General features: G+C 51.5%; 7 protein-coding genes across 17 annotated transcripts; 3 read left to right on the forward strand and 4 right to left on the reverse strand.

The window, feature by feature from the left end:
* Nucleotides 1-2,144: 2,144 nt before the first annotated feature.
* On the reverse strand, nt 2,145-6,878 carry LOC107212595 (CMRF35-like molecule 9). 2 transcript variants are annotated; one of them, XM_015646056.3, is made up of 7 exons: nt 6,736-6,871; nt 6,293-6,637; nt 5,429-5,567; nt 4,390-4,493; nt 3,776-3,849; nt 3,067-3,201; nt 2,145-2,691 (listed from the first exon to the last, which is right to left on the reverse strand). In XM_015646056.3, exons 1-7 carry the CDS (start codon nt 6,773-6,775, stop codon nt 2,557-2,559), a joined length of 972 nt encoding a protein of 323 aa, XP_015501542.1. In that variant the 5' UTR covers nt 6,776-6,871; the 3' UTR covers nt 2,145-2,556. The 2 variants fall into 2 exon arrangements, with proteins under 2 accessions (XP_015501542.1, XP_018864085.1); XM_019008540.2 differs by lacking the exon at nt 5,429-5,567 and having other exon boundaries at nt 4,390-4,431; nt 6,736-6,878.
* A 1,652-nt stretch (nt 6,879-8,530) lies between these two features.
* Nucleotides 8,531-12,547, reverse strand: LOC107212351 (protein CD300H-like). 2 transcript variants are annotated; one of them, XM_015645460.2, is made up of 4 exons: nt 10,283-12,545; nt 9,567-9,902; nt 9,272-9,359; nt 8,531-9,061 (listed from the first exon to the last, which is right to left on the reverse strand). In XM_015645460.2, exons 1-4 carry the CDS (start codon nt 10,419-10,421, stop codon nt 8,686-8,688), a joined length of 939 nt encoding a protein of 312 aa, XP_015500946.1. In that variant the 5' UTR covers nt 10,422-12,545; the 3' UTR covers nt 8,531-8,685. The 2 variants fall into 2 exon arrangements, with proteins under 2 accessions (XP_015500946.1, XP_015500943.1); XM_015645457.2 differs by having other exon boundaries at nt 9,272-9,902; nt 10,283-12,547.
* A 3,520-nt stretch (nt 12,548-16,067) lies between these two features.
* RAB37 (RAB37, member RAS oncogene family) lies at nt 16,068-31,912 on the forward strand. Of its 4 annotated transcripts, XM_015646116.2 has the most exons (10): nt 16,068-16,188; nt 21,861-21,971; nt 26,207-26,317; nt 28,281-28,322; nt 28,469-28,535; nt 28,621-28,673; nt 29,139-29,204; nt 29,931-29,987; nt 30,249-30,325; nt 30,436-31,912. In XM_015646116.2, exons 1-10 carry the CDS (start codon nt 16,129-16,131, stop codon nt 30,539-30,541), a joined length of 750 nt encoding a protein of 249 aa, XP_015501602.1. In that variant the 5' UTR covers nt 16,068-16,128; the 3' UTR covers nt 30,542-31,912. The 4 variants fall into 4 exon arrangements, with proteins under 4 accessions (XP_015501602.1, XP_015501605.1, XP_015501607.1 ...); XM_015646119.2 differs by lacking the exon at nt 26,207-26,317 and having other exon boundaries at nt 16,070-16,188; XM_015646121.3 differs by lacking the exons at nt 16,068-16,188; nt 21,861-21,971 and adding an exon at nt 21,987-24,173.
* Nucleotides 31,913-33,944: 2,032 nt separating this feature from the next.
* SLC9A3R1 (SLC9A3 regulator 1) lies at nt 33,945-43,710 on the forward strand. The gene is made up of 6 exons (XM_015646014.2): nt 33,945-34,402; nt 40,342-40,503; nt 41,217-41,370; nt 41,896-41,936; nt 42,434-42,532; nt 42,650-43,710. The coding sequence occupies exons 1-6, from the start codon at nt 34,010-34,012 to the stop codon at nt 42,812-42,814; spliced, it is 1,014 nt and encodes a 337-aa protein (XP_015501500.1). The 5' UTR covers nt 33,945-34,009; the 3' UTR covers nt 42,815-43,710.
* Nucleotides 43,711-46,186: 2,476 nt separating this feature from the next.
* NAT9 (N-acetyltransferase 9 (putative)) lies at nt 46,187-49,616 on the reverse strand. 3 transcript variants are annotated; one of them, XM_015646015.3, is made up of 6 exons: nt 49,228-49,616; nt 48,439-48,548; nt 47,370-47,504; nt 47,088-47,147; nt 46,820-46,914; nt 46,187-46,733 (listed from the first exon to the last, which is right to left on the reverse strand). In XM_015646015.3, the coding sequence occupies exons 1-6, from the start codon at nt 49,302-49,304 to the stop codon at nt 46,506-46,508; spliced, it is 705 nt and encodes a 234-aa protein (XP_015501501.1). In that variant the 5' UTR covers nt 49,305-49,616; the 3' UTR covers nt 46,187-46,505. The 3 variants fall into 3 exon arrangements, with proteins under 3 accessions (XP_015501501.1, XP_015501503.1, XP_015501502.1); XM_015646017.3 differs by having other exon boundaries at nt 48,992-49,614; XM_015646016.3 differs by having other exon boundaries at nt 48,915-49,614.
* Nucleotides 49,617-50,003: 387 nt separating this feature from the next.
* On the forward strand, nt 50,004-94,196 carry TMEM104 (transmembrane protein 104). 4 transcript variants are annotated; one of them, XM_015646029.3, is made up of 10 exons: nt 50,004-50,104; nt 51,309-51,433; nt 53,273-53,394; nt 55,859-55,940; nt 56,847-56,949; nt 57,333-57,413; nt 61,661-61,760; nt 62,544-62,652; nt 78,868-78,961; nt 90,646-94,196. In XM_015646029.3, the coding sequence occupies exons 2-10, from the start codon at nt 51,389-51,391 to the stop codon at nt 91,404-91,406; spliced, it is 1,497 nt and encodes a 498-aa protein (XP_015501515.1). In that variant the 5' UTR covers nt 50,004-50,104; nt 51,309-51,388; the 3' UTR covers nt 91,407-94,196. The 4 variants fall into 4 exon arrangements, with proteins under 4 accessions (XP_015501515.1, XP_015501518.1, XP_015501517.1 ...); XM_015646032.3 differs by having other exon boundaries at nt 62,547-62,652; XM_015646031.3 differs by lacking the exon at nt 50,004-50,104 and adding an exon at nt 50,122-50,164 and having other exon boundaries at nt 90,646-91,406.
* Nucleotides 94,197-96,977: 2,781 nt separating this feature from the next.
* GRIN2C (glutamate ionotropic receptor NMDA type subunit 2C) lies at nt 96,978-107,872 on the reverse strand. Its single transcript, XM_033518783.1, has 12 exons — nt 107,435-107,872; nt 105,324-105,919; nt 104,715-104,829; nt 103,956-104,167; nt 103,672-103,840; nt 103,161-103,314; nt 101,711-101,836; nt 101,396-101,625; nt 101,019-101,179; nt 100,275-100,462; nt 99,538-99,770; nt 96,978-99,141 (listed from the first exon to the last, which is right to left on the reverse strand). Exons 1-12 carry the CDS (start codon nt 107,840-107,842, stop codon nt 97,738-97,740), a joined length of 3,996 nt encoding a protein of 1,331 aa, XP_033374674.1. The 5' UTR covers nt 107,843-107,872; the 3' UTR covers nt 96,978-97,737.
* Between the last annotated feature and the right edge of the window lie 686 nt (nt 107,873-108,558).

Consider the following 108,558-nt stretch of genomic DNA (forward strand, 5'->3'; position numbering starts at 1 on the left):
TGTATTAATGTGTAAATAGATATGAGTGAATTAATGTGCGTTTATTAATGTGTAAATAAATGTTTGAATGAATGTGACTGTATTAAAGTGTAAACAAATATGAGTGAATTGAGTGTATTAATGTGTATTAATGTGAATGTGAGCGTGTAAACAAATAGAAGTGAATGAATGTGTGAGCATGTAAATGCACGAGTGAATGAATGTGAGTGCCAGCATCTAAATGTGTGAGTGAACGAATGTGAGTGAATGAGTGTGAATAAATGTGAATGTGTGTTAGTAATGGGTGAATGTGAGTGAGAGTGAATTTTTGGGTGTGTGAGTGAATGTGTGAGAGTGAATGAATGTGTGAATGTGAGGGAAATGTGTGAGAGAGTGTGTGAATGAATTTGAGTGTGAGCCTGTAAGTGAATGAGTGTGAATTGTGTGAGTGTGAATGAGTGTAAGAGTGAATACATATGTGTGTGTGTGTGTGTGTGTGTGTGTGTGAGATGGGGGTGAATGTGAGTGGGACTGTGAGGGATGTGAGTGTGCAGGGGTGCACATATGGTTGTGTGTGGCCACCCGTGCACTGCTTTGTGTGCCTGTGCCACTGGTGTCAAGCCACCTTCCACTATCCCAGGCTCCTCCAAGCTCTGCCCAACCTTGGACACTTCCAGGGATGGAGCAGCCAGGCATCTTTGGGCACCCTGTGCCAGGGCCTCCTCATCGTCCCAGGAAACAATTCCTTCTCAATATTGCATCTAACCCTGTCCTCTGGCACTGTGAAGCCATTCCCCTTGTCCTGGTACTCTGGCCCCTTGTTCTAAGTCCCCATCCAGCTTTCTTGGAGCCCCTTTAGGCACTGGAAGGAGCTCTGTGGTCTCCTTGGAGCCTTCTCCAGGCTGAACACCCCCAGCTCTCTCAGCTTTACCCCTGTGAAACCTACTTGTGGGTGAAAGTATTTCAGCAGAGGAAATAGGAAGCAGTGGCTGGGTGGCGATAGCAGTTCCTGGGAGTTCCAGGACCTCCTGTGAGTTTTGTGGGCAGATTCTGCTGATAAAGCCAAGGGAGCACTGCAGCCTCAGTGCCCTTAAGGGTTTTAAGAGGAAGAGGTTTGATAAGGGGGAACTTATCCCCAGGCTGCAGAAGGGCTCTGAGCAGCCTGCTAAGCTGTGGGATGGCTTCCCCTTCAATAGGAGCAATTTGGTCCATGCCTCAAGAGCTGAGAGCTGCAAGACTGCCTCAGCATCTCCACACCAGCAGGAAAATGATCCCTACCTAGAATCCTTTAGGTTGCTAAAGACCCCTAAGAACATCAAGACCATCCATTAACCTAGCACCACCAAGGCTACCAGTAAACCATGTTCCCAAGTGCCACATTTACATGTCTTTTAGATCCCTCCAGGGATTGTGACTCTACCATTTCCCTCATAAGCTTTTTCCAGGGCTTCACAGCCTTTTTGGTGAAGAAATTTTCACTAATATCCAATCTAAACCTCCACTGGCACAACTTGCAGAGTTGTTTCCCTTTGTGGCACCCTGTTTCCCCTTGTCCTGTTACTTGTTACCTGGGTGAAGAGACTGACCCACACCTGACTACAACCTCCTTTCAGGTATTGGTAGACAGTGAAAAGCCCCCACCCCAGCCTCCTCCTGGATGTGGTGTAAATCACCATCCCTGCCCTGAAACCAGCCTGTCTGTGAAAAGCTACAGTGCCCAAATTCTCATGGCAAGGGAAAATTCACCAATTTGTGCAAAACCACTTGCATAGAACCATGTATAAGAGCTCAGGTTTTCTGCTCCCAGCCCATCACAAATGGACACCCATCCCTATGGCCTGTTTCTCATGGGAGTGGATGGATGAATTGCCTGGCACTGGGCTGGAGAAGAGTGAACACTCATGGGGGAGGGCACCAGCACGCCAGGGGAAACACTGCATGGAACATTCCAAAGGGGAGTGATGCTGCAGCAGCTGGTGGTGGGGTTGTGGGTTTGTGCTGGAGCTCCAAGAGTCCTTGTCCTTAAAGATCTGAGTTCTCACAGTGCTGGAGCCCAGCTGGGCATCAGCAAGGGCTGGACCTGCTTTTGGGGTGATACTCTAAAAAAACTCTTCAGCAGGTGAGAACTGCTGCACAAACACAGTCACACACCACGGCCAAAGCTATCGGGTTCTCAGAGTCACTGATAAAGCAGCAACACTTCACACAGAAAGTGCTTAGTGGGTGTTAGGAAAAAAGTTATCAGCAAAACAGAGAAGAGCAAAGTGATGGCTCACCCTGCTGGGTCTCTGGCCTGGACTACCCCACTTCAAGGGGGAGAGCTTTATTCCCAGCACCACTGTTGTATGGATTAGGACTCCAAATTGCATTTGCAAAGGGATGATTTTATCTTCAACCCTCTCTGTGCCTCCACACAACCTCATCCTCTCTGAAGTTGCTTCAAAGAAACACCCAAGCCTTGGAGAGCAACAGGTCTGCTGTCGAGCTAGCTCCTGCCTGAGCAGAACATAAACCCCATGTGCCCTGTGCAGAGACAGCTTCCAGCAGCAGGAGCAGCCCATGGGGCCAGGTGCTTGCTCATCTCCCATACACTGTGCTGTAGAGCTCTTCACTGGGCTGTGGAGCTGATGGCATGTTGGTGTAGATCTGCTCCTTCTGCACCACAGGCTTCTGCACTCTGGCATATAACGCCTCTCTTTTCTCTTCCAAACGCTGGGAAAGGAGGGAGATAAACAAAAAACACCCTTGGCGTGGCTGCTCCAGGCAAACACTGTCTGCTGGAACCTCTGTGACGTTTTAAGCACCCAGGAGCAGAAGTTCCCAGAGAGGGAACCCACAGTAGCCAGGGTGATTTGCACCCCAGCTTGGCACTTCCCTTTACAGCCCTCTCCATCCCCACCCAGCCCATCCTGCTGCCCTTTCTGTCACACACCCACTCCAGCTTTCCTCCCACCCCACCCAGCTTGGCACTTCCCTTTACAGCCCTCTCCATCCCCACCCAGCCCATCCTGTTGCCCATTCTGTCACCCACCCACTCCAGCTTTCGTCCCACCACCTCCATCTTAGCAGTGCTTGGCGTTTTCCTACCTGAGCACTGTGTCTGACCTCTATGTACTCCATCGGGGGCGTTTCCAAGCGGCAGAAAGCCTCAGCATTGCTGTACTGGCTCTCAGCCACGCCCGTGTTGTGGTCAATGTCCGCATAGTTCAAGGCTTCTGCTCCCTGATGGAGAAGGATGAGCTCTTACCCTGCTGCCACTCCCTGCCTGTATCCACAGGGGTGGGAATATCTCCCACCCTGCTGCCCGTCCTGACTGGCGCTGAGATGGCTGCAGGGGCACTGGGTGGAAATAAAAATTGAAGCAAGGGCTGGCTCAACGTTCCCTAGGGGAATTCTACTGACACTAGCCGCTCCTCAAGAACCGGCAAAAAATATCAGAAAATACTTTCCAAGCAGTAAGCAAGCAGCAGCTACCCTGCAGCCACTTCAGATGTGTTTTGCTGCAGGTTCCCAAGGCTGTTTCACCCAGAGAAGCAGCTCCTGTGCTTGGAGTGGCTTGGAGAGGAAACCTCTCAGCTCAATCCTAAATTCCTTTCCCAGGAATACTCTGCAGTAGTTACACAAAGTCCCTGGTTGTGTCTTTCTGTTGGTGAACAGAGCCCAAAGGATCCCTTCCAGCCTAAAGTGCCATTAACCTGTCTGAAAGTAGCAGCGCTAGCAGCTCAGGATGCAATGTTTCCCCTCTCCATGTGAACTTGGGGCACAGAATCCCAAGAATTCATGAGGTTTTCCTTACTGTAGGTGACATTCTGTGAGTCCTGTCCATCTCTATGGCTGCTCCAGAAAGGGCTGGATGAAGCATGGATGTGGCTGGACATGAGTGAAAACAGAGGAAAAGAAACATATTGAGGAACTGCACTGCCACTGCAAATCTTGCCATAAAGCAGGACAGGAACCTGACACTCCATGATCCATCTAAACTGGAGTGCTTCTTCAAATAAAGCCAGACCTCACCTGCCAGCTGGCAAATGTCCCCTCCTGTCCCTCCCCATCCTTCACACTGGCCTTAAAACTTTGCATCAAGCCTGGTGTAAGCCTGGCCCATGCAAGTGAGCCCATCTGGAGAAGCTGATGGTGCCCAAACAAACAGATTCTGTGCCCAGCAGCATCCTCTCCAAGGGCTGCCATTCCCTGCCCCCAGGGGACAACACCCAAGGGGTAACACCCATGGGATGGTCCCACTGTTCCCTTGAGGGGAGGAGACCTTCTTGATGTCTCAATGACAGACTGAGGAATTGGATGGATCAAGAAGGGAATGGGGGAGGAAAAAGAAACAGAAGAAAAATAAGGAAAGCAGAGCAGGCTCTGTTACAGAAACAAGATGTGTGTGGCACTGACAACTTCACTCACCTTTCTTCTTGCTGGAGAGTATTAGCAGAACACCAGCAGCCACTGCAAGCAAAAAAAGAACCACAATGATGGCTGGAGTAAGGATGTGCTCAACCACGTTAGAGCTGCAAGAAAAAAGAGTTTATGTTGTCACACTTCTCATGATGAACCAGCATGGAGTAGGGAGCAACTGTGGGTGACACAGGAAATAGCTGTGTGTGGCAGGGCTTGACAATCACAGCAGGCATGGGATGGTCAGGCTGCCAGCTGGGCATGGAGCAGAGCAAACCAAAAACTGCAGAAGCAAAATGACACTTGGGTCTGAGAGCTTCTGCATCTTCAGTGATTTAAGGAAGGGTTCCTGCACTTGCTCTGGTTCAATTCCACTCTTTGTTAACCTTGTTTATAATGGGCAAGAAGGAAAAATTGGTGAGCCAGCACAGCCTTGATTCTGCTGATGGGGAGTCTCAGCTTTGTCTTCTGCTGGCATCACATCCCACATGCAGGAGTGAAGGGGGGAAGATATAACACTCTGGTTTTGTGTTTTTTGTTTTACTTGTCTGTTCTTTGTGTGACAACAAAGAACAGAACACTGCAGCACTCGGCTTCCCACAAACAGTCTCACTGAGTTTTGGGGAAGGAAATGGGGGCTGGTGTTGCAGGCAGAAACCTCTTCTCCCACGTGACTAGAGGCACTGGAATTACTGTCACAGAATTAGAGAATTACTTGGGTCAGAAGGGACATTAAAGATCACCCAGTTCCAACCCTCTGACATGGGAATGGACACCTTCCACTAGGCCAGGTTGCTCTGAGCCCCCTCCAGCCTGGCCTTGAGCACTTCCAGGGATGGGGCATCCACAATATCTCTGGGCACCCTGTGCCAGGACCTCACCACCCTTAAAGGGAAGAATTGTTCCATATAGAGTGGTCTCTAAAAGCGAAAACAGGAGGCCTGGATCCTTAAGGGGTGTCTGAAGACCCCCAATGGTTGCAGGGCTCCAGCAGCACCAGAGAGCTCATGGAAGAAAGTGGCTGCTGTAGGCAGGAGCTGCTACTCACAGTTGAGGGGTTGAGGGATTTGATGTTGATTGCACAATTTCCCTCTGAGAAACTGTCTGTGTGCATCCTGTTACAGAGAGTATGAGATCAGAGAAGGTGGTGGTGGTGGTGTAGGTCGATGATGGGAGGGTGGAAGAAGCTGTAACAAAAAGAGGAGAGGCTTGGTTGATCTCTGTGGGGAAAAATGCTGTGGGTTTTGCAGCAAGTCAGAAGTGACGTATGTGCTGTCACAGCAGCAGAAGATGGGTCCCCTCTGGCATATTTAGAGGACATATCTCAAGGTCAGAGGGCTCTAAGACCCTTCCCCTGCCCATGAGGCTTTTCACAGTCTCAGTGTCTCCCAAAACATGCACAAAACAAATTCACCCTGCAGAAAGGAAGTCTGGGAACCCCACACTCAGTTTAGTACTAACGCAACAACACCACATATATACTGTCCTGCTATGTGAGCTGATCCCTGGTGAGGCAATGGAGAGGGATGTTTCCTAAGCCCAGAGGTGCTGACTGTCCCAAGTGGGAAATGAGGCAGCACAGTGCAATGAGGAACTCCCTGCTGTCATACAGTAAGGCAAGGAGGGCACAGAAAAAAATAGCAAGAGCTAATGAGAAAGAAAGTTTGACACAGAGAGCCCAGTGCACCCCAGTAATGGAGATGGCTGATCCTGGGGTGCCAAGAAGCGGCTCTGGGGAGAAGTGAGAAAAAGGAATGAGTGACAGTAGCACCTACCGCTACACCTGGGGCTGTCCCACCTGCACGGGCACCCATCAGCTCCACTGCAGCCCCCACTGCATCCCCTGCTCCAAGCAGCTGGAGCAGGACACATCCATATGGACCTGAGGGACCTGCAACCCACAAGTACTGACCTGGGACCACGATCACCTTCACAGCAGCACTCTTATCAAACCGCAATATTCCCGTTCGCACCCCACAGAGGAATGTGCCCGCGTCCTCCGCGGCCAGAGCATCCACAGTCACCGTGAATTCCCGGCGTGTGCGGTTGTCCCGGATGGAGAACCGGCCATGCAGCACCTCGGGCTCCGACTCCGAGGTGACGAGCATGCGGCCAATACATAAAATACCAATACGTGCTATTGTTCTGCACCAGAATTTCGGCGACTCCTCCCAGCCCGGCTCGTACGTGCAGGTGACCGACAGGGAACCCCCCAAGAATCCCCGCACGCTGTCGGGCCCGGTCACTGCCCCGCAGCCTGTGGAAACACACGGAGCCGCGGGAGCGCTGCCGCCGCACCGGCACCTCCCGCCCGACGGCGCCTCCCCGACCCCAGGGGCTCCGCTGAGGACTTACCTGGCAGCAGGACCCAGGCAAGCAGAGACAGGAGCTGCATGGCCACTCCGGGACAGCGGGGCTCAGCGTGCTGCTGCTCCCGGCTCCCCTCGGCCGAGCCCGGCCCGCCCCGGGCCCACCCCGCGGCACGGTCACCCCTCAGGGGCGGAGCGCGGGGATCCCCGGGGCTCTGCACAGCGAGGGCCGCCGAAGGGAGGGGAGGGGGGCCCGGGAGCGTTTGTTGGAGCCGGCGGGGGAAGCAGGAAGGGCCCGGTGGGGCCCCGGTGCTGCCCTCTCCCTGCCCGGGCCGCCAGGACCGGGCCAGTCCGGGATCGAGCAAGGCCGGCCGGGGCCCGGGGGTCCCGGCGGGGATTAACGGCCCCGCAGGCTGACCCAGAGCACGGCAGCGCTCAGGGACAGCACCTGCAGCCCGGCCAGCCCTGGGAAGTAGCGGAAAGTGCTGCCGGTCTCCTGAGGAGCGCCTGGAGAGCGTCGGGGTTGCAGATGCGGAGGAAGGATGGATGTAGCGGTGCCAGACGGGCACCCTGATCCTGTCACCCACAAGTGAAACTTCATCCCGCAGTCTGGCCCCGGCCCCAAAATGTGGGGGTCACTGTTGCTATGGGGAAAACCTTCAAGGATCCACCTGGGGTTATGGCCACCTCCACATCAGCACTCTCATGTAACGGGGAAAATCCCTTTTGTAACATAACGTGCCTGCATCCTTCTTGACCAGATGCTCCACAGTCACTCTGAATGAACTGCAATGCTTGTTCAGAATGGAGAACCGGCCCTGCCGCACCTCGGTCTGCAATTTCCAGGTGCTGACGATGTAAGGAGCACAGGTAACACCAGTGTGTGTTCCCGGTTTGCACCAGAATATCGGCAATGTCTCCCTGCCGGGCTGGGATGTGCAGGTGACTGACAGGGAACCCCCCAGGAATCCCCACACCATGGCAGGCCCTGTCACTGCCCCGGAGCCTGTGGAGACACACGGGAGCTCTGCCACTGCACTGACACCTCCTGCTTCTTCTGGTGGGTCCAGTGTGGGGTTCCAGTCCTGGCACTCCACTCAGCCCTACCTGGCAGCCTACGAGGCCAGCACCAGCAGGAGCCACATGTACATGTTGGGGCAGCCCTGCTACTCCTCTTCATTGTGTCTCTGGGGCTCCACTTACTCTTTTACTTCTGGTACCACCTCTGTTTCTGCTGGAGATTCAGCAAGATCATGGCGTTTCCTGTTTCCTAGAGTTTCAGCTTCTCCTGGTGACTGAGATTACTTGCTGTGCACAGTTCCCTTTGCCTTTCCCCTTTCTTCCTCCAACACAGCTTCCATGTCAAGACACAGCCTGCCTCTCACTGCCACACTGCCCAGCCCCTCTGGACAGGTAGGGCACCCAGTGGGAGAGGTAGCACAGCAGAGGGATCACCCAAACCCCAGACAATCCCCCAGGCTGGGCAGTGCCCTGCATGGCCACCTTGTCCTTCCCAGGGGAATGAAATGGGTAACCCCAGCCCCTTATCCCAGTGCAGCTGGATAGGAGCATCCACTTCTCCTGCCAGCACAGCCTCCCTGTGGCCCAGGAACCCCATGCTCTGATCAGGTCCCTCCACGCCTCCCCCTGTGTCCCCAATCCCTGCCATTGCTTAGTGGGGGGCAGAATTGTGGAACCCAGTCTTCCCTAGCTATTGCTTAGCTGCAGGTGGACATTTGGTGGCTCAGGCACAGGTGGTAGGGCTGAGGGCTCCTCTCCCCATGAGGAAGCTCAGCTGGGCCATGGTGGAGCCTGCACTGCGCCTGTGACCCCATGTCCCCACCCAGCCACAATGCTCTGCATCAGCATCAGCTGCCATGGGCATCTGGGGCAGTGCTGGCAGCTGAAGGAAGGAGCAGACAGACAGACTAGCAGACAAGGTCCTGCAGGATACCCAGCCTTTATTGCAAAATTGTCTTGAGTTGGCAGCTGCAGCTCAACAGACACAGGGTCTCTGCACCCCAAACTCTTCCCTTTCCAGTGCAGAGGCTGCCAGGAGAGGCTCAGGCTTTCCAGGGGCAGAAGTACCTGGAGCCAAACACCTTCTGGCACAGGGTGGCCGTGAGGGGTGGTTCGGCCCCAGCAGGGTGGGGACCATGGGGACAGGAGGGCATCCCTGGGGCTCAGAAATGGTTGGGATGAGTGGGCAGCCTCGTGCCCTGGTGCTGCTAGACACCTCCAAGACCTGCAGGTTTTCCTGGTCATGGCTCCTGCGCCAGCTCCTCACCCAGGCCACTCCACAAATCACAGCCAATGCTATGGGCACCTTGATGCTGAGAAGAAGCAGTAAGTGGATGACACTGAGCTGGGACCTGTGTAGGAAAAAGGAGGTTATGCTAGAGCTTTAGTAGGGTCTGGGGAATGAGGATGGGAACTGGGGCACTTGAATGTCTGCCAGCTGCCCTGCTTGGCCCCAGGATGATCCTTGGGGACTCCAAGCTGGGAGATACATGCATGGGAAAAGAAGGTTCTAGCCAGGGGATGCTGCTGGGGACTTGCCCGGATCCCAAGCCCTGACTCACAGCACTGGAGGCTCCCCACAGCCTCTGGGGCACAGAGGGTTGGTGGTCAACAGGCTCACATTGCTGTCCTCTGTTGTGTTTGAAACAGCTGTCAGAGAAAAGAGAGTCAGAGCAAAGTGGAGACCCCCACACCCTCTGTCCTGCACCCTGCACAGGAGTCTCTGCCCTGAGACTTCAGCAGTGAAGGTGCATAGTGTGAATACGGAGGTGTCTGGGCAATACCCTGAGCACTGCAGAGGAGGAAGAGGAAAAAGGGGGAAGTTCATTGCCAACTTTGCTTCCAGCCCTGTTTTACCTGCAGAGACCATCACCTTGGTGCTGTGCCAGCGGTTGATCCCCAGTCTCCTCTTCACCCCACAGGAGTACTGGCCTGCATCCTCCAGTGTGACACTGCTCAGTGTCACTCTGAATGAATTTGCTGTGTGGTTGTCCCTGATGGACAGCCTGTCCTGTGTCACTGTTACCTCTGAGCCATCGGTTTGGATGATGTAGGTGAAGCAAACCTGGAGGGAGTTCTTGCGGCACCAATACTTGGAGTTGAACTTGTAGCGTGGCTTGTAGCTACAGGACACTGCCAGCGAGCTGCCCTGCTCAACTGTCACCTGCCTGGGGCCTGTCACTGCCTGGCCACCTGCAGGGGACACAGAGAGGTACTGTTAACCCATCCTGGCATTGCCTCAGGGAACCATGAAGGATCGGAGCCCAGGTATCTTGGGGGTTCAGCCCGAGGGAGGCTGTGCCTGTGCACCCACCATGCCAGTGAGCCATAGTGAGGTGAGATGTCCCCAGTCATTAAAAAAAGACCCCCCATCAAGGGCATATGTTAGTAAGAGAGTGAAAAGCCTTATTCCCAGTGTTCACATGGCATCTCAGAGATCACACCCTGTACCTGCCAGAGGAAAAGTTTGGGATCAGCTGGTCTTTTGCCATGACCACAGTGAGCTTCATGGTCTGCCTTGGCCCCAGCCTCTCCACTGCTCTACCCGAACACCTGACAGAGATTTGCCTGACCTGTGCTCATGGCTCTCACGAGGAAAAGGGTCCAAACCAAGAAAATCCTCATTTTCCAGCTTCTTGCTTCTGAGGTGGAATTTTCCCTGTGGTTTTTCACAAAAAATTCTTCAGGATGAAGCCAGGCCCACCTGCACATGGATGTCCAAAGAGCATTCCAAGATTCCAAGCTGTCTTCTCCTGCCACTTCTTTGGGCAGTGCTTACCCACAGACACTGGATATTTTCTTTTTAAGACAGTTGCTTCCTCCCCTTCACCCAGGGCTCATGACTCATCCTGGGGTGTTCCATGACGGAGACTATGCTTTTTTTCTGAAATAGTCACTGGGTTCCCAGGAAAATGCCAAAATGCAGCAGGTTCCTCCACCATTATGCCCATCCCAGCAAGGACCAAAGGCCCTTCTGCACAGAGCCCAAAGGATTTTGGAGAGTTTTGAGAGAGCCTGGCCAGAGCAGGGAATGCAGGGACTGGGGCAGAATGAGTGCAGGTCAACCCCTGTTGATGGACTGGCTGGGATGCCAGGTTGCTTTCCCTGTTTTGATAGACTGGGATGATGGACAGACATCCAACCCCCTGCACTGCTGCTCTCTGACACTGGAGCTGGGCTGCCAGCTTGAGCTGGGCTGCTTTAGTTTGTTTTCTCAAGCAGAAGTGTCTAATTTCCTACCCAAACCACCTTCTTTTTTTTTCTCACAGCTATGGGTTTTTGAGCGACAATGCTGTTTTCCCCCAGAACTAAATGCTTCCACTAAAAGTTTCAGAAACCCAAATACACAAAGCAAATCCACTTCCCTGGCTTTCTTCCAATATGCCCCTTGGAAAGAGCAGAAAGAACAAATCTCCAGAATCCCCTTCTCTCTCAATGCCTTGCCACAGCAAGAGGAAGCTGTGGCTTTTCCCTTGGATCACCAAGTAACTCCTTCCTTCCCAGCTGACTGGTGCTGAGCCAAAACAAGTAACAGCAAGATCTAAATTCAAAAAGTGGCTAAGGATGGCAAACCTGCTTTGTGCTGAGAAGCTTCCCACTCCAGCCACCTCATCTTCCTTGGAGATGCATTCCTGCCACCGCCTGGAAATTCACAGTGCATCCTTCCCACCCTTGGAGTGAGAGGATGGCTGGGAGAAGTGGCTCAGAGGTAGAGGCTCTGGATGGAACACGTACAGGGAAGGTGCCTACAAAGGCATTTGCTGCATGAGGATTTCGAGGGCAGCTCAGTTACCTGAAAACAGACAGAAGCATTTCTTCAAAGAGCCACTTTGGTTGAGTTGCTGGGGAATTTTTCAAGCCACATCCATGCTGTGTTATCACTATTACATCACCATCAGATGTGACTTGTCATTTCCCTGTTTCCCACGTTTGGGTCCTGGGAAGGATGAGCAGCTGCCCAGTGCAGTGCAGTGGTTGGGACCCCCAGCACAGACTTTCTCCTCATCATGGAAATCCTCAGGACTGTGTTACACCCCAGAGAGCTCCTGACTGTGTCAGTGGCTGAAGGAAGATCTTCCATCCGCTGAGGACACAGCAGTGATTTAGAGTGACCCAACATCAGCACTGTGACTCCCACATGGGGTTTTACTCTGGTTTGCAAAGGGGATGGCTTCAGCTTAGTGCCTCAGCCCCAAACAAACAGCAGTCTGTGAACTTCCTCCTGGAGCGGAAGGTCAAGATGGGAGCAGGCAGGCATGAGGAACCGCAGAGCGCTGACACAGAAGTCTGTCACAGGAGGATCTGTCATGTTTATCCCAATTAAAGTGAATGTCAGTTGGAAGGAGAAATCAGAAAGGGAATAGAGCAATTCAGACACAAATCAGTTCAACAGAGTGTGATGAGGAACCACTCTACCTAAAGTGGGAAGTACCCTGCAGAAAGCCTCTCCCGACACCCTCCAGCCAGGGCACAGGTGCTGAGGTGCTCCTGAAGCCCGAGGGGAATGGATAAACACAGCCCCCTGCACAGGGCAGGGGAAGGCAGCATCTCTGGGGGGCAGTGCCAGGATGCTGCAAGCTAAGACCTCTCTCTTTTGGCAGAAAGAGGCCGAGGAAACACAAGGCAAGGCTGCTCTGTGAGAGAGGAAGCATTGCTGGAATGCTTCTCAGGAATCCCACTGATCCACCCTGACAGGAGAACATCAATTTGCCTTTTCATCTGTGCTGCACGCAGGGCTGGAGCGAGCACCCTCACATGGCTCAGTGGCCACATCAGTGAGTAAACTGTGTCAGAGCCATGGTGATGTGGTGGGGACGTGGCACTGGGGATGACAGGAGCTGACACCTGCGTCCCTGCAGCCCATTCCTGCCCCGGGGCAGCGCTCCCAGTCCCTGCCCAGCAGCAGCGGACACTGCCCGACACCATCACATGCTGCTTTTGCTCTAGTTCTGCAAGATTATGAATCTGGGTTTACTCTCGTGTGTTGGTCCTAAGAAAAAGCCTCAAAGCCTTCCTGAGACAGGCAGTAATTGAGTCAATAAAGATGTGTGCATCTCTTTGGTTGAGGGCCCAGCAAGAACAGATCTTCCCCAGTTCTCATCCCATTGTATTACTCACCATCAGAGCTGATCCTGTCTAGAGTTCTGTCTTCTGTGGACTTCAATGATATTTCCAATCCTCAATTCTGTTATTTTAATCTAGGACCTTTGAAAAATTATCAGGTTGTTTCAGTCTGTTCTTCACAGGCAGATTTAGCAAGTTTGGTGAAATTGTCCTTAGGTGATAAGGTTGAGTATAATAATGCAGCTCTTTTAGTGCTGGCTGATTGAGCAGGTACTGGCTGATCTCTCTGCTGCCATCTCAGATAACCAAGATAAGTCCAGATCATTCCCAGATCTCTCGATTTAGCAAAGCCACTAAAAGTGGCAAAACATACTCACTGACTTTGTGGAGGTGGAGGATTTGCTCTGGACTCCACCTGAGGCTGGACTTAGCCAGAAAGGGCCAAGGCAGGGGTTATTTAATGCTAAGAAATTAAGAATCCATACTCAGTGGATTCAGAGGATGAAATTCTGATTTCTTCCAAGCTCACGGGGAAGGAATGACTTCAGCAAAGCTCCAGTTTCCCCCAGATGTGTTGTACAGGCGATCCAGGGAGATACTACAGCAGTTAATTAACATTAACCCCATTAACAGCAGTTAATGGGGTTGGGCAGCAGAGAACATGAAAGAGCAGGCCAGGAGAACAATGAAACAGAAACTCTGTAAACTGGATTTAAATCTTCCACTGTTAGAGCTGTACTTCTCAAGGCAAATACACAAGTAAATTAAGCTACCAGAGATATAGTCTGTGAGCAAACACACCAAATAATGGATCTAAATTGCAAGTACTTGGAATCACTCCTGCCATTTACAGGTCATTTCCTCTGATTTCATTGCACTGCATTGATTTCAGATGGTCAGCACTTGCTTGGGGCTATAAACTGCTCACTGGCTGCCAGAAACCTCTGCAGGGTCTGGGAGAGGCTGGTAGAGCAAGTGGTTTGCTCTGGGTGGTGGGGAAATGCATTCCTCGGTGTGTGAAGGGAGGCAGTGGTGCAGGTGTTGGGCTGCTGGGCTTTGATAAAGCTGCTGTTACCACTTATCTACGATGGGTCAGGTCCTTCAGCTTGATAAAGTGGGATAAATTCTTTGGAGCAGGGCCGAGGTGTGCTGGTGCCTGTGTATTGCCAGCAATCTGTGATGTCTTGTTAGGCTGCACTACATTTGGAGATATCATGATAGACAGGAAAATTGTTTTCCTCCTGGGTGAGGTTAAACCTGCAGGGCCGAGTGTGTCTCTGGTGAAATGCCAGTGCCTGCAGAGGGAATGGACAACTTGGCTCCGTGAGGCTCTTCAGTCAGCAGCAGGCCCTCCCTGCTCTCCTTTGTCATTCAGGGTAGTTAACAAATGTTGCTTGAGATAAAAAGTCAGAGAATACTCTCTGAGCCCCAGAGCTTCTCCTGCAGCAGGGACCTGCCAGAAATTCCCATCCAGGGATAAGCAGACCTGGAGCCTCAGACCCAGTGGGATGTTGGGGGCTTACTCTCCTCTTCCCCCCCACATTCCAGGAAAGGTTTGTCTGAGTTCCTGCCCAATTTGGGTGCCCAGGGCAGAGCTGTGCAATCCCTGTGGCAGATCTGTGTCTCTGGGCTCTGTGAGGCCCAGCAGACAGCTCTGCTCAGGCAGTGCCCCCACTCTGGGCTGGGAGAAAGCTGAGCATGCACTCAAGACAGTGGCATGAAGTCTCCATCCTTAAGGGGCCATGACAGCACTGAGACATCCACTTTGTGGGAAGGATTGTGCTGACATCCATGGGAGTTTGAGAGTTTTGACAAGTTCTTGGTGTATTTAAGAGTTGTCCTGGTTTTGTTGAAGTCCCCCTGAAGTTGGCTGCTCTCTTCTTCTTGGCCCTGCCTGCTGTGGGATGTGTGCACTATGTTGAACCATGTGTTAATTTTCTGATCTAGACACCAGGGCTTGTGATATCATTTATTTTTGTGCTGTTGATTGTGTTCCAGTGCATGAGGCCATGGTCTGGCTGTAGGATGGTCTGGGTTGGTTTTGGGTTGGGCTTTTTGGCCTCAGGCAAGCCTGAACCCCACTGTCCCTATTGGTTTTTTAAGTTTTTTCTGGCTATTGTTTCTGAGTCCAATCAATCTGACCCAGAAGAATCATCTCTTCACTCAGAGGAAATAATGGGCAGATATAATTAGCGATGTCAGGCCCAGGCAGTCAAACTGCAATCAGATGGGTGCAGATGGCTCTTGGAAGCATGGTCTGTTCCTCTGTCTTGAGGCCATCTGCTGATCTGGACAGAGGAAACTGGAGACTGAGTCGAGTCTCTCTTAAATAAATTTCTGAGTAAAAATTACTTTATTTTCAGTGCAGTTGACAACATCAGATTGCTCTAAACGGAGCTGTAAAGAATAGGATCTCAACGAGGTATTGACTGTCACCTTCAAGTTCAGGCATAGCTTCATCCTGTTTCTAATAACAATTTTCTTTTTTACTCTAAGGAGGTTCCTAACTGGGCTCTGTAAATGCAATGGGATTCCAAAGTGGACCTGCCGGGGTAAACTAGGCTCAGCACGAGTTTGGTAAAGAAGCTGAAATGTCTAGCTCGAGCCTCCCTGGGGTGCCAAGGCAGGGACCTGGCAGTTCGGAGCTTCATCCCTGCCCGTGGCCTCTGTGGGTTGGTGTCCGAGCTGGACATGAGGCTTCTGAAGTGCCAGCGAGCCTGCCGTGGATCCGGGCTGGAGCAGCGCAGCCGACCTGGCCCCATGCTCTCAGGTCGGCACTGGTGGGAGCTTTTCCCGAAAATCCCTCTGCCAGGGCTGGCCGTGCCCCGTGGGCGCCTCCCGCAGCGGAAGGAAGAGGGGCAGCGACTCCCGGCGGCGGCGCAGGGACCCCCGGGCTCTGCCCAGTCGGGAACTCTGTCACGGCGGACAGAGGTGGGGAGGGACCAGCGGTTGTGCGGAGAATCCGCCGGGCTCTGCTCCCACCCCCGGGCGGGACCGGCCTCTCCCCGCTCTTCCCCCCGAGCCTCCGCCGGGCGGTGGAAGCCCTGCGAGCGGCGGTGAGGAGCTCCCGGTACCGCTGTCCTGCGGTGCCCGAGGGCGGGGGAATCCCTGCGAGCGGCGGTGAGGAGCTCCCGGTACCGCTGTCCTGCGGTGCCCGAGGGCGGGGGAAGCCCTGCGAGCGGCGGTGAGGAGCTCCCGGTACCGCTGTCCTGCGGTGCCCGAGCGGGCCGGGCTGTGCCGCACCGGGCGGGCGCTGCGGGCCCGGGCGGGGCGGGCGCTGCCCGCGGTGCTGAGCGGGACCGGCGCTGTCCGCGGTGCTCCGGGGGCGGCTCGGACACCCCAAACCCCCCCGGCCATGGGGGCCCGAGCCGCCGGCCCGGGGGGGGACGGCTACAACGAGGCCCTGCTGCACAAGGTAAGGCTGGGGTGGCGATGGGGGCACCCGGGAGGGGGCTGCAGCGGGGGGAGACGGCGCAGGGCTCCTGCTTGAACTTCCCGACAAATTCCGTCCCTCTGCCTTCCTCGCTCCGCTTGTCGCGGTGGGGTCCGTCTGTCACCCCCGTCCCGGTGCGGCGCTGGGGGATGCGGCGGCAGCTCTCTCTCCCCCGTGGGGATGGGCAGCCCGCAGGGGTTGGCCCCGGTCCCTGCCACATCCCGGCTGATGGTAGGCAGGGGGTGGCAGGATTCGGCGTGTTTGGGAAGCCAGGACTGCTGGAACGGGGCCAGCCCCGCGGCACAGCCCGCAGCCGCCCTTCAGCCGCTCCCGCTGTCCTGTGCAGGCTCAGGGCGGCTCGGGGGCAGCTGAACATCGGAGCTCTGTTTGCCAGAAGCAGATTAGTGAGCCGGGACTTCCCTGCCGTGAAATAATGTCCCAGAGACGTCCATTCCTGCCCTTGTTGCTTTGAAATCCTCATTTGCAGTGATTCTGGGACTGTGGTTTGTTTTTGTTTTTTAACTCCCGGGACCGTGTTTTGTAACTGCGGCTGCTCGGAGGGTGGTCAGGGTTCGTGGTGTCCCTGCAAGATGTGGGGCACTCGAGCTTTGCTGCGGGGACAGAAACAGCAGGGCTTTCTGCTCTCTGCAGTCACGACGCTGCCCTGCAACTCCTGGAGTGATGGAGGAGATGCTGATTTATGACAGATCCACCCATCACTCCTTCCTGCTGTCCTCACACTGCTTTCCTGTAGTCCCCAATGACTGTGCAGGAACTGGCACCCTCGGGAAAAGCAGGGATGGGACAAGACAGGGGAAGAGATGAGGTTCTGTGGATCTCCCTTCACAAATCCCAGTCTGTTCTGTATCCTGCTGTACTCAGAGCAAGGTGCCCAGCCCTTGCTGATTAGCAGAAAAATATCAATTACTATCAAGTCTCATTTCTGTTGTACATGGAATACATAGAACATGCCTCCAGGGATGACTTGAGAAACTTTGATTCTTTGCAAAGCCTTCACTTTCTCTTCTCTGGGAAGGAGCTGCAGCAGTTAAGGAATGACATTGGTGGAAATGAGGCTCTGGGCAGAAGACCTGAGCAGGCAAATAACCATTCCAGTCCCATGTTCCCTGATGTTTCCCTTGGTATTCTTCTGCCTCTCCTGGCTGGGCTGCTTGTCTTGCAGAAACAAGGCTGCTCCCACTCCAGGGAAGTGAGGAAGCAAATACCTCACTAGATCTTGTGTCTGAGCAAGCAATCACATCTCAGATGTGCTGAAAAACCCCAAGAGAGCTTTGCAGTCTAGAGACAAGGAATAAATGATTTCTGGTTGGTGGCTAAACCCAGGCCCGGGGAGGAAATGGGCCAAGAGCTAACCAAAGCAGGAACAGCAGAGGTTTATTCTGGGCTGTTCCAGAAAAGTTTTGCTTGATAGAAAATGATGAATTCTGCTCTCAGGTGGTTTGACCCATTGCCAAATCATTCTCCCTCCTGTGTGATTCCTGGATCCATTTAGCTGGAACAAGACCCAAAGGCAGAGGGATGTATTCCTTGGCTGTGGTTGATCCAAGGTGTTAACAGGGGGTTGCAAACAGAGATCTCCTGTATGATCTGAGTGTGGTTTTGTTTGATGCACAGCCCTAAGAGCTCATGTCTGCAGGGCTGAGATACAGCCTCTGCCAAGGCAAGGACCCAGCCAGACTGGCAGGGGGCTCCAGGCTCTCTCTCAAGCCAGTGTAAATGTCTTGGCCATGGTGAAATAGTGCCTGGGCAGGTGGGGACAGCCCTGAACTGTCCCTGTGGCACACAGCAGCTTCTAGCAGCATCCAACTCCATCCCTGGAGTACTGTTTGGAACAGGGGGGAGGCAGCACAGTTTTGTATAAAGAGCAGGTTAAAAAAAAAAGTCTCAGTGTCTGAGAGTCTCAGACTGAGAGGCCACGAGAGTGGGGTGGTGAGGGCTGAAAACAGCCTTTCCTTCACTCTCAAACTTCTCCCAGTGCTGTGTCCCAGCTGAGTTGTGCAGGCAGCTGTGCTGGGGGGCACCTACACATTTGCTACAATTTGTTGTGATAAATCCTGATCACCTGGCCACAAACCTGTGAGTTTGAGGCTTCAGTAGCTCCCCAAGAGTGACACCAAAGCCTGTGGAAGACAATTCTCCCTCCCATGCATCCCCTGACTGGGGTTTTACCTTGTTTGGCTTCCATTAGCTGTATTTAGCTCAGGTCTGGGTTCTGTATGTTAAATCTCGAAAATGAACTGGGAAGAAAACCTCAGCCCACACATTCTGTCCTAGATCTCCTCCTGCTTGGCTGGCACCAGAATTGCAGCCATTGCCTCCCTGCACTGCCTTGAGAGCCATGCAAAACCCTCTCTTCCCTCAGCAGGTTAGACCAAAATATCTCATTTCCTTGCAAGTACGGGAAGTTTGAATTATTTTGCCTTGTCCCTGCAGCCCATGCCAAGCCAGCAATGTTGACTGGAAGTGATCTGTCTATGTCTGAATTAGCCCCCAGACTAACTCAAGGTGTAGGGAGGGATATTTGCTCTTCCCCTAAGGCAGAGCAGCCAGACAAGCCTTTTCAGGAGGGTGTTACAAGCTGTACCTGCTTTTCTGTAGGGCTGTGGGCTGGTGAAGTCAGGTTACCTCTGCCCACCCAGTGGAAATAATTTCCTTTAGCTGGGAAAAAGGATTGCTTTGATTGCAATGGGGCTCAGCAGTGATGTCAGACTGTCACCAAATGAGTCTCCAGATCTTGGTAAGGTTTCCCTCTGTACCTTGTCCAGCCCTGGCAAAGCACTGCTCCATCTCCATTTCACCAGGCAGAGACAATTGAGAGCACTAAAAGGAATCTTGTGATGTTTTACTAAAGTTTCCCATGTAAAAAAACAACCAAACAAAAAAACCCCAAACCAAACTAAACAAATCAACAATAAAAAACAAACCTGGAAAAACCTAGGGGGGGTCTGAGAAGGTGTGGGAGAGGTCAGTCTGTGGCTGAGGATGGTGGAAGAGTCAGGACAACTACAGAACTTTGTTGCTGGGAGATTTTTACTATCATGACTCAGTCATGTCCAGCCTGAGGTTTCAAGGGCTAACTAGCCACATTTTCCCCATAGTAGGGGTTTTGTTCTTGTTTAATGTTTATTTGGTAACTGGAAGGCCACAGGGATTTCCACTGTGCTGTCCCTCCACAGAACCCATGAGCTTTTCCTAAAGTCGTTAGGAAAATCTCTTGGCTGATCCAGGCCAAATTTTATTATTATTACTAAGTCATGAAGCAATTCATGAGTTGTCTCTATTATGAATCCCATTTAAATTATTAATAGAGGAATCTGCCTTTTATACATGTTCTCTGTAAACCCTGGGCTCTGGAGGCTTTCTGGTGCTCATTCCAACCAGCTCTTCTCCCTCCATAATTAATGCTGCTCTCTGCATTAACTACTCCCAAAGACAGCACTGCAGGGCGCACTCAGTCTTGTTGCACATTCCAGCATCAGTATTTGACCTGGAAATAGTATGTAACACCAAAATATACAGCACTGAGATGCAGGAGCCCCCTGGTAATGAATTCTTAGAGTGCTTCCGTATCCAGCTGCTCCTGTGCATATCCTTCTCTCTGCACAGGGAAAAGGTCTAGGCCCTAGGGAAGAGCCAAGGCAGGGAAATTTCCCCCAGGAAAGGGGTGACCCAGATCCTCTGGCCCAGAGATTTATGCCTCCCAACATTCCCCCAGATCCTGTGCAAGCTCCCAGCTCACGAGGCTTCTCTGAATGTACAAGTGACCTGCAAACCGCCCAGGCAGGGAGGAGGGAGAAATCTCGTGCTGTGGATCTGGGCTCAGATCCACAGAGGTTGCTGCCTCTCAGCACACAGGTCTGTGCAGCAGCCTGTATCTGGCAGAGGTGCAAGGCTCCCTCCTTCCAACAGCTCTGCTCAGGAGGTCAGGCTTTTCCCAGGACAGGTTTGGTGTTTGGGATGTGTTTTCCACGGGCAAGTGCTGATTCACTGAGGCAAGCATTCACTGAAGTGTATTGGCATGAACAGGCTCCAGGCAGGTTGTGGGGTGGTGCTTTATGCAAGGCAGGATGCTGATTTCCTGCCAGTCCACATCCCTGCGTTGTTTGTGGTCCTTAAGCTCATTGGCTTTTGGTTTCAGCCCACTTCCTTAGGATCTGTGGGGTGCAGGACCCATGATACCAGGTGCTGTGAATCCCACATGTCCTCCCTGGGTATGGCCTTGATCTGCTGGGTCTGTTCAGGCATTTGATTAAACACATTCCTTCACACTCATGCTGTGTTTTACAAGGGGAAATGCAGTGCCTGAAGTGGTGCCAGGGTTGGTCACACCCCAGGGCACTTTGGGACAGGACAGGAGGTGCATGGAGGCTCCCCTGCATATTGGGGAGGTACTGAAGCACCTTCAGGATGGAGATAAAGGACTGAGGTGTCACAGGATGGAGCAAGGCTGCTGGAGCTCCAAAAACACAAACCAAGCAGGGGAAAACCAGATGCAGCCGAGTGTAGCAGATGGATGCAGAGAGTGGGGAGGTTTAGTCCCAGCAGCTTTCTGGCTCATCCCTGCAGCCTCAGAGGTGACAGGGGACCAGTAACAGAGGGGACACTCTGTGTTTGCCAGAACTGCAGCTTCAGAAGCACCCCTGTCATGAAAGACAAAGCCCAAACCACTTCTAAGCGAGAAGCCTGGTAGCAGAGTGTTTATTTTAACTCACATCCTGTGAAAGGGTTGAAAGTGCTTCAGTTTCCTCAAAGGATAGGAATGTTTATCAGTGGCTCTGCAAACAAAACCCAGATACCAGCAGAGCTCAGGGAGGGGTTCTGTTTGCACTTAGGGATTTTGAGGGACACAGGCAGGAGCAGAAGGGAAGATGAGCTCCCCAGGGATGTGGCATGGGTACCAGGGCTGTGGGCTGGCAAGGAAGCTGCTCCATGTGGGAGCTGCTTAGGATGTGGTGGCTCTGACACCAGCACGGCTCCCTTGTCCCTTCTGCTCAGGGATGGGAGCGGTCGGCGGTTTCCTCTGGAGGCTGGAGAAGCAGAGGGACTCCATGACTTCAAACATGTCATTTTGCAGCTGGGAATGCTGTGAGTCCACAACATTAAGGCAGCACAAAGCCAGCCCAGTGACCCAGCAAGGTTGCCTGGCTGTGGCAGCAGCTGTGTGCAGCAGCTGCAGGAGATGCTATCTTTGCTAAATAGTTTTGAACTTAATCCAGTGACTCCAAAGTCCTCCCAAAGAGGTTTTCCAACAGGCCTGTGTGAGCCAAGGCTGCTACTGCCCAGCAGCTTCCCAAGCTGGGGTAGGAGCATCTCTCCTGCTCACTCTCCATGACAGGCTGTGCTTTACTTTCCCTCCCATCTCTCCTCTGTTGGACAGGGCAATGTGTTTCAGGCCTAAAGCTCATCCCATAGCACATTTCATTAATTACAGATATGGACAAAGGGGTGGGAATTCCTCTCTAGACAAGTGGCAGAACCAAACGTGACAGATCTGGGGGCTGGGTGGGTCCTTCTTGATTCGGCTGCATTTGTGGATGCTGCCACATCCCCCCAGCACACCTACCCAAGTGTGTGGCCCTCAGCTCCCCCTTCACCTGCACCTGCACTGATGCCTCTTTATCTGATCCTTGCAGACAATCCTAGTTGGAGACAGCGGTGTGGGGAAGACATCTCTGCTGGTCCAGTTTGACCAGGGCAAGTTCATTCCTGGCTCCTTCTCTGCCACCGTGGGCATTGGGTTTACGGTAAGAGCCCAGTCCCTGGACTGTGCACTCACCCTTGGGGAGCAGCTTTATTTGGGAAATCAGAATTTATGAATCTGTGGTAAGCACGGAGAATTGGATACTTTGTGTTGGTGTTGCTGGATGATGAGTTTGGTTTGGCTGTGTGCTTTGGACTGCTGGGAGGGATGAAGGATGCCTAAAGCTCCATATTCCAAAACCCTTGGTGGGGCTGTGTCTGAGTGCAGCCTTATGCTTCATACAAAGGGCTGCCTTTGGAGCTGCCCTGATCTGCCAGGGAGATGCCAGTCTGTGTCCTGCTTGTGTCCTGCCTGGGGCCCTGGTGAAAAGTCAGGCAGATGGTGATGGTGCCTGGGAAAAGCACTCGGCTGCCATCCAGAGCTATTTGCAGAGCTGCCGTGGGGTCTCAAGTGACTCTGATGTGTGTGTCCCCTCTCCTGGGGGAGCTCAGGACAGGGACTGTGGTTGGGGACCTTACTCCAGAGAGACTGTCATCCCTTCAGCATTGTGAAAAGCTGGAACTCAGCAAAGGGCTGGTACCCATGGGGATGTGACTACCCAAAGGAATTTTGTTTTTAGTCCAGGCCAAGGAAGCAGGAAAATGTGGCATCAGTGGGGATTGTGTGGGGCCAAGCAGCCAGGGACCAGCAGCCAAGGGTGCTGAGCTGTGGGCAGGCAGAGGAGGCTCAGCCACACCACTGATCTCTGCCACCTTCCAGCTGTTTCGTTTCTCCCACAGCAAATTCCAGTGTGTGCAAGTGATGCTCAGCCAGGCATTTTTCCTGCCTAGGCAACACTCTGAGCTCCAGCATGGTTTGCCATATCCTTCCAGCCCCCTCCCCATCTTGCTGCAGGGAAGCTCAGCCACTTCCAAGAGCTCCGACTGCCTCCATCCTCCATCTCTGGGCACTTTCCTGGCCAAAGAGCACACATAAACCATAAATCCCCCTGCTGGGTCTGAACGCAGTTACAGGACTGGAAATACAGGTTCTATTTCCCAGGGGGCAGAGGAAGGCTTGGCTGGTGCTGGAGTCGGCAGCCCCAGAAGGCACGGACATGGATGCCATTCCAGAGGGCATCTCTGCTGCTGAACCTCCTGCAGCCACACCTGGAGAGCAGCGGTGTCACAGCTCTGTGCTGGAGCCCTGCATCCTGGAATCCCAGTGGTGTGAGCAGGGATGGGAGAGATGGGATGGCCCTGAGATTAGCCCAGATGTGGGAGAGATGAGATATTCCAGGGAAAATAGATCAGGGAGGGCTCAGGGCTCCTGTTCATGAAGTGATGCCTGTAAAGGCTGAAGACCTTGGGCAGCTATAGTGCATGGACTCGTATGGAGTTTTATGGGACGGGGTTTTGGGTAACACAACATCTGTCTCCAGGGATTTCTCCCACATTCCCATGCTTGGGCTTTTGCCAAATGAAGTGCAGTATGAACTGGGCCCCAGTGGCTGGTGTAGGATGTGGGGGGCTGCAAGCAGCCGTGGGGAGCGGGAGGCCTGGCAGCCCAGGTGAGACACAGGCACCATTGAACCGGCTCGACATAACAGCTGCTGCTCCGCTTCCCTCCCGGCTTCCCTGCCCCACCCGGGGCCCAGCTCAGCACCGCTGGGGCTGCAGCAGGTGGGGTAAACCTCCCATCCTGGGCTGCTGGGCTGGGAGTGGGAGCTGCCATCCCTACTGTCCCGGCGTGGCTGGGTGAGATTTGGCAGCACCGAGGACTCCGTCCCCACACTCTGTGAGGAGTCTGTTAGTCTGTGGGGGTGAGCAGCTCCTCCTCTCCCCACCCATGTGTCCGGAGGGATGTGCCGGGGCTCTGCCCGCCGTCCAGCGCGGCCGAGCCGCTGGCAAACCCCAGAACCGCGGGGGCCTCGGTGTGGGGTGTAGTGGGGCAGGTTTCCACCCTTCAGCCTCTCCCTCCTCATCCCGTGCCCGGGCTGGGCAGGGAAGCGGCCGGGGCACGGCCTCGGGGGTGGCATCGGCCGGGGAGGAGGAGGAGGAAGAGGAGGAGGAAGGCGGGTGGGGCAGCGGCTCCTGCTGGCCCCGCGGCGCCGGGACCCGGCGGACGGATCATGGGCGGCCCCGATGGGACGGAGGGGAGCGAGACCCCGGAGGGGAGCGGGGAACCCCCGAGGAGCAGCGGGGAACCCCCGAGGAGCAGCGGAGATCCTTTGGGGCTGCCCCAGGACTACGAACTGTCCGGCAAGGTGGGAGGCGGCACGGGGTGAGGAGGGATGGGCCCTCCAAGCTCTGCCTCAGGGGAAGATTTGGGTTCGCCCCCCGGCTCGGAGGAGACAAGGAGGGGTTTAGGAAGGGTACCGGGGCCGCGCTCTTCGTCCGCTGCTGCGAGCGCGCCCAGGAAGCGGCAGCGAAACGGGGAAGGAAGGGAGGGAGGAGAAGGGGAAGGAGGCGACAGCCCCAGCCGATCCCCCCAGCCCTTCTCTGCCCCGAGAGGCCCCGATACAGCAGGTGCAGGGACTGGGGATGGGGGTCCCTGCCCCGGGAGGCCCCGATACAGTAGGTGCAGGGACTGGGAATGGGGGTCCCTGCTCCGGGAGGCCCCGATACAGCAGGTGCAGGGATTGGGGATGGGGGTCCCTGCTCCGGGAGTGCGGGGTGCGGTCTGTGCCCCGGGGCTGGCCCTGCCCAGCAACGGCAATAGGAGGGACCGGGCTTTGGGGGGCTCCCAGGGGCAGAGCAGCACGGCCGAACCCTAACCCTGAAAGCCCGTCAGACTTTTTCCAGGGCAAGGGGCTCCTGCCAGCCCCCCAGCAATGCCCCCTGTGACACAGGGCAGGGGAAGCACGACCCCATGCAGGCGATCGCAGCACCCCAAGGGCTCCGAGGTGGGAGCAGCATTTGAGCCCCGGATCCAGCCCAGGGTCCCTCTTCACCCACACCGCAGCATGGCGCTTGTGAATGTCTCTGCACCCCCGCCACGCCGTGGGGCACGGGGGGAACCCTATTTCCTGAGCGTCCCCCTCTTCCCCAGCCCAGCCCAGGCAAGGGTTGCCCCAGGAAGCACCTTCCTCATCCGAGCAGCTCAGGAGAGGCACAGGACTGATGAACCTTTTACCCTCAAAATTCAATATACAGCCCTAGGCTGAGCTCAGCACTGATGGTGTCAGCCCCGACACTCCCTGCTGCCTCACTGAGCCGGTTCCAAAGTGGTCCTGCATGCTGCCACTTTCTCTAAACTGCTTTTATTCCTTTGCCTTTATCCTCCTCTCTCTGACTCCTCTCCGTGGAGGGCAATTTCCGTGTCTGAGGGAGAAAACCAGTTTTCAGCTTGGTCTAGAACGAGGTGTAGGCAGAACTGAGCAGTGTTCTCAACTCCCCACAAGTCCTGGGGAAGGATTTGACCAGCAAAGTGGTAGCAGCAGACAGAGCATTTCTGGCCACCATCTTTGGCATTTGCTGTGCCATCCCTGTGGAAGGTGGCTGTGTTGGGCTGACCCAGAGGCAGTGGGGCTGCAGGGATTTACTGTGTCAGCTCCAGCGTGCTCTCAGGGTGGGTGTGCTGGGATGGACCTTCCTGCTGAAATCCTGCTCACTGCTATTTTTCATAAGGGGCCAGATGCAGTCAGGTTAATGATTGCTGGGCAGGAACAGGTTGCTGCAGGTAGGCAGAAAGAACACAGCATCAGGAAAGGCTGTGCTTCTGGAGCCCAGCATTGGTCCTGGCTGTTCCCTGCCTGAGTCCGGCAGTGCTGGAGCAGCTGGAGGACCTGGGCTGATCCTGTTTGCTTAGCAGGAGGGGAAAGGCACCGTGTTTGCTTTGGTGTCTGCAGCAGGCACCAACAGGGAGAGAGTCCCGGACATGCAGGGTTTGCCCAAGCCATGCATCAGCCCTTGGGCTGGGCACACCTGGCTCAGGGGCAAAGCGTGGGTGGAGGTGGCTCCACACATTTGGGAGCTGTGGCTGTTCTAGGAGCCTCCTGGGCTGGGAGATGGCCATGGGCTGGCTAGGAGATTTCTCTTCTTGCTGCAGTACTTGTTTTCATACCAGCTCTCCCCCTCTTTCACGGCTGGGAGCTGCTCTGCTGCCCTGGGGCACCGCTTGGCTGCACCCACAGGGCTCCCATCTCACACCCAGCTCCACGGGGCTTCCCAAACCCATCAGGACCAGCCCTGGGGAAAGAAAAGAAGGGAGAGAAGGAACTGGGGAGGGCTCAGCACCAGTCAGGGGTGCTGCTCCCTCTTTGTCCTGCTCACATCTCTCCCTGCGCCCATCTTGCAGGTGATGTTACTTGGAGACTCGGGCGTGGGGAAAACCTGCTTCCTGCTCCAGTTCAAAGACGGGGCTTTTCTCTCCGGGACGTTCATAGCCACCGTGGGCATAGATTTCCGGGTGAGACCACCACGACTGCCAGCCCCTCGCCTCCCTCAACCCACACCTTGGCCAGGACAGGGTGCTGGGGAAGGGGAACAGGGGGTTGCAGCCTCTGTACCCCCAATTATCTCCCAACCAGCAGCAGGTGCTTGCTGAACACCCCTCCCTGGGAGAGCAGTAACAGACAGACAAGGTACTGTCACCTCTTACTTTAAATCAGCAGACCGTCCAGGTTTATCCCATCCCACCTATGTTCATGGGCTGGGGGTGTGTGCTGGGCAGGCAGTACACTCCACCATGTAAGCCAACAACTGGAGGTGACAAACACTGGTTGCTGTAATTTCATGCCTTGAAAGGGCTGAAATGGGCTGCTGAGGAGTTGTTAGGGTTACCAGATCCTGTTCAAACCCCCATGCTGTTCTCTGCTCACCAAATTTCAGCTTCAGGGTCTCTCTCAGGGTGTCCAGGGAGGCACAGCTGTTTGCAGCACTGCACAGAGCAGGCAGGAAGTCACAGGGGTGTCCCTGGGCAGGGCTCTGCCCACAGCCACGGACCTGTGTCGTGTGTGGTCAGTGCTTCCTCTGCCACCACAGCTGCAGCTGCTCCAGTTTTCTGCCACTTCTGCTGCCCTGGCTGTGTTTGGCTTTTGGTGGAACTCGGGGCTTGGTGATCAGGGCTGGGGGAGAGAGAGAACTGTGGATTTGGTTTGAAGGGGCCTGTCCTTATGATAAATTCATGAAAGAAAGAAAATCTGCTGCATCCCACTCCTGGGCTCATTGCCAGTGTCCCCAGAGATGTTGCCAGCCTGTAGGTGCCTGCTCTGCCTCATGCAAGTGTCCCCTCCAGCAGCTCATGGCTCACTGCTTGAGGTAATCTCCAGGGTCTCCTAGGGCATGTTTTTGTTTTATCCAGCCCATTTGCTGTCATCTCCACATGGGCTGAATTTCCATTTCAAACAATTCCAGGAAACCAAATTATTTATAGGGGTCTTTTCTTTCCACACTCCAAGTATGATTCTTTAAGAGTCTTTAAATAGCTTTTCAGTAGTTTTTGCTTTTCTTTTTTTCTGGCCTCTGGAGAGAAGCGCCTGCGCTTCCAAGATGAAAATTGCTTAAGCCTCAATAGCTGCCTTCCCAGCTCAGCTGGAAATGCCTCTTTACTTTCCCAGTACCAGCCCAGCCTGGCTGCAAACCATCCTGACCCAGGAGATTTCCTCCTGCTGTGCTGCATACGGCTGTGTGCTACATGCAGCCCCTCCAGCTCAACGTTTACTACCTCCTTTAAGAACCAAGCAAGTCTCCACCAGCAAGGAAACCCGAGTGGGACAGCTAGCATCACCCAGTGTGTGTGCCCAGGCAGTTTGTAGCATTCAAAGCCCTTAAATTACTGCAAACAGGTTAAATTTTTAGTGCAGCAGCAGTTCCTGAGTACATGGAGCTGAAGAGTCCCGTCGGAAAGATCAGGGCTCTTTGGTGAGCAAACATAAAACCACACCAAGGTGTTATTAATAAATGCAAATTTATGTGTGGTTCATCCATGCCTCCCCACTTCCACAGCTCTGCCAACTTCCCAGGAGCTGCTGCAATCCCAGAGTTTCCTGGCAGGAGCCAGAGCAGGTTCCTGGGATTTTCTGGACAGCCAATGTCATTAACTGATCATTAGGGGACTTGGGAGCCACAGGACAGGGACTCTGGCTGTAGGAGATGGATGAGGCACTGGATCCAAGGCAGGCTGGGATCTTGTCTCTGCTGATTCTGCTCTTCACCCTGACTTGAGGGGTTGCTGCTCTGGGATGTCCCTGCCAAACAGGCAGGATCATGGTTTGTAGCAATGAGGCTTCAACATCCAGCCCCACAGGCTTGACTTCATCCCACTGGTCTGGGGAGAGCAGCTGAGGGGCTGTGGAATGCTGGCTCAGCACCAGGGCTGGCTGGCACATGCACCTTTGGGCTGATAAACGTGCTCTCCTTGTCTTCTGCAGAACAAAGTGGTGGTCGTGGATGGTGTGAAGGTGAAGTTGCAGGTGAGCTTTGGGAGGGGGGAAGAAATTTCCAGATGAAAACCCACCTCAGGCTGAGCGTGGTGATCCAGCAGGGCTGTGAGCCATAGGAGCAGACCCAGCTTGGGGTGGTTGCTCTCCCTGCTCTCACCAGGGCAGTTTCTCAGCAGATCTGGGACACAGCAGGACAGGAACGTTTCCGCAGCGTCACCCATGCCTACTACCGGGATGCCCAAGGTGAGTTTGGGGTCCAGCAGGGATGGGGAGACCACCCGGAGCACATCCCTGCAGTGTAGCAATGCCTCTGCCTCTTCTCCTCCAGCCCTGCTCCTGCTCTACGACATCACCAGCAAGATGTCCTTCGACAACATCCGCGTGAGTCCCACCATGGCTCGGGAGTGTTTCTCCCCAGGGACTGGAGTGCCTTGCTTGGCTGTCTGGGTGTTTGGGGCAGTTGGGAGCCTGTTTTACCCGTAAGCACTGGCTGTTCTGGCCAGACCCAGCCAGCTGGGAGCTCATCCCAGGGCACCTGGCTGGGTGCTGCATGGCTGGGTGAGTTTTGTTTAAGGTGAATGCCTGAGGGGGAAAACGTGGTTTGTGAAGGATGTGAGCTAGTGCCCTTGGAGATAGGGCGGGGTGATTTCAGGACTGCTCGTCTGTGATGCTGGAATAATTCCTGTGCCAAGAAAAGTCATTATCCCTGTCCTCATGGGGGAGAGATGGGGGTGCTGAGGGGGTGTGAGGCCTGAGAGAAAATGGAGTGGGATACTGAGGGGTGAAGGGCTGAGTTGGGAGGGACAGGAGTGCCCCTCACCCTGACACAGTCCTGCTGCCCTACAGGCCTGGCTGACGGAGATCCATGAGTATGCCCAGAAGGACGTGGTCATCATGTTGCTGGGCAATAAGGTGTGTGCAGGGTCCCCATCCACCCTGGGGTTTGCTGTGCTATGCCATGCCCTTGCCATCCCCATGGCTGTGCAGGGATGGAGCTCTGCCCACACCCTCCGCTGGGCTCTGCCGCTTTCTGGGCTCAGCCAGGCCCCGCGGGGATCCCAGGGCTTTGGGGGGTTGGGGAGGGCGGTGTTCCTGGTAGCCAGTGGGTGGCAGCACGAGGCTGAGGCTCCAGGTATGGGATGCTCCTCGTATGGGATGATTTGGTATGGGATACTGCTGACTATGGGATGCCCACCCAGGCCTGGATGCACCCCCTGTACCTCAGGTAACCCCAAGCCCTAGAGGCCCAACCAGGTCCCAGATTCTCTCTAGGAGTCCTGGATGCTGCTGAGTGCCCAGTGCCCAACTGGATTTCCCCCTGGGACTGGATGTCCCCTGGATCTTGGATGATGCTGGGTACTTGATGCCCAGCAGGGTACCACAGCCTCTCTGGGTCCTGGATGCCCTCAGGTGCTGCCCCAGGTCCTCAGTGTCCCCAGGTCCCAGGTGCCCCCTGATATTCTCAATTCTACTGGGTCCCAGATGTTCCACAGAACCCAGATTCTCCGGGCAGTAGATACTTCTGGATCCATGATGCCCCTTGTTCCTTGCTCCTGAACACCCCACACTGCTGGTTTGCCAGATGCCTCAGGGTGCCAGCTGGCCTGGTGTGTGGTGACATTTTCCTTCCCTTTGCAGGCTGATGTGAGCAGTGAGAGGGCTGTGAGGACAGAGGATGGAGCATCACTGGCCAGAGTGAGTTGTGCCAGGGTCTAACCTGATTTCAGCCCCCCTAGACAATTTCTTATCACTCAGGGTTCCCATGCAGCCATGCCATCCCCTCTGAGTGCCCAGACCTGGCTCTTGCAGGGGCAGCATAGCAGTCACTTGCATGCAAAACCTGGGGAAGGCAAGGAGGGGATGATCCTCAAGCCTTGTCCAAGCTACAGGGATGATTCAGAGGGCCAGGGGGGCATCTTGGGGATAGCCACTGATGGGGTCGTGCTGCTCTTGCAGGAGTACGGAGTGCCTTTCATGGAGACGAGTGCCAAGACAGGCATGAACGTGGAGCTGGCCTTCCTGGCCATTGCCAAGTGAGTACCTGAGGTCAGGGGATTGAGCAAGGGAGGTGTCCCCTGCAGCCCCACCCCCTCTCACACACCAGCACAGTGTGGGAGGGGGTAAAACAGCCCTACTGCTCTAGGGAGCTGAAGCAGCGTGCGGTGCAGTCGCTGGATGAGCCCCGCTTCCAGATCCATGATTACATCGAGTCACAGAAGAAGAAACCCAGCTGCTGTGCCTTCTCCTGAGGGTAGCCCAGAGGAGCTGGCAGGCCTGGGGGCCAAGGCAGGAGGCAGAGCAAGGCCCAGTCCTGCCCTCAAGCACTGGAGGGAACCAAGCTCTGACAAGCCAAGGTGGATGGGGCAGTACAGTGGAGCAGAGTGCATGAGGAGAGCCCTTGTCCTGATGCCAAGATTCAAATCCTGCTGCCCTGCAGAGCAATGACCTGTGTGCCACCATGGAAATCACTATGGTGTGGTGACTGCCAGCCGTGGTGATCCATCACCTCCATCACATGAGCAGGCCACAGCCACACACCTCACTGAGGGACCCTTGGAGTGGCTGGAGGGGCTGTGCCATGGATGAGCCCCCTTGGAGCCCCCGGTCCTGTCCTCCCCTGCAGCTATTCCTGCTCACAGCACTGCTGTTGTTCAACTGGAAGGGCCTGGTCCAGTCCCCATGTCCCTGGTGCTGCCAGGCTCTGGCTTCCCTCCAAGGAACCTCAACTCTGCCCCCTTGGGCTGCCCCACACCCTGATGTCCACGCTCACTCGGCTGTGGCTCTTCATTTCTGCAGTTGTTGCCAATGGCTTTTATCCTCCTGCCACCACAAAGGCAATGATGTCCCCATTGTATCCTGGTGCTGCTTGAGGGAAAGGCTGGAAGGGTCCAGTCAAACCTGCTCCCTGCCCACACAGCTGATGTGAGAAGTAAAATTCCCCTGGGAGCATCCGAGCAATGCTTGGGGCATTTCTGGTACACAGCAATTTGGAAAAACTTTGCTTCCTCCATGTTGTAGCCACAGAAATTAGAGAATTTATTTTTTTAACAAGAAAAGGCTTTTTCATTTCAATGCCTACAGACTAAACCACTCCAGCCTCCTGCAGGAGATGCCCATGGTGGCATGGGTGATGGTCCAGCCCCACCACCTCCCAGGCCAGGCTGGGTTTCTCCCCCATCACTGCCCATGTAATACAACTATGCCTTCCTGCTGCTGGCAATTAGCAGCTGGAACCCGTTTTCTGCAAACCAGATGCCTGAGAGCCTTCAGCTAGCAAACACTGCTCTGTTGGGGCTCAGGAACATCCCTAGTGCTCAGCCCAGCTCTGTTGCTACCTCGAGCACTCTGTCCACTCCCCTGAGCACTATCCAGAGAGGTCAGGGAGTATTTGGTTGTGTAGCTGAAGCATTGATGCAGAGAGCAGCTGTGGAGGGTATGGCACTCCTGCACGTAGGAGTCAGGGACTGTCCACCACATCTGTCCCCATCAGCATCTTCCCTGGCCCTGTGCCTGACTGCTCGTGTCTTGCCTGCCCTGGTGCCTCCTTCACCTCTGCTCTGCCCCAGGGTCTCTTGTTTGCAAGTTTACAGATTAAAGCTGAGTATTTTTGAGGCTTTGCATCTGTCTGATTGTTTATTGCGTGAGAAATCCCTGCCCTGGGTCTGCAACGTGGGAGGCTGCTGCACACAGGCACTGCACAGCGGCCAGGCCGGGGGGCCCTGGGAGCAGCCGGGAGGAGGGGGAAGCACCCATGGCCCCTTCCTCCCTGGTGGGGGGAGGCTTTCATTGCACACTTCAGACAGACCAAAGGTGAGAGGGGAAGAGTAAACACGGCCTGTTAAATTAAAACCAACCTCCTCCCCTGCTGTTCTCATGGTACGGAGTCCAGCATTCCCCAAATAACTCTGTCTTCCCACCAAAGGCATTGCTGCTGCCGCTTGGCTGATGTCTGCAAAAAAATGCTGGGTGGCTTCAACACAAACAGACGTTGGCTCTTTTCTCTTTCCCTCCTCCTTCCTGAGCTCCTTTAACTTCACTCCAAGATGCAAAGGGCAGGAGGAGGCAGCTGGGGCGCAACGGTCCTGCCTGTGCCCTGCAGTCCCGCAGGCATTATTGGACCAAAAGCAGCTTCAGCTGTTTCCTTTGCTGCTGCCTTTCTTCCTTATCACGGGCCCTTGCTCAAACCAGCCTTGCTGGAGCTGGGTTTTGTTTCCTGACTTAGCACAGGGTACCCAAAATGTGCTCTGCATCTGCCCTTCCAAGAAACTCGCTTGTGGGGCTGTGGTGCTTGCACCCCCCTTGCCAAGGGGACGGCTGTAACACAGGCAGTAGATCCCCCGGTTCTGGGGCCATACCACAACACGCTTGCCCTGGTTTTCCTCTCTGCAGGCATTTGCTGCTGGCCTCCGTGGGATTCCTCTCTGCTGCTTTTCTCAGGGCCGAGCGGCTGCGGGCGAATGCTCAGCCGAGTGGAGGAAACAAATGAGCCCACCCTGTGCTCCCAGCTGGGTCCCACGGACCTGCAGCACAGCCACTCCGAGCACACGGGGGTTCCTCTGCCGCTGAGGTCCCTGAGCAGGGTTTTGGGGCAGAGCAGTTTGTGAGAGACATGTCCCATGGCATACAGCTGTCCCCTCCTTGCTTGCCTGTCTGCAGCTCGGTTTAACGTGATCCTGGCTGCCCTGAGGACCTTTGTTTAGGAACTTCACCCAGGTCCTGCACTGGGAGACACCTGTGGTACCTCTGTACCAGCCTCTCTGGGACAATCCCAGCAGCTCTGTGTGGCACCAGCAGCCATGCACGGCCGGAGCAGCCCAGGCTTGTTGCTGCCTTGCTCTGCCCTGGCTGAGGCCAAAGCCCAGGATTTCACACGCTCATGACCCCCTGCAGTTACTTCTGCTCCTCAATCCATGAGCAGAGAACACGGAGCCAGGGCAGAGCAATCCCCTGAGGTTCCCTGCATCTCCCCCGACTCGGGCCCCCAGCTCTAGGGTGCTGAGTAAGGTTCAGAGGCGGCTGGGGGAACAGGGCTGGGATCTCATTTCCACTGTAAAGCGAGTTACCTGCCCTCTTCCCGGCCCACTTTCCCACGAAATTTCGATTTGGAGATTTTATTTTACTGTCGAAGCTTCAAGCACCCCCTCCACCCTGTACGTCGGAGCAGCGCTGGGACCGACTGCACCCTTCGAGGACTGTGCGAGGGTACAGGACGGACATTTCCCGGGAGGGCACCCGGTGTGTGCGGCGGAGCGGGAGCAGCCGGGAGCGTCCCGCCGCGGGGGCTGTGTCCGAGACGGTGGCAGAGCCGATCTCCGCTCTTCAGCGAGGATCGCGAGTTGCCCCGGCACACTCGGGTAGGCGCAGACAGAGGCGGAGGTGGCTGCGGGGGACGGCCGAGCATTACCGGGGAGCGCTGGACCCCAGCAGGGAGCGGCCCGACCCGGAGGCGCCGCGCCCAGAACGCCCCACACGGGGCGAGAGCTCATTTGCATACCCTCAGCACGTATATTTACATAGCCACGCCTCCTAATTTACATAAACGCGCCCACCTATTATCCTTATTTGGCGGGCATTATCCCATCGCGCTGTCCCATTGGCGGCCGCCGGCCCCCTCGCCCCGCCCCCTATATAAAGCGTGCGGCGGGCTCGGTGCCGCGCAGTGCGCTGAGCGCGGCTGGCGGGACGGGCACGCTGCTGCTGCCGCCGCTTCCCTCGCCATGAGCAGCGGCGCGGGCCCCGCTGCCCGGCTGTGCCGCCTGGAGCGCGGCCCGGACGGGTACGGATTCCACCTGCACGGCGAGAAGGGCAAGCCCGGCCAGTTCATCCGGCTGGTGGAGGCGGGGTCGCCGGCCGAGCAGTCGGGGCTGCGTGCTGGGGACCGGCTGCTGGAGGTGGACGGCGAGAACGTGGAGAGGGAGAGCCATCAGCAGGTGGTGGAGCGGATCCGTGCCGCCGCCGGCGCCGTCAGCCTCCTCGTCGTTGACTCGACGGCCGAGGATCAGCTGGCGAAAGGCGGCGGGGCGGGTGCGGAGCCGCCGGTGGTCGGTGGGCAGGCGGCCCCGGTGCCGGCCGAGCCCGCGGCGCGGGAGCCCAGCGGTGGCGAGCAGCGGGTAAATGAGCGGCCGGGGGACTGAGGCTGGGAAGTTTTCGGGACACAGGCTGTTGTCCGAGGAGGAGGGGTCGCGACTGGCCGCGGTCGTCGCCGCCTTACAGGCGAGCGAGAGGGAGCCGCTGCCGCCGCGTCTGCCCTGGGCGTCGTGTGTGGTTTCGATCTCGATTCTTTCTTTTTTTGCTTTGCTTTAAGCGCAGCTCCCCAGAAGCCCCGGGTCCTGCCGCGCCCGACCGCTTTGCCTTTTTTGTTTTAAATATTTTTTTTTTCTTAATGGTCCTGTCTGCCAGCTGTTTCAGTGACGGGCAGGGGCAGGTGGGCACACGGGGCTGCTTGGACCCATAACTGAGCCCGTTGAGTCCTGTAGCCCTTCAGCCCATCCTTGTGTGCGGGAATGGTAAAACGGGGTGAGAAAAGCAACAGGGCCAGCTTTGACGTGCAGCTGAGTCCAGGACTGGACTGAGGGCGACTGTCACTAAACCACCCCAAAATACAACAAAAACCCTTGGCAGAGGGTGTTTTTTGGGGCTGAGACTGCAGGTATTGGTGGTGGTCACTCCTGCTTTGAGTGTGTTGAGGCTCTGCTGTGGAATGGAGATAGCAGAGCCCTTCTCGGGCTGGGGGCTTTATCTTGGCAGTCAGTCCCCACGGATGCTTCCTAACTCAGGAACGTCGGCCTTAAACACGCGTGGGAGTGAGCAGTTGCACAAACAAAGTGATGTAGAAAGGTGAGGAATTGAGAAACAGCTGACCTTTCATGCCCCAAGCGGTTCCTAAGAGACGCTCTGGGAGATAATGCTGCTCTTTATTTACCCAGCAAAGACGTGTTTGTTGTTACAACAGGCATGTGGATGGCTTCCTGGGCAGCAGCCTCTTGGTGTTCCCAGTGTGAAAATCCTTCTGGGGAGATCTTATGACCTTTTCCCAGAGAGGTTGGTGCAGTGGAGCCTTCCCAGTGTTGATGCTGAGCCCCAGGAAGACCTTGGTGTATCACTGAGCTGTTGACATGCAGGGTTTTGCTGAGGATTCAGTGGTTTTGAGCTGTGTCTCCTGTTGGACTTTATAGCCTTGTTCCAGTTCCCCTGGTTGGGCTGATGCACTGCAGGCACAGCTCTCATCCCAGCCTGGCTAAAACATCACTCCAGCACCTCTGTGATTACTTGGGTGGAAACAGCCAATGCTGTATCCCTGTGCTGTCTCTCTTGCTTGCTGTCCCCTGTATCCTCCCATGTCCCTTGTGAGTGGCCCTGTGCTGGGCTCTGGTGCTGCCCCATGCAGGGAGAACATGCCTGCTTTCCCATGTGTCACAGTGCCAGTGGTGCCTCAGGGCTAGCAAGGCCCTAGTCTGTGCTCTGCTTTCTGCTCCCAGACCTCTCCATGGGCTGGGAAAAAATAAAAGGGATTTAGTTTGATTTCACCTGAGTTGTTAATGCAGCTCAGGTGAGTCCCCTGCCAGGCTTGGGGGCTGAGGATGTGTGGTCCCCAAAGAGGATGGAGCCCTCTCATGCTGTGGGACCACTGCCTGCTCACTGTGTTGGCAGGAGTGATGGAAAGAGCTTAGGAAGCTGGAGATGCCCCACAAGATTCTGGAAGACATCCCCAGCTGGTGATACCTCCTGGGCTCTGGGGGATAGCCTTGGCTGAAGATTCCCCACAGTCTTGGGGAGCAGGCTCAGGGCACAGCTCTCACACAGTTACCACTGGCAGTTTCTCTGCTAGTGGTTTCTCTCCTCACTAGAGCAGGAAGTGGGTGACATGGGGAGACATTGCCACAAGGCCCCAGACAGTTTCTCAACAGGTAGCAGCAGGAAATCTTGCAGCTGGGGGCAGGGCCCAGTGGAAGAGGCAAGTGGGTTAAGAGATCGCCCTGGCCAGGCACCCGTGAAGAGGGTGGGAAGATGCTGGGTGGGATGCTGAGCCAGGCTGGAGCAGGCAGGAAGGGATTTCTCTCTGGTGAGGCAGGAGCACACTGGTGTCCTGTTCCCAGACACTGGCCGGCAACTGGTGCTGGCTGCTCCTTCCCCCCGCAGCCCCATCCCATCACTGTGGATTGGTGGGATTCCCTGGGATCACAGGGGAAGTGGGACATTCACACGTGTCAGAGTTCTGTTTGCATTATTGGGCTGGACTTGCCTTTATTTGTTTAACAAGCCTGGAGACGCTCAAGAGCTGGGAGAGCTGCTTGTGGTAAGCAATGTTTAGCATCTCCCACCTTCCAGCAGAATCCATTCTCTTTCCAAACTGTACTGGGTCCTGCAGCATTGGGACTGCCAGGGGGCTCAGACACCCCCACAGATCCCTGAGGCAGTTGTGGAAGATGCATAATGGGCTCCTTTTTCATTCCTATCAAACCTTGAGTGTGCAAATGCCCCTGAGGCTGCAGTGGAGGTTTTGAGCCTCCCTGGGGAGCTGATCCATGCATCCATCTGCAGTGCTGAGCCAGCATGGTGACAGTTTCACACCTCTCAGGTCAGCCCCATTTCCTGGGACCCTGTGCCGTGAAGGTGTCCCCTCACCAAGAGCTGTGACAGTTTGTCTCCCCCTGTGTTTGTTTCCGGAGGCTTCAGCTGCTTGGGAGTGTCTTGAGAAAGTTTCATGCAAACCACACAGTGTTCCCAGGGCAGCACCTGGTGCTGCCAGCACAGTGCCCTGCTACCAGGGCAAGGCATTTACTACCAGCCCCAGGCTTCCCTCTTGCAAATTTAGTGTTAAATTAGAGCCCTCCCTGCCAACAAGGCTCATCCCTCCTTGTAAACCTGGGAGAGCCTCCCAGGGCTGGGTTTCAGAATATAACAGGGAGTAGTTCCCCTGGCATTGGGAGCATTGCACTGGGGTAGCTGGTGTTTAATTAGGAAATGAATTAAATTTCCTCTCAAGGCAGCTGCATGAAAAGCAGCTCCAGTCGAGCAGGACGTGACAGGGATGCTGCAAGGAGGCTGCTTTGCATCCCTTTTGTATGAAGCCCGAATGTGTGCGCCAGATTTTGGGACCCGTGTGAATTTGCTGGCCCAGGCATCCTCAGAGCTGTTGTGTTTCTCTGAGTAACTGGGAATGTTGCTGCCGCCAGCAGGCTTGGTGCTGCTTGTAGGGCTGCAGGGAATTTCCTGGGACTTGAGGCTTTGCAAGCTGTCCTGAAATTGCTATTGAGGGGCTGGAAAATGGGGAGTGAGTTCTGACATACTGTGCAGCTGGGGTCCCCACATCCCTGGGATTGCTGGTCCTGGCAGGTGCCTGAAGGTGCTGCAGAGGGAGAAGCATCTCCGTGTGCCCCAAATCCTGTTTCAGGGTAGGAAGAGCAGCGTGATGCTGCAGAAGTCCTCATCCCAAGTGGGCATTTCTGCAGACAGAGGCCTCTCTGCATTCCCTGAGTGTAGAGGAGAGGCATGGGATGTCTGTGCAGGGGGCTGATTCCAGCTTCCCCCCCTGCCCTCCCTGACAGAGGTTGTGATTGCTCGTAAGGAGGCTCTGCCGGCTAATCCGTGTCCCAGCGTGGTGGGAGAGCTGCTGGCCGTGCAGGACAGGATGCAGCAGCTTAGAGAAATCAGGGGCATTTCCGCTGCCCAGCTCCGTAGCCACGGGTCTTCTCTCATCCTGGGTGTTGGCCCAAAACCCTCTCGCCTCGCGTTCAGCCCAAAGGGGACGATATGACCGCTGGAGGATTGGATGCATTTGTTTTCCTCTCTGGGAGGCAGAATGGTGGCTGCCTGCAGGGTTTCTGTGATTTGGGGAGGGTGCAGGCAGCCTGGCACACTGGGCTGGAGGAGCTGCCAGCTGCTGATGGAGGGATGCTGAGGGTCTGGGTCGTGGCTCAGCTGGGCTGCCCTCGTGCTGAGTGCTTCTGCCTTGGCTAGCTGCCTTTGCAGGAGCAGTGCCTCCCTCACTGCTGTGACCTACCCATGTGTCCTGAGACATCTGTCCACCCTGCAGGGCTTCCCATCCCCCCAAAAAATTCACAGCACCAGCATCTCAGGGAGCCCAGGCTGCCAGGGCTTTGTTGGTATGGGTGGGAGCAAAGCCCTCCCTCCTCCTCCTTGCCCGGGAGCGCTGCCAGTACCGCTTGCTGGGTGCTCCCTCTGGCTTTGTCCTGAGCTATCGGCGTGGAGTAACCCCACAGTGATGCCAAGGGCACTGGGAGCGTGGGTGCTCCAGAGCCTGAACCCTTTGCTCAGGGTCGAGCCAGGGCAGGGATCTGGGGAGGTGCTGCCTTCCTTCAGGCTCCAGCAGCTCCTGTCTTTAGCCCTTATTTTGGGTATTGTCTGTCCCCATCATTGTTTGGGATTTCTGTCTGGGTGGAAGATGCTATCACACCCTGTTGAACCTGCTGCCACCTGGGCATGGTAGGGATGGGGGGGGTGGAAGGGGTGAAGTCGAGAGGGTCACAATCCTCCACCCAGCTGGGGAATCCACAGCTGGGCTGTTGCACTGAGCATGTGAAGCTGAGACACGTGGAGAGCGAGTCCTGCATGCCGGTGCTGAGGCATCTCGGGATCACCTTCACTCCTGGCAGATGTGCTGGGTGCTGCCTGCACCTCCCTGCCCAGGGTGGCGGCCAGAATTGACCATGGAGGAGGGTGTTGTGCAAGAGGATGGGGCTTTATCAGGGCTTTATTGCAGTGTTTGGCTTAGCAGTTGTAAATGTGTCACCCCAGCCTGTGTGGGACCCTGTGCCACACCAGTGTGTCACATATGGGGTGTCAGCACCCCAGGGTCCAGGTTTTCCCTGCAGTGGCCAAAGGTGATTTCGTGGTAAGATGCATGAGCGGTGTGCAGGGGGCAAAGAGCACCCCGGTGCAGGTGTGCCTGACAGGGCCTGTCTTCAGTGATGTTGTGGGTACCAACACAGAATAAATCATCTCAGATGAAAGATTAAATACTTGCCTCCTTGGTGAGGAATATTCCAGCAGTTTGAGTGAGGTTGGCTGCTGGGAGAGCCCAACCAAAGCCCAGCTTCTGGTGGTCAAGGTGGGATCAAACCATTTTATATATAAATTGTAGAAGCAGTATTGGTACTAGGGTCAGAGCAGTTCTGACAGTGCCACAGGTGTCTGGTTCAGGTCACCTGATTCCTCTGATGCTTCCTGGACATCCCACTCCCTGCTGGGGGAGCAAAGGCAGTTCCTGTGTGCCAGACTCCCAGGGATGCTCTTGCTTCTTCCTGCTGCTCACTGTGTGGGGAGCTTAGAGGACACCAAATGGGCCAAGTGTGTGGCTGTGGCTGCCCAGCGGGGTTCCCCGGCTCCAGGTACTGGTGGATCCACAAGTCAAGATGAAACCAGGTGCAGATGAGCTAGGTGTTGTCTCTTGGAGAGGTGAGCATCCCAGTTGCATCGCCCAGTGGAGCTGGTTTTTGTTTTGCAGTCCTGGAAGGTCATGCCAGGGCATGGAGGTGCCTCAGCATTACAGCTGCTCCATCTGGGTCCTGCCCTGTGTGCCTCTTCCCTGCTGACAGTGACTGTGGGGTGCTCTGGGGTGGGGGATCTCCCTGACCCCATGGTTTGTGATGGAGAGGGGCTACAGTTGGCAAAGGGGTGATGGAGGGGACCTGTTCATGCCCCTGAGACCTTTCCAGTGGCCAAAGCTTCCCCAGTGGGACGGGGTGGAGTGTGGGTGCTTCCCAGCAGCCTGGGCTGTGTTTCCTCCTCCACCTTCAGTTGCAATCTTGATCCCAAAAGGAAGAGCGTGGTCTGGGAACACACACATGATAACATGTTTCTTTAATGTTTCACTGCAATTAGTGTTCTCTGCACCTAATTAATTAATTAGAGCCCAGGGACATAAGATGTTTGGCACCCTACATCCCATCTTGAGGTGTCAGTGCCCACAGATGGACACCCAAGGATGGTGTCCCTGCCACTCCAGCAGCTCTCTGGGGTTCCTGGTGCCACCCTAGGATGTTGGGGACCCCAGGAGCCGTTCACCCTACGATTGTTCCCATTGCAGGAGGAGCTGAGACCTCGGCTGTGCCACATGAAGAAGGGCCCAGATGGCTACGGCTTCAACCTGCACAGTGACAAGAGCCGCCCAGGGCAGTATGTGCGGGCTGTCGACCCTGGCTCACCGGCTGAGGCAGCAGGGCTGGCCCCCCAGGACCGCATCATTGAGGTGTGTGGGGTGAGGGGAGCTCTGAGGGGTCTCTCTGAATAGCTTGGCACTCCCTCGCATCCCAGTGCCTGGGAGACAGCTGCCCTAGGTCAGGAAGGCACGCAATGTCCCTGCTGCTGCTGCTGGTGACTCACAGCACAGCCACCCGACCTGCACCAGCCTGCAGGTCCCCACCCCGGGGTGCAGCACTGTGGAGGGCTGGGAATGAACATTAATTAGCTATCTGGGGGGTTAATTAGCAGTAGCATTGTCCCTGGGATGCCCCTGGGGTGGGGCAGGCTGGGGACAAGGTGCACGATGGTCACAAGTCCTGCTGTCAGGTGTGACCAGGGTGGGGATAAGCTCAGGTTTGTGCCAGTGGGATGATGATCCATGAGAGCAACGAGCAACTGAGCCCCAGCCCTGCTGCTCACCAGGGTGTGGTGCTGCTGCCTCTTCTGGGGTGAAGCTTTCTGGAGACCATGGCATGGCACAAGGGTCCATGTGCTGCTGGGAATTCCCTGCCAGCTTTGCCCATTCAATCCCATGCCAACCACTCAAAGGAAAATCTACTTTTAATGAGGTTTTTTTGGCTTCATTGCTAATCCCTGCAAGGCTGTGAATGCCTGTGGGAGCTATGGGGCGGCTGTGCTGGGATTGTGATTGGTTCCAAGGTGGGTATGTGATCACTCCATGGATGTCCCCCGGCTCCAGTGGTGATGTGGTGCCTGCAGGTGAATGGTGTGTGCATGGAGGGCAAGCAGCACAGTGATGTGGTGGCAGCTATCAAGGCGAGTGGTGATGAGACCAGGCTGCTGGTGGTGGATGTCCTCACAGATGAATTCTTCAAGAAGTGCAAGGTGGTGCCCTCAGAGAAGCACCTGACAGGTAGGCTGGGGACTGTGCTACTGGGAGGGGTTTGTGCCACTTCTGCTGGCTCTGTGTCACCTTCTCACCAAACCTAAGGGTGCTGAGCTCTGGGAGGTGGTCTTACCACCCTCAGGCCAAGCAGAGTCATCTGGCTTTGGTGTCTCCCTGCCTGGCCAAGGGCCTCATGCCAGGCTGGTGGGGCTGACATGGGCACGTTTATGGCCCTGGGTTGCACTTTGGCAGGGTTTATGGCTTGGGGAGCAAACAAGCATCAGCTGCCCTTTGCTCTCCTCTGTGGCCCTCTCCCCAGGAGGATGGGGAAGGGGGCTCACTGGGCTCCACATCACAGCTGCCATCATGGGGATGTGTCTGGCAGCATTCCCCTGTGCCACGGGGCTGGCTGCAGTGGGTGGTTAAAAAACTCAGGACCTGGCCACACCCTGGGCAGTGTTGTGTGAGCCTTGGCCATGGTACAGCCTTGGCTTGCCCTCCATTGGCAAGGGGTCAAAGCAAACACATCCTCACCTGATGCTTATCCCACAGGTCCCTTGCCAGAACCAGTTGCCAATGGTGATATAGGGAAGGTAAGAGCCTTGTCTTGATTTTAATTCATCTATGCCCATCTCCAGTCAGGGACACTCCTGTTCATGTCCCCTCTGCCCATGGGTGGGTGATACCACCAGACACCACAGTGGTCTCAGGCTGTCACTGGGAAGGGAACGGGTGTCCTCCAGAAAGGGGGGTGCTTGTGGTGTTGAGTGTCATGGAGGTGGCTGTTCTCCTCATCTCTTTTGCCTTCTGATGCTCCGGGGTTGGGAGCCCTCATGCTGAAGCAGGAAAGTAGAACCAAGCTCTGCAACTACCCTCCTTCTCCTCCTCCTGCTCTTGCTAAAGCCAGGGCAGTCAGGCCGGGGTTTAATCCTTCCCCGCCCTGGATGGGCAGTGCTAGAGGTATTTATGTGCCTGGAGTTTACAGAGGATTATGTGTGAGGAGGATGGCCCCCTGGATGGGACTTGCAGTTCTGGAGGCTGTTCTCAAGCCCCAGGGCTGGAGCTCACTCTCCCTCCCTGCTCCCCCCAGGAAAATGGTGGAGAGCCACGATCCAACTCGGTGTCTGAGAGCCCATCCAGCCCGGCACCACTGGCCGTGTCCCCCAACTCCAGCGAGACCCACAGCGAGGTAGGGCTGGGAATGCCGGAGGGGGGCAGTGGCTGGAAAACAGGAGCTGGGCTGAGCCCCCAGCATGGGGCTGTCCAGGGGACACACAGTGGGGCTGACACCTCCTCTCATCCCCAGCCTCAAACACAGGAGGGTGATAAACACCATTCAGCATCTGGCTCCCTCCTGGACCTCGACATCCCGCTGGCTGTGGCCAAGGAGCGGGCACACCAGAAGCGCACCAGCAAGAGAGCACCCCAGATGGACTGGAGCAAGAAAAATGAACTGTTTAGCAACCTGTAAAGGCCCTGAGGCAGGGTGAGGGTCTTCTAGCCCTCCCCAGCCCCACATCCACCTCTCCTGCACTCCTCTCCTCCCTGCCATGGGCTCCTGGTGGAGATGTGGGGCTGCTCCCTACCACCCTGACTCAAGTGCTGGGGTTTGGTGGCCACTGAGCATCCCTGCAGAGCGGTTCTGGGACGTGGATGCTGGGGGTGCCCTGTCCCAAAAGCTCATCCCCAGTGTGCTTCTCCAGCCCTGCCTTGAAGCCCTGCACACCCCGGTAGGCACAAGCAGGGGTTTGGGAGGGATCAAGAATTTGGGGTGGCCTGATGCCCAACACTCCTGGTCCCTACAGTCCCCACTGTTCCCTGTTTTTTTCCCATCCCAAATCCCATCTCCATTTGATATCCCCCCCCAAATTACCCTTTAACTGCAAAATATGAGGCTTTTAGTGTCTTCTCCCATATCCTATCTGCCCAGCCACTGACCACAGCCAGGGTGTGTGACCCTGACCTGGCAAGCTCCGTCCACAATGTCCCTCTGCCTCCTCAGCTGCAGGGAGGGGTGCAGGTGTCCAGCATTGGGAAGTGCCCATCACCCTGCCCTGGGGCAATTTTGGGAGAGGAGAGGGTGCCTGGAGCCAGCACAGCAAGCAATAATAGTCTCCTTTGCTCCCACACACTCCAGGAGACAGAGCCAATCAGGGTTTGAATCCAACACTGTTTAATTTAAAAGCTTCTTATAGACTTTTTTTTTTTTTCTGAAATAAGTGTTTTTCCAATCACTTTTTTTTTAAAACTTTATTTTGTGGAAATTCTTCCTGTGGGTGTTTTGTTTCCATGTGCTACAATCAGGTGTTGTTGTACTGTTGAGCTCAAGAGAAATTCTGTTTACTGGAATAAACCTTTCTGACTTCACAAGTCTGGTTTAAGTCTAAATCCTTCCAGAGCCTGAGGGGGTGCAGAAGGCTTGCTGTGGCCAGGGGCTTAGGGGAAAGAGAGGTAACTGGGGGACACTGGGCCTGGTTTGGTTACCCCTCAGCACCTGATGGGGACAGGTTGAGGGGGTTGGGGAGGCACCAGCTGGTCCCGGTGGGGGTTAATGCCTCAGGGTGATTAATGGGCTTTAATCCCCTGGGGAGTGCAGGGGAAGGGGGGAGGGTGAAGCAAAGCTCTAATCTGGGTCTGCCAGCTGGGCTGGAGGGCAATGGCTCTGTTGGGGGAGCCCAGATGTGCCCCCAGTCCCTATAGGGGTTTTTGGGATGAGCCTGGGTTGCACCTGAGTTGAGGGAAGGCAGGGTGAGATCCGTGAGAAGAGGGGTGCTTGTCCCTCTGAATGAATGGACGTAGCCCTGGGTGGCTCAGCAGGACAAGGCAGGGCTGTGCATTGCCTCTGTCTGGTATCTTTGCTTCCTCCCTTTCTGCACACTCTTGTTTTGTGCTCCAAATCTGCAAATAAACTCTTCTAACCTGAGCACAGAAATGGTCACAGATCTTTGCATCTCAAATGACACCAAGTGTAAAAGTGCCACCAGATTTCCAGGGGATGTGCAGGCTGTAACTTCCCCCTGGAAAGCTGGGGGAGCCCATTCCAACCTGTCTTATCCTCCAAAGACATGTCCTCTGAGGGAAGGTGAGCCCCCATCCTCTATTTTCCCATCCTCATCCCATTGGGGCAGCAGGACACTCCTACCTGGCATGGATGCCACAGGGTGGGGCAGCCCATGCAGGCCAGGAGTGGGGGGCAGCCAGTGGGTCCCAGCAGCATCTTTTGCTTCTTGGCCTGCTCAGTGCAGCTGGGCACTGGTTCCCTGTGGGAACCCTGTTTGAGCTGTACTGGGACTCTCCCCCCAGCCTTTGGGGCGGGCTGAGCTCCAGGACAGACCCAACTTTGTTTTGGGTTGCCAGGGAAAGGCTGTTCCCAGCCGCCTGTGGAGCCGGGGCAGCACCGGCATTGCCGGGGACCGGGGATGCCAAGCGGGGCCCTTGCTGGCTCCAGAGCAACCAGCTGGGCATGGGGAACTGCGACAGGAGATCACTCTGCCCCTTCCCCCTGGCAGCAGAGGCTAAAAGAAATTATTTTTCCCACCTTGGTCGGGTTTTAGGGGAGCAAATCCCAGCCAAGCTACATCTCTCCTGCCAGTTTGGCTTTGCTCCTCTGGCAGAGGGATGAGATGCTTCATGGAAGGAGCACCAGAGCCAGCAGTTCACCCAGCAGGTTCTGCAAATCTTGTTCTGGAGGACAGAATCCATTTCTGCCTGCAGCAGGTGATGAGGAGCAGGAGGATTAGTAGCCCTTGTCATGGTAATCCCAGCGGGAAATAGAGCTGCTCTTCACTTTATTACCACACAAAGCTTTCACTACAACTAAATCCACACTAAATACTCGTTTAAAATGCCATGATACACTGCTCCCACGCTTGGCTTTAATATTAGTCACAGGAATAATGTATTTACATTAGCTAAAATTGGAAAACTAAAGCCCCCAGGCCCTAAAAATACAGGCACGGCAACACTAAAAATTCCACAGACTGCCAATCTCCAAAACATCCTTGGGCAAATCTGAAAGTTATTACCTGATCCTCCATTACTGAAACAGATAATTTCTGGTCTAGGGTTAGCCATTAAAGCTGCTGTTACAATAGGAAAACAGGAGCATCAGTTATCCTTCTTACCTTCTGGCTTCTCCTCTTAGCAGCTTTCCTGCTGTGGACAGTGTGTGTGTGTGGACAGGGCAGGAGGGGTCAGGCTGAGTAACTGCACAGGGAAGTTTGTCCAGTGGGAGTCAGGCAAGTGCCTCTTTTTCATCCATGGATCTCAGATCTACTGCAGCAGAGGCTGGATAACTCCTGTACTAATATATCTGCCTAACATATCTGCCCACCAGTAAGAGATATTTCCCCCACATTCATCCTTATCTTTATGGAGAGCAGAAAATGGAGTCTCCAGGCTCAGCAGAGCAAGTCCTGAGCTGGTGGAAGAAGTTCCTGTCTCCTTTCAGTATGCTCTCCTTGCTTTCATCAAAGCAGCCATGGAAAATGAAGTGCAACAGCACTGCTGGCCTGAAGTTCTCAGATCTGGAGCACAGCCCTGAAGCTAAAGGGGGTTTGCCTCAGAAGTCTCATGCAGATCTCACCCTCCTCATCATGGTGAGGCTCAGCTCAAGTCTTGATCAGCCAATATCAACAATTCCCATCACATTAACTTGCCCTTTGTTTGTGCTCACCCACATCTGGGCTTCTCCCTGCCAGGATCCAGCAGTGCCCCTCTGCAACCTACCAGACCCCAGGAAACTGGGTTGAAAGAGTCTCTGCTGTCCTTTACAACTTCTAAACCACTTCTTGAGCTGCCAAAGAGAACAGCTGAGCCCCATGTAGTGCTCAGGCACCTCGGATTGTTGTGATTTTTTTTTAAATTTTATTTCAAGAATAAAAAAGACTGAGCTGCCAATATATGAAACCTGCTTGTTGATGAGTCCTGATTTAAAAGCAGTGGGAGAAGTTTCTTCTTGTCCAGGAATCAACTGCTGGTGATTTTAGGCTCTGTTGGAACAGCACATCAAAGTCAGAGTCATTCATAGCCAAACCTGTGAGTTAGTGGCTGTTCCCAGGTCCAACTTTCAGGCAGTAATCCTGGCTGGCTGAGCAAAGTACAAAGTTGATAAGATGACAAAGGAGCTGAAGGAGACAGATGAAAATAGTTCCAATGTTGGCTCATTGGTGTCCTCCACACCCAGAACTTGCAACAACGTCCAGATTCTCCCTGGAAACCCAGGTGGTGTCTGGAGGTGTCTGCCAGGTGTCCAGCACCCCAACTGGCTGTTGCAGCTCAGCGTAGCTCTTCTTCTCCACGTGGTTTGTCTGCTCCAGGAGCCACTGTCTCTCCTGGTCACTGACATCCAGCCTCAGCGTCACCTCCTGGAAAATGCTGCTCACAGCAACCTGCAGCACACAGAGAGAAAGCAGCTCAATCCCAGCCACAGGGCAATGCTGCTCATATTCTCTGGGGAAATGGGCTGCTACTGCACCTCCTTAAAGTGAAGCTTTTTGAACATGCAGATGCTGGCTTCATTATCCTGACCAATCTTAGCCTCAAACTTGGTGATCCCCAGTTTTCTCACTCCTGCAGGAGAAATCAGAGAGAGAGGCACTTCTATTATATGTCACATCTATAAAAGCACAGGACTCCAGTTGTGGGGCAGATGCATCCCTTACTACCCTGCTTGTATCACTGGAAATTTTGTGCTGCCAGATCCCAGCCCCACCACACCCCTGTTCCCATGCACTGAGCCTCACCATAGGCCATCATCAGCAGAGTTGCCTCCTTGCCAAACCCTCTGCCACGGAAGCTGGGCTCTGAAAGAGACAGCAGAGTCAGCATCCAGTTAGGGGAGAAAAACCAGCCACACCAGACACTTCTCAGAAGAGGCTGTGACCTGGACACACCATGGACTGATCAGGGCTGAATAGCCAGGGTAAAGTATGAGAAAAAAAAGCTGATGCAGGAACATCTGTCAACATCTGTCTGCAGCACACAGCCACAGTGACAGAGCCCCAAGCTATGAAGCAGAACTTAACCTGCAATCATGATTTCAATCTCGCCTACAGTCGGGTCCTCAGTGTTGTTGAGGAAGAGATTCACATCCCCCACCATGGAGTTCTCCTCCGCCTGCCCAGGCCAGCGCTCCGAGTCCAGCACAATGAAGGTACACTCTGGGGAAAACAAGAATGTGGCAGCATATTCAGAGTGTGCTAATAATTATTCATAAATTACCAAAGAATTAAATTAAAGGTGTGTAATGGACAGGGGAACAAGAGTTTTCATGTGTTAACAGCAAGGAAGAGTTAATAATTTGGCTTCCCACACCAGGTGTGCCTGTTCCCACCTGCAGAAATGAAAGAAATACTTGGAAAAACCTGTTGTGAGGGTGACACAGATACCAAGACTAGAAACAGCCTGTGAAAGAAGGGGAAAACTTTCTTCCCATGTCTGAGGTCTCTGTGCCTTGTCTTACTCAGCAGGAAGTTGGGCCAAAGAATTGTTTGATGCAAAAGAAACTGAGACTGAGTGATTCACCTGGTCCATGTTACTGCTGCTCTGAGTAAGGTTTTTGATGCCACCTAAGACAAATGCTCCAGACTGAAGTCTTTGCCAGCTTCAGTATTTTCCAGCTTACTAAATTTCTACCAGGCTTTTATAGGCAGTGATTCATTACCTGTAGGAGAGTCAGGGAACCAATTCAATCAACACACCTCAACCAGGTGGTCATAAAATAATTCAATTTATCTAGGAGAAATACAACCTGCTTCCACCTTTTTTCAGCAATCAGACCTGGGGAGTGTTAGCTGTGCAGGAGTGATGCTTAATGTTTTTTAGCTCAGCACAAAGTTCTGTGCAAAATGAATCACTAGTCTCTGGGAAACTGCATAAAAAGGACACAAACAGCTTGAGGAAGTGGACATTCTCCACTTCCCTGAATATATACCAGCTGTAATGAGAAAAACAGTTCAAGCTGTTGTAGAAAATCTCACATCCCCTCTGGTTTAGGGGAATGCACTCACAGGGCACTTCCAGCTCATTGTGGGTCCTTCTCAGAGTGGAAAGGACCATTCCCACCCTCCTTCAGAAAGCATTCCAGATGCTCACTGTCAGCGTCCTCCTGCCAGCTGCGCTGCATTTCATACTCCTGCTCCAGGCTAAGGGGCTCCGAGGCTGTCAGTCGCTGCAGCTCCTCCGACTGCATCCACTCGTGGTACCTGGCAATGGACCGGGCCCCACATCACTGCCCCAGCTGCAGCACCAAAGTTGGATCCCTCCCAGTGCTCTAGGGGTCAGGGCATCACAAAGCAGCTCTGAAAACACCAGCCCGGCTTGCGTGGTGACTTAAAATGTATCCACAAGCCTCTCTCCCTTATGTAATACACCACTCTGGAAATTTAGGAAGTTTGCCCATCCTGTGGCTTTGTCTGGAGTGCCCAATGCACACCTGATGTTTTTGAGTTCTGGTGCATTTCATCCTGAGCGACACTGACACAGCACCTCCTGGACACTGACAAAACACTAATGCTTTGTTCTGATTTACTTTACAAACTGTTGGCACGCCTAATTTACCAAACATCCACCTGGCTTTACACGAAGCTTTGCTCTTCCTGCATCACCAGGGAAAGACCTCGATGAAGAGAGTGCTGTGTTCACTCACAGCCAGGTATTTCCAGTGGCACAGGTGAGGTTCTCCCTGACAGCAGAGCTGGCACAGAGCACAGTCCTGGCAGGGCTGGTGCTGCCGGGCACGGAGGACACCTCGCTGATGGATTCACAGGGGGAAGCGGGCCATGCAGCTGGCAGACAACACCTTTCCTGAACCCAACACCGTCCTCAAGGGGAGAAGCGGATCAGACCATGCAGGAGGGTCCGAGGAAGGCATGGAGCACGTACCGGGGCACGTGTGCCGAGGTGTAGGGCACCAGCGTCACCTTCTTTCCTCGCAGCACCGTGTCCTGGTTAATCTTCATGGCCTCTGCACTGAGAGAGAGACCCAACACCCCACTCGTGTCTCCGGCGAGGCCAGAGGATGGGCCAGCGTGGCCTGGCGCCTTTCGGGAGCGAGAAGCAGCTCTCACTGTCCGTATAGCCCAGGTCACACCAATATCCCCGTATTAACACAGCCGAATCCCTGTTCCAATATCCCGACGGGATCCCCGGGGCTGGGGGGCACCCGGGGGACCCGAGACTGAGGGGAATCGGGGCGGGAGGTCACGTGAGCCTGCCTTACCCCTCCCACGCATGCGCAAAGATCCCGTTCACTCTGCTGCGGAATGAGTGACGTCATCCCTCCGCCCCGTGTGACCCCGCCCCTTCCGTGCAGCGCCCACGTCCCGCCTCCCCATGGCCCCGCCCCCATTGCCTCGCCCGTGGCCCCGCAAGGCTCCGCCTCTGCCTCTGCCCCGTTCCTCCCGTGGCCCAATCGCGATCGGTGCCGTCACCCTGTCCCCGCCTCTGCTCCGTTCCCGCTCCGCTCCTGCCTTTCCTGGACGCGCCCCTTTTCCGCACGGTCTCGCCCCCTCTGGCCCCACCCCATTTTCCTGCCACGCCTCTTTCTGGACCGCGCCCATTCGCGCTCACGCCCCTCGCAGGCCCCGCCGTGTCTCCGCCCGCTCCCCGCCCCTTACCCTCACCCAATCGCGGCCTGCGCCTTCGCCCCGCCCCACGGACCGGTCACGTGCACGGAAGGCCCCGCGCTCGGTCAGCGCGTGCGTTCTAAGTGCCCCCGCGCGGGCGGGGGCGGGGCTGCCGGCACGAGCCGCTGCCGCCGGTGAGGGGCGGGGGCGGCCCGGTGGGCCCCGGGCGGGACGCGGTCCGGGCCTCACAGGAGGTTTGGGGACAGCGTGGGCTGAGGGGTGGGGAGGGGCTCAACAGGCGGGGACAGGCCTGGGGAATGTCCTGATATGGGGGGCTCTCTGTGGGACGTGGGGAGTCCCCCTGGAGAGGGCGGGGGGGAGCACTGTTCCATCTGTGGGACGGTCCCGGGGGGAGCCAGGCCGGGGTAGGATCGAGGGGCTCTGGTGCCCTCGGTGGGCCCTGGGGTCGGTTCCCCCCGCTGAGGGAGGGGGCCTGCACGGGGACACGCTGTCCCCGACCGCGTCCCACAGTGTTCGTTGTCTTGCTGCTTGCTCTGTGTTTGCCAAGCTTGGCTTCTGCGTTTTGAGCCGAGGTTTGTTATAAAAGGTGGCGTTTGAACTCTTCCTCTGAGGCTGGTCTAGTTATGACCTCAGTGGGCTATACTGCCTGCATTCCGCATGGGTGTACAAGCTTATAACTGGGTTTTTTAGTTGAGTTCAGCTTGTGCTGATGATTTGTCCCAGCTGGTGTGGCTGATGAGGAGCACATTCACACAGAAGTGTGAAGCCCTTAATTCAATTATGGCTAATCATTGCCACTGAAAACTTCTAGGAAGCTTCAGTTCCCCCATACACGTCTAGGTTTTTTTGAAACAATTTAAAGCTTCCCAAATGCTTCTGCTTTGGAAATGTTGGTGCATGAAAAGCATCTTGGGGTGTCTTTTAATAGGTCAAATATTTTCATTTGTCTACTTATTTCTGTACTTGAATTTAAGAGGAGTGATTTTAGGCTGGTTTTTTGATTTGCAAGAGGCACATGTTTGCAAGGAGTAGTAGCTGCATGAGAAGCAGCAGGTTGAGATCATCCTCAAGGCAGTAATTTTTCCTCTTGAGGTTTTATTTGTCTGGAACAGCCCCTCTGGCTGTTTGGAGAAGATGAAGTTTGGTCATCACATGCTGTGAAAGGGCAGGGCCTTTTGGTTGCTTTTCAACCAGTTTAACAGGTATGAAATCATCTCACAGAGTATTGAACCAAGTGGTGCTGGTGAGTGGGGTCTGTCTGAAGGGCATGATCCTGCTGAAATCTGTTCAAATACCAGAAAACTGATATGCCAAAGCTAACTTGTAAGTTCTTCCTTTTACCAGCAAAGATAACACAGTGTTATGATGTTTCCCTAGATTAAAGGTAACAGAAGTTGAAAACACCCTCCCAGAAATACGCTGCTGGCTTTGCTCTGGGGTTCCCCTCCCTCTCCAGGATGGCAGGTGGCATCACTGACACAGGAGAGCTTTACTCTCCCTATGTAAGTTCCACTACTTGAAGGTTTGGTTACAGGTTGTTTTTCAAAATTGTCTTTCCTCAGCACTGTGTTTGCAAGTCTTACTTCTTCATGGACATAACCTCAGCATTTCAGGAGATGATGGAGGTCAAAGGGTGGTTAAAGATGCTTAGTGTTTGTAGTTATATGGTTTTTTTTTACATCACAGATCACTTTTCTTAAAGTAAAGGGATGATGTGTGCTTAAAGTATAGGTCTAAAATTGCTAAAAAGAGCTTCATGTCCCATACCAGTGCTTCATCATTTTGCCCAGTTTTTTACGTTTTGTTAATGTTTTCATCAACCCAAATTGTCATTGGCATAAACAGGGGGGACTGGGACATTGAAACTTTCCCACTTTCTTCCTTTTTGTTGCTTTATATAAATATTTTCCTCTGAATTTCTCAAAGTTTACTTAGCTGCAGCTGTTACAGTAATTTGTTTTATACCACTTTGCTGAAAGTGAGTAATTAAGAGGTTTCTACCCTGTAATGTGGTGTCCTGTGCAACTGCAGGGCAAATTACTGCTTTCCTATATTACTGGAAATACTGGTTTTCATAGCCACAAGTCTTCACAAAATGTCAGCTTTTAAAAACAGCACTTTGTAAACACTTTTTTTTTTTTTTTAAGTGAACTCAATAAATTTAGAACCAGCCCTGAAATCTGTGTGTTGGATTTTCAATGCTTTAAAATTTTCATGTCCATGTTAATGATAAAATGTAGAAGAAATTAATATTAGGCTGCAGAAATAGGTCACAACTGAAAAAAATGGAGAAGTAAGACAGTAAGTGGGATGTCTGGACCCTCAAAAATTAATGTCACCTGATCTTATGTTCTTATGTTGTTATGCTGGTGCTGCATGAATTTCCTAGAGTAATCTCAAAGGCTGAGACTCCCCTCTTCCCCTAAAGATGTCTAACCAGGCTGAACCTTGCAGGCACCATTCTCATTTCTGCTTGACCAAAAGAAAATGATCATTGTGGGATGTTCAGCAAAAGATGAATTTGCTGTGCATATGCCAGTGAAGTGCTCTCAGGGTCACTGGGGAATAGTTCTCCTGATGTTAATTGCTCCATGCCCAAGAAAAGTCTGCTCATACACCGCTCTTTACTGGCTTTCCTCTGGAGGGACTCTGTCCTATATTTAAAAAAAACCCCCAAAACACTAAAGCACAACAACTCTGGCAGTTTTTGATCTTGAATTGAGCTAAATGCATAGTGTGGGGAGTCCTGTGCAAGTGCAGAGTTCTCTTTTGTCTCTGGACATTGGAAAAGCTCATTGCCACAGAAGATAAAATCTTTTCCCTTCAGGAAGTAAAATCCCTCCTTTAGAATATGTTCAGCCTCTTACTGAAAATAAAAAAATGTAAAATGGCAAGCAGGCTTTGAATTAGAATTCTCATTGGATATTTCCTGCTTGACATAAATAAAAGGTCCTGAAAGATACATAGTCATAACTACTTGTGTTCAGGTCAGAAAAAAAAGGAGAGACCCCAGCCCACAGCACAGACCTTCTGGTAGAAGGCAGTGATTTTAAAACAAACAAACAAAAAATCTCATGTGCTTTATAACTTTACAACCTAGAGAGAAAAAAATAATTTAAAATAATTAGAAAAATGGAAGGATATGTCAGTTTCTCCAGAAATGTGCTGTTACCCACATTGTTCTCTCTGGATTTCGGTTCCCTTCTCCAGTTATTTCTCACTGGACTTGTTCTCATCCTGCTGGCTCAGGGATTGCCCTCTCCATCTAAATCAGGTTTGTTGTGAGGTGTTTTGGATGATTCCTGGCATACTCTGATGCTGGATCATGTGGCTGATTGCAGGTTGGCCTGGTGTATATGTTCAACCTCATCGTGGGAACAGGAGCCCTGACCATGCCCAAGGCCTTTGCCACAGCAGGGTGGCTTGTCAGCCTCATCCTCCTGATGTTCTTGGGATTTATGAGGTAGGATGTGTGTGTGTCTTTAGGGGACTGGGAGGTTCAGCTGGGTGTGGACAGTGTAGAGACTTTTGCTGTTTTCCTGTGTGCTCTGTCCCTTTGCTGAGTGATGATTTCTGTGGTGGTGGTGTGGACCTGATTTAGAGGGATGTACTTCCTGACTCTCTGGTACATCCCATTTCCTGACTTATGGGAAGGACTTTTCCTCCAGTCCAGAGTCTTCTGGGATCTGTATCCCAGCTACCTTTTTGACATTGTCTTCATTATGGATACATTCCATGCTTACTTCTGTCACAGATCAGTTCCCCAAACACCAGCCAGGTCACAAGTGGCACAGGGTCAAGTCTTTGCTTTGTAATTTGCATATGTGTAAGTTTTCTCTTGGCTTCTGGCAATTCTCTCACAGCTGCAAGAGTGTCAGGAACACAAATTCCTGTATAGCCAGGCCTGTTTTAGCCCCTCCAGACCTTTGCTGCTCAAGACCTTGGAGATGGGCTCCTGTTTGTTGAGCTGGTTCACTGTGAGCCCCTGCCCAGGTTGCCTCCCTGCTGGAGCAGCAGGTGGAGCTGAAGGCTGTGGATACAGCACTGAATTCTAAGGAGTTACTGCTACAATTGCCATCTTCTGGTGGGCTGGGAGTCCCTGCTTGCTTCTTGCTTGGTTTTAATATAAAATAAAACAAAATTCTCTCCTAGCATTTGTACAAATGGACTTTTGAAGTGCCAGCTTTTTCAGTAACGAGCTCTGCCAGCCTGAACGTGCCTTTGGTTTGGAGACAGAGCTTTTGGGATCTGTTATGTGCTGCTGTTCAGGGACACTGTATGGTCAAATACTTGTGAGTGCCCCAGCTCAGAGGTGGGTGCTGCAAAGCCTTGGTAAAATGGTATCTGTGGTGTTACCAGTAACTGGGAGCTTCAGAAGCAATTCCTTTTAGTTACTGTCATAGAGTGACTTTGTGATGCTTGTATCCCCAGTCATGTTGTTTGTTACATATTAAGTTCTGCACCTTTAAAACTGGCTCTGAGAGTGAACAAGGGGAAAGAAGTGTCCAGTTTGTGTTGAGAAAGAGCCCTCACTCCCCCACATCCTGCTCCTGGACTGTGCTGTCTGCAGCAGGACAGAGCTCTCCTTTGCTGTTAGTTTTTACCTAGCTGAGGCAGAGAAGTTCCCTGGACTGTTTTTTATCTTTTTCCTTGAATCTGTTCAAACCTGCTCTGGACTGAAAACCCAGACAAACACAGGAGCTCATGCCTGTGGCCCACCAGGGCCTGGCCTTGGCACATTCCAGTGCCGGAGGGACTGAGACTGAGCGAGCTGGGCTACACCTCATGACAAGGACTTTTCTGGATGTGCCATCTCTTTGAACAGCAGGAGGTTTTATTGTTTAATATTATTCAATTTCTGTTAAATAAACAGGTTTTTTCCACCTTTCTCTAAGGAAATCTTTTCCCAAACCAGTTGGGAAGGGGCTACTTGAATTTGCTTTCTGGTGGGACCCCATTTAGAGGTTTTCTCCCAAATTTGCCCTAAACTAGGACCATTAGTTTAAAAGCATAAATTAAATATGTGGAATTCAGCACCAGCAGACTGTCCATCAAGGTCAGCAGGACAGCACAAACCTCCAAATCTGTGCACCAGAACTGCACTGGATTAAGCTGAGAAGACACAGCTCAAAGTACTGCATGCCTTGGGAGCTCTGTTGCTTTTATTTTGGTGCTTGTGACTTCCTCATGCCCACTGGGTGCCTTTGGTGCAGGAAAAGCCTGGGCAGAAATTGCTACACAGGCCTCAGCACTTTTATTCTTGTAAAACCAATCTCTTATTTCAGCTTGATAGGTGAGTCCAGTTCCTGAAGTAGTGAGAAACCACTTTAAAGCCTTAAGTAAGATTGATTTATGGGGGTTTTAAAATTTATTGATTAATATTATAGGACTGGGGTCTCCCTGTCTCCCTGGACATCTTTTTCACTGGCCTCCAGTATTTGTCTGCATGTGTGATATGTGATGTGCTCCTTGTTCTTGTATTGCTGCTTTGCTTCTGATGCCATGTGTAAGATTCTTTAAGGGACCAGAGTCCTTTTCCATGAGCAAAGATTAGAACTGGGTTTGTCCTAGGTTCTAAAAAGAGGAAGGAAACTTGCTTTCTGGCAAAGGTCAAAGTTCTCTTGTTGCCTTCAACACACAGGAACACCACAAATGTGCCTTCCAAATATCTAAAGTGACATATTATATCTGAAAGTGTGTTATAGTTTACTGTATATTGTGGTCTTCTTGAACACCTGAATCTCAAGAGCAAAAGGGAGCAATAAACTGAGATGAAGCATTATCAAAAAGTGTAGAGGGAGCTGGTAAAAGGATTGTTTTGGTTTGTTTGTTTGCTCCTACAAACAGGTGGGAATTATTCTCCATCTCTTTTCAGGGACAGTTCTTGACTATTACTGATGATCTCAATTGAATTCTTCTCTCTGTAGCTACATGACTACGACCTTTGTGGTGGAAGCCATGGCTGCTGCAAATGCCCAGCTGAGGTGGAAGAGAATGGAAAAACGCAAGGTTTGTGTGAGGTTTAATTCTCCTTTTCCTCCTGTTGTTCTGTGCATTGGATTTTCCTGGCATTCCTCTGCATCTTTGCCTCGTTACTAACTCTAAAGAAATAAATTTCTACTGTACTTAACTTTGCCATATAAAATATAGCTGTTAGTTCCCTGTGGGGCTGCTCATTAAATACAGGATTTTCTGCTCCTGCGTTGAAAAATCTCTTGTGCTGTTCACATTTCTTACTGATCATGCTTTCCTTGCCCAGAAGCGCTGCTCAATGAATGTGGAGAGGTGGCAGCCAATATATTGGTGCTATTTAGAGTGTGCTGAGGACTATAAATCCTTGCTGATCTCAGGTCATTTTACTGGGACAGGCTGGGATGTCCTTGCTGTTACTTGGGCAGTATCCCAGGTTGTGGACAGTTCTGAATTATGTCCTTGCTGTAAAACATACTTGTGGCTTTACTGGATCAGAGGGAGGCATAATTGTTTGCACTGATTTAGACCCTGGCTTGATGTTAGTTGGATGGAGTTAGGAACTAGGCCTGCTTGTGCTGGCTAGATATGCTTGGATTTATTTTTATTTTTCTCCCAGTTCTGCAATACTGCAGATCTGCCTGAAGTTTCCAACTTCCTTGTGTTACTTATCACTACCTGAATTGGGCAGTGTTGCTATGTGTGTGTGTGTGTGACCTGGGGCAAGCACAGCAGAGCCTGTCACTCACTTCAGCCTGCTCTGCTAGTGTCCTCCTCTTCTGCCCTCCACAGCATCCCCTGGGTTCCCTGGTATTGCCTTTACTTGCATGTCCTTCCCTCCCTGTTTGGGACCTTCCTTTGAGTGTCTGGAAGTGACACTGGGGGTGTCACAGCCTATGCTGTGGGTAGGAGATGCCTCAGCAGTGGTCTGGTCTTTTCATCCAGGAGGATGATGAAGATGAGGATTCTTCGTCTGGAGTGTCTGACAGTGATGTTCTCCTCCAAGATGGCTACGAGCGAGCAGAGACACGGCCTATCCTGTCAGTTCGTGAGTATCCAGTTCATACTTTCACTGGTGTGAGGCCTCTTTGCAGACAGTGTTCCAGTGGACTCCTCTGTCCATTTCACCCTTATTTCCACATGCTCTCATCCCAAAGTCCTCAGCACTTGCAAGATAAGACTCATTGAGAATTCAGTTTGCCTTCTGCAGCCTGATACAGATCTTTTCTCTCTAGGTCACTAAGATGAGAACATCTTATTTTCAAAACACCTTTAAACTAGCTTCAGCAGAGTAATTGGCCCAGTGACTGCAGCTGTGGAGTTGTACATACTGTCCTTCAAACTGCTGCTAGAGCTTCCCAAGTACCCAAGTAATGTGGTCTCAGGGCTTTTTGGAGGCACTGGTTGAAACACTTATTTTTTAACTTACAGAGAGACGTGGCTCAGCCAATATCTTTGAAATTACTGAGAGGGTGGAAATGGGCCAGATGGCTTCCATGTTTTTCAATAAAGGTAAGTGACGAACATTATCAAAAGTCCCTTTGAGTCCTCCTGCACGTTGTGTGTATGGCTGTTCTGTAAATTTGTATGCTTCTCAGGGTGGGTTTGCATCCTGAGTTTGTGATAATTCCACCCAAATGTGCTGTTCCTTCTCTCTGTGGACTCTATTCATCCTCCTGTGTGGGATTTCTGTAAAGTATTTATGGACCAGGTAGGCCAGAACCTGCTGTGGTCGACATGGAACCAGCAAAACACTGCAGGTTATGGGAGCAGTTTCTTGACACAGGCAAGTGTCAGTGCCTTTTCTGACTGCACTTCACTTACCTCTGAACTGCATCTGTCCTTTATGATCTCCACTGTCTGAAGCAGTTGAGCCTGGCTATAGTGTTTTCTGTTTGCATTTTGGTTGTAGCATTTGAGAATAAGACATTCAGGCTTCCCTGAGCCTTGTAAAGAGCAGTCTGAAGGAGACTTCTGATAGGAGCTTCTAGGAATTGTCTGCATCTGGGGAATCATCAAGAGTGCTGGGCCATGAACTGCTGAAGAGGTCCCTGCTGAGGATATGATAGACAGCTGGCTTTTCTTTTTGCTTTTAAATGTCTTTTGCATGCCAGGGAACAAACTTGTAACCCTGCTTTAATACAACCCTACCTATTGCTGCATGTGATAGAAACGCAAACCATCATGATGAGGATTCTGAAACCTGCAAAAAAGGACAATGAAATACTGTGCAGAGCCAGAACATCATCAGACACCATGGTTGTGCAGTTTTGAGCCTGTCAGGCCCTGTTTTTTCTGGAAAGTGATGTTTTCCCTTGTTTGCTGGCTACCTTGCAAAGAGGTGATGGAAGGCTAGGTTTTTTCCACTGCATTACATCAGTGTTATGCCAGTGAAAAGCTGTTGCCTCTGAAGGACAGCTGGGCTTAAGGAATGAATATTCTTTGAACTTTTTATTTTGATTTTAAAGTTAATTGAAAAAAAAAACAACTTTATAATTTTCCTGCATGCCTCTTCTGTGATTTTATAGATTTGGATCACTTAGGATTATCAAAATAATACACCTGGGACTCAGCTGCCACGTTTTTAGTCAGAGAAGTGAAGTGTGTCAGAAACATCTTGTTCCTGGTCTTGCCTGTATCACTGAGTTGTTATGACCTTAGGCAAGTTTTCTTGCTTGTTTGCTTTGCTGTGTGTAAAATATGGTGAACACATCCCTGTCTCTTGATGTTCCTCTGAGGAGTAATATTTGAGAAGTGCTTTGAGAGCAATCATATAACAGGGTTTAGCAGTATTGCTGAGGTTTGCCTGTGGAGGGATGGGGATCACAGCAGTCAGAGTGTTCTTACCAAGTTTCAGGAGGCCCCTTCATCGCATGTGCTTCACAGGGGAGCTGGAAAGAACCACCAGAAGTCAGGCAGATTCTGGGCCTCTCTGGTGCTCAGCCAGTAGAGGGTGCTGGGAATATGTGTCCTCTCTCCATCAGCACTGATTTAGCTTCCGAGCAAAGTGAAATAAACTGCTTAGTACTCTTAAATCTTAATCCCTCTTCTTAATGTTGCTTTAGCCAGTTATCTGATTTCTGTGTTAGGGATCCTCCCCAGGGTCTCCTCAGCCCATCGAAAGGGATGAATCCATCTGCAGGAACGTGTCCAGAACAGCTGCAGGCCATGGCCTGACCCTACTTGTGACTTCCAGATGGGATGAGGTGCCCACAGCCAAGGCCCTGGGGCAGCTGTAACTCATATTCTGCTTTTCCTTTGTTTGAGCTCAGCAGTAAGCTCCATCCCTGTCACTGGTTCAGAGACACCCTCTAGCCGGCAAGTGGCTGCAGAGACAGACAGGTGAAGGACCTCCCTCTGCAGGTCCCTGTTGAGGTGCTCCCTCCCCACAGCTGCACAGAAAGGGCTTCAGCCAGGGCAGCTGCTCAGTGACCACTTAGTGCTGAGAAACTGGGCCACACTGGGGAATTCCCAGCTCCAAGCACCAGCCTGTGAGCTTTCACAGCTGGTAAATGTCTGGGTGTTTACTCATGATACACAAAATAGGGATCCAAACCCAAGGTGATGGAGGGCTTTACTGCCTGCAGAGGGAAGGCTGATGAAAACTGTGCAGTAGACCTCAAACCCCCTGATTTCTAGTGAGTTCTCTGCTCCTTTCCCTTGGCTGATTTTTATTTTCAACAATCTGACAGAAGTTGAATCTGCAGTCCTAGGAGGTAAGCTGGGGATAAATCTCAATTTCAGATTGTCTGCTTTCTTAAAGGGAGCTGACTTAGGTTTAGGCTGTGAGGAGACTGTATGCTCTTTTGAAAGAGCTGGCTCTGAAAAACTACTTTTTTCCTTGATTTATTTTTTTTTATTTTTTAATGTTGGGTGCTTTCTTCTAGGACTGAGCAGTCATTTATTGCAGTAATAGATTCTAGGCACATCTGTCATGCTGTTTCCTTACAGGAAGTAATTGCTTTTTTTATTCACCCCATTTTGTGCCCAGTAATGAAAGTATTGATCAGGGAGGGTCAGCAGCAGTTTATAAAATAACTGTTGCTAAAATCTTCCTGTCTTGGAAAGGATGAGTTTGGGAAAGGAGTGTCACCTGTGCTTCTTGCAGACAGAGATGTCTGCATTGGAATGAGGGTGCTGCTGTGGTCATGTCAGCTTTATTTTGTGTGTGGGGGGCATCTGAGTCCTGAGACCAGTCACAGATCCCAAAACAGAATATCTGTCTGAGTCTTCAAAGTCCTGAGCTTTGTGTCCCTGCAGCTTCTGCCCTATGTCTGATATTTTTTAAAACCTTCAAACCTTCTTAATGGGAAATTGGAGAAGACTGGTAGGTAGTTTGTTGCTGTCTCCAGAACAATGCAGGGACTCCCTAACTGTGAAGACATCTTTCACAGAGCAAGGGGAGAACTATATTGAATGATCTGACAATTTCTGTAGTAAGTCCATTTGTCTCCAGGAACAGAACTAGAGCACTGATTTAGAAGCAGGGAAGTTCTCTCAGTGCTTTCCTGATACAGCCCCTTTCATGCTAAGCAGGCTCAGCATATGGAATAAGTTATTTAAACAAAGGAGAATGCCTTATAATGTTTCCTGACATCCAGAGATCCAGGGGCAATACGATGGAAGAACATGGTAAAGCTTTGGAGCACCCAAGCAGTGTAGGAATGAGTCCTCATTCCTGCATCAGTGTTGTCCTTTTTTGATAGCTGTCACAGTTGTGAGTGTGAGGTTGGATCAAGCTGCACTGGGATTAAGCATCAGGTGGCATCACAACTTGAAAGTATGGGCAGGTTTCTTGAGCTGTTTTCCTTCAACGTCAACTTCCTAAGTTAAATAAATTTGAGGCTTTTATTCTGCAGCTCATCTGACTCTGAAATAAAATGTCTTCCAGTCTCTTGGTGAAATGCTTGCAAGAAGAGAATCCTGGAGTCTCACCAAGCATTTCTTTATCCTTTTAGATTTTAGCCCTTCCCACCAGTATCTTGTTGTGACTCAGTAAGGCTGTTCTGTGCACCCAATTAATTTGTGTAAGATTTTCTTTTAATCTTATAGGTGAAGGCAGGGTAATCTTTAAATTAAAAATAATTTTTTCAAAAAATTACCCAAAAAACAGAGAAAAAACACAAAAAAATGAGTAGGGGCAGGAACAGTGTATGTGGTAGCATCAGGGTAAGTGGGATGCAGAAACAGATTTAAATTTTTGCAGGATTGTACTTTGGCTCAAGTTGCCAGTGGTAGGGAATCTCCCAAAGCAGCTCCATTTCAGCCCATTGGAATGTGAGCTCTGCAGCACCAAATCCCAACAAATCCATATTGTGAAGGTCCTGCAGGTTTGCAGTCAGAGGATTTGGATTCAACATAGCCTAAAAACATTCTCTCTGCATTTCACTTTGTCAGGCTATGCTCACACTGAGTCTGAGAGCATCACCTGGATGTTTGCCTGTGGCTGCTCAGAGCTGACAGCTTCGTCTGGCAGGTGACTTAGATGAGACCTGTTGGTGTTGACTGCAGGAGGGGCTTGAACCAGAGGGTTTATTTAGTGTCAGTGCCAGGTATTGAAGGAAGCAGAGTGGAGTTCTGAGGCCCCTCATGCCCCATCAGTTCCTGTTCCATGGTAAGTTCCCTGAGCTTGGGTGGAGTTTGCTGCACAAACTATGGAGGCAAATGGTGATTAAGATCTTAAAAATTTTGTATATTTGAAGTGCAGAGAGCAAGGGTCTCTGTGTACTGAATTTGGACAATATTTTCTTTTTCTGCAGTGGGTGTCAACCTCTTCTATTTCTGCATAATTATCTACCTCTATGGAGATCTGGCAATCTATGCAGCTGCAGTGCCAGTATCCCTAATGCAGGTGACCTGGTAAGTGTGTTTACTTCTGTGGGGCTGTGTGCTGCCAGGGAACAGGGCACACTTAGGGTTTGATGGGATGATAAGTCTGACTAGGATCAACTGTACTTACCAAAGCGTGGGGTGGAAAAATGACTCAAAGACAGCTCCTCTCTTGTGGGTGGGAGGTGAAGTTGTTTTGTATTCCCTGCCTGAGTGCCTGCTGCCTGCCTGCAAAGTAGCTGACCTGATTCCAGACAAGTCCTCAGGTGGAAAGTATTTCCAGCTTCAGCACGAGACATGAGACTTGTTGCTCCGTAGTTTGATTGCAATACTCTGCAATATGTAGCCTTCTCTGTCTCTTTGGATAAGTAAGAGTGGAGGGGTGTGATGCTTACTAAGCCTAAGGCCAGTGAGTGGTGATGGTACATGGACTTAGCTCTGGTCTGGGAGTGGTGCCTTTCTCAAAGAAACAGATAATAAAAAAGATTAGTTTGATCAAATCTGGGCTGGATTTGGACTTTTATCTTGAAACTGGAAAACCTTAGCAATCCATAAAAGATCTAAGCTTACCACCTTGATGATTAAACGATGAAACTTGCAAATAATTGCAGGCAACTTAAGAATTTGCCTTTAAATCTCTGGTACTCAGTGACTTGCTGTGTTACATAGTCCAGAAAATCTAAGGCAGTGAGTGTGGTCAGGGTCAAAGAGGAGGATTGGCCTCTGCTCATTCTTCTTTCTTGAATGCAGGAGAAAGGGGAGGACATCTGCTAGGAGTTAATTACTGTCTTTTGTTTCTCCCTCCTTTCCCAGCAGTGTCACTGGCAACCATTCTTGCAGTGTTGGAGATGGCACAAAGTACAACGACACAGACAAGTGCTGGGGGCCAATTCGAAGGATTGATGCTTACAGGCTGTATCTGGTGAGCTTCTAGAATTGGGATGACCACTGTTTCTATTTAAACTTTGCTTCTAGTGCATAGGGATTTTTCATTTTCCTTATAGAAATAATGTAGTTCAAGTGAGCAACACAATATGAAAGTTTTGGTTGAGTCTGACTCTTTTGGCCAAATACTCCCTCCCTATTCTTGGTGACATGGCTGTGTTTGAACTTGTTTACTATCAGAACGATCCTTATGGTTTTGAGTTTGAGTTCTGTCCATCTTGGTGTGTAGTTTTATATTGCTTAACCAGGTGAGATGTTTTTGCCAAAGGCTGGGTTTTTCTTCACTGGGTTTTTCAGTGACTGGCTAAGTAATATTCCTTGGGGGTAATTGTTGTCAAGATACTGAAGTATATTAAACTCACTTGAATGCTTTAGAACATAAAATACCCAGAGTTGGAAGGGACTCAGAAGGATCATTGAGTCCATTCTTTATGTGAATAAAATTGTTAATACTGTAGGAGAATCTGTTACTTGAAAGATGATGGAAACAACCAGCTTAGACAACATTCAGTGCTATACACTGCCTTAGTAATAGCTTTGTCTAGTTTAGGATTGTCTATTGCATCTAATGCTGTGCTGGGGTTCTGCTCTGAACCCAGGGTTTTTCCCAGAGGATGATGAACATGGCTTCTCTAGAGCCTGGGGAGTGCTGAGTGCTTGTATTCAGAGACAGATGTCGGGAGGGCAAAATGGGAGGAGGGAAGGATGCTAGTGCTGCATAGTGTGGCTTCTGTTAAGGGTCTCAGTGAGAATTTTAAGTAAAAGGAATGAGGGTGGCTGCATGTGTGCAGAGAAATCCAGAGGTAATTTTGGAGTTAGTACATTTTGAACATGCAGTGGATCACATCCAGTGTTACTGCAAAAGTAAGAGCTGGGCTTCAGAAATATTAGTGAATGTCAAAATCTAGTTAATTATTTAAGAGAAACATTATTGCTTTATTAAATTCTGTCTTGGTCTGTTTCTTTAAAACTTCTAGAAGATTGAAGATTTCCTTCCTGAATTTCAATAACTCTCCCTGACCCAGCAGAAGGAGCTAGTCAGAAAAGGCAGACATGCATTAATTACTGCCTGTGTCTCTCGGACATTATGTCTATAATTCATGAAGATAATTGTTGTTAGGACTTGCAAAATTAAAAAAACTAAGACTGTGTAAGCATTAGACTTGCAGTCTGTGTACATAACTCTCAGAGGAGCTTTTCCCTCTGCTTGTCTTGTGGATTTGGAGAATAAATATCTCCAAAGGCTTTGCTAGTGGTTAATCCTTTCCTGCTCAGTCTGGGATGAACTTCAATGTTGTTCCCTGTGCCCTCTTAGATGGAGGGTGTGATTGTTTGTGGGGGAGCAGACCAGTCTGTAGTGGTGGGGATCAGTTCTCACAATCACTGTTTTCAGGATACTTCTGGGTGTCACCATTAAGTTCTGCTTTTCTGTTAAAAGTCTAATGCTTTTTTCTATGTGAGGATGGGAGTAAACTGGGACTTGTTCTGCCTCCAGGTCTTCTGGTTCCACTCCCTACTTGACCTGTGTGATTTAATTCTCCAGAAAACAGAGAGGATGTTGATCTTAGAGAAGGATAAGGGATGTAATCATTTATAAAACACTCAGACCACAGTACTGACCTTGGCTTTGATTTTGGGCTGCTTCTGAAGGGGCTGTGCTGACTAATACTTTTCATCTGCTGTCCTGGTTAATATTTTTCCCACTGTCCTGTTTGCAGTGTGGACAACTAGTGACAGGTTGAACTCAAACTCTCTGAGAGAAACCTGGGAATGGGAGCACAGGGCAAGGAAGTCACTTGACTTCAAGGAAAAAATTTAGTAGTAAACCATTGTAATTATCTTTACACATTTTGTCAAAGCTTCTTGTGTATAAAAGTAGAGTTTTGAACATGCCAGAAAAGCTGAAACCTGCCTGTCTGAAGTGGAAAATGCAACATGAAAGTGAAGAGGGGAGAGATGCATCAGGAGCACAGCTTCTCTTGATCCCAGGGGATCATACCCATAGAGAACTATTCTGTTTTCTTAACTTTCTCTTTTGAACTCCTGCCTGATGGAATAATTCAGGTTCCACGTTTCAGTGGACAAACAATGTCTCTTTTTCCAAACAACTTCCCCTGTGGCAAGGGGACAGATGGACACTGTGATCCCAAAAGAAAGCAGCTGAGTTTTTGGATCAGCCCTTTTGTCCTAGATGCCTGCCTCTAGTTTTCCTCCCTTATCTTAGTACTGTATTTAGGTTTAAGTGACTTTTAGGAGGAAGATGTGTGGATGTAACTGAAACTTCTTGCCCTTTCCAGTGAAGCAGTTCTTTGGAAGTAGTGTTATATTTCATACTCTGAGCATGGCCCTACAGAAAACCTATTTTGGAGGAGAATAATCTATTTGAAGTTTTCTGGACAAATGGTGCCAATGGGAGCTGCTTTGTGCTGAGTCCCACCAATCTGCCAAAGACCCATGCTGCCTTTCTCCTGTCAATTTTTTCTCTCCCAACACCACATTTTCTTTTCAACAAAAACCATTTCAAACATTGATTCTTCAAGCTGGGGATGGAGAAAAGAATAATGATTGACATAAAAATCCTTTTTCATGCCGTATTGTCTAAAAAGGCTTCTGGAAGCTGTGTCTGCTCTGATTACTGTGAATGGAAGCTGAAAACTATGTACATAATGAGAATATTTAGACAGATTAAATTCTTCTCTTGAGACTTGCTTGTCTGTGCAGCATCTTTATTGCTGCTCCAAGATTTCACACCTAAGCATGTCTGCAGAGTCTTCAGAGACCGCTAGGCCCCTATTAACCTTTGTCTGAACAAATAGTTGTCTTGCTTCTTGTTTCTAAATTGCTTTGGAAAATAAAAACTTTAAAAACAAATAAGTGAAGGTAAGTGCAGAAAATATGTAAATAGACTCTTCGCTCCTGTCCCATCACCTGCTGCTAATATTTGCCTCCTTTTTGGGACCATAAAAGACCTGGGAGGTTTGAAGGGTGAGCCTTGCTGTGCTGTTCCACTCCTGTGAGGGCAAGACCCTGCAGGACAAATTTTCTTCCAAGCAAGGCTTGTGCTGGGCAGCCCAGTGACCTTGTTTAAGGCAAGCAGTGATCACAGTTAAAGCAGATCGATGGCTTTCTATCTTTGCTTCAGACCCATTGCCACCCTGCCATGTCCTCAACAGCTGGAGTGACTCCCAAGTCCCTTGGCTGTCTCTGGCAATGCTGAGGACAGGGTCACGTTCTCTCAATGCTGAATTCACACTCAGTGCAGCTGCTCTATCATGCTCTCTGTATGTTCCACTGGGCTACGCTGGGGAGGTCGTGAGGAAGGGGTAGCAGATTTAAGTTTGAGATCTTTCATCATAACGTTTTCTTGTCTTTCTGTCCAAGTCATTAGGGAATGTGATATGATAGTCCCTGTTTCTAGAAAGCAGATACTGAGATAACAAAGAGATTAAATCCTGGGGATCAGCAGCCATTCAGAGTGTCTGATCCAAACTGCGTTCATGACCTGGCAAACAACGCTTCTGTTCTGAACCACGGCAACCACTGGGGCTAAAACCTCTACCCTGTTCTCATCCCTCCTCTTCTGGCAATCTGGGACACCGTGTCTTCCCATGATGGAAAGGAAGTGGCTTAAATTCTCAAGGGGAGCTGTGTGCCTTTCAGAATAGGCCCTGGCACAGGTACTCCTGGTAGCCTGGCTCGGTAGCACGTCAAAGCCACCAGGTGCATCTGTTCTGTCTGAGTCTCCGTTGGTTTTTTCAGCTGATTGAGGAAAGGACGCGGCATCCGCTTGTGCTGGTTCACAGATGCTGCAGTGTCACAGGCAGCCCAGCGGGTGCAGGCCGGGCGAGCATGGGAGCGCAGATGGTTTAATGGAGATTATCCCAGTTGGAACCGTGCTTGTGCAGTGAATAAAATGAGCGGGCTCACAGGTGCTTACTGTCCCTCTTCAGGAGGGGACAATGTCACCCCGGCCTGACTCTGATCAGTGACCAGAGCGGGGCTGGGCTGCAGCTGTGTGAGGCTGTGCAGGGAGTGAGGGGGTGGTCTGAGGACACACAGACTATTGTATGTATTGTATTGTATGTATTTTATTTATTGTATTGTATGCATTGCTCAGGAATGGCAAAGGCTGAACTGGTAAGTGTTGATGTGGATCCTGTCAGCCTTGGCTCGGTGCTGCCTTCCTGGTCAGCTCCAGCTGTGGGCTGGACTGCTGGGCTTTGTGTGCCTGCTCTGTGTGCTCTGCTTTCCTCTGTGGCATTTCTCCTTCCTGGCTCTGCCTGTGCCCTGCTCTGGGTAAAGGTATCTCAGATTTTTATTGTTGAAATAGATCTTTCCAAATGCATTTACCTGCACTGGGGCAGTTTTATCAGCTTGATTGGCACATGATGCTCCCAGTCCATTGTTGGCTTCTGTGGATTATTTTTTTTTTTTGGTTGGTTGGTTTTTTGTTTTATATTTTGCCTCTCAACAGTGATATGAGAGGAGCCCTCATGGCAGTACTTGAACATCCATGTTTGATCTAAGCTGTCTGTTGCCAACTGGGAGCTGGAGCACTGCTGCAAGCAGGGTATTATTCCAAGGGCACCTGGGTTTTCACCACTGTTCCCTTTGCAGCAAGTGCTTTCCCTCTGCCCTGTCTTCCTTAGCTGTGCTCTGCAGCAACATTCAGTAACAAATGGGTCACAGCTGCTGTCTCCTGGATATTTATTCTTACAGGTGTCAATGTCTAGAGACCTTGAGAACCTGTGGTGGAGAAGGAAGCTGCCTCAGTGGCAGGAGCTGGACCAGGGAGGGCTGATTTCACAACACATCAATCAAAAAGGTTTGGGATGCTTGTCCTGGGCTCCCAGAGTGAGGCAGTAAAAAGGAAGAAAAGCTGATAGAAGTTTATCTTGGTGGTGTGAAGTCATCATCTTGTTTAAATAAATTGCTTAAACTGTAGCATTGTTGTGTTCTAGGTTTCTTCAGCTTGCATTAAGGATACAGCAGGACTGGGGCACTATTAGCTTTTCACCTTGCATATCCTATAAGAAGTTATTCATGGTAAGACCTTCTTGCCAAAAATAATCTTGCATTATATTCCTTGCCACAAATGCTTTGATGTGGTTTACTATGATACTGATGTAGAAATAGAAAAAAAAGTACAAAAAATGCAGCTGCTACTTCTGTGCATAAAGGCAGTTCTGAAAGCCTTCAAAATAAGAAAAAGCTTTTTAAGAGTCCAGAATATTGTACCATTTCTGTGTGTATAGGTCACCTGAGTTTTGAAGCATCGCTGTGACACAAGATGATAGCACTGCATTAAATATCAATATCAGTAGGCCAAATTGTTATAGATGCCCCTCAAATACAGCTTTGCTTGGCTAAAAGCCCTGTTTCAGACTGGAGTTTTCTCATGCCTCTTGTCTACTCAGCCACCAAAATGTAAGGTCAGTTAAGTTGTTGCTTCGGTCTGAAGTGGCTGAAGAGGGATAAGAGCCAAGTTCTGCTAAAATAAATGGTGTCTGGGTGTGTGATGGGAAAGCAAGTCTCAACTCTTTTTATTGTGCAACTAATAGGTTGAAATTGGCACACAGCCTTGTCAATATGGCATAAATCCTGCCTCCTTCATCCTGGTCCATTCTTCTGTGTGCTCATCAATAAATCCTTTCAATTGCTTGCTCATCATATGCCTGTGACAGATAAACTGGCTCTACTGGAGGTTGCCACATTCCTTGTGTTTCCTAATGCAGAGGGATCTTCAGATAATAACTGGCCTTGTGAAAAAGAGGTTCCTCCCGAGCTGTCATGAGGAGAGGCAGATGAGTGTGTAGTGTTGTGGATGTGAAATATAAACTTGTTGTACCAGTGACCTAAGAGCTGGATGGGTGCAGCTTCTGATGGGTGATTTTTATTGCTTCCTTGTAACTGATGGCATTTTGAGTGAAAGAAACAGCAGCCAGAAGGCAAACACTGGGTGAGAGACTCAGCCTTTGGGACCAGACTGAAGCAACTGCAAGACCACGCTTTGAAGCAACTAACATTAATGGATTAGCTTGTCTCTTTTCACTGGAAAATCAATAGTGCAGGGGACTGGAATGTGTTTTCTGTACAGAGCTGTCTGTTTACTTCACAATGAGAAGTGGGTTTTTCCTAAGTAGAGCTTGGGTTGTGCTTGCCACTTGGACGCTGAGCTTTTCCAAAGGATCAATCCTGCCCCTCTGGCACCTCCAGCAGGCTGGCAAGGGCTGTCTGGAAGTGAAGGGTGCTGTGGTGCTGCTTGAATACATGGCCAGGTGTGCTGCAGGTGCTACCAGCCCTTCAGAGAAGCAAGGTGCAAGAGATACAGAGATATAGTCAGCAGAGGCCATCAGTGAGCTCAGACACTCTTGGCTGTCCCAAGGAAGAATATCCTCCACCATTTAGTGCTTGATTTGACTTCAGTGGTGTTGGATGGTGGTCAGGAACCTTGGAAGCAAACCAGCTAAACAAACTAGGTGATGCTTTAGATAGATCTCTGTTTGCTTTTCTGCACATTCTGCGGTTGGGAGCTCATCAGAGGTGATACTGGGCTGAAAGCACAGCCCTGCTGCATAGCAAGGCTGGGAGACCACACTGCTGCTTTCCCTGAATAAAGCTGTCCTTTGGAGTCAATTCACTTGGGCAGCAAGGCACCAAAACTGACACTGTTCTCTCCTGATAGTGGAGACCAATCTCTCCTGAATAGGGCAGGTGTCAGAACTAATACATGTGATCACCCACTCCCTACACCAAGTGGTAAAGGTTTAAAAAGGGCTTTTAAAAATTCCTTTATTGGATTAGGCTGTTCCAACAGAGTTACAAATCTTAAATTTTCAGAACATTTACAGAAAATAAGTAATAAATACATTTCCCCTGTGCAGTGTTACTTTTTGCAGTGATTGTGACAACATCCTAGGAGCCAGAGTTGGAGAAGATCTGTTAAGTCAGCTAAACAATCCCCTGGGAAATGCAATATAAGCCTTTTTCTTAACAGCATATTTTCCAGTATTCTGTTCAGTGCTTTAGCACCAGCTTTGTTTTTAAACAGAGATCTGACCTTGCTGCCTGATTCACATCAGTGTTTTCATTGAGCAAGACAGCAGTCTTGATCTCTCATCCCTTGAAATTACCATTAATTCCTTACTATACAGGTAGAAAGTACCAGGGCTGCAGAACTGTTCAGTTCTGTTGCTATGAACATTATCAGAAGCTGTGGAGGAGAGCTCTGGACAGACCCATCTATCTTTTTACTCCTAAATAAGTCTGCAACTTAACACCATCCTAAATTGCACTGTATATCTGAGTGAGATCACTGACGCTCTTGTCCAAAAATGTGGATTTTTGGACTACATCAGCAAATCCCATACGTAGCTCATGCTTCTGTAAGCAGGTCTATAAATACAAATAATACAGCTGGGATTTATCTTGTAAGTTGAAGTCGGTATAATGCTCTGGGGCAGAGCTGATCTCCCAGGCCTGTTGCACCTGTTTGGTTTGCACTGTGTGGGGAAGAAGGCTGGAAGTAAACAGACACCCCACTAGCCCCAGGCAACAAGGCTTTATCTCTTCTTTTGTGCTAAGTAGTTTCAAAGTGAGGGACTTCCTTTCAGGCAACTCCTGCATGACACAGTTCAAAGGATGATGCTACCCCTGAAGCTACATCCTCCAGGCAGCTGGAGAACCCTGTGAAACTCAACTGAGAAGTTTTTAGGGGGAAAAAAGTAAAGAGGACAAATAACGGCGTAGTGGTGGAAGCACTGTTGGTGTTGTGGCAGACAAGGATTTAGTGGCCGTCAGGAACATTCATCCTTGCTGAACCCAAGTACCTCCTAACCCTGGCAGCTTGTAGCTTGACATGCTTGCAGGGCCCTCTGTGCATCCGTGTCATGCTGGTCCACATCTCCTTTGCTCTGTGCTGTCTGACCCAGGGGCTTTTGTAGTCAATATAAATATTGTTGTAGTTGCCAATGCCCTGCCAGGAGAGGCTACAAATATGCAGGAATTTGGGGCTGTATTTGTGTATAAAGATGATGCCCTCACACTTTCTTGGAGGAAACTCATTAATCTCTCATACCATGCTAATGAAAATTGTGGAGGCAGAGAGCAACTCCTCAAGGTCACCCAGTGTCAAGAAGGAGGAAAGCTCCACTTCCGTATGCTGTGGGAGATCAGAGCAAGCTGGTGGTGGGGGGTACAGCCAAATTTGGCTCTGCACCTCCTCTACTGTCCTTCCAACTATCACAAGCCAAGCATTCTGCTTTCCTGCATCTATCCACTTTGCTGCTTCCCTCCTGCTTGTTCAGATGCAATTAGGAGATGCAGAATAAGGGGGAACCAGGGGTCAAGGAGGCAGTAAAGTGATTACAAGATGCTGCAAACGGCTGTGCCATAAATACTCCAATGATGAAAAATTAGATGCCAGTCACCTCGGGGTTATTGTTGGCCTCTATCTCTCTCTTGTGAAAAATGATAATGGAAGTGTATTTACCCCAGAGAGTGTAAGCTTGCTGCTGGCTGTGATCCTGCATACCCCAGGTATGCCAGGAACAGAATCCTTGCACCTAATGACTTTCTGAGAACACTTTGTGCCTGAATTACTTCAATTTAAGTGGAGAAAGAACTGGTATTTGAGGGTATTCTTTCCAAAGTGGAAAGTTCCTGGTGCTCAGAGGCTGACCAGCTCCAGAAGCAGGCTGAGGCCCTGAGTAAGGACAGAAGGATGGGAGAGGAGGAGAGGAGCTCCCTCAAATACTGCCTTGCTGTCTGTGTGCTGCTTCTGCCTTGGCCTCCAAGGTCCTTGTGGAGGCTGCCCAGTTCATAGCTAGTTTTTGGTGTGTTGAATGACCAGCAAGATCAGAGCTTAGGGAGCTGGGATGACTACATCTTTCTGCTGGTAGGCAGTTAGAATCAAATGCTGGTGCTGGGCTAGAGCCTTTGAAAATCTCTAGATAGTATTCAGATCTACTGAAGTTGGTATCTTTGGGGATGCAAGCACTTCTTTTCATCCCTTGCAGAAGGTCTTTCCATTTTGGAAGACGCATTAGGATCACTGTGGCAGTGAACAGGAACTGTAGGAGGCATCATCCAGTTTAAATGGTGCTGTGGGTGAAAGGCCACTTTACTTCACTGGCAATAAGCAGGCTGGCAGCAGCTGAGGTCTTAATTCCTGGAGGATACCTCCTCCCTGCCTGAAGGAACTGGGGAAGAAGGTGGGTAAGGGCTCCTCAATGCCAGGAATGTGCCTGGTGTGAGTTATGATTATAAAGCTCTGCCAGGTGTTCCAAGAGCAGCACGTTAATTATTGGAGCTGCTGTGGCAGCTGCCTGCTGTACCCAAAGCATAACTGCCCTTGTTTCTTCAGCTATAAATATTCCTTGTGGATCTTTTGGTGGCTGTGGCCTCCCTCCATTGTGACTTCCTGACTCTGCAGGGGATCTGGAGGTTAAAATCCCTGTTGCTGCTCGACTTCTTTGGGCAATCCTTGTTCTGTGGCTGGTTTATCTCTTTTAAACCAGCTCTGAGCTTCATAACAGCTTGTCTGCTGATAACTTGCTGCCTATCAGCACGGCAGCCCTGCCTCCAGCCTTGAGAGGCTGTGGATTTTCAGCTTTTTTTTTTTTTTTTAGCTCTTTAAAAAGCTCCTTCCTGAACAATCAGACTCTTTCCATGTATTTATAGTTGTACTGTCCACTGCAAGAGGTAAAGCATTACCAAGGAAAGCTTGGATTGCTGCCCTTGCTGATAGGCCATCTGGCTCTGTAGCTTGAGATATGAGCTCATGTAGGACAGAAACATGGCCTTATCACCCTGGTGAAGGGGATGAGAGATGGCAGAGAGGACACCACGCTCAAGACCCTTTTCTCTTAAGATGTTTTAGCTGAAAAGAGCTGGGGGCCCCAGCAGGAGTAACTGGAGCCCACCTTGGGGTAGCACTGCAGTAGCCACAACTTGAAATGGGTACAGAGGAGCTTGCAGAGGCTGCAGGCGTGTGCTGGGAGAGCTGCAGGTAGGTCTGAAATGCCATGAAGCTGTTTTCTTTATTTAGAAGTTCCAAAGAAGAGTGGGGAAAGCAACATGCATTTAATATTTTTCTCCAAAGTCAGCCCTAAAAATTCCCAGAGGGTTTGAACAGAGCACCAGTTCCTAAGGAATTACTAAAGATCTGGTTCAGCATTCCAACCAAGAATAAAACCTCTGACCTGTGCTCATGCAAATAAATCCAGTTTTGCTTTTTGGACTTCTTTTCTTCTACATGTGACTCACTCTAGTGGAAAGCACCTGAGGTGGGAACAGAGTATCCCAGTTCCCTGATATCTTGTTTGCTCTCTGTACTTGTGCAGTCTGGTTTTGTTGGATTGTTTCATCTGTCCCTTCGAGTGCTCATCTGAGTTGTGAAATAACTCTGAGCTCAGGGACGTCTTGCAGAAGCAGAGCGAGTGTCAGAGTTGCCACTCCTGACAGCATGTAAGAAATGTCTGCCTTTTCCTGCCGTGCTCAAGGAGACTTTCCTTGCATCTGAGCACTGAATCAAGCAAAGCTTCCTTTGGGAAGTGCTTGTCCAGTCAAGCCTGTATCTTCTTGTACCCACAGTCCAGTATCAAGCACTCAGCTCTTGGCTTTTTGACACTGCAAAAGTGTGAAAGTCTACCAAGTGAGTGATCACTCACCAGAGTGATCTGTTTTATTAAACCAGTGCCTTTTTAATGAGCTCTTATCTTCCCCCTTTTTAGAATAGGGTTATTTGCTATGCTGTCTTGTGGGGCAGAGGTACCATTGCTCAGCAGCTGTGAAATCTGAACATAATTAACTGCAGAGATGGAGCTGATACCATCTTATAGTGAAGTTTGTCTGAGATGTTGTCACTTCTATCAAAAGAAAGCAAGAACTCCAAGGAATGATGCTGTTTGGGGTGGGTTCTAATTTTGAATGAGGGTGTGAAAGGCAGGGAGGAGGAAAGGAAAAGGCAGAGTGGCTGGGGGCCCAAAGAGATGGATATCTAAGGAGTGGGCACTACAGCACCTCTTCTCCATCTTCACATTAAAACTGAGGGATCATTGCTCTGTTATCTGAAACATTATAACTTCTCATTGGTATGATAGCCCCGTGCTGCACAAATGATTTTATTCAAAAACTCCTGCACTTTTTGTGCTGCTCCTGGCACATTTGCTGCATTTAACAATCATGGTCTCACTTTGCTCAGGTACATACCCTGCTTCTGCCCAATCTTTCTGAAAGTTTCAAGGCTCTGAATCAATAAGAAGCAATAGCTACTGTTTTTAATTCACTACTTGGCAAGCACCAAAAACAGATGCAGTTCTTACAGATGAGTTTGTGTAGCATGAAAACAAGCAAGTTCTGAGGACAATTATGAATGAGGCTGGTTTTTCAGATGGTCCTCTTGCAAATGTATGCAGGCACTAGCCACAATGCTGTAACTACTGTATCTGATACATGAATCAGCCACGTTTTGGATGTTAATTGTGCTTCCTGAGCTGTATTGGCTGCTGCTGTAAAAGCCACATGCTGAGCAGCAGATGAAAGCTATTGAACTGTACTGGTTCAGAGTGATAGATGGACCCTTCAGGTCAATAAATAACCTGTTTGGTCAAACAGCCCTCTGAGTGGCTTAAAGCATGTCTGTATGATCTGAAAGACTCCTGGCATTAGCTGGCCATCACTTAGTAGTTGAGAGCTCTCTTGGTGGCCCTCTTGGCTGCAACTAAGCTGATAAAAACCAACCAGATGTTCTATTAACGCTTGGTCTTAGTCTTGCTTTTATAAGATAATCCAATAAACAAGGTTATGTAACCAAGTTTTAACATAAGAGCTTTAATAAAATATACTTTTAGAAATATATAAATGTATATATATAAATATATTCCAGGCAATGGTAAGCCCTAGTTAGTTCCCCCGTGGCAAGAAGACTCGGGTTGACCAGCCTGCTTTTTTCATTTTGAAATACTGAGAGCTGACAGGTGCAGAGGCTGGGAAAGTGGTATCAGCTGAGTTTCCAGCTCAGGGAAGATCCCAAACCTTGGTGCCTGTGTTGCTGTGGCCTGGCTTGGTGGGAGGAACCTCCCAGGGGTTGAGCAAGCTGATGTGCTGCTTGTGGCTCCTACTAGCCTGCAGGGAAGAGTGTAATTCAGGATGACAAGCTGCTGTTCTTTCTTCTACCCTCACTGGTTTCTCATTTTTTGACTGGAAATGTCAGTAAAAGCAACAAAAACACAGTCTTTTTTAGTCATTGTTGTGCTGGATTTTCATGCTCTTTTTCAGCATGAGAAAGGAAGAAAAAATAAAGAATTTTACATTTACATGCTGTGTGTGGATTCTATATACCCTCCACTATGAGCCTGGTGATTTACCTGGCCTTTCCCATGTAATGGAGGAGCTTGGAGGGAAATGAGGGAATCACTCTTAATAGCCAGTCCTGTGCAAAAGCACTGTAATGGTTCCTCTCTGTCATCCTGTGAATTTAAACAGCATTTAATAGATTCAGTTCTCCTCCTTAGCTGAAGAAAGCATTCCTTTACCTTGTTTTAGTTTAGCAATGAATCAGCCCCCTATACCTGCTTGTTTCTGATAAACCACTTCACTAGCAGAACAATCTTAATCAAAGCAGACTATGCCCATTCTGCCTTCAGTGTGTTTATTTGCTGAATCTTAGGAAGAGAATGATGAACTCCTAGAAAATACCTCAGCTGACTCAAGAGGTGAACTGGAAAACTTGGGAGGATTTTTTTCAAGTGCTGGGGCTCTGCATATTTGATTTCTGACAGGGTTGACTGGTACAATTTTCTATGTAGGTTTTAAATTGTTTGAATTACATGTGTAATGAAGTACTTTGTGAATTAGTTCCCTCTGGGAGAGGCTGGAGCTTGGAAAACATCAGATGGAAAGTTTGGCTATATGTCTGAGGTGCTTATTTAGGCTTACTTTTTCCTTAGGGAAAAGTTATGAAACTAATTAACTTAATGGGTTGGAAGAGCATTGAGGTGTCTGGCACAGCAAGGTAGAGGAAGTAGACATCTTCCTGCTAAGCACTGTAGTCACTTCTCATCCTTTTGGGATGTGTTTTTAGATAAGGTTTCTGGTCTTGGGGCTGTCCTGATGGTTGATGGTGAGATTAGCTCTAATCCAGGGACTGAGTTCTTGTTCTCATGTCCTGGCTCTTGGTGAGAAACTGGCCCCTTTTTCCTGCCCTGTGCTCAATCCTGTTGATTTTCACAGTTTCACTTCAAAGTTATGTTGATCTGGATGTTTAATGTCCAGTTCTGCACAGGCCTTCTTCTTCTAAGCGGTCCAGTGTGTTCTGTAGCTTCCTTTCCTAAAAGTGGTTGGCACAAATCCCTGCAAAGCAAGGCAGTCTCATCTCATTGCAGGCTTTAGCATTGTTTGTATTGATCCATGGATATTCATCTTGGATCACTGACACATCACTAGTGTCAAGTAGAAAAAATAATAAATTTCTATTGTACTAGAATTAATCTCTCTCTTGGCTCCTTTGGACCATGATCTGGTTAAGAACAGAAGACAATGATCATCCTAAAGGATGGGGGGGATCATTCAACCATTCAAGCACAATTTATCTCTTCTCCATGAATTGAGCAGTAATGGCCAGAGAGGAGGAGTTAAAAACCTTGCTGGATGGATTTGGTTGTTTAAGATGCTCTGAGGACTGGAGAAAAACTGCAAAAGGTGAAGGACATCCAGGTTCTTCTAGTACCTAAGGATGCTTTTTGATGCTTTTCAACAACTGAGCCTCAAATCCACCTTGACATGTCTCCTTTCCTCTGTGGGCAAGGCAAAGCTGGGTTTCAGACCCAGCTGCTATGGTGCTTAGTGATTTAGTGTCAATCCTTGCTATGGTTTGAGGGGCTATTTTGCCAATTGGTTCTGGAGCATTCTCATTTTCAGCAGACACCTGTTCCTTAATTATCACATCCTTAATTATCACAGTCCATCTCTCTGTGTTCAGCACTTTCTGACACAGGAGCTATAAACTGATTTGAAGGGAGGTTGCATTGAGCAGTGTTGGGACAGAAGGTGGAAAGAAATTAGTTATAAACTCAAGAATACTTGCAGTAAGACATTTGGTGTCAACTTTTGTTTTGCTTTGGGCCCTTGCCCTGCATCACTTTTCAATCAAAGGTTTATTTAGTCTGCTGGGGATTGTTCACTGCTCTGGGATGGAGTGGCAGTCCCTAGTGGGCAGGAGAGTGGAGTTAAGGTCCCAGTTTGAAGAAAGGAACAAGAAGGAGAAGAGTAAAAGAAGGTTTGTAACTGACTGATTTGTTTCTATGTTAAAACCTCAAGTCCCATAACTGTTAAACCTGATTTGGCTCTTAGTCTTGCCAGTTATGCCTGTGGCATTGTATTCTGTGTGATTTCAGTGTTTCCTCCAACAACCATCAATTGCTTCACAAATCTGAATTCTGTGCATGCTTCCTGTCCTTTTTATTTTAGTCTGAGCAGTAAAAGCAAGAGTTGGTGTAAGCAATGGTCTCTGATCAGAATATATCCCCACCAAGCAACATGTCAAACCAAGGGTTCTCTCCCCTGCTCCCCTTCTGGGTTTACTTTTGTCACCTGAGAATTTTTGTGATGCGAGGCATTTCCAATTTGCCTTGCAGATATTCTGAAACTGTCTCAAAAAAGGTTTCTTGGGGTTGTGCTAGTCTTAAAATAGCTTGGATTCTGTTCTGTCCTGACTCTGTTGAGGTTGACAGAGACCTTGAGGCTTGGCAGACCTGCCCCTTTGAGTCCCAGTTCTTCATTTCTGGTGACACCTTTTCTTGTGCTGCTTTAAGAAGTCATGGAAAAGAGCAATGTGTAAATATTAATGTTGAATATTTGTCTTTAAAAATCTCTTTGGGATACTCTACAAACCTGTGCTGTTTGTGTTGTGGCTTTCTAAGCGTTGCCTGTTTACAGCCTTTGAACCTGTTAGTGTATCACTAGCTGGTGCCATCCCATGGAGGACAAGCAGGGCTCTCTTCTCTAACACCCATTTAGTCTCCCTCTCACTCAAAGTAGCTTCTTTCAGTCTAAGTTCAGACTGCAGCCAGGGTCTGTTTCTTGCAGTGAAGCCTTTTCTCTTCTCTCTGGGGTAGATAAGGCTCAAGTGCTGCTTAGTTCCTGAACAGAGGTGACAGTGCTGCACAGGATGTGCCACCTCTGGGCATGGGCTGATAGCATGATTGCCTGGAGTGCTCTAGGAGGTGCTAGAAGAAACTCTCATAGGAAGCTGTGCAGTCCAGATTCCGAGGATGGATCTTTGTTGTATGTATTTTGCAGCCCAGCTGGAAGAGATGCAACAGACTGGTGCTGCAGTGTACCCCAATTTAATTTGCCCCATCCCTGGAAGTATTCAAGGCCAGGTTGGACAGGGCTTTGAGCAACCTGATCTAGAGGAAGGTCTAGAACAAGATCATCTTCAAGGTCCCTTCCAACCCAAACCATTCTGTGATTCTGTGAAACACTGGTCTCTTAACAGACATCCAAGAGGGCAGTGAGGAAGTTCTTCATTGAAGAGCCTTTACTTTCCAGACTGAATTAAGTTCTCTCTTAGGAGTATCTGATGACTTTTTTTCTCACTTTGCACAGGTTTTCAGCTTCCAAGAGCTGAACTGTTACACTGTAGCTTCCACTGTCAGTTTTTACATGTATAAAAAACCCTCTATGTTTTACACTGGTGCCTTAAAGCATGGAGGAAAAAAGCTCTAGGCAGAGCTCATGCATTGCTGTTGAGCCTGGGATATCCCGAAGCCACCCCATCAATGTTAATGGAAGCAGACTGGTGAGGGCTATTGCTATTCATACCTAAACTGAGAATGTACTTGGGCAAAGAGGCCACAGTTTAATATTTAATGTTCCGTAAGGCTGCACTGAGAGCTTTTACTGAAATGTGTCAGTAAAGGAGTGCTGTGCAGTGATAGCAAACAGCTGAGAGCCAAGAGGATCCTGAGCTCCACTTCTGCCCGAGGCATGTCCTCTGATACCCAACAGCTTACTTGACCCCATGTCTCAGCCAGCTTAGCTGTAAAATTAAGCAACAAAGAAAGCTTCATGACAAACGGACATGTCTAGAGGTAAATTTTCAATGCAAGCTTTGTTGTCCTGATAAATTCATCTTGCTGGCAGAATTTCTGGTTTTTAATCTAATATGTGATTTTTGTTGTCCTTTCAGGCAGCATTCACGCTCCTCCTGGGTCCTTTCACCTTCTTCAATGTGCAGAAGACCAAGTATCTTCAGATCATGACGTCCCTCATGAGATGGATAGGTGAGTCTTGGCAGAGGCTCGGCCACCTCTTTACCATTGATGGAACCTGAGTCACGCTGCTGACACTTCTCTTTGGCAAGATCTTGTTTGGAAGCAAGTGCTTGTCAAAACAACCTCTTTGAGGACAATTGTGCAGGCCTAATAAATCTTTGAGGAGAAAGGTTTTAGTCTAGGATGAAATTTCTGATTAAAACTAAACAAATTGTTCTCAGTCAGACATGGCTGGTAAATGAGGTTTTAGTCTCATTTGTATGAGGGGCATAAGAGGTTTGGCAGAGTTTCCTGTCTGGGTCCTTGCAGTGATACCCACCAGCTGGAAGTTTCTCATTCTCACAGAATATGCACAATAGACTTTGGACAATCTTTGTTTTGATCTGAGAGGAAAAGGCATTTCTATCAGACTTTCCACCCTTAGTTTTATCATCTGCTTGCATTTATTTTCCTCGGTTTTCCTTTATGGCAGGATGTGCTCTATAGGAAACCCCCAAACCAGGAAGTCCTGCTCCCAGGGGTTCTTTCCAAAATATTGCCAAGAACTTCTGGGAAGAGAGATCAGTTCCTTAAGGGGGAAGAAAGACATTACTCCTTTTTTTTTCCCCCAATGCCTTTGTCATTCAAAGATGCAGCTGCCTCATATCTGGCTTGTGTGTAAATGCCCTTAAAGGCTGAGAGGTGTGTGTGGGTTGTGCAGATTTATGTTCATGTTTGTCTATTTTTGTGTCTCCTAGACAGAGTGACTGATACTCAGGGCTAATAAAGGGCATTCCTGCAGGTTAACAGTCTCCTGGTGTGTGAATCCAGACCATTCAGACACAACTCTGTTTATACCTATCACTGGAATAAGAAGAAAAGCTGCTTCTCTAACTGTTTTCCATTACACACATACTCTTGACCTGGCTGCAATTGGGTATTGTCTTTTCTCTGTGAATTCATCCTCATTGGAGCTGGGTGGCAGTCACTGCAGAGAAGTAGAGATCCTCTGTTCTACAGAATTCCTGAAATGGGGTTAAGCAGTTGACACTCAGGAAAATTAAGTTGGATTTTAAGCTCTCAAGTCTCAGATGTTGAATAGTTTGAGTTAATAAATCCTGACTTTGGATGGTGTGAAAATCCTCAATGCCTGTTTTTCTCCTTTGTTGTCTGAGCACATGAAAGGTTTGAAAACCCCCCCATTCTTCAGAGAAAGAGGTTATCTCATTAAGGGGTACTAAAGGAAATGAAGAAGTTTTGCATGGTTTTTTTTTTGTTGGTTTTTCTTTTTTTTTTTCTTTAAAAAAGTGATCTCTGCTCAGCTGACTGGCCTGATTCCAATCACTCTGCCTCCTCTTTCCTGGTAAAGACATCAGTCAGACCTCATCCTGTCTCTGTGACAGTCTGATGCCTGCCTTATCTGCCATTGCTTTCCCTTTAGCCAGCTCCTTCCAGTATGAGGATTGCTAAACCTTGGCACGATGGCAGAACTGTTCCTTTCTTTCATGGCTTGATGGAGAGGTATAAAGGCAGTGTTTGGAGAAGTGTAGGGGAAATTCATGCTTTAGCCTGATTGATTCCTGCATCAGCACACTGGGGAACAGCTGCCCCAGATAATGATAGTTAATGACCCTGACAGCACCTCAGTGGCTACTTAGAAGAACAGATTCCATATGTGTACAATGAGGGATAGATTTATTGGGAAAGACAATTTGTCAAAAAGCCATGTGATGCAGGGAGCAGAGAAAAGCTCTTGCTGCAGATCCCAGGGTAAGGATCAATCCCCTACTGCTGAGATTTGTCAAGCTGGCTTCTCCCATGTCCTCACATCACTGCTGTCCCCTTCTCCAAAAGCAGGGCTGTGAGTTAACACAGGTTGGTGTTTAGAGAGCTTAGATCCTAAAGAATGGTCTTGGGTAATGTTTTATGGTCTTCTGGACTTTCCCTGCCTGCATGCCAATGGCCAGATGTGAACTCTTTGTCCTGGTATGAACTGTGCTTTTCCTTCACCTTCCTTGGTTTTAGCCATGTGGTGTTGAGGGTGGTTCTGCAAAACATTCTGAGCAGTAGAGCAACACTGCAGCTTCCCACCTACCTGTTTATGTGTGGAGGAAAGAAAACCTTCCCATGTGGACAGTGGCTTGCTTATTCAGCTTACGTGTGCTCATTGGCTCGGTGTGGATGGGAATCTGACCCATTCTTTGCATCATGATTTGAAAAAATCAAGCCTCCTGAGCTGGGAGGTCAGTAAAGACTTTGTGCCTCCCACAGGACCCATCACAGACCCTTCTTCCCAGCCCAGTGGAAAGTCCCTGGATTTCAGAGCAGAGGAGGCTGATGTAAAGCAGCACTGCCCCAGGTGTACTGGTGATTCAGATGATAGCAGCTGAGAGGATGGTTCTTGGCAGCAGAGAGAGCTAGCTGTGTGTGAAGGTCATTTCTGCTGGTGTTTGCAACAGTGTCAGCCTTGCCTTTGAAAGTTGCTTTCCCTCTTTCTCCTGATCTAAGTGATAATCAGATGTCACCAGCCTCTTCCAGAGCCTTGTCCTCATCAGAAGCAGCACATTGGCTATCAAAGCCTACAGCAGTTTCATTCCACACCTCACAGATAAAAAAAATTCATTCTCTCTCTGAAAAATAGGCTTAAACACTGGGATCTGAGCTGGAAATTAAAAATGGGCCAGTTCAAAGAATGTGGAGATGTTCCAAGGATCAGCCCTTTATCTGGCGTCCTCCCAGGATAAGGGACTAAGCCAGGACAGGCACCTCTGAAGCCTATAAAATGAGAAAGCTGAAGGAGGAGCTCGCAAGCTCAAGTGTTGTGCTGCTTGAGAGCCCAGACAGATGGGTCCTTCTTGTCTGGGCCTTTGATCATGGACAGCTCATCTGGAAACAAGGCTGGCATGGCAAGACACTTCCCTGCCAGGATTGATTGGAGCACAGAGGGTGGACCTGTGTCTCCAGGTGGGGCTGGTGGCAGAGGAACCGAGGAACTGAGCTGTTGCCAGTCATCTGAAGAGTAGCAGCTTACACACTTGGCTGCAGAACTGATTGTCACTTGGCATTGGTGAGTGCCAGTGGTTAAATTCAGTGCAGCAGTTGGTGCTTGAACTGCTGGCCTTATCCTTGCTTAGAGATCTCTGTACTCCAGGAGCTGGCAGATGAGTAAGGCTTTGCCTACCTGAGTTCTCATCCCTTTCCCAATGCAGAAGCTCTTCAGACTGCTTTGTCAGCCTTTTGCAGATACCTAATCTGCCTTGGGAGATGGAGCAGAGGTACCCTAAGGGGTGCAACAGGGAGCCTGCCTGCTGTGCTTCCCTGGAGAAAGGGCCAGTGAACCAGTGAAAAATCATTTGGTTTAAATCCTGGCAATGGTTCCTACAGTGAAGCATTGTTTTGATTTGCAGTTAGAACTATGTTGGCTCACCCAGCTTTGGGGCCATGTGAGTACAAATTGTTCCTATGGGGTGAGGAGGGTCCTTCCCCATAGTACAAGTCCTGCCTTCCTTTCAGCTCTCTTCCACCTCAGCCTTGGGAAAGTGTAGAGCTGTCATTAGGTCAACTCCTTTACCAATTTTGGAGCCTGTTTCCAGGCCTTTTACAAAGTTACTGGATCAGGGCTTCTTGCAGAAGGCTAAAGCCATCAATAAATGTAGAGTTGTTGGTATTTCCAATTCTGCTGTTTGGATTCCAGACACTTTTTTTTTTCTGGAGGGTTTAAATCTATGGGGAAGATGGATTGCTCTCTAAAGAGAGTTGCTTATCTAGCTGGTTTTTTTCCCCCCTCTCATTTCTTCAATCCTGATCACGTGAGTGCTATTAGGGGTGAGCTGCTGAAGGGCACAGCTCAACAAGAGGGACTGAGCCAGGTAAATCCCATGCACCTCTCACAGGAGAGGGGATACAGCTCACTGGGGCACAGCCCTACCTCTTTATTATTGGATTATATGGGATAATAACTGTCTAGCAGCATCATGGGATAGGATATGGATTAGGAAAGATAACAAAAGGACAGCACTTGGTGGAGCTGAGCAGCAAACACTGGGCTATTGTGTATTAAGCAGCTAACCCGATTAATTGCAGCCTGTTGCAGCCCAAGATGCCCAGCTCTGTAGGTGAGGACTGCTGGCTCTAAAGACATTGGTAGTGTGATTATTGCTGCTGTCTTTAAATTGTCTCTGCCAAATGTTCCCAGACAGCTCCCACGTGGGGCCTGTGCTCTGTGTGCTGCTCATGATGCTGTATTGTAGTTATTAGAAAGTATTGTATTTTAATGAAGAGATAGTTTATAGAGTAATAAACTTCTGGGTTTGGTTGAACAGGCTCAGTTCCCTCTCCCTGTTGGATCACACCACATCTATTCAAGTAAATGCAGCCCTTGAGACAGAACCTTCCCAGCCCTGTCCAAACAATGATCTCACAATTACATGCTCAGGAGTAAAATCTCTACCCCAGCTCTTTTCCCTGTCCAATAAGATGGAGGGAAATAAGACAAGAATTGCTGGGAAGTCTATGTCAAACCCTTATTTTCTCCATCCCATCCCCTTCCAGGCTACTTGGTAGAAGGCTTCTGGGGCAGAAACTAGGAAAGGGCTGTCCAGAGCATGCTAGTGGGGCTGACTTTCTTTATCTTGTGGTTTCTCAGGTAGTTCTGCTCTTTCCATCAGAGCCCTGCTGTTTACAGCACTGCTCTGCAGAGAACTGGTCTCAGACCATCTCACCTTGCGAGCAGACTCAGGTAACTGTCACTGCCATCCTTAGCAGCAGAACCACCTGTGCTGCAGAAACCTGGAGTCACTGTGCTACATCCCTTCAGGTGCTGAGACTGACAGGTACAGAGGAGGCTGATTTAGGAGGTGGTCACAGTTATCTGAAGTCCTGAATTTCCAGTCTCCTGCTGAGAAATTAGTCTGCCAGTGCCCACAGTCCTCAAGGTAGTTGGCCTCTTTTCACATCAGAAATTGAGCTTTCTGCAAATAGCTTAAGGAGGGATCATTGTGATCTCTGCCCCTCTCCTTTCACACTGCAGGGCATACAGGAGGATGAGGGAATTGGACTGTAAATCAGGACACTGTTGCATGTTCATTCCGACAAGCTGCTTCAACAAAGTTACTTCATGTTCTTATATCCCTTTTGGAGCAGATGAAGCTGCTGCCAGAGCCCAGGGTAAATAATTCACTAAGAGAAGTGAATATATTTATGAAGAGTTAGTTAAAATGCTGTGCTTCTGTCATGCCTGCTTTTGGAATTGTCGGCTGAGGAGCTCATTTCAGTGCTGTTTGTGGGGGGCAGTGGGGTGAAGCAATGCCTGTATGAGAGAAGGAGCCTTGTGAGCTTCAGACACAGATGGAGAGTGATTTGCAGTACTGGACAGGACCACTGAGATCCTGCCTGAGGAGTGATGCTCCTGAAGAGAACACTTTTTTCAGGTAGCAGGAGACACTGATGGGTCTGAGAGCTGAAGAAGGGGAGTTGGAAATGTAAGGGCCCATTCAACCCTGCAAAAGGGTCTGGATGACAGTGCCCACAGAGGTTTTCAGGGTGGGGCTGTGGCATGAAAAGCTGTTTTCTGTTCAGAGTGGATGTTGGCAGAACAAGATGATAAAAAACTTTGCTGTGCAGGGCCCAAGGCAGGATGGGCAGGATGTGGCTGAGTCTGCAGAGCACCTGGATTTCACAGGACACGCGTGCTCTGCAGCCAGTGCTTTCCAAAGCATGCACAGCCATAGTTCAGGCTCACATTGACACCAAAGTGTGTATTATTCCCTTCTCTCAGAAGAGTCAATTCTGACATAGACAAAGAAGTGACTGTCAGAGCTGATAGGCCAAGCCAGCAGCAGAGCTGAGAACAGAGTCCTGTTCACAGAGGTTTTATAGTTCTTCTGCTGAAGGTGACTGGCAGAGAGAGTACCATAAACTACGTGGGTAATTTTCCATCAGAAGCAAACAAGCCTTGCTGGCTGCTCTTTCCTTCCCATATGTTGAGAAAAAACATCTGTGATAAATGCCCAAGTGCAGGGCCATTTTTCCCCTGTGAACTGTTGCTGGTGTGCAGATGTCTGTGGGACCAGCTGATGTGGGCTGAGATGGGGTAGCTATGCTGGTTTCATGACAGCCATTGTTACCACATTTGGGGAAGCTACTTGTAAATCTTGGTTATGATGTTGCAAGCCTGATGAAGAAAAGCAGGGAAATTATGCCCTTAGAGCAGAGAAGCTCCACTGAATTTTGGGTTGCCAAAAAGCCCTGGTAGTACTTGTTTAATGGAATTTCCCTTTGTGGAGAAAAGGAGCTCCACCTGGCCCAAGGCAGCAGTATTGGAGTTGACTGCAGCAGGAACAAGCCAGGCCTGGGGGAATGGAGGTGCTTGAGAGGTTTATTTTTTGCCTTCTTATTGAGTTGTGTCACACTTCTGTGTATGAGCAACAGTCCCCTGCCATGTGGACCCTGCCTCAGGCTTTGGGGCAGGGAGGGTAACACTTTCTGGGCAAGTCCCTGCTCTCCATTAGAGGAGGGAGCAACAGTTTTTTGCTCATACCTTTCTTCTGGGAAGTAATTTCCCTCCTCTTTTCCTTCTGATGTTTCTCTCCAGAGAATTGCTGTCTTCTATGAACGTATCCATCTTGTTTCCACACAGTCTCTGCACTCATAAATCCTTCATCTTCCTAGAGATGGTGTTTTAGGCTCTGTCATTGTCAAATCCATCCTTAACTACTCCAGCTCCCACATCTAATGGAGCAAACCTGGTTTTCATGTTACCTCTTTACTGTCAATTCATATAGAAACCCCCTCTGAAGGTTGGAGAATTTAATCAGTTGCTGCTCTGGAAATTGTGGAGGACTGAAGGTCATGAACAAGTGGCAGGATATAGCTTCTGCAAGAGAAACTGGCTAAATGAGTTTTAAATTTAAAAATCAATGTCTTAATTTCAGATACTTTGTTCTGCCAGCATGTTGGACTCCATCTGTGCTTTAATACTTTGAATGCCACAGGATCCAGAATGCCTGGTGGTTCCAGAGTTGCAGTGGGCTCTTCAGCTTGCTCACATCACTGCTGGAGGGCAGCAGGCAGCTGGCTCTGAGAAGGGGCACTAACATCCTAGAAAGACATCAGCAGGGAAGTAGACAGCACAAGTGTGAGGTGGAGATGCAGAAGGTAGCACTGACTTGGCATGTTCCTGGGCCATTCAGTGTGTATAGAGCAGATGCTCCTGTTTTTATGCCCTTTCTATGAAGGAGCTGCCTAATCTTAAACTAAATGAGATCTGTTCCTCTGTTTAAGAGTGGTCTGCTGTGTTTTGACTTGATATAGGATTGAGGTGGGAAGAAATCTTTCCCTTTCTAAAGAAACTGGGTTTAGGAAGCTCCTGAAAACATTTTCCTCTTGGAATCCATCATGCTGCTTAATGTGTGAAAAGGGAAGCAAACGGTGTGTGTTGGGACAGGGTGATCCATTATCATTATTTCCTGGCATATTGATTCTCTGCTTGGACAGGAAAGCTCTGTCACACCGTCAGCCAGTGGTGACTGATGGCCCTGCCACCAACATGTCATGGCACCAGCTCAGACAAATGGCTGGGGGGTAGGGGAGCAGCTAGGCATGGGGTGGCTGCACACCACTGCCATCCCTGAAAGGGGTGGCAGGCAGGCATGGTGATGTTCTTTCCAGGCTTTCATTGTAGAAGGAGGAATGGGAGTAGGGACAGGACTGGAGAAGATGTGAACATCTCACAAGTACCATGTCTTGCAAGGATGCAAAGGGGGGTTAAACCAGAAACTCATTCTGAGCATTGCTTCTTGCAGGAACCTACCATGACAGGGCAAAAAAATGTGTTTGAGGCTTGGACTTATTTTCTTTTCTGCAGTAGCCTTTCTGCAGAGAGATGAAGCTCATGTACAAACACCATTTTTCATTTACAGAGGTGTTTTCTCTGACTATGTAAAATGATCCTTAAGCTCAGAATGGCTAAATTATCTTCACTGCTTCTCTGCAGCTCTGTTATGTTTCTATCAAAATGCACAAAAATGTATTTCTTAATATCCCCAGACTCCCATATTTCCCAAACTGTACTACTTTGGACATCAGCTCATCCATATTCATCCTTACTTCACCTGCAAGAACCAGAGCAGAACTGCCCTCTCTCTGAATCAGTGTCGGAGTCAAGCAGGAGAGGCAGCAGTAGCTGACTGCAAAGGTTTGCTTTATCTGAGAAGAACATTTGTTCCTCAAATAGTGAGGGAAGCAAAGAGAGTCTGCAGGAGAAGCAGTTGGATGGTTGGAATGAGATTCATCACAAGTTTTCCTTTATGGCATAGCCCCTCTTTTATTTTTTTCCTCAGTCTTACTTAGATCCTTCACTAGAGATGATGCTCAAACATCTAGAGCAGACAAGATGAGACAAGAAGTGGCCTCTATGCCTTGCTGACTGCCAAACCTGTGGTGTGGGGGCTTGGAGTGGGTTGTACACTGTGGAAAAATCAGGACAAGCAAAACCCTTGATTTATAAAAAACAAAGCTTAAAGCAAATTTTTCATGTTACCAACTAACAATCCATAGTGCCATCACTGTTGACCTTGCTTTGTGGCTCTGGGTACTGTTGATCATGGTCTGAGGGTGTTTCATCCCTAGAACACATTGCTTGTGTCCTCTGTTCTGTGTGGAGAGGAACACATCAAGGTTTTTTTGTGAATCCATGTCTTCCTTCACCAGGATCCTTGTGGTGAAAGAACACTGTTGGACAGCTGATGTGACAACAGTAGGTGACATGAAATAGTGTCGTGTGACTGCCTTCAGCCTGCTGTCCTGAGCAGGGGATGTGAGTGGGAGCTTTGTGTGTGCCTGAGGATCCTGTGCTGCCTCTTTTCTGCTCAAAGCTGCCTGTCCATCAGCCTGTCATCTTCTTTTCATTTTGACTTATCATCCAAACCATATCTAGGTTTCAGAGTTTCATTTTTTGGCTCGCCTTCTCTCAGGGACAGAGAGATAAATTTGACAGGCAAGTGTTTTAGCTCACCACTTCCAGGAGGGAGGAATTCTTCTGCCTCAGGGACTGAGAGAAAACAACCATGGGGCAGGGCTTTTGTTGTCCACTCTGGGGCTGGAATTGTGCAGGGGAGGTATCCAGTTTACCCAGCACCATTTCTTTCAAGGATCTAGCATCTGCAGAGCATCAGTTCTCAGGCAGGGGAAACAGAGCTTGCCTTGTTGGAAGCAAAACTAGTTTGGATCTTAGTATTGGATCCTCACTCCTTGTAATATTAATAAATTTCTGAAATGCATATTTAATGAAAAACAAATGTATTAAATTCTAGTTGCTTAAGCCAAAGGCCATCCATCATTTATGGAATCCACAAGAATTCTGTTCCTTCAGTGTTCCCTGCCAGAAAAGCACATGCCAGGGCAGAGGAGAGTCTGTGGGAGATGCTTCAAGGATGGGGTTCCTGCCTGAAAGTTCCCCTGACCTGGTCCTGTTGGCACTGGTGCAGAAAGTGGGGCTTTGAGCCAGTGGTGAGAGTGGGCTTGGGGGATGGAAATGGGTCACTCATTACTCTGTTGAGCAGAGCATGAGGAGATTCACTGTCCAGTGTGCAGGGGAAGAGGTGTGAGACTCCTGAGTCACAGCCCACATACAGGAGCAGCTCAGGATGGGGCTGCGGAGCCTGACCACCTCTCCCAGGCAAGAAGGAAAGGAACAGTCTCAGCACATTTCCAGAGCTGCCCAACCTGCTTTGCCTTATTACTCAGGGCATCTTTTCCTCTTCCTTGTAGCCTGTGCAGCCCCAGGGAGTGCAGCCATGTCACATCACCTGGAACACAGCTCTTTCTGGGTCTCTTGCTGAGCAGATATGGCTGGCAAGCATCTCTTCTCCGGGGAGCACTGGGGGAAGCACAACAACTGTACCCCTGTTCACAGTGCCCCTCACCTGCTGGGCTTGAGTGAAGGCAGGGGGAATTGCACACTCCCAGAGCAATGAGTTGCCTTCCATAGCTCTCTGTGACTGCCCTTGGGGGAGGAAATAGAGCCTAGCACTCCCAAAATGACCTGGCCTTGTGGTACTGTGAGGGAATGGATCTGCTGCTGTCAGTGTGGTGTTTGGGAAGGGCTGGTAGATGTGCCCTGTCACTTAAAAACAGTTGGAAGCGAGAGGTTTCCTGAGGTAGGACAGGATGGAATGCAGCATGTGGCTTGGGAAGGGTTCAGCATAGAGCTGGTGTTTGCTGCAGGGGAATGTGAATTTCTGAGAGAGGGTTTTGGAGAGTGCTGAGGGTGTACAGGAGGCAGTGTTCAGTAAGGTTAATCTGATCTTGCTGGGCACAAGAGAAGCAGCATTCACTAATTAGTTTGTAACTATTTTCCCTAGTCCCATCCCTGGCAGGGTTTCCCATCTCCAGCCACATGTTGTGGGGAGCAGGGCTGGGCACAGAGTAAGCCCCATGGTGAGCCTGCCCAGCTCCTAGCACTGGTGCCAGCCTCCTCCTATGAACCTGAACTGTGCACTGCTCTGTTTAATTCCACTGGATTTATATTAATGACATTGGTAGTTTTCTGTAGTAGTTGTCTCAGCATTTTGTTGATTTTTTCATTACCTGATAATTCATGGCTCTGTTCCTGTGCCTCAGACTGGTGCAAGGACAGCTCTGTGCAACCCACCCATTGCAGCACCAGACTGTAAATCTCACTGCTTGCTGCCCTGCCAGGCAGGTCCTTTTCTACCCATTACTTGTTAACTCCAGCAGCTGATGATCATCTTTTCCAAGTTGATGCAATTTTTGTGACTCCAGAATTAGTTTTCAGCTGCTTTTATATGCCATGCTAGGAATGAGAGTCTCACAGTAACTGCTCTGGCTCAAATTTCCACCCCCAGAGTAATAAGGGCATTAGCCCAATCTCCTCAATTCATTTTTTCCCTGGCACGTTGTTATTTGTAATAAGCTTTGTAAAATGTTGTTAAGCTTTTTCCTGACAAAAGTAAAGGGTAGATGAGCAGACTTTTTGTCTAGAAACCATGAATTTTAATAGCAGTCTTTCAGTGCTGCTTTAGTCCCTTCCAGACTGGCTTCTACACCCTGGGATTAGCTACAGACAGCCTGTTCCTCCTGCTCAGGAAATGGCTGGCTAGTTCTTGCTCTATCATGCTTGACAGATCCCAGGGACAGGAAAGCTCGCTAGTAGCCGCTGCTCCTGTGCACATAGGGGAGGTCTTGAAAACAACAGTCCAGGTGGAAATGTGCAGGAATATTACTGGGGTTGACTGGAGCCAAGTCAGAGCTCAAACATCTCGCAGCCTTTTTGAAATTAAGATGCTTAATCAGTGTGTGTGTGGCAAAACGTCTCACATGGATGTGAGAAGCATCCATGGACCAAAGCCCTTGAGGGCTTAGGGTTCACCAGCCATGTCAGCTTTCTGCTTTCTAAGGGCTCAGCACAGCCCTGTGCTCTTGGGGGTGGGAGGGTGAGTCCCTGTGGGAAGAAGACTGGAGGGAGATGCCTGAGCCCATTCCCTTATCTGCTGAGTGGCATTGACAGTAAATCATTATTAATTCCTGTGCACCTCACCTTTTATGTAGCACCCTCAGATAAGGTGGTGCATCAAAGAGATAAGGAGATGCTCTTGCATAGCAGGAGAGAGCTGGTGCCAAGACTGACAGTGCAGTGGGAGGAGGTCATGGGGAGTGCAGGCCTGGGCTTGACCTGAGACCTTCTCTCTTTCCAGCTTTCATCCTCATGATTATTCTGGCCCTCGTCCGCATCAGCAGAGGCCAAGCTGAAGGTCACCCGTCCATGGCCCAGCTGTCGGGCATCCGGAACCTGTTTGGGGTGTGCGTCTATTCCTTCATGTGCCAGCACTCCCTGCCATCCCTCATCACCCCCATTTCCAAGAAGAAGCACGTCAACAAGCTTGTGCTGCTCGATTACATCCTGATCCTGGCATTCTACAGCCTCCTGTCCTTCACTGCCATTTACTGCTTCCGCAACGACACCCTCATGGACATGTACACGCTCAACTTCACCAACTGTGACATCATCAGCATGGCCTTCATTCGGTACTTCCTGGGCCTCTTCCCCGTCTTCACCATCAGCACCAACTTCCCCATCATCGCAGTGACCCTGCGCAACAACTGGAAGACCCTTTTCCACAGAGAAGGGGGCACCTACCCGTGGGTGGTGGATAGGATTGTCTTTCCTGCCATCACGCTGATCCCCCCAGTGCTGGTGGCTTTCTGCACCCACGATCTGGAGTCCTTGGTGGGGATCACGGGAGCCTATGCTGGGAATGGGATCCAGTATCTCATCCCAGCTTTCCTCGCGTACTGCAGTCGGAAAGACACTCAGCTGGTCTTCGGCACTGGGACTGTGAACAAACACCTCTCCCCTTTCCGGCACAGCTTCTGGATTGTGTTCGTGCTCATTTGGGGTTTCTCTTGCTTCGTGTTTGTGACTGCAAACATTGTCTTGAGTGAATCAAAGCTCTGATGAGGGTTAGCAGCGCACTCCCTCTGGAGCTCCAGAGACTCCAGCATTTCCGCTCCCCCTCTGGAACTGTGCAGTGAGGGGGAGAGGCAGTATGAAGGGAAGTTTCCAGGCTGTTTGGCATGATGACACAGACTTTCTTCACTCCACTTTGGGTGTGGATGGAGTGGACTCAGCCTTGTTACAGTTCTGGTTCTCAGACAAAGCCTTGGCAGCCTGCACCGTTTACCAGTGTCCAGCCATTCCTGCCTTTGGCTCTGTCAGAGCAGCACGTTCTCTGTCTGTCCCTCTGTGGTTCTCTGTGTGCTGCAGGTCTCAGCACACAGGAGAGACAACCTTGGCTGTGTCACTAAATGTCAATTCTCCCAAAGGCAGGAATGTGCTGTGCAGAATCCAGCAGGAGTTTGGGATAACTGAGTCTCTTCTTTCTACTGAGACTCCTTCAGACCAACCTCCTGCACCAACTGAAGGAAAACATAAGGGTGAAATAGACCTAATTCAGAAGGAAATCATTTTGTGCTGTTACATTTTCTTTTTCTAGAAGCATTATCATGTTTGTGCACATTGCCTGGGATTGGGGATCTTTTGCTTAGAGCTGGATTTCTCCAGCCTGGAAGTTTACATTGACACTTCCATCCTGTTCTGTGCTATGGCAGCTCAGGTGGGCAGAGCAGTGCCCCTCTGCATGCAGGAATACAGCTGTTCCCACTGGAAACAAAATCAGCCTTGCTTCCCTCAGCACCGGCACATGACTCGATGCTTTTCACCGGCAGAGCCCTTCTCCGTTTCTCAGCTTTGCCCGGGGCTGGTCCGAGCAGGCAGGACCTGAGTGCAGCGGCCGGGATCTGTGTGGGCTGGGGAGGTGCTAATTACCCAGTCCTGACACGCGAGAGGCTCCGGCTGTGCACACTGATGCGTTCCCGGCTCCCGTTGGGTAATTAGCCTTGAAACAAGGTGGGTGTTAACTCAGGGGAATGAGCCGGTGCCAGGAGGAAGCGGCTGTGCCCTGGCTCAGCCCTGCCTGCAGCAGCAGAGCTCCCGAAACAAGGAGTAAACCCTGAAACCCTGCTGGAGCTGGGCTCGAATTCCCTCTCTTGTCTGTCTGCACAGGGTTAAGGTGGGCTTGGGGCTGTTCCTGCTCTGCTTCTTTCATAAATGGGCTGCTCCTACCTTAGGCAGCTCTAGGAGAGTCTCTGCTTTTAGGATGACTGTGGTCACTGTAACACCACGCTTTGTCACCGGGTCCTGCGTTCAGAAGCCCTGGGGCACAGATCATACGGGTTTTCCTGACAGAAGGAAGAACTTTAAAAGTTTTCACCTGAACTATTTTAAACTGTCTGTTATCAGAGTAGGTTCAAAGCCAGGTGCATGTCAGATCCTCCTGCCCTCTGCGCTTGCTGCAGTATTAAATGTCATTGCTCACTAAAGCAAGCTTTGAACTGCAGCTCTTTTTAATCAAGCTCTGTTTTCAAGTAGGACTTTCTGGTTTCCATATGACCTGAAGTGCTCCTCCTGGGGGAATATGCAAGTACCTGGAGCTGTATAAAACCACTTCATGGCTTTTAAAGCAAAACCCTGCACCTCTCAAACCTGAGCACTGCCACTGTGTCCTTGCTGAGCTGCCTGGAGAGAATCTGGAGAGACTGTTCATCTTCTCTCCAGCTTGATCTTAAACAGACATTGGCAGCCCCTGCCAGTGAGTTGAAACTTCCAAGTGCTCCTGAGAATCTGATGTGGCATCTTCAGTACATATTCAGTACAAATTAAGAAGGTATTTTACAGGTATCTGGTGCTGGTGTCTTGTTTAGGAAGCAGTAGTTTGGAGGGCAGATTCATGGGGCAGCTGAGCTGGGAGCCCCCTGCGTGGGAGCTGGACAGAGCTGGAGAGAGAACTCAATGCTGATGAAATGAGCCTTTGGAAACTGGACAGGATGAGGGGGCTGTTCCTCTGCACTTGTGTGGGTTAATGGAGAGGCTGAGAGCTGTCTGCCCTGAGCTGCCCATGCATTGCAAGGCTGTTGGCTCAGCCCCTGCCCTCCACATGCCCATTTCAGTCTCTTGCCTTCACATTTCATTGCAGCCAAGCAACAGTGTTCTCTGTTATTTTATCTCCTTTCACTCTCCCTTCCCTTCTCAGGAGGGAGGGAGTCCAGCCTGGCACCCTCTTTCCTGCCATCTCTTATATTTAAAGATGTGCCTTTTCTTCCCTGGCCGTGTGTCCCTCTCTCCTCCTCAACAATATGTGACAGTGACTTCTGAGGGGCTGCACCTTCCAGTGCTGCTTGGATCCAGGTTTTGGATGCAATGGGGTGCTGAGGGCTTGTGTTCCAGCCCCAGCCTTTGCTGTGGTAGCTTACTGGGAAGGACTGTGCTCCCCAAGGAGCATGAGTGCTTCTCAAATAAATAACCATGAATTCCTAGACACCTGCTGTCCTTGCACAGCAGCAAAACAAATATATCCGAGGAATTGGGGTGATTAACAGAAAGAAGCTCTACAGCAGAGAACATTTTTCATATAAAACATGACATAGCAATGCCTTAAAAATTACTGGAGAAAGCAGGAAGGGGATGGTTCAGTGCAGCCAGCACTGGCTGGGGGGGGATGCTGGGTGACCCCATGGTGCAGGGCATAAGCTCTCTCCTCTCACTAATCATGAATAAGTCTATTTTTATTTGGCCATTATCAGCACTAACAATTCATTATTGCAGATTCGCACATGATACTTTGTCCTAACTGTAATTAGTTTTTTTAAAAGTGGGATTAAAACCAATAAAATGCACATTATACATCTGGTTTAGTCTGACTTCTTTTTCCATCCTTTCCTTCCTTGTGCTTAAGCATGGAGCAGCTATTCCTGGAGGGAATGGCTGTGATGGATGGGGCTGCAGGCCAAGGAGAAATGGCAAGTGGAGAGGCTAATGGAGACCCTCGCCTCTTCTCTATTAGCCTCCTGCAACTCTGGGTGCTAGCTGCAAACTCAATGAAAACATCTGTACTTTCCCCTTCTCAATTACGGCTCCTTACACTTAAAGCCAAACAAATTGAATTGCTCTGCTGCCTCAGGCTGCAAAGGCAGTTTCTGCCAGCAAATTTATTATCACCATAAAGCGCAGCTTGATTTATGTTAAAATATTAAAGCAGATCTTTATGATGGAAATAAACACTTTCTGCTGTGATTCTCTCAAAGTACCTCACAAGCAGCAGCAGATTTTGGGGCTTGGGCTGTAAATCTGAGGCCAAACTGGCATCGGGGAGAAATTCAGTCTGTTGCAGCACTTGGAAGAGCAATGGCCAGGGAAAAAAAAACTTTAAACCTGAGAAGAAGCTTTAGGCAAAGCTTCACCACCATCAAGGAGCCACGTGTCCCTGAAGGGATTCAGCTGTTTGAAGGTTTGAGGAATGTGCTCACCAGCCTTTTTCCCTGGATGGATTTGGACAGCTCAGGAGCTGTTGGTGGCTCAGGGAAGGACCTGCTGCAGGGTCTCAGCTGGGGAAGGTTTTGTGCCATGGCTTTGCCTTGGCAGGAGGCAGGAACCAGGAGGTGGCTGCACCTGCTGCTCCCTCAGGCATCCTTGGGCATGTCAACTGTCCCCAGAACCTTCTTGGCCCTGTAGATGTCCTGGTTTGTGATTTAACCAGTTCCCCCTGCCCTAACCTGAGTCACCATCTCCCCACAGCAACACCAGCATGTCCTTGCCCACTGGAAGCCCTTCCCAGTGGCTGACCTGTGCTGGCCTGCCTTGTTACCCATCTCCAAATCAGGATGGCTCTTATGATGCTGAGCAATGGGGCAGTGAAAACAGGACCTGCTGTGGAGATATCAGAGCTGGCAGAGGTGGGAGGTGGGTCTGGGGGGACACTGCCTGCCCCCAGCACTGGGGCTGAGCCACAGAGGTGGATGCCCAGCAGTGGTCCAACTTTATTTCTCTCTGCTTAGCAGCACACAGCCTCCCAGGGTGTCCCAGGTGCCAGAGCAGGCTGAATTAAAAAGTGATTGATTAGACAATTTCACCAAAAAGAAATAATATCCCTCAATGTCTGTTAAACACTACCCAGCCCCTCTTTGGAAAGCCTAGCCAGAGGGTGCTTCCAGACTGCTGCTTCCCAGAAGGTTTGTCCCTGGTGTACCCACAAGCAGAGAAATGCTGCAGAAGCAGCTCCGTCCTTCCTTGGTCCTTGAGGGTCACAGATCCCAGTCCCTGGACTGGTCATACCTCCTTTCCCACTAGTGCCCAGTGCCTAGCGCCAGGAAAAGGAGAAAAACTGTGTTTTTCCATCCCAGCTGGCATGTAAAGATGGTTATGCAAATGATGGTCAGGGACCTGGGCATTCACATGGGGCACCCAGAATAGCCCTGGCCTCACACTGGGTGCTGACACCCAACCCTGGGGTCACTTCCCCTGGGAGCACCCCCTACACCCCATTTGCCCTGTCCCTTGATGTCCTCAGCCTGCTGCAGCAAAGCCCTTCTATAAAACATGAAGCAGCTCCATTTGGCCTCTGCTGAGTCACCAGGGACATCACTAATTAATTTAAAACGTGGGTTGGGGATTTTTGATACTTATTTTTTTCCCTTTTCTGCTCCCCTTTGCTGTCACAGCCTCAGCTCAGGTTTGACTGCCTCTTGGTGTGCTGGCTTCCTCGAGCCAGAGAGCCACAATTTCAGGGAAGGTTCCCAAGGCCACACTGAATATTCCTGGGGACCAGCCTGTCACTCCAGGGGCATCTGAGGCACTCAGCTGGGAAGAGCTGCCCCAGATGAATGGGTGCCATCACCTGTGGCAGCCTGGATCAGTACCCTCCTCTTCAACTGCATTTATTTATATATGAGTTTTATTTATGGACCAGCACCTCCCACCCTCGCCAGGAGGCTTGGAGGGGCTGCCAAAGACATTACGAGACAATTGCTATGATAAATAAGTAAAGGGAATTAAAGCGCCGGCACCAGTGTGTGTGATGGCAGCCAGGCTGGGGGATGGGGCAACTGGCTGGATTTAACCCCAGACAGATGGATGGACTGATGGGCAGATGGATGGACAGCGAGATATTGCCAATGCTTTGGAGCCTGGACCACACATGGCCGGGCCCTTCTGGACCACCCTGGGGCCATCCCTGGGGCAGGGCTGGGTGTCCTGGAGCAGTCCCTGCCATCATCCCCTCTCTGTTACCGGCCCCAGCTGCTTGATGGCTGCCATCAACCCCCAGCAACTGCGTTTTAATAGGGGGGAGAAAAAATAAATAAGAAAAGAGCTCTAGAGCAGCTTCCCGGGGAGATGTTCACGGAGGAAGGTGATGCCAAGCCAGCTGGGAGAGGGTTGGCATTTCCCTGGGACAGTCTGCCAGTCGGTCACGGGCAGCTCTGTGTAGTCCTGATGGTTCTGCTCTGGGATGGGGCTGGAACTGCCCGGCAAAGCCCTGGCTGCAGCCCGGGGCCCCGGAGCCTCAATTCCCATTTCCCAAAGGCTCTCTCCCCTGCCCGAGGCTGCTGTGAGTCACGGCCGCCTCTACTCCTCCCCAGCCTGGCAGGGAAAGGGCTGTGAGAGACGTACATGAAAAGAAGAATTAAACCCGGCTCATCTATCACACCTGATTTATGGCTCCGTCGGCCTGGGAAGGTGGGAGGAATTTTTCCCTTTCTCATTCCCCACAGCACACCTTCCCGGGGCTGCTGTGCTGAGCTGGAGATCCCTGCCAGGCTGCGGTTTGCAGCCGTGACAGCATCACTCACTGACCCGAGCCCAGGGTATCAGTGCCCAGCACCCCAAAGCCTGAGCAGGGGAGATGAACCCCAGCCCCGGTGCTCGGCTCTAGTCTCTGCACAGGCTGACGGCTCCTAATTAACCCCTCAGAGCAGTTGCCATTTTCCTTTTCCAGCTTTCCTTTGCCGCGGCTCATCAGTAACGGGACGCGGACGGAGAGGGGATGCACGGGACCACGAATATTCATGGGAATCCGTGATGCCAGGGGTAGCCTCGGAGGATGGAAGAAGGGTCCCCAGGCAGCTGAAAATGTCTTTTTAATGACCTGGACATGGCGTTTCGAGTCCTTTAAATGAAACCAAAACGTGACGGCAAAACGGCGGCGATGCATTTGGCGTCCCCGATGCCAGCCCCGCCTGTAGGAAGAACTCGACCCAGCATGTACCAGCCCTTGCCAGGCTCCTCTGATTCCCCCAAAGAGCTCACCGAGAGCCGCCGAGCCGCTTGGAGCATCCCGCTGCGGGCGGTCAGGACCCCGGGAGGCCGGAGCCCGGCCGGGAGCCGCTGGCTTGGCCCGTGGGGACAGCCGGGCAAAGGGCAGGCAGAGGGGTGGGGACACCCCCCTGTCCCCCGATCACACCTCCGACTCCAGGCTGGAGACCCGCCGCCAGGACCCGCCGGCGCAGGGACTCGCCACCCCGCGGGCCACCAGCGGCTCCCTCCTGTCCGCCCCCACCGCCCGCAGCAAGGCCAGCTCCCCTCGCCTCCCGCAGTCCCTGCAGCCGCTGTCCCAGCGTCCGGGTCCCCGCTCACAGGGGTGCAGCCCGGAGGGCTCCCGGGGCGGCGGGGACCCCCGCACGAGGTGTCTGGCGTACAGGGGCAGGTTGGCGTACGAGTTCATGCAGGCGTGGGGAGCGCACGCCGGCACGGTGGCGGTGGCACGGGGGTTTTGCCGGCAAGCCTCCCGGTAGGACGGCAGCCTGGTGACGGGCGAGCGCGGTGGCAGCCGGCCAGTGGCCTGTGGGCAGCGGGAGCCGCAGCCGTAGCCGGGCTCGCTCTCGGGGAACAGGTCGGGCACGTCGGTGCGGGCGGGCGGGCGGGTGGCCCCGCAGCGCCGCAGCCCCGCTGGACGCCGCTTCTCGCCGCGCTCCCCGGGAGCCCTGGCAGAGCTCGCCCACCGGCTCAGCTTCTCCCGCTCCATCACCGCCGCCTCCGGCCGCGCCGGCTCGCCCCTGGCTCTGCAAGTCCTGCTGACTTTCGGGAAGGCTCCACGAGAGCAGGATGGAGGCAGGAAGGCGCTGCCCGCCTCCCGCTTCTTCTCGGCTGCCGAGAGCAGCCGGGGCAGAGTCCCTGAGCCCCGGTGAGCCCCGTCCCTCTGGAGCAGGGGGGTATTTGGCAGCCGGTCCCCCCGGCCCGACGGCCGCTTGTGCTCCCTGTAGATGTCCGGTGGCGGGAGGTCCCTGGGGGTTGTAGGGGGCGGGAGGGGAGCCCCGACATGGTTCCCCACCAGCATCTGCTCCCTATAATCCCCTCCTGGAGCAGTCTTCACCAGGAGGTGGGGGAAACCTGTGAGGGCTTCATCCCCTACACAGTCACCCCGAAACTTCAGGGGGTGTAGCAGGTGGGGGTGCTCGTTTGCCTCTCTCCAGTTCTCCTCCCCGTGCAGACGGGAGTCCACGGGGATGGGCTGGGGCAGCGGCAGCCCCAGGGGAGCACCCTTGGGAGCGTAGGTTCTCCCCAGCCTCTCGGCGGGGCCAGGGGGCGGCCCCCGGTGTGCGCCGGTGCTGTTCTGCACCACGAGCTGGGGTGTCCTCAGGGAGAAGGTGGTCTGGAGGCGCTCGCTGTGGTTGCTCCAGTCCTCGATGGTGCGGGTGGCCTGCTCCAGTGAGCCGCCTACACTGGCCGTTGTCACCATCTCTTTGGCTGCCTGCAGCATTTTCAGCACGTTGGCCTGGGCTGAGCTGGCAGTGACATCGGGTGTGGGCACCCGCCCAGGGCTCGACAGGGTCTGCACCCCATTGAAGCAGCTGTAGATGCCCTGTGGGGAGAAATGGGAGCCACCCCATGATCAGCAAGGTCAATGGGGTCCTGCCCCTGTGAGCCCACCCTGCTGAGCTGAATTCATGCTGCTGAGGCTGAGGTAGCTTCAGAGCACTGACACCCCATCCCCAGCATCTCCAGCACTTGTCATTGTGGGTGGCACCATCCTTTATCACCCCTTTCCCCAGGGATACCAATAAGGATGTGGGGTCATTCCCAGGACTGAACCCCTTCCCCAGAACCTGGCTTTTCTCACCAAGATCTCACATCAACAAGAACATCTCCAGTCCTTCCCATGCAGGTCAAAGGACAATGCCCACCAAGCTGTGTCCATCCCTGTGACACCGTGTAAAGACATTTGGGCCCCTCAAAAGCCCCTGTGAGTATCCCTCACCCTGCTGATGGCCAGGAGGAAGTCAAGCTTGTGGGACTTGGGGACGGAGTGACGCAGCTTCCAGTAGACAAGGTGCTCCCAAGCAAAGACCAGCAGGCTCAGCCCCATGGCCACCAGGAGCATGTAGAAAACCCCAGCCATGTTGTCAATGTCCAGCTTGCTGCTCATCACCTCATTCTTCTCATTCTGGCAGATCCCTGACAGCCAAACCGTCTCCAGCTTCTGGGTCTCACCTGGGACATGCACAACAGTGCAGGGAGTGAAAATCCACCCCTGGGAATCATCTTCCCAAGTGCATCCCTGCCCCTTTCCACCCTACTGTGGCTGGAGGAGGATAAAGAGACCCCTGAGCTTCTGGAGCTAGAATCAGCTAATGCTTGCTGTTGCCATTGGCCTGAGCATCCACCAGTCACTTGTCCCTCTCCAGGGCCCTCTTCTGACTCTGTCCCCCACCCATGTGCCAGCCAGCCATGCTTACTGTCCTCTTCCCAGGCTTCTCCTCAGGAGACTGTTGTGCACAGCCATCTCCAGGATTTTATAAGCCCAGAGGGAATAACACCCACAACATCCAAAGGATTTCATATCCCCTGAAAGGAGCTGGTGAAGTCCCTCAGTGCCATCCTGCCACGAGGATGTCAGCTGTGAAGAGTCTGAGGACCAAAGTCCTGTCCCCTGGGTTAACCTGCAGGGCAGGGGTGGGGTGAGGATGGGGACAGGGCTAACAAGGAGGCACCCACCGTCTCCCAGGAACTGGAGCAGGGCCAGGTCGATGGCCCGCTTCCAGCGCGAGTCCTTCTGCAGGGCGATGCCGTAGCCTGTGGTGGCAAACACCTTCCCGCTGCCGATGGTCACCAGCTTGCAGCCCTCGTCCTTGCCTGCCATGTAGTTGAGCACTGCTGCGTCGTAGATGAAGGCATCCAGCTTCCTGCTCCACCAACAGGAGGAAGGGTGAGGGGGGGTCTGAAAGCCTGTTTTTGGGGGGAGGACTGTGCCTATTTGGGGAGCTCTATCCCTTTCAGAAAGCTGTAGCCCATCTGGAGGGGATTCTATGTGTTCTTGGGGTCTCTGACCCATCCTGGAGTGCTGTAACCACACTTGGAGGGGAAGTACCCTTTGAGAGGAGTTGTGTATCCCTTGGGGGAGCCATGCCCCATCTGGGGTGAGCTGCATCCCTTTTGAGTGGAGCTGTATGAAGCTGTACCCCATCTGCAGCAGGCTGTGCCCTGTTTGGGGGTCCTGTACTTCATCCAGGGAAGATGCACAGAGGCATACCCTGTCTGGGAGAGCTGTACCCAGCCTGGGTAGCTCACATCCAACTTCTGGGGGGTTGTACCCCAGTTAAGAAATCCCTTCTCCATCTGGAAAGTCCTATACCCCATTCCAGGGAGCCATAGTTGTTTGGGGGTGCTGTATGCCATTTGGAGGAGCTCTGAGAGCCATACCCCATCTGAGGGTTCACACCCCATCTCAGGGAGCCATACCCCATTTTGAGGCTGGTGAGGGCATCCTCCACAGAGCGCTGGTTGTACTTCACCATGTGGGTGTGCATGTCGGGGTAGTTGCTGCGGATGTTCCTCTCGGTGCTGCCGTTGGGGACAGTGCCAAAGCGGAAAGGTGGGTACTGCTCCTGTGGCCTCTGGAACTGCAACGTGGAGCCCCAGGGGGTGGCATCACACAGTGCCCATGTCTTTCCATGTCCCCAGCATGTCCCCTCCCCTCTGCCAGCCCTCTCTGTTCATGCATTCGTGCCCAGCCAACTGGCAGTGATGTGTAGCTCCACACACACCATTGTCAGTAACTTCAAAAGGTTATTTTTTTTAGGTATTTTTAGGGTTCCCACCCCAGTGATCAGCCCCACCTTCCTGTCACTCAGCCCCGACACAGTGTCAATGTACTGCTCCTGGATCATGAAGGCAGCCAGGTTGGCCGTGTAGCTGGCGAGGAAGATGACGGCGAAGAAGGCCCAGATGAGCACCATGATCTTGCTGGTGGTGCCCTTGGGGTTCTCGATGGGGACTGAGTTGTTGAAGACCAGAGCCCACAGCAGCCACACAGACTTGCCAATGGTGAAGGAGGGACCTCCTGGCCCTGCAGGGACAGAGGGGAGAGTTGTCAGCCCAGCCAGGGACGTGTCCCCCTCTCCCACCTCCCACCTCCCACCTCCCCAACTCACTCTTGCCGCTGGTGAGGTTCTGGTTGTAGCCAACAGGGCTGAAATACTCAAACACGAAGACGGTGATGGCCACCACAGTGAGGCACATGACAAACATCATGACCCACACAGCTGGGCTATAAGGCTCTGCAAAGCAAGCAGAACTTAGTGAGCCTCCAACAACAGCTCATGGTCCTCTGAGGACTTCCAGGAGCCCTCCTGGATGGATGGGGCTCATCCTGCATATTGCCCCTCCTTGGAGAGGAGCTGGAGACTGGCAGCACCATGGCCAGGCAGTTCCACAGGGAATCAGGAGGGAAGGGGGGTTGCTGCAGAGCTGGGGGGTGCAGCCATGCTTCCCTGCCTAGACCAAATTGGGTTCTCACCAACAGGGAGGTGTTTACAAAATGCTGCCCATCTCCAGGGTCACTGCAGGAGGATTTCCCATGGGATCACAGGTTGTCCCCCATGATGGTTCTGGCTACAGGACTGTGCCTGCATCAGGCACAGAACCAGCCCCTGAGCCCTGCTCAGCCCTGGGGAGAGCCCCCTGTGAGTGGGGACAGGCAATGAGCCCCTGCTCGCCCAAGATGATCTGGGATGGAGCAGCAGGAGCACTGGGGATGCATCTGAGCCGTCAACACGCGGCTGCTGAGGTCCATTTGTCAGCATGTCCTTCGCTGTCAGGGAGGAGAGGCCTCCCCTGACGGAGATGTGGCTCATTAGCACAGAGGCAGGAGACAGGGGGACATGGGGACATGGGCACCTCAGACCCTGGCCCTGCAAAACCAGGGCAGGATGCTCCATTTGTCTCTGGGGTGGTGAAGGTGACCCTGTTTCCATGGGAGTTTGGGCTCTGTGGTGTGGGGGGAACAGGATGAGGAGGATGTGCCCAGGCAGATGATCTCACCTTCCATGCATCCCTAGCACCCACCTGCATCCTCCCCACACAAGAGTGCAGCGCCAGCTGAGCTGGGACATTGCTGCTGTGCCCTTGCCGAGAGCCGGGAGCTCTGCCCGAGCTGAAATTCCTGACGACCTTGGCCAGTCTCCTCCCCTTCCTAGGCTGCAGCTTTGCTGGTGTAAAACTCATTAAATAAAACTTTTAGCACTGGTGGTTTCCTGCACTTGGCTTAACCACTGGCTCTGGTGACAGTGGCAGAGATGGGTCCCCAAAGCAGAGCTCCAAGCTGGCAAATCCCCCCACATCCCCATCCTCCCTCCTGCACACAAAAAATGAAGAGGAGAAAACCACTGAGCCCAGCCTCAGTCTCCAGCCTCCATCTCCATAATAAAAGGATTATTCAGGCTGGGGAGGAAGAAGCCCCAAAGCCGACAGCACAATCTCCTTCCCTTATGGCTTAGGCTTTTTCTTTTCTTGGAAGTTATTAAAACTGAACAATATTTCCAGTTTGCATTTGTGGGAAGCATGGGATGAGCCTGCAGAAAGACAGGGGGACACAGGGCTCACCCAGGAAAGCGGAGGGGGACACGGTGCCATTGCTCCGGGCCACCATGACGCTGATGCCTGTCTCCACAAAGGGCACAGAGAAATCCACAATCTCGGACCGCTCCTCATTGATGGTGAGGGAGCCGATGGCCATGTCTGCACGCTTGTAGTACACCTGGAAAAGGGGCAGGTGGGCTTGGGATGGGCACAGGGACAAGCAGAGGGACCCAGACAGCTTTCCTCAGGCATTTCCTCATGTCCAGCATTTCCAGCCTGAATTTCTGTGTTCGTTTTGGTTTTTTGGTTTTTAAATAATAGCTTCCTAAATGAGCAGTGGCACATCCCACCTGCTGTGGGGTTGTAAGTGTTCATCTGACTCCTCCTCTAAAGAGGAGCTCATGCCAAGTTGTCTCCTGCCCACAGTCCCACCACAGACCCCATCTTCACCAGGAAAGCCCCAGGTCAGGGGTGAGTGGTGCCCTCCAGGGAGTTTCAGAGTGGGGAGACCCCACTGAGCCATGCCCATCTGTACCTCACCAATCATGCCATTCCAGACCCCACGGACGATCTTGCCGTGTTTGCCATTGGTCACCAGGTAGAGGTCGTAGGAGAACTTCACCGCCTTGGCCAGCTTCTTCAGGATGTCGATGCAGAAACCTTTGCAGCACAGCTTGGTGTAGGGATCCACAAGGCCATTACCACTGGAAACACACCAGGAAAGATGGGCTGGACCAAACAGAGATGCTCTGAGCACCCCAGACACCACAAGCCAAAGGAGTGGTGGCGAGAATTGCCGAGCTCCACGCCCCTGCTCACCTGTGGGAGGAGTTGGTCTGCTTGCGGCAGGGCACGGTGTTGCGCACACAGACCCCCGTGCTGGGGTCTGTGTTCTCCACAATCACAAAGGGTCTCTCCTCCAGGGTGGCCACTGTCAAGTGGCGGTTGTCGACCACGGGCTGCATGAAGGAGCCATAGCGGGGCCACACCGGGTACTTCATGTGGATGATGCCTTTCTCCCACTTGCCCACCTGACCCCAAGGGAGAGCACATGGTCACCCCAGAGAGGGGCTCTGGGGGTCACATGGCCATCCTCCCACCTTTGGGGCTTATTCCTGGTGAGCCCCATCTCAGCATCCCTTTCCCCACACAGCCCTGGACCACAGGGTGAGGTGTTTCCTCCTGAGCCCCAAGCTTCACGCTTGGGTGAGCACAAACCTGGCCAAACTTTACCCAAAATACCTTCAAACTACCAAAAAACCTTCCATACATCTTGTTTCAGGTCTAGGTGTTTGGCTGCTGTTTTCCAGAGGTGGACATCTCCATTTCTGACTTTTTTTGAATTTATCAACTGAATTGCAAGGGAAAACTGACAACTCTTGGCAGAGCTTTGCTGCTCATCACTGCTTCAAACCCCCACCATGGCACCATGGATACTTTTGGGACCAGCCATGTAACTCTTGGGTTTTGCATGGTACAACCCACCCCAGGGTGGGACCCCAGCTTGTGCCTGGCCCCAGGCTCACCCTGCCCAGCCACCCCATGGTGTGTCCATCCCAGGGGGCCTGGGGGTCCTACCATCTCCCAGAGCCGGTGCTGGTTGAGCGTGATCACCACCATGGTGGGCCTGATCAGGTAGCCACCTTCATTGAAGGAGAAGTCCCGGTGCTCCCACGTCACATTGAGGAGGTGCCTGGTGGAACACAGAGCCTGTAAGCCCTGCACTGTACATCCCTGCTCCTCCTCCTCCTCCTCCACCTTCACCCAGGCTGCCAAAGGTCCCATGGAGATGTGGGGCTGAGAGCTGGGGACCAGCTTTAGCCACTATAGCTGGAGAAAGCTCTTCCAGCAAGGAGACACCTAGGATGATGGCTCACTGCAGGGCTGAGAATAGACAGACTGCCACAGCAGCCCCAAGGTGCCACAGAGCTATGAAACACCCCGGAGACCTCCAGGGGTCCTGAGATGAAAAAAAACCATGGGAAAAGGCAAGAGAGATGCTGGGAGATCTCCATGGAGATTCTTCAGGAGAATCTGAACAAAGAGGCATGGACTACCCGCTGTAGCCCTCAGTGAACATCCCCCTTGCTGCCCACCAGCTCCATCCCCCTCCTCTCCTGCCCTTTCCCTTGTCCTTTCCCCACTCCCCCCATCTCACACCCATCCCAGGGAATCCACAAGACTCACTGGTAGAAGCTTGTGTTGGTGTTGGTGGCTCTGGTGGGGGTCCAGCAGTCCCGCCCTACCTCTGGGAGGTAGCCATGGGCACGGAAGAAGCTGGCTGCCCCCATGGCAATGATGGCCACGCCGTCTCGCACCTTTTGCCGCAGGCTCAGTTTCCAGCTCTCTGTCACCACACTGATGAGGCCGACCGGGAAGGAGGAGGGTGGCACCTCCATGTTGCCCACTGTCATGCTGGGCACAATCCAGACGTATCCTGGCCCCACAAGCCCAGCTTGTTCCGCCATGGAGAAGAGATACTCGGCCTCCTCTCGGGAGCAGTAAACAATGAGGACCTGGGCATCAATCTGGCGCAGGAGCCGCTGCGTCCTGGAGCTGCTCTGCTCCTGGCTCATCTCGAAGGTGAGCACCTCCTGCAGCTCCCAGCCGAAGTAGCTGGCATCCGTGAAGGAGCGGATGACATCCAGGAAAATGTTGTAGCCTGGGTAGAGGCTGGTGATGACAGCAAAGGAGCCCCAGTCGTATTCCTCCAGCACCTTGAAGATCACCTGCATTTGTTGCTCAATGGAGACACCCAACTGCAGGAAAGCTGATCCGGGCTCCTGTGGGAGAGAGATCAGGGGCTGCTCTGGCATCATGATCCAGGTCTCCTGTGCCCATGCAAGCCTCCTTGAATTTGCCGTCATGAAAAGTTCATGATTGTCATGAAGCAGTGCCATCCATGGGCTGGAGACACCCAAAATCAGACTAATCCTGCTCCAGAGAACTTCACCCCATACAAAGTGTCAACTCCTGCAGCCTCACATGCATTTCTTAGGATATTGACCAAAAATTCCTCCATCCTCCAAAGGAGATCATCAGTTTCTCCATAAACCAGGAGAAGGAGGTGGGCAAGAGCTCTGGCAGGAGCGTAAATCCCATCCCTGCTCCATCTCACTACCTGCAGCCAGAGCCTGTTTGGCTCCTTCCCTCCCGCTCCACCTCCCCAGCCATCTGGCCTCTCATTAGCAAACCTTAATTGGTCTGATTCTGTCTTAAATGATTCAGCGAATGGCAGTTTCTGAAGGTCACGTGCAGGCATCAGGGTTTCACCACCCAGACCCCCTTCACCTCCAGAGAAGGAGTCTGGGGTGAGCCCCAGGGAATCCCAGACAAGGAGGAGGAGACAGATCCTCCACTGACCCCTGGAGAAAGCTGCAGAGAATCACCCAGACAGCAAAGCCATGGATATTTTTCCATTGCTCCAGGCTCCATCTGAGCCCTCTACACCCACCTGAGTCCACTGCACCAACCAGAACCCGCTGCACTCACTGCCACCTACCCACAGTGAGCTTGAGGTGCTCCACAAGCACCAGTGGGTACAGGCAGAGATGTGGGGGTGCAATCCAGGGGGGTTGGACCCCAAGCCATTATGCAAGAAAAGCAGAAAAGCTGTTCCCTGAAGAAGGGCAGGATCTCCACCCACAGGAAAGAGCAAGAGAAACCTCTCCAGCACCCAGGCTGGGCAGGGTGGGATAAGCCTCTATGAGATAACCCAAATCTCCACACCCAGGACCCTCCAGGCTGACTCCAGCTCTCCCAGCCACCAGCAGTTCCCAGTAGGCAGGGGACAGTAACTGATAGTGTCTGATGCCAGTGAGGAGCAGAGAAGACAGAAATCCTGTGTCAGCCATGGCGCACCTGAGATCACTGCCACAGCTGAGCAAGGATTCCTCATGCTGCCCACCTGGCCATTCCAGGGCTGGATCCAGCCCCAACAGGGCAGGAGGAAGATAAGGTTGTGATAACCCTTCCACTGCCCCAGTAGCCCCAGTGCCACCAACCCAGCATCCCGTGGTGGGCACAGGAAGCAGCACACCAGGGAAGATCCTTCCATAGGGCATTGAGGTCCTCTCCCACATCCCATTAACAGGGCCCCTTCTTGAAGTCCCTGCTATGTCCCATCACCCCTGTCAGCTGCACTGCCACAGCCACTGATCCATCATTCCTGCCCCCGATCCCAAAGGCTGCAGCCCAGCAGTTCCTCTGCCCTCCAGCATTCACATCCTCTACTCACCCTGCTCTAACAGCTCCTCACTTCTCTCATGCCCCCTGGAAATACCAAGTGAGTACCTCACCTTTGGGGTCAGGACCACTGCAGACCCGCCACTGATGCTGATGATGGGGACCTGGGTCTGGGACGAGATGAAGTCAAGGATCTGGGCCACAGCCTCCGTGCCCACGTTGTCTTCAAAGACAATGCCGTGGATCTTGTGGCCGGCGAGGATGTCGCAGATCTGGGTGAGGAGGGTGCTGGGGTTGGTGTTGTTGACGACTACAGTGATGGGGTGGATCTCCAGGGGCATGTCCAGGAAGCTCTGGGAGCTCAGGCGGGAGCGGATGTGCAGGGGGTAGGATGTGCCCCCAAACACCACGGCCACGTTGACCACTGGCTCCTCAGGGCCTGGCAGCAGGATGTCTGTGAAGGCAGCCGAGCAGCCCAGCACCATCGACAGTAGCAGAGCGTGTGCCGGCGCTCTGCCCATGTCCACCAGCGTGTCCCTGCCAGCACAGGACACAGCCCCTCGCATCCAGCCACACACCAGGACCCCCAGCCCCACTCACCCCAGCCCCCTCCACTGCCCTCGGATATCATCATTGAGGGTTTACCCCAGGGAACGAGGGGATCCTCATCCCTTGGACACTGGATGTGCAGAAGGAATAACCACAGGGTTGTACTCACCACCCACTGTACACCTCAGTGCTGTGTCACTTGTCTCTAGTCTTATCAAACACTGACTCTTCAGAGCCAGTCTCTGCTTCCCACCACCACCCTGTCCCCATCTCACCATCACTGCCTCCCTCCCACTGCCCTCCCACCCCATCCAAGAGCCACCACTGCTACACTGGTCCACATCATCCCTTCAGCCAGGGACAGGGATAGCTGCAAGAGATGCCAGGAGGGGCTGTCAGCTCCTTGGTGCCTCTCTCTGCAGCAGACACCTTCAATATTCAAAAGCTTTGCCCTTGAGGGATGGTTCAGCTCTGCACCCTGCTTGTCGAGATTTTGCAAATTACAGTCACTGAAGTAGCTGGTCCTCTGCCTGTCCCAATGTGTGTCTCCCTCCCATCACCCTACCTCAGCCCCTTCTCTGCCACAAAATCCCAAGTAATGCACCTATCTGGCTCCGTATCTCCACGTTTTCCCTCCAGGTTTTCCATACCAGCCTTCAGCTTTCCTTCTTCTTTACCCCAGTGTGTG

The sequence above is a fragment of the Parus major genome, chromosome 18 (assembly GCF_001522545.3).
Source record: "Parus major isolate Abel chromosome 18, Parus_major1.1, whole genome shotgun sequence".
NCBI classification, from domain to species: domain Eukaryota; kingdom Metazoa; phylum Chordata; class Aves; order Passeriformes; family Paridae; genus Parus; species Parus major.

Coding starts and splice junctions, on each gene's coding strand:
- LOC107212595 (XM_015646056.3), bottom strand. CDS start 6,775: ATGCAGCTCCTGTCTCTGCTTGCCTGGGTCCTGCTGCCAG. Junction 6,638..6,735: donor TGCCTGGGTCCTGCTGCCAG/GTAAGTCCTCAG, acceptor GTGTTTCCACAG/GCTGCGGGGCAGTGACCGGG. Junction 4,494..5,428: donor AATCCCTCAACCCCTCAACT/GTGAGTAGCAGC, acceptor TTTTTCTTGCAG/CTCTAACGTGGTTGAGCACA.
- LOC107212351 (XM_015645457.2), bottom strand. CDS start 10,421: ATGTGCAGGTGGGCCTGGCTTCATCCTGAAGAATTTTTTGTGAAAAAC. Junction 9,903..10,282: donor CGTGAGAGCCATGAGCACAG/GTCAGGCAAATC, acceptor TGTCCCCTGCAG/GTGGCCAGGCAGTGACAGGC. Junction 9,062..9,271: donor TGTGGGGAGCCTCCAGTGCT/GTGAGTCAGGGC, acceptor TTTCCTACACAG/GTCCCAGCTCAGTGTCATCC.
- RAB37 (XM_015646116.2), top strand. CDS start 16,129: ATGGGGGCCCGAGCCGCCGGCCCGGGGGGGGACGGCTACAACGAGGCC. Junction 28,536..28,620: donor CTACTACCGGGATGCCCAAG/GTGAGTTTGGGG, acceptor CTTCTCCTCCAG/CCCTGCTCCTGCTCTACGAC. Junction 29,988..30,248: donor ATGGAGCATCACTGGCCAGA/GTGAGTTGTGCC, acceptor CTGCTCTTGCAG/GAGTACGGAGTGCCTTTCAT.
- SLC9A3R1 (XM_015646014.2), top strand. CDS start 34,010: ATGAGCAGCGGCGCGGGCCCCGCTGCCCGGCTGTGCCGCCTGGAGCGC. Junction 34,403..40,341: donor CCAGCGGTGGCGAGCAGCGG/GTAAATGAGCGG, acceptor TTCCCATTGCAG/GAGGAGCTGAGACCTCGGCT. Junction 41,937..42,433: donor CCAATGGTGATATAGGGAAG/GTAAGAGCCTTG, acceptor TGCTCCCCCCAG/GAAAATGGTGGAGAGCCACG.
- NAT9 (XM_015646015.3), bottom strand. CDS start 49,304: ATGAAGATTAACCAGGACACGGTGCTGCGAGGAAAGAAGGTGACGCTG. Junction 46,915..47,087: donor TCTGCTGATGATGGCCTATG/GTGAGGCTCAGT, acceptor TTTCTCCTGCAG/GAGTGAGAAAACTGGGGATC. Junction 46,734..46,819: donor AAAAGCTTCACTTTAAGGAG/GTGCAGTAGCAG, acceptor TGTGTGCTGCAG/GTTGCTGTGAGCAGCATTTT.
- TMEM104 (XM_015646029.3), top strand. CDS start 51,389: ATGGCAGGTGGCATCACTGACACAGGAGAGCTTTACTCTCCCTAT. Junction 51,434..53,272: donor GAGAGCTTTACTCTCCCTAT/GTAAGTTCCACT, acceptor GGCTGATTGCAG/GTTGGCCTGGTGTATATGTT. Junction 61,761..62,543: donor TCCCTAATGCAGGTGACCTG/GTAAGTGTGTTT, acceptor CTCCTTTCCCAG/CAGTGTCACTGGCAACCATT.
- GRIN2C (XM_033518783.1), bottom strand. CDS start 107,842: ATGGGCAGAGCGCCGGCACACGCTCTGCTACTGTCGATGGTGCTGGGC. Junction 105,920..107,434: donor CAGTGGTCCTGACCCCAAAG/GTGAGGTACTCA, acceptor TCTCTCCCACAG/GAGCCCGGATCAGCTTTCCT. Junction 104,830..105,323: donor ACCAACACAAGCTTCTACCA/GTGAGTCTTGTG, acceptor GTGTTCCACCAG/GCACCTCCTCAATGTGACGT.